This window comes from Equus quagga, chromosome 2 (assembly GCF_021613505.1).
Source record: "Equus quagga isolate Etosha38 chromosome 2, UCLA_HA_Equagga_1.0, whole genome shotgun sequence".
NCBI lineage: Eukaryota > Metazoa > Chordata > Mammalia > Perissodactyla > Equidae > Equus > Equus quagga.
Genome location: NC_060268.1, coordinates 23,661,753 through 23,803,836, shown reverse-complemented (window position 1 = coordinate 23,803,836; position 142,084 = coordinate 23,661,753). Strand labels below are relative to the sequence as shown.

Genomic DNA, 142,084 nt, shown 5'->3' with positions numbered 1-142,084 from the left:
AGAAAGAAGAAAAATGTCAGCCTTTAACTCACCGCCCAAGTGACCAATGTTAACAGATGTTTTTCCATGTAGATTTTTTTCTGTCTATTTTGATGTAAGTGTGATTCCAATATATTCAGTTTTTCATCCTTTAATTTAAATTATTCAACATAAACTTATACCTCATTTTATTAAAAATCTATTATTGAATATAATTTTATGATCTTATTCTTATTTAATAAATACACTTTTAAGTTATCTAAATAATACAGAAATTGCAAAAATGAATATGTAAGAGAAATAAAAACAAAAAGGAAAATATACGTATAAGCAAGGATATGATTGTAGTCTATACTGATCTTGAACTACTTTTGACTTCAACAGACCAGATGAACATTCTTCTGTGTGACAAAATGTAATTCTATCTCAAAATATTAAACTTACCATAGTGTTCAATGTATGAAACTTTTCAAAGACTAATTCCCAAATTGTTGCTGAACATTTGCATTATTTTGAAGATTTGACATTTGTAACAAATGTATAAGGAATAACGTTGTCCACTTTTCCCAGTGTGGTTGATGGTTAGGTGAAACCCTACTCTTTTCATTTTTTTTTAAGGACCTTTGTGTACAAGGTGTGAAAATGCCACTTTCTCAATGTCCATACTGAATGTAAGTAGTTTTGTAAATCCTTCCCCATTAGATAACCAAAAAATTATTAATATTTTAATGTGCATTGATTATTTAGTGAGCTTTTACTTTTTTCCAAATTTTTATTAGCTTTTTAAAAACTTGCCTATTAATGTTCTTAGCCAAGTTTCTTAGAGCCACGGATAATGTAGATGGTAAGAGCTGAAGAATCTATAATGAGCATGTACCATATTTTACCATTTTCCTTTTTGGAAATTAATACTGATTCCAATTTGGGGTCTATTATTAAACAATGATGTGATGAACATCTTTATGAATAATGTGCACACGCACGTGCACACACACACTTTAGACCTCATTTAGGAATAAATCCTAGAAGAAAAATCACTAGATCAAGAGAGAGAACTAGGTGTAAGTTAATTTGGAAGACATTTTAAGAAAACAGGTACTATCAAGAGCAGCCTAGTCTTCCCTGATGCTACAGACATTAGAAGGTCATCATTTTCCTTCCTAACATGTATCATTCTACGTCAAATGCTCCTATCAGGTGTGAGGGGAAACTGACCCATTAGGCACTGTCTTTCAAGGCCACACACCCCTAGTGGCAAATATCCCTGGCTACTCTCTTGTTGACTCTGGCTTACACCCTGGGTCTCCATGAAGCTCGTTGTGGCTGACTTTCTGAGGTCTCTATTTCTTTAGTGTGATGGCTTCTCCTAAGACTGTCCCTTTTTATTGCTGTGACCCAAAGTTGTCCCCTGGCTCGTGCACCTTCTGCTATTCACTTGCTCATTTCCACAAGTGCATTCAGCTCTTCCCTCCCCTGTGCTTCTGCTGGTGCTGTGAGCCCCAGGGGAGGCTTGGCAGATGGACATGAGCACAGTCTTGAATGAAAAATAAGCTTTCATTTGCTTTTCATCTTATTTTTCAGTGTGCTGGATGTTGCTTTTCATATCTGTGTGATTTATTTGTTATTCTTTTTAATGAAGTTCCTTCTGTTTTCAGCGTTGGTCCCAGTTGCCTCAGTGTTTGTCCAGCTGTCAAGAATTTGCTGTGTTCTGTCACATTCAGTTCACAGGTGGGGCTGTTTGAAGGACACAGGATCCTAAAATAAGGTTATCTGGGTCATAATTGTTGATGAAAATAATCAATGACCAATATATAGATAAGAAAGATGGGGGCTGGGCCTGTGGCCAAGTAGTTAAGTTCGTGTGCTCCGCTTTGGCGGCGCAGGGTTTCATGGGTTCGGATCCTGGGCGCGGAATGGCACCCAGGGCACTCATCAGGCCATGCTGAGATGGCGTCCCACATGCCACAACTAGAAGGACCCACAACTAAAAATACACAACTATGTACTGGGGGGCTTTGGGGATAAAAAGGAAAAAATGGAAAAAAAATCTTTTAAAAAAAAGAAAGATGGAGTGATATTTATTGAGGCAATCCTGATGTCTAGCCAGGAAGTGCTGTCTCCCCCAGGGAAGAAAGCTCTCCAGAAAAGCATGGTCACAGCATGGCTATAGACCATTTCACAACAAAGAACATACAGCAAGCATGACAGGAATACAGTTTTTTTCCAAGTCACAAGGATCTGTTTTCCTGCAGTTTAGCACATACATAGCAGGTAAACTTGACCTTGGTCCTCTGGGAAGAAGAGCTTACCTTGAAAGAAGTGCTGGTATTGGCATCAGAGAAAAGGAAACATTCATCCCTGTCTTTGAAGAGTGCATTCTTTGCTTTGGGAAAATGTTTGAGCAGATGTACAATGCGTGTTTTGTGGGTCAGAAGTCAGGCTGCTCTGGGAAAAACAAGTTTTAGGTTAAATCATGGTTAAACCAGAAAGCTTCCCCATACACCTCGAGATGTGAAAGCTTCTTGTTATTTTTATTATTTTCATCACAGTGAAGGATCTTGTACTTGAAATGTGGCATTTTGTGTGTTTGTGTACTGGGGCTCATGCCTTCTACATGTCAACAAATAAAAACATGGCTGCCCCAGGTGCCACCTCCCTCCCTCCCCTCCAGACATGGACTCCACTGAGCACAGATTGGGAACCTCTGGACCTGTGGGTCTCGAAGTCTCTTCATTTTCACACTGCCCTTCTGGAATCAAACAAGGTCACTCGTGTGAAACTCTAATGTGCAATACAGATAAAATACAGAGTACTTAATGATTTTCAAGGCCATTTTTCTTGTGGATTCCAAATACTGATCCATTGGCCAGACTGACCAGCCTGGGGGAAGAGGAGGAACCAGGGGAATTTAGAGGAAATTTCCCCTCCATGTAAGTTTCCCTGTATCAGGGATAGAACCTGTTATGTGTCTGGCACAAAGAGAGAGATCAACAATTGATGTATTGATGGATGACCAGGTGGTACTTTCCAGCCCAGCAGCCCTGGAGCCCTCAGGCTCACAAAGCTGCCACAACACTGGTTGCCAGCAGGGGGAGTCAAGCCGGGCTGAAAGGGACTGAGACTGCTGAGTGACTACAAGCCATAGTAGCTGAGGCCTTGGGGGATGCCGGGCTGGATGGAGGACCTGAACTGTCTCTGCTCAGGTGGGAAGTGGGTACTGGCTCCTCTTATAGACATTGGGTGGGCTGGCAGATCAGATATGACAGGGATAAGCAACAGAGGAGAATTCACATGGGGCTTTGGGAACTCTGTTAGGGAAATGAGGAAGAGACTGGCCCAAAGCAGGGAGGGCTGGATCGGAAAGCAGCTGGTGGCCAGGGCAGTCACGTGGAAAATAGGTGCTGGTGTGGGATGGTTTGCCAGGGCCGACGGTTGACTGAGCTTAGTGCTGGGCCCAGGGCAGGGCAAGAAATGGGACCCGCATGAGGCTGGAGGCCATCGTGGGAGCATCTGAGCCTCTGAAGGTGCAGATGGTCCTGGCTGTGGGAGACGCTGCCCCCACTGGAGAGAGAGCAGCTGTAAACAGGAAACTCAGTGCCTACAGCTTGGCCCCCTGGTCTCCTGGGTCCCTGCAGTTACTACTCTTCCACTGCCCTGCTGCTGTCTGTCTCAAATTGTTGGGGGAGTGGTGATGGTGTTGACACAAATAATCCATAACCGACTTATAAATCAAAATTGGGGTGAGTTTCTTATGAGCCAGAGTGAGGATTATAACCCGGGAAGGCCTTAGAAGGCATTCTGGAGAAGCATGGGTTTCAGTACAGTCTTATATCTTTTTAGAGCAAAGAAGATACATTAAACACACCCAGGATACATTTTCAAAGAGGTATTCTGTTGCAAACTAGCAGGTCAACATGACCATGATGCCAGGAAAGGGACTAATCCGGGAGTTACCAATGGGACGTTACTACTAGGGCATAGGAGGGAAATTATGCATTCTTTATTTTAAGAAAGTGCATTCTTTAATGGATAAGCAGATATACAATGTATGTTTGATAGGCCATAAGCCAGGCTTTCTGGTTCAAGACGAATCAGTTTTGAACTCGAATAGTTACCCCATATACCTCAATATGTGAAAATCTCTTGTCTTTTTCCATTTTTGGTCAATAATCTTTCAATAGAAAGCATTGCTGATCAAAATATTGTCCCTTGGTACCAGGGTGGTTGCTGCCTTCCCTGGGTCCATCATGTCCCTTGGTGCTAGGCTTTTATTTCATTGATTTGCCCAGTTATCCACAGTGGGGGGAAATAGTCAGATATAGTGGATAAGCACAGAGGTATATTAACACGGGAAGTGTTTCATAGGCTGTGTAACTTGCCAGTTATTTTTGGATTATCACACAAACATTGCACATGTGCTTTTACATGACTTCCTGTAGTTACATTGTTTATCATAGAACAGGTAATGCAATAGTTGAAATGATTAGCTTAAAAATGAGCTCTTAGGCATAACCTCAAGAAAAGAGGATTAATCCAATGTTATAAGATCCATCAACCATCTCAGGTCGCTGAGCAATCATTACTCTAGCTTGCATATCAGTCATACAACACTGAGAAAACAGTAATTAGTTTGAATATTATGACTAATACAAGAATTCCAAGGAGTAGTAGAATTAGGAATTGCAATCCAGGTCACAAATTGAAGTCAATGTCAGAAGAAGGCCAACTAAACAAATCAAGACCAGGTATAGGATTACTTAAGGCATTCACTTGCTTTTTTTTTTTTCATGTGCCTTAGCAGAGATGATACATTGGAGGACTCGTCAGGTATAAAAACACAGCATTCAGTTTGAATGATATATATGTACCTCCTTGGGATACTGTACAAATATCTAAGGGCATTCTATTTTGAAGGACAGCCTTTCTCATTAAAGACATTTCAGTATCTAATAAGGCTATTCCTGCTTGACTATTCTTAAGGACTTCTGTGTGTGATGTGATATCCTCTAGCCCCAGAGAAGGAACAACTATAGCTAGCTGCCTAGTGGTTATACCAGTGAAAGACTGAATGAGACCATCTGGCCTTAAAGAGAGGGAGATTGGCAACTGATGCTAGCTCAGTCTGAATCCTTCCCTGCATCCAAGGAAAACTCAAGGTGCAGTGTTTTAGCCAGCCAGGCAGTAGCCAAGGCCAGAGATTTGTTCCACATAACCATTGAGTTCCACTATGAGCCACCCGATAAATGCCTGGCGTTCAAGACCAGTCTGTTCCAAATCAGTCAATTTCTTCAAGTATGATAGTATTTTGAAATCTTAAATGGAAAAATTATAAAATAGGTAGACAGTTTAGGCATAACAAAGGTTTAAATGCAGAGATACAAGGTTGGGAATACAAGCCTGGGCCGGAATCTTGGTACAGCTATCTCCAACAGATGCCATCTTCTTCTCCTTCTAGTTGGGAGATATTTGTCTTGGTCAGTTGAAGCTGGGTATCAGGAATAGGAGTTGAAACTGACTCAAGTGGAGAGGCCATTTTTTTTTAACAAGAAATGTGAATCCATGAGTCTATGCCTTTTGATGTGCAGCACATGAATTTGTTAAAAGTACCTGGTATGGTCCATTCCAACAGGGCTGCAAAGAGTCTTTTATTTAATGCCTCTTCTGATAAATAAATTCTCCAGGTTATAGTCCATGATCTTTAAGGTCTGGGAGCTCTGTGTAAAGAATCACCTACCAACCTTTCAGTTAAGCATCTCATTGGGACCCTGATAACAATGTAATATCTCTCTTAAGCAAAGTTGGTTCATATATTTCCTCATCTAATTGCATAGGCCGTCCAGTTATTATCTTGAAAGGAAACAGCCAATGCTTACCAAAGGGTGTAGATCTAAGATTGAAGAGCACTAGAGGACAAATAGATTTAATTTTACTAAAGCCATGACTCTTCTGAAGGAAAGTCCTCAACCCACTGTGAGAACATACCGATCATTACAAGATAATATTTATATCCTTGAGATGGTGGCATTTCGACAAAGTCTAATTGCCATACATCAAAGGGTACCTTAGGAAGAGGAAAGTGGTCTTGTGATCCATGAAATAGTTTCCCTAGATTATATTTTGGGCATATAGCACAACTAGTATAGGCATTATGAGTCACTGTGGGAGAAAGTGTCCAAAAGTATTGTTTCCCCCCTTTCTTCACCACCTTTATTTCTTTTCTTCCATGGCGATTTCTTGAACCTATAGATGGAAACCTTTTACTGGGTTAGCAGAGTTAATAGAAAGTAGCAGGCATTCTTGAGGCTGGACAGCATACCCAGCTTGATAACATCCTTGCTTATCATTTAAGTAAGACTCATCTGTAAACCAATTAAGTAATAGAATGCAGTAGTCTATTCCCCTTGTGATGTTGGAAGCAAGGTAGCAAGGTTAAAATAGTAATGGTCTTCACCTACACAATATAACCTAACAAGGTTTATCATCATTTACTTGACAACGCTTCCCATGCAATTTAGCACACCAAACAAGCCTAATTAGTATCCCCCCCTTTATAGGAAGACAGAACAAATTTCTTTGAGAAGTCTCAGGGGCCCTCTGAAAATCTTCAGAGAAATTCTCTTCCTTCTTCCAGGTGAAAAGAAAGCCTTTATTCAGGATTTGACTATTTTTTAGGGGATGGAGGAGGAGCTTGTCAAAAAGATCAAAAGATTTTAAAACACTTGGTCAAACAAGATCAAGTGTCTGCTGATCATGTCTGCTGTGAAACAGTCAAGGGCAAACAGAGCACATCCCTTTTGAGAGAGAAAGCCAAATTCTAATTTTTGTACCAGCTTACTTTTTATATTATTACTTAATTTTCTATTAGCTTTTTGCGACAAAACTTTCAATAAGACTATTTTGGGATGTTGAAGTTTTTGCTTTTTAAGTGTACTTTTTTTTGTTTTTGAGGAAGATTAGCCTTGAGCTAACTACTGCCAATCCTCCTCTTTTTGCTGAGGAAGACTGGCCCTGAGCTAAGATCCATGCCCGTCTTCCTCTGCTTTATATGTGGGATGCCTACCACAGCATGGCTTTTGCCAAGCGGTGCCATGTCCGCACCCGGGATCCGAACTGGCAAACCCCGGGCCGCTGAGAAGTGGAATGTGGGAATTTAACCACTGTGCCACTGGGCTGGCCCCTTAAGTGTACTTTAAAATGATCTTATCTAATCCAAATGTTCCTTCTAATGGCCAATGTGATTCCCCTGAGGCTGGTGGCAGTTTGGTAGGACCCGTAGCCACAAATGGAGTGCAACTCACATTTGTCTCTATCTCTGACCACAAAAAAGGGTGCAACTACATTTTGTCTGACAATATTTCGGGACCTCTAACCTGACAATTATTAAGCCAAGCCCTCAGGACATGAAACAAGCTTAGTAAGATTTTTTTTGCTGTTATTTGTAAATATTCACAGCTTCCAGAACCTTTAATTTGAGTGATTGTGCTGGAAATCGGCAAGCTCAACTCTTTAAAAATTTCTCTGTTACCTGGCTCTTAAAAAGGAGCCTCATAGTGGCCACTGTAATTTCAAATTATCTCGGGTTATCTTGCCAGGCGTTAACAGCTATCCTTATTTCATTAAGCACTTGCAAGTCACAGCATGAAGCCAGCGGATTTCGGAGGTAAGGCAGCCCATTCAGGAACTGGTCGGCTTTTAGAAGCTTGATTTCCTGCTTTTCTTTTAGTTTTGTTTTGCTATAAAGTCTGAAAAATTCATAGGGACAGTGTAGCGGGTCAGAAATGTGTTGCCTATGTTACTCCCTAAAGAAATGTCATAAACACTCTCTTATGTGCCTCAGTTTCTCCCTCCAGCAGCCTAAAAACACTGTGGGGGCTCAGAGCTCAGGTGACCAACCCTCATATGAGCTTCCTGGGATGAGCCTGTAATTAATTACCGTGAGGGATGGTGGAGTTCCCTATGGGATGACTACACGTTGTGAAGGTTTGACCCTCCAACACTCCTGCTAAGGTTCCCAGTCACCTGAGAATGCCTTTCAGCCAGGAGGGGCAATGTCCCTTTTCTTTGGAGTTCAACACATTGTCTCTCATTTCTCTATCAAGCAGTTTGTTCAGACTTTATATAAACAGAATTCTTTACAATTTAAAACCAAATTCAAAAGGTCAGCCTGCCCCATTCACTCCAAAGTTCCCACTAGGCTCCCCCAGCCTAGGAAATTCCCCCTAGGTTTTTCCTAGGAATTCTCCTCCTAGGTTCTTCTTACCTAGGGTATGTCCCGGTACCCTGTAAGACACCTAGTCTTAAGGTTTGAAATAGCTCATATAAACTCTGGCCTGTTGACTTAAAATAAGGAGGTCTGGGTTTCAGGAGAACTCACTAGGGTCAACTGAAGAATGCAGTGATCTGGGGGGCTCAGTGGGCCCCTCTTGGTACTGAATGCTGGTTCAGTGTAGATTCCGGGTGGTCTCCAGTGGGTTTCTCTGAAATCCTGCTGACTACACCAAGAAATGTCGATGCAAATGATCCATAACCAACCTATAAATCAAAATTGGGGTGAGTTTCTTATGAGCCAGAGTGAGGATTATAACCCAGGAAGGCCTTAGAAGGCATTCTGGAGAAGCATGGGTTTCAGTACAGTCTTATATCTTTTTAGAACAAGGAAGATACATTAAACACACCCAGGATACATTTTCAAAGAGGTATTCTGTTGCAAACTAGCAGGTCAACATGACCATGATGCCAGGAAAGAGACTTATCCGGGAGTTACAAATAGGGCATTACCAGTAGGGCATAGGAGGTAAGGTATGCATTCTTATCTTAAGAGAGTGCATTCCTTACTTTAATGGATAAGCAGATGTGCAATGTATGTTTGATAGGCCATAAGTCAGGCTTTCTGGTTCAAGCTGAATCAGTACTGAACTCGAATAGTTACCCCATATACCTCAATATGTGAAAATCTCTTGTCACTGGTGATTGGCTTAGAGAAGGTAAGAATTTTCTACGGCCCAAGGAGGAACATATTTTGGGGAAGAAGACTGTCTTTTTATAACGGGCAGCCTTCAGACTCAGCCCTGGCACAGGGCTCAGCACCACAGAAGTATGACTGAGAAATTATACAGCATGGGGTTTAGGGGGAAGGAGAGCGGGAGGAGGAAGGAGGAAGGACAGCCACAACTGACAGCAGAGGGCTGCCTGGAGCATGCTGTTGCGTGTTGAAAGTGGTTCAGTGAGTCAGTGAGACTTCAGTCACACTCGCTAGAGATCCATTTATTATGGTGCCTCAGTCCCACTCCCCGCCCCATGGGAGTCCTGCCTCTGACCCAGAAAAGGTGGTCAAGCAGAGAGGAAGGTCAGCATGACACCTGCTGTGAGAAACACTTCATTGTTCTCTTTATCCAGGGCAGGTAGTGTGAGACCTTCATGAAGACTGCTGAAGGGGTCCCGTTCTTTTGTCCATAGGAGCAAATACCCTGAGCCATGTTTTCACAGATGAGGGGGCCCCAGGAGTCTCCTGGGGACAGGGAAAGGAATGACTGAGCTGGCCTCTTCATGGTCCTGCCCTTCCTACCACCCGAGGGCTCAGCGGTCTCTATTATGGGCTGCCTGGGAGAGCAGGGCCAGGCCAGGCACTGTCACCTCCCTCATCTCAGGGCTCCAGCCTGGCTCTGACTGTTCCTTGCAGCTCTACCCAGGCCAAGGTTTTCTCTCCAATCCTGAGGGAAATTTTGGTGAGAACCCTGCTGTGGGGTGACTGATCCTTCCTCAGCCTGCAGCCCTAATCCGCTCAGGGGAAAAAACTAAAGACTGGATTCGTGGACCCAGGCTGCTCAAGCTGTAGGCCGAGGCATGATGATATGGTCACTCCCATCCCCGAGAGCTCCCCATTTGCTCTCTCCTAGGGCCTATCCAGGTGGATGCTAGAAACATTACCTTGAAGCTGTTCTTCATCATTTTTAGGTCCCCCACACAAATCTGGGTGGCCCTGCTGTAATAGCCGTGGAAGAAGAATTCACACTCCTGATCATTCTGCACTGTCAGCTCCACCTCTGCAGAGTGGTTGCTAAAGTGCCCATTGAATATTGCCTCCAAGCCGGCCACACTACACACTTGTCCACGCCACACCTGGGCTGTGCCCCTGGGCAGGCTGAGTGGCCACACAGCTGCAGTCTGCTTGGCCTTTCTCTCCAGCTGATGGGACGAGGCAAGAAAGTCCAGCTCAGCCACTGGCCTCCTGGGCCTGGACACAGGGATGGGGTCATGCTGTCTTCCCTCTCACCTGAGCCAATTGGGACCAGCTAGGTGGCCAGGATTGGAAGGGGGGAAGGGGACAGGTGACACAGGGAGGGGAAACAATCTGGACCTAGGACAGCAACAGCAGCAGGGAGGTTCCCTTACCTTTAGTAACATGATGTCATTGACGAAGTTCTTAGGATTATAGTCTGGGTGGCAGATGGCTTCTCTCACAGGGATGACCTGCTGGGTCCTCTCCTGCTCCTGAATATTATGGGCCCCAAGGGTGACAATGATTGGGCTTCACAGAAAATAGAATGGGGATGTGGGGTGCATGGAATCACAAGAGATCCAGCCCTGGAGCCAAAATGGGCGGCTGACAGTGGAGCAGGGTCGGGGGAACCTAGGAGAAATCAAAACAACAGGAGGACTGGGCCCTGAGTGAGTCATTCCCCTGTGCTTCTCAATGACATAGAAGGTAGGTCACCTAGAAGCTTTCTCTTGCCCTCGGGCAATATTGTGAAAGTTCTCTGAGTTTGCATTTTGACCCTAATGCATGCTTTCATCCTCCACAGTTGCTTTATTTGGCCAGTGTGGTCTCTCTTCTCAACTGGGCCACTTGCTCTCACCTCTGGCCATCTGACCCCAAAGCTTCCCTGTCCTATTTCTCACTTTCCATGGACCAGTCATGCTCTCAGATGGCTCCTCTCATGAGCTCTTTTGACCTTGAATTACCAGGAGCCGGGGGCACTCCCCTGGGCTGCAGGCACTGGGCAGAGGACAGGGGTCCCTCTAGGGGTCTCAGGAGGTGTCAGTTGTTGGTGGCCCCTCACCTTCCCCAGCAGTGAGCAGCAGTGAGAACAAAATCCTTTCTCAAGAGGACACTGCTGCACCTGTTCTTTTGGTCCTTAAGCAGAAACTGAACCAAGGCCTTGTAGGGGTGGGAGTGGGGCTTGGCCTCATGTCCTCCGATGATGTCCTCTGAAAGAAAACACTGGAAGATGGGCTATCTGGGAGCCATTGTGATCAGAAGGGAAGGCTCTGGAAGGTGGTGGTTGAGGGTGGGGTCTACAGTGCCCTGCTGACACTGGGGAGAGTCCTCCCAGGTTCTCCTTGCAGCAGAATAACCTTTTCTGAATGTCAAGCCTCAGAACCCTCTGTGAGAAAAGGGAGGACAGTGCTTGTTGTCCCTGTCCTACTTCAGACCATGCATGGAGGAGATAAGAGCTGTCTTCATGATGGTGGAGCCCAGGGGATGGTGGACAGGGCTCCCCTGACGCCTTCTGTCTCAGTGAGTGTCCCAACCCCTCTGTGCCTCTGCTAATGTCCCAATTATGTCCCGTCCTTTATCAAATAATCAGTCTGTGAGCTTATGGAGATGGATTTTCTAAAATCCTCTTGTCCTAGGGTCTAACGCGGCCCAGGATCCCAGACAATTTTTGGCTGTGTGAATGAATTGCCTTCACTTAGGCTTAGAGTGAGGTTTGGTGCGGATCATGTTGGTGGAATTGAAGACCGTCATCATGTGGGGAGGGCACTCTGTGGAGCAACTGAAGGCCTGGTAAGGCGGGGGGAGGTGGGGCTGAAAATGGGGGTATCCGGGCCTCTGGCAGAGCCACGGCAACAGGGAAGCCCTGTTTGCAGTCATCCAGACTCTTCTGAGCTCAAGTGCACCCTGTGCTCCTCTCCTGTGCAGGGGTTAGGGGGTGAGGGCACCAAGAAATGAAACTGGTTGTTAAGCTGAGTCCAGCGACAGGTCTCACTACTGCCGTCGATTTGTCTGAGCTGTCCTTTCTTGGGTTAGAGTGAGGGATTTTAATTACTTGCCTTTTGTAGCTTCTTGTCCTCTGCCAATGCTTTTTTGTGAGCACCCACTTTCCAGGTGATAAGAGAAAGGCTCACACACTAAATCTTTTAGTGAACACCCTTCCTTCCTGCCATCCTTGCTGAGTGTCTGTGCAGCACTGGACATGTTAGTCTAGGTTTGGGATGGGATCTGGGGTCTAGAAAGTTCTTGGGTTCAAATTCTGGAAAATCCCTAGCTGTGCTTGTCAGAAGGGTCAGGAATACAGAGGGTTTTGTGAGTTGGGATGATGACTCTGAAGTGGCAATGGTCACTCACCTGTGCCAGCCTCATGAGCCAGAAGAAAGGCCAATAAGAGCAGGAGTGGCTGCATCTTTCCTGAAGGTCTGCCGAGGTCAGAACTGCTGGTGTTTCTTCTTTCCAGATATATTGTCCCTAAGGACAAAGCACGGGTATGACTCAGGATCTCACAGACCTCTAGACCTGTGCTTCTTGTTGTCTTGTGTCATCTTCAGGGTGGTTTTTGGAAGTTCTCTGGCTTGGGGTAGGTGTCAGTCGCACTGTCACCAACCACACTTGCACTCCCAGTGCTGAGTCACAAAGTGAAAGCAAGAAGAGAGAAGGAGGTGAAGTCTGTTCTGCAGCCAGTAGCGGAGCTGGACCCCAGAAGGCCCTCAGCTCTTGGCTCTTTTTCCATCCTGATGAAGTCATGAATAATTATTTAGCAAGTTAGGTCCAGGGATGTGAGCAAGATGGCTCCTGCCCTTAAGAAGATGGAGGCTGGCTGGAGTGGACTGAGAATGTGTGGTTAGAGTAGAGGCTGGTAAGTGCTGTGGTGGGGTCTGCTTGGTGGTGAGAGATAGAGGCTGGACCTGCCTTAGGAGCCTGTAGAGTTGGACATACCCAAACACCCCAAATGGTAACCACACTTCCTCTCTGACCACAAGTCAAGCCTTGTATTTTGGAATATTTAAAACCCCTATTTATTTCTTTTTTAAACATTTTTATTGTGGTCTAAATAGTTTATAACTGTGAAATTTCAGTTGTATGTTAAGATTTGTCAAACACCATATAAATGTGCCCCTGCTCCCCTTGTGCCCGCGCTTCCCCTCTTTCCTCCCAGTAACCACTAAATTGTTCTCTGTGTCCGTAAGTTTGTTTATATTCCACATAGGAGTGAAATTATTTGGTGTTTTTGTCTCTGGCGTATTTCACTTAACATGATGCCCTTAAGGTCCATCCTTGTGGTTGTGAATGGGAAGTTTATGTCTTTTTTATGGCTGAGTATTATTCCATTGTATACATACAACACATCTTCTTTATCTTCTCATCAGTCGTTGGGCACTTGGGCTGCTTCCATGTCTTGGCTATTGTGAATAATGCTGCAATGAACATAGGGCTGCATAAGTCTCTTTGTGTTGTTAATTTCAAGTTCTTTTGAAATCACCCAGGAGTGAGATAGCTGGGTCATATGGTAATTCTATTTTTAATTTTTTGAGAAATCTCCATACTGTTTTCCAAAGTGACTGTATCAGTTTGCATTCCCACCAGCAGGGGATGATGCTTCCCGTTCCTATACAACCTCTCCAACATTTATTAGCTGTTTTGAATTCTTTGTTGTTTAGGTTATGGATTTCTGTGCCTTCAGGTTTGTTTCTGGGTATTTGTCATTTTCCTTCTGGTTTGGAGCTTTAATATGCCTACTCATACTGCTTGATGGAGTAGATTTTTGCTTCCTCTGGTCGCAGCTGCTGAGTTCTGCCACAGGATGGGGATCAGGCGCTGTGTATTCTGGGCCTGGCATGAGCAGGGTCTCCTCAGCTCCAGCCACTGACTGCTTTTCTCTCTGAGTGACTAATGGATGGCAGGTCTGGATCACCTGGAAGGGGAAGGGGTACTCTCCTTCCCCAGTGCTTCTCCCAGCCCCTGCTTGTCTCTCTGTAGAGAGCTCTGGGTGATTGCAGGACTGTGCACTTTCCCTTTCCCAGCCGCCGATGTCAAGCTCTTTGTACTGTGCTCTGGACGATTCTGGGGCTGGAGTACTGGGCAGGGGAATCTCTCTCACCTGCACACTTTTCCCTCCCCAGCCGCCACACTCTCCCTGCTGTGCTCCTGATGACTCTGGGTCTGCGCATTTTCCCCGCCATCACCGCCAACCTCTCTGTGCCTTGCTCCAGGCGATCCTGGGGCTGGAGCGTGGAAAGGGATGGGACACCTCTCCTCACCTACGCCCTTTCCCTGCTGCTACTACCATGCTCACTACACTGTGCTCCAGATGATTCTGGGGCTGGAGTACCGGGCGGGGATGGGGCACCCTTTTCACCTGCGTACTCTCCGCCTCCACAACCCATCTCTCTCCATGGAGCTCCTGTGGGTGAGCTTCCACGTCCCCAGAGGAATCAGCCTTCAGGCGTATGGCTGCATGGGTCTCCCAGACGTGTTTTGTGATGTGTATATGTCCTCTGTTGGTGTATGAATGTCCTTTACATTGTATCTTAGAGGGGAGAGTCCAAGGGAAGAGCTTACTCTGCCATGATGCTGAAGTCACTCTAGAAGCCCCTCTTTAAATGAAAATATTCTGTGACCAAGAGGGCTTCTCTTATCCCACAATTTTGAACAAAATCCAGGCCTTGATATTCATTTGACAAAAACAAGCCATCATTGAGTCCACTGGAATTGAATAGCCTGATTGGTTTATTCTTGAGTCATGTAGCACTCCTGGCCCTGAGGTGGGGATTGTTCCACCCAAATCATAGTGTCTGTTTTCTGGGGAAGGGGTCTCCCTTGAGAAATGCTGGTCACTGTTGTCAGATGACCGGGAAATGGATGCCGATCATTCTAATAGTATACAGTAAGTATTCTCTGTCCAGGGTCCAGTGAACCATGGCTCTCATGTCCCTGGGCCCCCAAATTATAAGTGTTTGCCAATAGATTATCCCAATACTATCTCCAATATGATGACAGATGAAAGAATAATGGAAAAGAACTGATTACGAGTTCTAAACAGGTCAATCCCAATTCTGTTAAAGCAACAGTGTCTTATGAAAACAGAAAAATAGGGAAGGCAACCTGCTTAAGCATTAATGATGATGATCTCTGGGTGGTGGTATTCTCGGTAATTTTAATGTTCTTATTGATATATTCTGCAATTAACTGTCTTTCTATGATGACTATGTATTACCTTTATGCTCAACATACCTTTTCCCATTGTCAAAGGACACTCATCAATGGCAAACATTCAGCAGACCATTTCTTTCTAGTCTCACCTTCTCTAAGAGGAATGTTTTAAAAATGAGCTTACTTTATTGAATCCATTCTTATATAGAAGATTTAGAGATTCTTGAAAAACAGAAGAAAAATTTACTCAATTAGCTATAGGTTCTAGGACATTTTGGTAAATAAGGGAAGAATTAAGTATTTCTGCTCTAGAGATGGAAGTTTATTAAGTCCCTGGCAGCCTCCCTCTATCACCCTCTACCCACTGCATTTCTGGCCTCTGCCCCAGAGAATATGGACGGATCAGACCTGGGGGTGATTTTATCCAGGGCAGAGAGCTCGAGATCCTGATGTAGACTTGTAGATATTTCCCATTCTTTTTTCCAAAGGAGACAATGCCCTGGGCCATGTTGTTACACACGAGGTGGCCCCCAGGGTCACCCTGTGGCCATAGGAGGAGGGACTGAGCTGGGCCTTCTCCTCGTCCTCCTCTCCCTGCTGCCTTGCGGTTGAGTGGTCTCTGTTTTGGGGCTGTGAGTGAGATCTGGGCCAGGACAGCTTTTGTGGCCCTCCTCGGTCCTTGGGCTCCAGCTGAGCCCTGACAATTCCCCTCCTCTCCTCCCCAAGGAAGACTCTGCTGATAAGTGGCTGTGGGACAGTCTGCTATCCCCCCAGAGTAACATAACCAGAGAGTGAGTTGGTGACAAAGCTGAGTATATAGGGATATAGCTAGTTCCCACTGCCCCAGGTCTTCTCATAGCTTGGCTGTACCCAAGGCTGGGCATGGACGATAGTGGGGATCTCATCTTAAAAAGAGTCTTCCTCTTTGTTGGGTCCCCCACATATATCTGGGTAGCAGTGTTGTGATGGTCTTGGTAGCGAGAGATGCATTGCTTGTCTCTTTGGACTGCAAGCTATACCTCATGCAGTTTTCCAGCTGAGAGAATACTCTCACCAAGGTGCTCCCTGTCAGCCACACTGCACCCCGTCCCTGGCTTTGCCAGCTCTCTCCTCCTAGGCAGCCTGAGGGGGCTCACAGAGGCAGTCAGGTTGGCCTTCCTCTTCAAGCTGAAGGCAGAGGAAAGGAATTCATAAGGACTCCAGGAGTTGCCTTCTCCACAGCCCTGAGACAAGTGAAGGGGTCATACTTGGAAAGAGGGACAGGCATGAGGTTGTGGGGGATGCAAAATCCTCAGGATTAAAGTGTGCAAGAACCAGTGGAGCCACGTGCCCTACCCTTAGAAACGCAGTGTCATTACACAAATTCTTAGGATTGTCGTCTGGGTGGGGGATGGCTCTTCTCACAGGGATGACCTGCTGGGTCCCTTCCTGCTCCTGCATGTTGTGGAACCTCAGGGTGAAGTAGACTGAGCACAGAGAGCAGAGAGGGAGGTAGATGCACAGGAGATGCACCCCAGGAGCCGTGAAGGAAGGAGGACAGCTTGGGACAGGGCAGGACTGGAGTGGAGATGAATTACAGGGGATGGGGCCCTGGGGCTGAGCATCTCCTTGTCCTCTGCTTCTTGGCAACCTGGGCCGAGGGCGGTTCCTGGAGCAGACTCCAAGTGCTCGGTCAGATGCAGAGCTTACCTGTCTCTAAGCAAAATCATGAATTTGTCCCCTGTGCGCTCTGGGCATGGAGCACGACCATAGTCTCCTTCCAATGCCACCTTCGATCAGCCTCTCTCTTCAACAGGCCCCTTGCACTGACCTGTCCTCTGAAGGGCTCTTCTGTGTTACTGGGTGGTCCAGCTCTGCAGCCCCTGAGAAGGCAGTTCTCTGTGAGGTGTCGCCAGATGGGTGGGGCCACACGCTGCTTCTCACCTTCCCCAGTAGAGAGCTGCTGTCAGCACAAAGTCCTCACGCACAAGGAAACTCTCACAGCTTTTTCTTTTCTTTGGAGTCTGGACCAGAAGAAATGCTAGATAAGGACAAGAATAAGGATTGCCCTCATGGCCCCGGATGATTTTCCCTGAAAGAACAATTCTACACTGCTTGCTGTGCTCATGGAGTCACAGGCTGGAGCAGGGAGATGGGGACAAAGGAGACCAGGGCGGAAGGAGTTGGGGTGGCAGGTAGGGGAGTCTGTAGTAGCCAGAAGCAACCAAGAAGGGGGTCCTGTGGGTTCCTGGGGCAGAAACCCTGGCTTTCCTGGTGACCCACCAGACTTAGCTTTTCTCTCTGACAAAGAGAAGAGCAGTCCTTGTTCCTTAATTCTTGCTGCACACGTGTTGGCAGACAGGACTGGTGTTTGGAACAAGCTATGAAGGACCGGTGGATCCTGGAAAATCCATTCCCTGATGTTCTCTGGGTTTTACAGACCTCACTGGGCTGCTGGTCTGTAATATTTGGAACATGAGCTCAAGATTTTGGGCTGTGTTTGCTCTGTATCTGCTTGAGCCTGACACATAGTAGATGCCCAGTAAATGTCTTCGCTGCCTCAAGAAGTGGCTCCCAGTAAGCCTCTGGAGGAGGGTAGTTTGGAGCAGTGCTGGTAGGGTTCTGAGCAGCAGGCAAGAAGGAGCCTGACAAAGCTGTTGCGCCCGTTGACTGAAAAATTACCAGAGAGGACTTGAGAGTGAACTGGATGCCACCAACTCTGGGATCAACTGGATCCTCAGCTTCTTTCCCAGGCAGCATGGGAATGACAAAGCTTGGAGAAGGGGTGGAAATTTAGGATATGTTTTAGGACATTAGTTAGAAAGCTAGTGGGTCTTACTTTGATTTCGGAAGCCAGCTCCTTTCTCCAAGCTTCCCTTTCCCAGCAAATTATTTCTCATTCCTAGCTTCCAACCTTTTTCCAGGTGCCTTTGTAAAAGAACCCACTTTCAAGACGATAGGGGTATGGCTTGGGGAGGACAAGCGCCCATTGGCTCTTGTGGAGAACAGTGTTCTGCCCTGCCACTTCTGCTGTTTTTATCTTGCATCAGATTTGCTGGTCTTTGAGGGAGGTTGGGCGTGGAAGTCAGAAAGTTCCTGGGATGGGCCAGCACCAGGATGTGTCTGAGTGTAGCATCTGAGCTGGGCTGTGCCAGTGTGGGATGAGGCTGGACCTCTGTTGGTGGGGACAGTCACTCACCTGTCTCTCCCTTGGGAGACAGAAGAAAGGCCACCAGGAGCGGTAGTGGCTACATGTCTCTAGGAAGGCTGTCCAGGTCACAGCGCTGGTGCTTCCTTCTTGTCGTCTAACAACAAGTGTGTCCTCAGTGTTGTGGCTGTTGTCACATAAGGTTCCCTCTGAATGCCTCACATTGCTGTCTGATCAAGTCCTTAGGCCTGAATGGCGCAAGAACTTGACAGTCACCACATGAGCACTTGTAGCTCTTGTCTCAGTGCTGACCATCCCCACAGAAAGCAGGAACTGCTGGCTACACGTGGGGTGGTTGGAGATGTTGATCAGCCACTAGCAGGTCCCTGAGCCCCAGCAACCTGAGTCTTGTGATGATAGATCCAACACTATCTTCATTTCCTTGGCTCTCATTAGACGTCATTGTTGAGGATGATCATTTATGGAGGCCCCTTTCTGTGTGAGACTAGTGGTATTGAGATGAGATTCTTTGTTTCTGGGGGAGGGGACAAAACCATTAGGGATCAGACAATGGTGAGGATGATGGTTACATGGATGGACAGAAGGTGCGGCCCTTGCTGAAGAGGGCTTGTTCTACTTACTAAAGAACTGAGTGGTTTAAAACAACAACGACATTGATTTTGCCCATGAATCTGCATTTTGGTCAGGTTTTAGTGTAGATAGGTCCCCTCTGCTCCCCGTGGTGTCAGGGGAGGCCTGAAGCCTGGAGGCCAGGATCACTTGAAGGCTCGCTCACACATGGCCAGTGGTTAGTGCTGGCTGTCCGCTAGGCATGTCGCTTCCTCTCCATGAGGGCCTCTCAAGTAGTCTCTGTGCATGGGATTGTTGGGTCTTCCTTGCAACATGATGGTTGGCTTTCCCAGAGTGAGCATCTATCAAAAAGTGAGCCAGGCAAAAGCTGTGTTTTTTATCACCTAGACTTTGAAGTCATAATGCGTCCATTCTACCATATTTCACTGGTTTGGGCAATCAAAACCCAGCCCAGCCCCCAATTAAAAAGGAAAGGTCTCAAACTCCACCTGTGAGTGGGAGGAGTGTTGCAGTCCTGTAAGAAGAGCCTGTGGGATGGGAGATACACAGAGGCCGTCCCAGCAAAGCACAATCTGCCACAATGCTCTAGATGCCTGTAGAGTTGGTCAGAGGTTCTGATCTGTCTAAGCCCAGGTCACAGCCTTTGATTGGCTGGAGTCTGTTCTGTCCAAATCCTGTGTCCTGGAAACGGAAGATGGTTGGTTCTCCCCTAAGTTATTCTCCTTAATGAATTACTGATACCACGTGAAGTGGGAACGGATCCCAGAGAGTCAATGCAGTATTCTCACACCACTGCCCAGAGAACGACATTTCTGATATCCCGGTACGATTTGCTAATCGAGTTATCTTGATTATCTCCCCATAGTTGAAAAAGAGGAGAGAGGCATAGAATTGAAAATACTGTTGGTTCTAAACATGTTGATCTCAATTCTCTTAAAAAGCAATAGAACCTTACTTAGTTAAAGAAACAAAACACAATGTCAGTGGTGAGTCTGGCAGGGGAGCCACAGTAAACCAGAGCGAGGTGTCCAAGCCGTGCCTGTGTGGGGTGGGCAAGGTGCTCATGCCAGGCCTCCCTCCGGTGTGGACACCCTCCTCACCTCATGTTGGCTCGGACACCCTGCACTGGGCAGCACAGCTTGGGGCGTCAGACTACTTGTGAGGTGAGAATGGCAGCCCAGTGCAGGGAGTGGATGCCCAAGTGGGGTGAGCAGGGTGTTCACACTAGGGGCTGGCCTAGTAGGTGGTGTCAGAGCTCAAGTGGGGAGACAGGGGCCTCTACAGGGGGGCAGGCTGGTGCAGTTTGTCAGAGCAGGTTGATTAGGGTGAGGTGGGCTTTGGCACGAAGGGGCTGCTGATGTGGAATGCCAGAGCCTACATGGAGGAAGGTGGGGGACCTACTTAGGGCAAGATCGGGATGAGGGAGATTTGTTACGTAAATCTCTGTGGGGATTAATCAAATAAGTAAACATATGAAGGCTAATGATTAGATGTCTAAAGATTAGATGGTATTGATGGTATCATGTTATGTTAGTTTCCTGGGTTTGATGGCTGGATTATGGTTATAGAAGAGTGTCCTTGTTTGTAGGAATTACACACTAAAGTACTTGGGAAGTGACAGAGTGCCATGTCAGTAACTTTACTCTCTAATGGCTCAAGAAAACAAAAGTTCTTTGTATTGTACTTGCTGCTTCTGTGTAAATTTGAGACTATTTTAAAATTAGGAGGAAATCCATAGCTTTCACATATACAACCAACCATCAGTTTGAAGATAATGAAAAGAAAGTGAATTGAAAATCTGTTAGTAGCAACAACAAAACCAAGGTCCTAGGAAAAGCTTAATCATAATTGTGAAAAATTTATTTGAGGAAAACTTTTAAATACTCCTAAAAACACAAAAATAGATTCGAGTTATAGAAAGATAGTCTTAGTTCTCAGGATAGATTTACACCAAAAAGCTGTAATTGCTGCCCAAACTAATATATAAATTTAATGTGATTCAAATAAAAATAACATCTTTTTTCCTGGTGTTACACAAGTTCTCGACAACTTCTAAAAATTTATATGGAAAATAAGCAAGCAAGATTAGCTAGGAAAATTATGACAAAAAGAAAAAAGACTAGTAATGGAGAGGATGAACCTGTCAGATATTAAGAACATCTTATAAAACTTCTTTCCTGAAAACAGCGTGGCTCTGACTCATGAACAGATAGAGAAACCAATCAAACAGAATAGAAAATCCAGAAACATTCCCAAGAACATATGGAAATGTAGTTTTTCATAATATTGCATTTCAAATCAGTGGGGAAATGATGGACTTTTTAATAAATGACACTGGATCAACTAGACAGTGATTTGTTAAGAGATTAAGTTGGAGTCATATTTCACATAAACCACCAGACTAAACTGCAAACAGACAACAGATTCAAATCTACAAAGTAATATCATTCATGCGGTAGAAATAAACATGGATAACTTCCTCTATAAACTTAGAAAGGGGAAAGCCTTTCTAGCAAGGACTCTACATCCAGAAACAGTAAACGAAAAGTTTGATAAATAAACTTCGATATGTAAAAAAAATTTTTTTAAAGTTTGTGCGTCAGGAAGCAGTGTAAGCAAATTGAAAATACAGACAGCAAACTTGGAAAAAACTATTGCAACATATATTACAGTTAAGGAACTAATCTAGCTAATATATAAAGAACTCTCAAAATTCAGAAGAAAAAGACCAAAACCCTGATAAAAGAATGGACAAAAGACTAGAAGGTTCAGGGACCGGCCCAGTGTCGCAGCGGTTAAGTGCGCACATTTTGCTTCGGCGGCCCGGGGTTTGCCGATGTGGATCCTGGATGCGGACATGGCGCAATGGCAACTCATGCTATGGTAGACGTCTCACATATAGAGGAAGATGGACATGGATGTTAGCTCAGGGCCACTCTTCCTCAGCAAAAAGGGGAAGATTGGCAGCAGATGTGAGCTCAGGGCTAATCTTCCTAAAAAAAAAAAAAGACTAGACAGTTCACAGTAAAATGTATTTAAAACATAATCATAATGAAGAGTCTCAAGCTCTCTCATATTAAGAGAAATGGAAATAAAATATGGAAAAAAATGGAAATAAAAATTCTACAGAGACACTGTATTTCGTCTCATATGTGGCCAAAAATTCTAAAGTTTAACAGCATACTCCATGGATAATGCTACTGTTTTCTTTTGATTGGTGTTGCAGGATATATCTTTTTTCTTTTGTAATGTTACTTTCATCCTCTCCATGTTTATATTTAAGACTATCTCATGTAAACAGCAGAAAATGGGTCTTGCACTTTTTATCCCGATTGACAATCTCTGCTCTTTAGTTAGAGTGTCTAATCTGCTTACATTTAATGCAACTACTGATAAGGTTAGGTTGAAGAATACCATGTTGGTACTTGATTTCTACTTGTGTGATTAATTTTTTTCCTTTGCCCTTCTTTTCCTGCATTTTTTTTGTTATATCTCATTTTGTCTTCTTTATTGGCTTTACGTTAGATGTCTATGTATTATTTTAGTGGCTACTCTAGGATTGCAATATGCCTCCTTCACATATCACAACCTATTTTGAATTAATGTTATACCACTTCATATAAGAACATTGTAATAAAGTATTTCCATTTATCCCCCCTCCTACTCTTTGAGTAATTTTTGTCATACTTTTGGCTACTATATCCCTGAAATCCTAAAGCATTTTTGCCTTAAATAGTCGTTAATCTTTGAAAGAAATTTATATAGAGTCTCCTATATTGGGTCACATTTCACAATTTTATTCCTCTTTTGTCCTTCGTGCCTACAATGGGGATCGTGTCCCTTCAGCCTGAGGAACTGCTTTTAGTCTTTCTTCCAGTGCAGGTCCGATGGCAACAAATTCTCGTAGCTTTGTTTTTCTGAAAATGTCTTTACTTTGCCCTCATTTTTAAGAAAGACACTCACTGGAGACAGAATTCCAGATATCAGTTGCCTTTTCCTTTCAGCTATGACAAATAAAAATGGCAAGTAATAGGATATATTGGAGTATATAAGGAAACCATTTGGTGTAAACCTAATTCGGCCTGACCTTGTCTTTCCAAAAGGGCCTGACCGTGGCTGTTGAGCACGCATTGTATATCTGCTTTAGATATTCCTGATGGCAAGAACAAAGGCCCTTGAGATAAAGGTGCAACTTCCCTCCCCCTCCCAACGTTGGCATTTCCTTAAGGATTAAGCATCTTTCCTTAGGCTAGGAACTGATTGCTGGGCGCACCTGTGACCACCCAGCTCAAGACAATAGACTTGCCTCCTGCTCCACACTCCGAGATAGCAGACCCACTACCTGCTGTGTCCATCAAGGGCTGTGCCGACAGGGCAATCTTGTGACTGTTGTAGGAGGGAGATTTCAATCATATGTGAAACAGCCTGTTTGGGGGTATATAACCACTCTGTATACCTCACTTCCCTGGTGCCCTTTCTTCCTTTGGGAAGAAAGGCCCCAGGCCATGGTCCTCAGATTTTAGGTCAGAATAAACTCTCCCAAATTTTCATTTATAGATTGGTTATGGATTATTTTCATTGACAAATATTTAGAAATGTCATCTCAGTGTCTTCTGACTTCTGTCATTTCTGATGAGAGCTCATTGTTATTTTTATTACTGTTTCTCTTAAAGTAATGTATATTGCTTTCCTCTCTGTCTACTTTCACCCTTTTCTCTTTCTCTTTTTTTTTCCTGAAGAAGATTAGTCCTGAGCCAACATCTGTGCCTGTCCATTTCCACTTTTTATATGTGGAACGCCTGCCACAGCATGGCTTCATAAGCAGTGCATAGGTCCATGCCCAGGATCTGAACCGGTGAACCTCAGGCCACGAAAGCAGAGTGCACTGCTGCTGCACCAGCAGGAGGGCATCTATCTTTGGTTTTTACCAGTTTGAATATTCTGTGCTTACATGTGGATTCCTTTGCCCTCCCCGAGGTGCACTGAGCTTCCTGAACCTGTGGATGAGGAATGTAGTCTAGCAATAGGCCTATGACGAAAAGAACCAGTGGCTGCACTTCTTTTATGGTGAAATGTGTTTGTTGGACAAAAGCAGTGTTGTGTGGGATAGCAAGACAGGAAATCAACCCTGTGAGTTCTGTAAGTCCACAAGGGGGAACCAGCAGAAGTATGGTGGTGGGCAGGAAGGCAGAGCCATCCCCAGCCACGTTCAGAAACAAATAAGCAAGATCTCACATTCCTTTGGGCTTCTCTCCCCCAGGAACTAGCTTGGTGGTTCTCTCCCTGCCGTCCTGGGACCCAGCTCTTCTGGTGGGTCTGGAGGGAAGGAGGGGAGGTGGAGGTGGGTTTGGGTGAGTAGAGGCATTTCCTTGAGGTCATTCCAGAGATCTTTTATTTATTTCTATTTAAATTTTCATTACAGAGGTACTTGAGGAACAGAAGGATTGTTTCCTCAAAGGCAGGGGTGGGGCAGGGGACACTTCCACAGACAAAGTAGATTTGAAGGAATCAGCATGATTAGGGGGCTCACCCACCCCCATCCAAATGTGCCCCTGAGCAGACTTCAGCTCACCAAGCGAGGTGCTGGAATCCTTGTCACAGAATGGCTGCACAGCAGCCCAGAGGTTTCCTCTCCAGGGAGGAGTCTGAGCAGAAGCTCAGCTCTTGTTCAGGGATGCCAGGAAGTCATCACGGGGTGGGGGGGTGGGGGGGGTTTGACAACACGACAGGCCTTTTGCTGCTCTGGCTGTCAGGGCGCCTGGGCTCAGTCCAGGCTCTGTTCTAACTCTGTGGTCCCTTCAGTCGGCCACTGCCCCCTCCTGGGACTGTGTCCCTCCCTCATCTCTCACAGGAGGAAGACCTGCAGCAGGGTCCTCAAACTTGTGTCAAAACCACAGAACCATTTCCTCAAGTAAATGTGATATCTAAACTAAATATGCATGTGACAGGGTTACTTTTTTAAATATTATTTTTGTTTTGCTTTTGGCATTTTCCTTCTTGTCTTTTTCCATCAAGGAGCCAGGTTCTTAGTATGTCTTAGATGCAGGGATATTGTTTCAGCTCCAGATCGGAAGCTGCGTGTCCTCACAGCTCTCTCCTTGTGAAAGTGCCCGCAGTCATGAAGAGACTGTGTTGTTGCCTGGTTTGAGCACAACAAGGTGGGAAAGGCCATGCCTGAGAGGATTACATGATCCCAGAGTACGTACCCCTTGTCGTGATAGGGTAGTGCTGTGTGTGTTTGGAGCAGGAGCTCAGAGCTGGAACGTATGCTCAGTTCCCAGGTCCTGCCCCATATGAGAGGCAAGCCCTTGGAGAGATGGCTGCTGGGAGTGTTTCCTAAGCTGAGCCCAACACAGGGAGATCCTCATTCAGTAAATGATCCGGTATTCCATGTGTGGGCTCCAAGCCAAAAACCTCAAGTCGAAAAATCTGGGTGGTCTGGAAACTATGGATGCAGCAGTAACCATGGTGGCCCTAAGAGGAGAGGCCTTTCTCCAGTTTTCCAGACCATGTGAACATCCATGATTCTGGTTTGATTCTCCGCAGGCAGAAGGTACAGTAACCACAGGGACCAGGTTTCCGGCCAGTCCAATTGGATGTGGGTTTAGAGTCTGACTCTAGTTGCCTTCAAGCAAATACATAATACAATTTTTACGGCTATCGAATCTGTACAATGACATTCCTACCTGCTACTTTTTTTTTTTTTTTTTAAAGATTGGCACCTGGGCTAACAACTGTTGCCAATCTTTTTTATTTTTTTCCTGCTTTATCTCCCCAAACCCCTCCCTGTACACAGTTGTATATTTTAACTGCACATCCTTCTAGTTGTGGGATGTGGGACGCTGCCTCAATGTGGCCTGACGAGCGGTGCCATGTCTGCGCCCAGGATCCAAACCCTGGGCTGCCGCAGCAGAGCACGAGAACTTAACCATTCGGCCACGGAGCTGGCCCCTACTTTTTTTTTTTTGAGGAAGACTGGCCCTGAGCTAACATCCGTGCCCATCTTCCTCTACTTTATACGTGGGATGCCTACCACAGCAAGGCTTTTTGCCAAGCGGTGCCATGTCCACACCCAGGATCCGACCCTGCGAACCCCTGGCTGAGGAGAAGCGGAACGTGCGAACTTAATGTCTGCGCCACACTGGCCGGCCCCGCTACATGCTACTTTTAAGGGAAATGAATGTAAGGCTGCCTTTACTGCCCTTCTCCCTCCCTACGGGCTGCCCTCTCCTCTAGGTGAAGAGGATGCTCCAGTGGACAAAGTGTGGTGACTTCACCCCTAGAAACTAAATGACTGATGTCATTTCCAAATTGCACTCCCTGCTGTTCTAGAGTCACATGTGCTCACGCTCACACAGCCTGTGACCAGCAATAGAAACAGAACGCAACTACTTTATTCCTGTGGATTTCCCATGGCGACCTAGGCCATGTGGGTTCATGTGAAGGGGGAGAGAGAGTTAGATGATTTGGGTGAAACTCACATTGATTGTCAGTGTCACATGGGTTCAGATGACAGTCCATATTAGGTCTACTGTGCCTCCCCAGAGAGGGGCACTTCGGAGCTCAATCAGGGTGTGTTTGTTTATTGATGGAAAAGCGGTGCTTTCCAGTCCTACTGCAGAGAGGGTAGGGCAACTCAAAAGGCTGAGACAGCCCTAGGTGCCAGTGAGGGGTCGTAGCCTGGAGGCCAGAAGTGACTCAGAGGGACAGGCTGAAAGGGACTCAGGTCATCAAGTGACCAGGTGACCAATGCACCCTGAGCACTTGGAGTGATACAGTGCTGGATGTGAGGGGTTGAGCTGGCCATGCCAGGTGAGAGATGGGGCAAGGGTTCTGGAGAGGCAGACTGTCTGCCTTGTCCTTCACAGGCCCTGCCTGGGGCCAGCATGTGTCTGGTCCCTTGTGCCCCTCTCTGCCAGGGCATGAACTGGAATAGCATCTCAGGCGAGAGGCCCTGCAGGAACCACACAGGGTTCTGTGTTTCTTAGGCAGGAGGGCGATAAGGATGGGGCCAACTCAGATCAGCCTTGTGTGGAGGGGACAGGAGTTGGTGGACACTGAGAGCTCTCCGTGGAAAGCGGGGATGGAGAAGAAGGGGCAGCCAGGAGACTGGAGGGCAAGCTGGGCCCCAAGGTCACAGGAGGGCAGGGAGGAAACTCAGGCTGGGTGAGAACAAGGAGCTTCTCCAGAGACCCACCCCCACACTGCGCCAGCTCCCTGGCTGTGGGAGAGAAATGTCCTGCTCAGGTCACCTCTCCCCACCCCAGTGTGGGGGCTATGCTGTTGAGCTGCAGCCCCAGGCTTGCCTGCTTGGTATCCAGGACCCATGGTGTTGTCCCCCTTTCTCCTGCCATGTAACACAGGGAAGGAGGTAAGAAGGTTACCTGAGCCCCAGGATCAGAGAGATTCATGTTTTCTCCTGATTGTGCTCAGCTGCAGCCCTGGCAGAAGGGCAAGCCCAGAGAAAGGTGTGGGTCAGAAGGAGCTGGGGAACAGCTTTGCATGAGGTTTTGGGGAGTTGGTGGTGGGAGGGGGAAGAGGAGAAAGCAGAAAATGGCAGATTTGTGTCACTGGCCTTCTAAGGACAGAGTAGGTGCCTGTGAATGAGGGTCAGTGAATAAACAAGAAACCAGCCCTTCCTGCTCAGCTCAGAGACATTTATTTAGTTACTGGTGTCATTCTGGATCAGCTCCAGAGAAGATGGCCTGGTTCCAACAGTTAGAGGCTTTTCATCATTTTGTTTAACCAGGGTAAAAAACTTGAGACTTTGGTGAAGGCCCGTGGAGATGTCCTGCTGATTCGTCCATAGGAGACAATGCCCTGGATCACGTTCTTACACACGATAGGGCCCCCAGAGTCCCCCTGTGGACCAAGAGTGGGGAGGATTGAATCCGTGCTCCCTACTCCTGCCCACCTGCATCCCAAGTGCCCTCTCAGTGAAGGTCGCCTGGCATAGCCTCCATGTGGGGAATCAGAGGGCAGGGCAGGACCCTGTGGGCCCCTCAGCTGCCCAGTCCTGACCCTGGACATTGTCACGGCTTCATTTCAGTCAAGGGGTGGATCCCTCTCCTCCCCCAGGTCCTGGATCCTCTTCCGTAAGGGCGCTGTGGGACTGTGCTTCGGTCTACCATTTAAGAACTTGGAAGCAGGCAGGTGAGGACGACACTCAGCATGGAGGGTGAGCCAGTTAACCAAGATGGGAGCCGGCTCTGAGGAGTCACCTGGTTTGATTGCTGCACACCCAGGGACCAGTATTCTAACACCTGCGCCTGGCATGGGGCAGAGTGTTGCAAATTCATCTTCCGGATACAGCATCACGTTGGATGCATCTCAGGCCCCTGGGAGGCTCCCAGAAGGCCTGTGACTCCCCACTCTGGCTACTGCCCCCTTCTCTTCCCAGGAGAAAGATCAGAGTCTAGGGGGTGAAGGAGTCCCTACTGCTTGGGTCTCCAAGTCCCAAAACACCCCTCTCCCCAGAGCCGAGCTAGACAGATGCTCAGTCTCACCTTAAAGGAAGACTTCTTTTCCTTCGGGTCCCCCACGCACAGCTGAGTGGTACTGTTGTAATAATTGTCTAACTGGGATTTGCACACCTGATCCTGCTGCACAGTCAGCTCCACCTCCTGCAGAGTGTCGGACAATCTGCCTCTTGGGTTGACTTGCCCCCAGCCGGCTAGATGGCATACCTCTCCGGGCCTCACGTGGGCCTGGCCCCTGGGCAGGCTGAGGGGCCTCACAGCTGCAGTCTGCATGGCCTTTCTCTCCAGCTGATGAGAAGAGGCAAGAAAGTCCAGCTCAGCCACTGGCCTCCTGGGCCTGGACACCGCGACTGGGCTGCACTGACTTCCCTCTCCCCAGAGCCACTGGGACTAGTCAGGTGGTCAGGATGAGAAGGAATGAAGGACAGGTCCCATTGGGAGGGAAAGCCATCTGGACCCAGGTGAGCAAGAGCTGCAGGGAGGTTCCCTTACCTTTAGTAACATAATATCATTGGAGAACTTCTTAGGATTATAGTGTGGGTGGGGGATGGTTTCTATCACAGAGATGACCTGCTGGGTCCTCTCCTGCTTCTTAATGTTGTGGGCCCCCAGAGTCACCTTGACTGAGCTACACAGAAAGCAGGGTGGGGATGTGGGTGCATGGAGTCACAGGAGATACAACCCTAGAGCCATGAAGGGCAGGTGACAGCCAGGGGAGGGCAGGGCTGCAGCCAGGGGAAACTGAGACAACAAAAGGGCCCAGTGCTGAGTGACACTGTGCCCTGTGCTTCTCAATGACCCTGAGAGCAGGGATTCTGGAAGCTTTCTCTTGCCCTCAGGCAATATTGTGAAAGGACTCTGAGTTTGCATTTTGACCCTGATGCATGCTTTCATCCTCCACAGCAGCTTTATTTGGCCAGTGTGGTCTCTCTCTTCTCAAGTGGGCCACTTGCTCTCACCTCTGACCCTCTGACCCCAAAGGTTCCCTGTCCTGTTTCTTGCTTTCCATGGCCCAGTCATGCTCTCAGATGGTTCCTCTCATGGCCTTGAGTTACCAGGCGTCGGGGGAGCTGCCTGGGCTGCAGCCCCTGGGCAGAGGACAGGGGTCCCTGTAGGGGTCACAGGAGGTGTCAGTTGTCTGCGGACCCTCACCTTCCCCAGCAGTGAGCAGCCGTCAGAACAAAGTCCTCTTGCACGAGGACACCACCACATCTACTGGGCATCTCCTCATCCATAATCTGAATCCATGCCATGTAGGGGTGGGAATGGGGCTTCGCCTCATGTCCTCCCATGATGATTCCTGAAAGAAAAAACTGAAAGATGGATTTTGTGGAAGCAGTTGTGGTCTGCCGGGAAGGCTATGGAAAATAGTGATTGAGGGTGGGGTCTACAGTGCCCTGCAGACACTGGGGGACAGTGTTCCCAGGTTCTCCTTGCAGCAGAATAACCTCTTCTGAACATCAAGCCTCTGAACCCCCTGTGAGAAAAGGGGGGGCAGTGCTTGTTGTCCCTGTCCTACTTTAGACCATATATGGAGGAGATAAGTGCGATCTTCAAAATGCTGGAGCCCCAAGGGATCGTGGACAGGGCTCTGCCTACGCCTTGTGTCTCAGTGAGTCTCCTGACCCTTCTGAGCTTCTGCTAAAGTCCCGACTGGTGCCCGTATCTAATAATCTGTCTGTGAGCTTACAGCGTTGGATTTTCTGAAATCCTCATGTGCTATGGTCTAAGCTGTCCTAGGATGTCAGTAAACATTTTTTGCTAAGTGAATGAATGTCCTTCACTTAGCTTTCTGCTGAGGTTTCGCACGTATCGTGCTTGTGAGAGTGAAGGCCATCATCATGTAGGGAGGGCCCTGTGTGGAGCAGCCTATGGCTTGGGAAGGCAGGAGGAGGTCTGGTGGAAAATGGGGTCCCCGGGCCTCTGGCAGAGCCAAGGCAACAGAAAAGCTCTGCATGCAGTCACCCAGCCCCTTCTGAGATCCACTGCTCCTTGGGGTCCTCTCCTGGGCAGGGGTGAGGGGATGAGGGCACCAGGAAGTGAAACTATTTCCTTAGCTGGTTCCAGTGACAGTTCCACTACTGCAGCCGATTTGTCTGATCTGCCCTTTCCTGAGTTGGAATGACGGATTTTAATTACTTGTCTTTTAGAGCTCCATTTCCTCTGCCCAATGCCTTTCTATGAACAGCCCACTTTGCAGTTGATAAGAGAGAGGCTCACACGCTAAATCTTTTAGTGAACACCCTTCCTTCCTGCCATCCTTGTTGTGTGTCTATGCAGCATCACACTTGTTAGTCTAAGTTTGGGATGGGAGCTGGGTTCTAGAAAATTCTTGGTCTAAAATTGAGGAAAATCTGTGACTGTGCTGGGTGGAAGGGTCAGGGGTCCAGAGGATGTTGTTAAATGGGCTGGAGCCTCTGGAATGGGGATGGTCACTCACCAGTCGCAGGCTCGGGGGGCAGAAGAAAGGCCAACAAGAGCAGGAGTGGCTGCATCTTCCTTGAAAGTCTGCCCAGATCAGAGCTGCTGGTCGTTCTTCCTTCTAAATACTTGGTCAGGGAGAGGAAGGCAGGGGTGTGGCCCAGGAACTTACAGACCTCCTCCACCTGTGCTGCTGGTTTTTCCTGCATCATCTGCAAGGTGACTTCTCGAATTTCTCTTGCTTGGGTTAGATGACAGTAGCAGTGTCACCACACTTGCACTCCTGGTCCTGAGTCACAAAGTGAAATCAAAAGGAAGGAACAAGAAAATGAAGTCTTTGCTGCAGCCATCAGAGGAGCTGGACTCTGGAAATCCCTCAGTGACGGTATCAAGAATGTCCTTTTTTCTCAGCTCTTGGCTCTTTTTCCATCCTGATGAAGTCATGAATAATTATTTAGCAAGCTAGCTCCCGGCAGATGAGCCTGGGGGCTCCTGCCCTTGAGAAGATGGCAGTCAGCTGTGGTAGACTGAGCATCAGTGGTTAGAGTACTGGTTGCTAAGGGCTGTAGTGAGGGTCTGCTTGGTGGTGGGAGATAGAGGCTGGACCTGCCTTAGCAGCATGTAGAGCTGGACACACCCAAATCCCAAATGGTAACCCCACTTCCTCTCTGACCACCAGTCCAGCCTTGTATTTTGGAATATTTAGAATCCCCTCTAAATGTAAATATTCAGAGCTTCTCTTATCCCACGATTTTGAGCAAAGTTCCTGGAATTGACATTCATTGGACCAAAACAAACCATCAGCGGGACTGTCAGAATTGAGTGGCCTGATTGGTTTATGCTTGGGTCTTGTAGCACCCCTGGACCTGAGGTGAGGACTGTTACCCAAATCATAGTGCCTCTTTTCTGGGAAGAGGATTCATCTCAAGAGATGTGGGTCACTGTTGCCAGGTGATTGGGAAATGGATGCCAATTGTCCTAATAATTCCTATGTGCTCAGAAGTCTCTGTCTGGGGTGCAGTGAACTATGGCTCTGATGTCCCTGTGCCTGACAGTTATAAATATTTTCAAACGCTCTCATCAGTGTGACGAAAGATGAAGGAGTCATGGAAAGGGAGGCATTATGAGTTCTAAAAGCCTAATCCCAATTCTGCTGAAGAAACAGCATCTGTGAAGACATAGAAAACAGAGGAAGACAACCTGCTTAAGCATTATTGATGAAGATCTCTGGGTGGTGGAATTCTCAGGAATTTTAATGTTCTTATTGCTGTTTTCTGCTTCTACTGTGTTTCTCTGATGAGTATCTAATACTTTTCCACCCAACATACATTTTCCCATAGTCGAGCACACTCATCAATGGCAAGCATTCAGCAGACTACTTCTTTATTGTCTAACCTTCTCTAAGGTGGAAGTTTTTAAAATTTTACTTTTCTTAATCCATTCTTATATAAAAAGACATTCTTGATAAATAGAAGAAATATTTACTCAATAAGCTATAGACTATAGGAATTTTGGTGAATAAATGAGGAATCAATGATTTCTAACACTAGAAATGGAAGTTTATTAGGTCCCTGGCAGCCTCCCCTATGCTCCACTCTGCCAAGGGCAGTTATGGCCTCTGCCCTTGAAAAGATGCACGGATCAATCCTGGGGGGACCTGAGCTTGGGCCCAGCTGCATGAAGTATTGTGCTTTTTATCCAGGGCAGAAAGCTCGAGATCCTGGTGAAGCTGTGTCGAGGCTTCCCATGCTTTTTTGCAAAGGAGACAATGCCCTGGGCCACGTTGTTACATGTGAATGTGCCCCCGGAGTCCCTCTGTGCACAGAGAAGGGAGAAGTCTCAGTCAGAGCCCTCTGGCTTCACCCTGCTCAGCATCCTTTTCTCCCTGGGGCTCTCCTGACCCCCTCTCAGGGCCCAGCTGTTCATAGGGGTAGTGGCTGAGTGGTTACCATTCACCATGGCTCTGAGTGTCAGGGGGCTTGGTGGATCCTCTGTGATCTACCTGCCCCATAAGCCTGTGTCCTCTCTCCAGCTCAACCCAGTTGCAAGCCCTCCTCTTGTCCCATGGACAAAGGTCAAGAGATTGGCTGGAGGGAGACGCCTGGGCTACACATCCTGGGAAGAGCATGGCTCCACCCATGAGTGGACTCAGATTGTTGCGTGGGAGAAGGCCTGGCCATGCCACCCCAGTGTCGCTGTGTCCCTGGGGCAACAGGGATGATTCTTGTTCTTTATGCTTGCAGTGGCCGTCTTGTCGTTAGGGTTCCCCACACACAGCTGGATGGAGTTATTGTAGTTGTTGAAGAGGTCCTTGCACTTCTGCTCATTCTGCACTTCTAGATCCACCTCCTGGAGTGTGTGTGCCTTTTTACCACTTGCCAGTTGTCCCCAGCCTGCCACACTGCACACCTCACCCAGTCTTGCCTCTGTGGCAGGACAATAGTCTTCACAGCCGACTTGAGTTTAGGCTTGTTTAGCAGCTGGTCAGAAAGGTGAAAGATGGCAGTTCGGGTCCTGCCCTCCAGCTGGTCTCAGATCCAGGGGTGAGGTTGCCTCTACTCCCTGCTTGGAGTCTCCCAAGCCCCCTGCTATTACACAGGCCCAGGAGAGCAGAGAGTTTGGATGAGAGCAGGGGACTGAGACCCTGAAAGAGCTGTTTTCTCCCTCGTGAACTGAGTGCATCTGAAATTCAGCAATATGATACCTTCAGGAACATGATGTCCTTGACTTTTGAATTATTCTTGGAATCCTTATGAATGAGGGCTATTAGCAGAAGAATGACCTGCTGGCTGTTTTCCATTTTTCTGATATTGTGAGCTACCAGGATGAGACTTATTTTTCTCTCAAGAAAAGGTGGATTGGGTAAGCCACAGGAGCTACAGGTCAGTCTCTGAAAGGCAGGTTGAAATTCCAGCCCAAGGCACACCTGCAGCTGAGTCAGATAGGGAAGAAGGGAAAAGTGGACAGTGTTGTCTTTCTTTTCTGTGCATCAGTGACCCAGCCTGGTTCTTCAGCAGCCTGTTTTCCATCCAGATGTCTCTCCACAGAGTCCACCCCTGAGTCCCACACTCACTGTGTCCTGGTCTCAGCAGATCAGGTTGCTCCTCTGATTGGTCATTGGCTCTGTGTGCTCAGTGACTCTGCTGAGTTCCAGGCCTTGAGATGCTACCATGGAATCCCAGGAAGACAAGGACTCATTTGTGCTCCTCACCTTCCATTGCAGTAGGCTACTGTCAGTGCAAAGTTGTCTCATATTATGGCCCCCCCCACATCTACTCCCACCATCTGTGTTATTATAGGAAGAGAGAGACGCCATGTGGGGCTGGCAGTGTGCTCTGGCCTCTGCCCCATCTGATCTTCCCTGAAATAAAAAATTGCCTTGGATCTCTGTGTTCATGGCAAATAGGGGCCGGACACTGCCTGGTGGCCTAAACCCATGGGATGTTCAGAGGCTGGGGTGGTTGGAGTGCCCTCAGGGACCCAACACAATGAGATGCGGCTGCAGGCTTCAGAGGGCAGCTGGCGGGCTTGCAGCAGGACTTGTTTCCTGGCTTATGTCTCTGTTTCTTCCTGTGGAGATAGGGAGCTCAGGCCTTGTTCTGGAGGAAACACACTTCATAAACCTGTTAAGTGGACAGTCTTAGAAGACCTGGAAATTATTCTGTCTGACCTAGCCTCATGAATTTGTCCCCAAGCTCCTCAGACCCCTGTAACCTACTTACTTCCAGGATGGGCCTGGTCTTAGATCTGAATATTTTGTTCTCTTGGAGCCAAATACTCTGGGTTCTTTCTTCCCCCTCTGGGCCCAGCACATAGTACACATCCCATAAATGCTTGCTGGGTACATGAATGGACAGTCCTCAAATCTGCTTTGGTTAGAAGGTGAGGGGGAGTGGTTTTGATGCACTCTGAACTCCAGCAGTTTTATCTTTCTAAGGCACACAGAGGGCAGAATACAAATGACAGGAAATCAGAGGGAGATGGGGAAATGGGCTGGAGGGGCCTGCGTGGTAGCCAGTGTCCACTAGGCTGGTGGGGGCAGCAGTGGGTCAACACTCTGATGGCTTAATTAGGTTCTCGATATCTGCCCTGGGAGAGCTGAGTGGCTCAGAAGAATGGAGAAAAGATGAAAGTGACACCTAGGAAACTGACTATTTGCTAGCTCTTCTATTCTGGATCCGGACAATAGCTCCTGGGAGAGATAACCACTCGAAGCTTTGGAGGATGGGAAGTTACAGCACTCATTTTCAGCTTTCCCTTCCACCAGAATCACGTGCTATCCTAATACAGAGCCATTTATCAAGTGACAAGGATGTGACCCTTGCAAGGGAGAGGACTCACCAAGGCTCCTTGTGAGAAGTTTTCTTTTCTGTAATTTCTCCACAGTGCATATCCAGTGACAGGTCTGGGGATCAGCAAATTTCTGGGAATGGCTTGAGGCAAGGCAGGATCATAATGACAGCCTCACTGGGAACTGTGGAAGTGTCTTGTGTTAGAATAAGCCAGACTTCTGAGGATCTACAGGGGCACTTAACTCCTTCAGCCTTGGAGGGCAGGAGATTGTTCAACAAGAACAGAGCAGCAGCATGTTCTCCAAAAGGCTGATCAGGTTTAAAGTGGGGTGTGCCTTCTCATTCCAGATTTTTTCAATCCTAGAGGTGAAGGAAGAAGGGACTGGCTCAGTGACTATTGATTTCCTCCCAGTTCTATTGATTCACAAGAATCTAATCCCTCTTCCCATCACAGAAAAGGGGTTGTGTGGTGAGAGTTTTGCAACAATCACATTATTAGGCTATTGGTAGCATGAGCACATTTACCAGGAGAAAGTACTGGACACTTTGAATGGAGATGAAGGTTTTGAGTAGCTTTGGCATTAGCCCAAAATGGTGTCCCTTTCCCTAATTGCGATTCTCCAAGAACATGAATACGATCCCACCATGCCTTAAATTTGTGTTTAGGCAACTGTCTACTTCCTAAAATAGCATGCAACTGTGCAATCCTACTCTTTGTAGAGCTCCATTTTTGCGATAGCATAAGGGTTTTATTTTATTTTTATTTTTGGTATAAAAGCCAAAGTACAAGCACTGGTCTCTCCTAGAACACAGTAGGTAAGAGCCTAGTCATCCATCAACTTCTCTGTAGTTACAGGCAACAGCAAGCATTTGGGGGGTGGGGTGAAGAGCAAAGATTAGGGATGAAGTGTAGATAGGGCATTGATGAGAGTACCGGGAAGAGAAGGTAATGACTGAATAGGAAAGTTTGTGAGGAGGGGTTTGACAAGAAATGCACTTGAGCTCCCTGTGTACTCCCAGGTTGCCCTGATAAAGCTAATGTTGTTCTCAACTTCTTGATATTTCAAAGATTTAAAAGACCCCAGAGTTGAAGTAGTTGAGGACATGCAGATAGGGACTTAAACAGAAAAAACAAAGCTTTGCCACTCATTCTGAGTTTTCTTGGTCACTCTTGTCCCACTTGGCACAGGTAACCTGGTGCCCCAGTGAAGACCATGATGTAGGCAGAGATTCAGCCCCGAAGATCCCTGTCTGTTTTGAGGAGCCTGGCATGGATGCTCTCATAATTCACTTCGCGCAGGAGCTTGAGGGCTGTCAGCTTTTGGATCTCAGAAGTCTCGAGGAATGATACTACTAAGAATACAAGCCATCAACCTGACAGTTAAAATCATTGTTCTTCTATATTTGCTATAGATATCTGAAGACTTCCGAAGTCTTATTGCAAACTGGGTATAATGCTTATGCTGCTTTTGCATCTGTTGGATCAGTATTTACCCAGAAGGAAGAACATGTCAACTATCTTCTCATTTTCATTCTCTGTCCCAGACTTGGTTGTTGCTTACAGGGGATAGATATCACTGTTCTCCTACCTTGATGACTGATGCCTCCTCCCCACCCTCAATTTGGAAGCCACAAGTATATTCAACAATATTGTAGTGATTTATTAATCAAATGTGTGTAAACATATTTGGTTATGAATTATCTACTAAAGAACCTCTATGAAGTTTTGGAAGCATAGAAAATCAAAGATGATAGAATGTAATTTTGGCCCAAAGCAGGTTTTATCATTTGAGTGCATTTTTAAACATAAAAGCATGAGAGTTTTCACAATTCCCATAACTGGTTCTCTTACAGAAACAGAAGAGGGTTCCCCCCTGGCGAGTTAAATCAATATCTCCACGAGAATTAGTTGTGTAACAGAGTAACATATATTAGTGGCAAATAGGAAACCATGAGGAGTCATTTCCAGAGTCATGGCATCCTTGAATAAATGGAAGAAGGGGCATTTCTTTCAGATGGTGAATTAATATTCAAAAGGGAGAGGTGGGTATTCATTTGTGCAGGCTCAGATGGAAAATATGCTTCCAAATACACTGCAGTTTGTGGTTATAAGGCCTTTGCTCCTCCTGGAGACATCTCAGCATTAAAAATAAGCAAAAGGTTCTAGGATAGCTCTCTGGTGAGGCTTGGTCTTGTTCAGGGCAGCTGGTGATTGCATCTCCTTAACATAAAAAAGGGAAAAAGAACAATTTGGAAAAACTGTTCAAATATGCAAAGCCATCCTTGAGTTCCTGGGGGTAACAAGTCAGTGACAGTTTCTTGTGCAGTTGGCTGTGCTACCAAAATTTTCTGAGAGATGATAACTTACCTCTGAGCTGTTGGCATAATACGTAGGGCTACACATCCACCCTAAAAATGGCTCAGACCCCTATTCTCTCAGGGTGAGAAGTGGATTCAGATCATATTGGCAGGCAGTTGCCTCTTTCTGCTATCTTCTGCCCCTCTTTGCCCCCTGTCTCATCTGACCCACACCTAGCTGATCATGACTCTGCTGCTCTGACCAAGGGCAGAAGGCACCTGTGCCTGTGCTTAGCCACTGTGTCTGGAGAGAAGCTTGGCTGCTGTCCTGAGGCTCTCCTTACTGAATTTGTAATTGCTTTAGAACTTTTCAGTGAACAGAAAGAGAAAACGGAGAATGGAAATGAACAGAGTGTCTGCGATGTGTGGGATACTGCATTAAATATACGTATAATGGGAGTCCCAGAAGGAGAGGAGAGAGAGAGAAAGGAGCAGAAAAACATATCTGAAGAAATAATGCTTGAAAGCTTCTCAGGTTGGTGACACAACCCCAAAGAAACCCAAAATATTAATGTACACACCCAAGAAGCTCAGAGATCTCCAAGGATGATAAAGTACCATAGAAGATTGGGCAAGATTTCCCCAGTTCCTCCTTCCTTTCTACCCTAGATCTCATGGTCTCATTTCCAGCCCAGCCCTCCCTTCAGACCACATATGTGGTTTATTCTCACCCACAGCTGCTACTTCTATGTCATGTTAGCAGGGTAGATGTGCTGGGATGGAGATGCTTCTGAGTCTGTGACATCAGCCAGACATGATGCCTCTTCTGCTTAACCTAGAACCCGGAGAGCTCAGAGGATAATGTAGCTCTAACAATGCCATGAACATGCAGAGGAGGTCTCTACCCACTTTCTGCAAATAGCTTCTTCTATCATCAGAACTTTATTCCTTTTGTCTTATAAGAGATTCATTTTTTTTACTATTACTTTTTAAATTGTGGTTAAATATACATAACGTAAAATTTAGCTTGTATCCATTTTCAAGGGGACACGTCAGGGACATAAAGTATATTCACATTGTTTTGCAACCATCATGACTATGCGTCTCTGAAATTTTTTCCTCTTCCCACACGGAAACTCTGAAGCCATGAAACAGTAAGTTCCCTTTGCCCTCTCCCCCTATTGCCAGGGAACCACCATTCTACTTCACATCACCATAAATTTGTGATCGATTCTTATGTAAATTCTTGAATTTACATGCTCTCATCTTAAGCCTTACCCCTTATTTATCAAGTGGACATTAATAGGCAGTACGCCAACTATAGGAAAGCAGAGATTGGAAGAAAAGTGGAAGAGACAGAGGAAGAGCTGGGCAGTGGGGAAGCAATGGCACACAAACCTGCCTGAATTCATCCTTCTGCCCCAGACCACCAGGAGAAAGTCAAGATTCCTCGAACTTCTGAATGTGTTCAGGTGGGATAGAGAGGTCTGGCTCTCCACACTTTTGGATATATTGGAAGATAAAGAGAGAGATGAGAAGGACATTTCTTCATCTGAATGGGGTACTGATGTCATCAGGGACAACTGAGAGGTGCTTGAAGCCTAGTGAGGGCTTCTGTTCTTGGTTCCAAAGAAAGAACAGCCCCAATGATGACTGACTGTCTCCACCTGGGCTCTACTCCTCTGCCCTTTCTACACACATCATTGTCCTGCATAGTGGGAATATAAACAGCATTGCCTCCAGAAACCACGTCCCTAATCCTGACCCTAAGTGGAGCTACTCAGAAGGGTGCAGGATGGGATCATTCTCCACTTATCACAACCTGACAGGTTAACTTGGCATGAGGTGTGAGAAAGCTCAACTTGAGCCTTGGTCTAGGAGGCACAGGCCTTGGTTTCTGAGGAGAATTCTACAAATCAGAGGACAGGTCGGGTAGCTAGAAGACAAGATATTTAGTTAGCCTGGGACAGTCTGTGGAGGTGGACATGGTGGGGAATGGAGCCCTTTGTCAAGACGGCTACCCACTGAGTTGGGGCTCCCGGCTTCTGTGGGCAGCATGGCAGCCTTGTGGCATGGCCCAGCTCCTTCCTTATTTCTCCATTTATGCATGTTGTGATGAGGAGCTCAACTCGGCCCTGTTTCAAGCATGCTTCAGATACATCTTACAAGGAAAGGTTCTGTCTTTAGGGTAGACTGTCCAGAAGACCTGGAAAACACTTTCTCTTGCCTATGCTCGTTATTTCTTTGTAGTTGAGTGTCTGAGATCTCTGTGTCCTGCTCCCTTCCCAGATGAGGCTAGTCTCTAAGACATGAATATTTTGGGCAGATTGGGCAGAATACAGTGGCACCTTTCTCTTACATCCTGAGTTGGCTACATAAGAAATACCCATAAAGGTTTGTTTGATGCAGGAGTGAATAATACACAAGTTTGCTTTGGCTTGCGTGTATGTGGGAGATGACCACATGGGTTTCTGAACTCCTGCATGGATTTAACTTCCTAAGGCCTTGAGCTCTCAGAATAATGAGGGATGGGAAATCAGAGTGAGATGGGGAAATGGGCAGGAGGGGCCTGGGTGGGAGCCAGTCTCCATCTGGGCTTTTGGAGCAGTGGAGAGGCAACACTCTGATGGCTCAGTCAGGTTCTGGGTATCTGTCCTGGTAGAGCTGAGTGGCTCAGCAGTAGAGGGACAAGGTGAAGTTGACAGCTGGGAAACTATTAGTAAGCTCTTCTATTCTTGATGCAGACAATAGCTGTTGGGAAAGATAAGCACTCTTAGCTTTGGAGAATGGAAAGTTATATCCCCTATTTTCAGCTTTCCCTCCACCAGAATCATGTGCCATCCTAATACTATATCAGAGTCCTGGTTCAAGTGAACAGACCAGGAAATGGAGAGACTCACCATTTCCCTTTGGAGATTTTTCATTTGTGTCCTTTCAGTAAATTGTTTCCAACAGTAGCTCTGGGGTTTAGCCAATTCTTCGGTAGGACTGAGACAAGGATGGGTCACAGAGACAGCCTCTCTGCAAGTGCTGCAGGTGCTGTGAGAGCCACATTCTTAGGCAGTTGTTGAGTCAGCCTGACCACATTCACCAGGAGGAAATACTGGACTCTCAGAAGGAATAAATAGGGTTTTGGGGAACTCTCACCTGAGTCAGACGTGATATTCCCTACCTTGGTTGAATTCTGGGTGGTCAAAGAGCCTGAATGTCACCCCACATTGCCTTTCATGTGTGGTTAGCTGCATACTTTCTACAATATCATAACTAGACACAATCTTTTCCTTTTAGTTTTTCACTCTTAGAGATCCTGAGCCCGTTTACGATATTCTTGCAAAAATGCCAAGCTTGGGTCTCATCTGTAACATGCTAGGTGACAGGCCCCAGATCCATCAACTTCTTCGTAGTTTCAGACAATGAGAGAATCCTGGGTGTGGGGACGCAGCATGGAGACAGGGGAGGAAGTGGAGATTAGGTGTTAAAGAGAGTGGGAGGAAGATAAAGAGAGATTAGAAGGGGAGCTTTAGAGGGGGGTAGACAAAAAATGTGCTTGAGTTCAGCATGAGTCCCCTGCAGATTGCTTTAGTCAAATGAGGTTACTAAGCATGAGCTTATCATGGTTTCATGAGTTTCCAGTCAGGTCAATAGTGACTTAAATGCACAGAGTCTGCACCTGGAGAGAGAGAGTAGGAGGAATAGTATCCTTTGCACGAGAGTTCAGTGTGCAGAACACTAATTCCAAAGTTCTGCTGCTGAGATGTCCTTAATAAAGAGGAGTCAAGAGCTGTGGAAGGTGGTGGGCTCTGGCTTCTGGAATGGTCAGGAAGGAATTGTCTCCTGAAGGTGAGCACCGTGAGGGGTGGAAAAATTTTCAGCAGAGCAGTTGGAGGCAGAGAGCTGCCTGGGAAGTGCTGACAGGCAAGAAAACATGGAACTGAGACATGTCTGCCCTGGGCGTCTCCTCGGGACTGAGTCCTGAGACTGGGCGGTGCGCTGGGCTCTGAGTAGATGTCGCAGAGGAGAAGGGCTGGATGGGGGACTCTTCCACTGCTCTCTCTTCTCCCCTCCCCGCCATCAAGTATTCTTTTCATTTACCAATGCAAACATTTAATAATGAGACTGTTATCCTCCAAAGCATGCTCGTAAAGGAGAATTTCTGTGGATAGATGGTAGCAAATATAGAGACTGACTGAGTATTGTCAAAGACATATTCTTGATTAAATTTTGTTGATAAATGGCCAACATTGAATATTCGACTACTGACTTTTTGATAAGCAGGGCCCATAAAATATTGGTTATATTTACCAGAGTGTTTCTGCTTATGGTCACTTGGATTTGACAAAATATGTCCTCAGTGATTATTCTGTTTAAGATCATGGAAATTACATAAGTTCAGATGCTAAATGTCTCACTGCAGTGAGCAAAACCTTTTTTCCCAATTATTTTTTTGAGGTGATATGGTTTATAATGTTGTGTAATTTCAGTTGTACATTATTAGCGATCAGTTTCTGTATAGACTGCAAGAGTAATTTACATTTTGCTGGAGGTAGAAAAATCTGCCACCTCATTCTGCATGGTTACCTCTGGAAGGTATTTATACCATGATTACATTATGTGACTTCAGGAATCACTTCTTTGAATATGACCTAATCTTTACTGTAAAATTTATGTTATTTTAGTCAACATTTTGTGTGGAGTTTTGTATAACTTCAGTGCATCAACACAAGAAGCAGACCCCCTTCACACGGAAATGAGAACATTGGTCCACAGTACCGTGAGGGTTGGTGTGGCGAACTGGTGAGAAGAAGGACTCTGGCTGTGACGGACACGTGGGCTGCTTCCATCTCTTGGCCACTGTGAACAGTGCTGCTGTGAACATGGGTGTTTGTTAGCCATTTTTAAGCAAGCAAATCTTTTTTATTTCTTGTAGTACTTGTATGTGTCTTTTCCATTTAGATCGCTGATCCAATTGAGATTTACTGTAGATTCTGCTGTGAGGAGTGGATCTAATTTTCTCTTTTTCCCCAAATAACTACCTAGTTGTTCTGACGCCATCTATTAAGTTTGTTGTGTCCCAGTGATTTGGGATGCCTCCTGTACCATCTATTAAATTAGGCCTTGTATGGCATTTCAATTCTGTCCTTTGTTCTGCCTGTCCCACACACACCAATGGCACAGAGTTTTAGAGCATACAGCCGTCCCTCAATATGCAAGGGGAATTTGTTCCAGGAACCCGGTGGGTATCAAAGTCTGCAGAAGTCCAATTCCTTGTAAAAAATGACACAGTATTTGCGTATAACCTATGGGTGTCCTCCATTCTGTACGTTTTAAATTATCTCTAGATTACTTACAATACCTAATACAATCAAACACTATAGCTGATAATACATCAGTTATTGTTTAGGGAATACATCACAACGATTGTAGGCTTTTCGATTCCCATGGGTTGAGTCCGTGGGGGATACGGAAGGTGGATTGTACTTTGATATCTATTAGGGGGTCTCTGGTAGGGTGGAAAGGAGAGAGCCTGGCCCTGGGAGAAAGATGTCCTTCCATCCCTTCCCAAGGCCATGGGGGGAGGGGAGATGAGGGAATGGATGGCTTGAAGGAGGAAAGAAGTTCATCTTGATCTTCAAGAAATTGGGGAGGATTCATTTTTCATGAGGAAGAGACCCCATTTTCCTGGATTTGCTCAGACTCAGTCCTGGTATACATTTGTTGTGTACTGAATGATGTTGACTGAACAAACGAGAAACAGGGTAATTCCACTCTAGATGTGGTCATTTATTAAAGCTCTAGGAACCCCCCTCGAGCTGGCCCAGAGAAGAAGGGTGAGTCACAGGGCTTCTCAGTCTGACCTCGCTGTTTGTGGCGTCTCATTGTTCTCCTTATCCAGGTCAGGAAGCTGGAAACCCTGGTAAAGACTGCTGGAGGAATCCTCATATTATTTCCATAGCATACGATGTCCTGGGTGGGCTTCCTGGTGACGCACCAAGAGGCCTCCAGTGTCTCCCTGTGTGTGATGGAGCAAGGGACATGAAGTCAGGCCTCCCCACTTCTGCTGCCCTAAGGCTCAGCCCTCAGAGAAGATATGGACAGGTGGGCTTCTTCACTGTGGCGTGTGTGTGAGATGGGAGGGTGGCGGAGGTGTACAAGTCAAGCTTCTGGATCTTTCCATCCCTAGGCTTCAGTCCTGACTGTAGTTACTCAAGCTATCTCAGCCCAAGACAGGATAATTTCCTCTTCCCCAGGACAAAGCTGCACATGTGTACGTTGTGTGTCTTCTTCTCCCCGACTCCACCAGAGATTAAATTCTTCAGAAGTCCCCACGTCACTCAGGTTTGGGCCCCGACTGAGGCTGGTGGGATGTAGTCTGCCTCAACTGGTCAGTTCCGCCCAGGTCTGTCTGTTTGGGGCCGTATTGGCAGATGCCCAGGGTCTTACCAGGAAGGTGGATGTCCTCTTCCTCAGGTTCCCCACATGAATCTGCGTTCGGTGGGTGTAGAAATTGAAGTGGTCCCTGCACTCCTGATCCATCTGCACTCTCAGCCTCACATCCCGGAGTATGTCTGTTCTATCGTACAGCCCAAATAGGCCCTAGCCCACCACAGTGCCCTTGACCTCAGGACTCAGCCTGTTCTGGGTCCAAGACAGAGCACTAGCCTCATGACTCAGTTCAGTCTGGTCTATTCTCCAGCTGGCAGGAAGAGTGCAGGCCCTCAAGGATGCCTGGGCAGAACTCATCCACTGCCTGCACCACTACCTGGACTCTGCACATCCTTTCTCCTCCATGGTCCCAAGACAGGGTGGAGCCTCTACGCTGGGAGAAAGGCAGCTGGGCTGGGGAGCCAGAAGGTCATTCAGGTTGTTCTGCTGATCATAGTCAGCATAGCAGGTGGCTCTGAGCACAGATGTGCGCTGCTGGGTGCTCTCCAGCCTCCTGATGTCGTGGGCGCCCAGGATGACATTTATAGGGCTGCAAAGGAAAGGAGGCCTAGAGGTAAGTGTGAGGCACAGGAGCTCGGTCCACCAGCTCTGCAGGGCAGGAGGACAGCCCAGGGTGGTGAGACTGTAGCTGAGGGAATTGAGGGGGAAGAGGGGCTCTGTGGCTGAGCTGTCTGTGCCTTCTGCTCCTCAAAGCCCTGAGCTAGGGATGATGGGGGACAGAGGAACCCTGAGTTTTACTTCCCCAGAATAATTTGATAGATAGCTTAAATTCATATTTTCAGCCCCAATGTGTGCCTTCCGTTTCCTCCTCTCCTTCTTTTTGATCGTGTCCTTCTTTTCTCCTCATTTACGCTGGCCTGTTCCCTGTCCCACAGACCTACCTGGTCTCTTTCTCACACCTTCATTGCTAGGACCCTGCTTACAGATGGCCCCTCTTATGAACTCTTCATGGCCTGTGTGAGTGGTCGCCTGGGAAGCTCCTTAGTTCCTCATATTCACCAACAGAGAGCTGCCGTCAGCACGAAGTCTTCTTACACCAGGAACACCCCTCAAGTGCCGGGACCCACAGGAGTCTGGGTTTGAAGATATGCCATGTAGGCATGGGAATGTGCCTGGCCTTCTAGTAACCAATGATCTCCTCTGAAAGGAAGCATTCAGTACTTATCTCTGTGTTCTCAGAATCTGCAGTGTGGGTACCAGCTTGGTGTTCCAAAAAGGCTAGAAGATGGGAGGCAGGAGAGATAACGAAGAGGAAAGAGGAGTTGAGGATTGCAGGGGTCTGCTACACACAGTGGGAGGGCACTCCAGGGTTCTTCAGGAAACACTGCTGACTCCCCATCCCAGAACTCAGCTCCTCCTGCTTCTCCCCATGGAGGAGAAGAATCCTCGCTCCAGGTGTGGCCAGCTTCAGCCTCCCCTGTTGAGGAGAGATGCTCTGCTATTGGTTGGGAACCTTCTGGAGTGGCCTCTTCCTCAAGTCCCTGGTACTTCCTTCTTCAGAGAGCTTCCCAGATCCCTTTGAATCCAGCTCATGATCAGCTCATGACCAGCATAGGACTCCTCTGAGGATTCTAGATGTGAGCTGATGGGACTGTGGTTGCTGTCTCCTCTTCTCCTCGGCTCTGACACATGGGTGGCAGAATGAATTTAGATAGCACATTTATTTAGAACGTTCTAGATGCCAGGGGCCATTCCAAGAGTTTTATGTACAGTAACTAATTTCACTCTTATAGGAACTGTATGATGTAGCATTGAAATGATTCCTATTTTATGGTGAGGAACTTGAGGGACTGTGAATTAAAAAAACTTGCCTAGTGATCCTGAGGTAGGAAGTGCCCATGCAGTCTAGTTCCAGGGTCTATGAGAGAGGTCGAGTTTCTGAGGTTGAGGACGGTCACTCACCTGCCCCAATTCTGGGGGGAATGAGGAAAGCCACCAAGAGCAGGAGTGGCTGCCTCTTCCTAGGAATGCAGCCCAGCGATTTTGCTGCTGGTGCTTCCTCCTGCCAGACTTTTAGCCCCTGAGACGGGAAAGAAGGGTGGGAGTTGGGGGTCAGAATTCACAGTCACATTCTCATGCTAGTGTGATAGGTTTCGTCACCCAATATGCCCAGGAGGCTTGTCCCCCAACTGCCAGTGATCTGGCGATAAGAGTCATCCCAGCCAACACCATCATTCTCCCTACCACCACTGAGTCAGTGCTGGTAACAAAAATGGTCACTCAAGGCAACAGGAGTGGTGCTGGAAGCTTGTGTCCCAGAACCTTAAACCCATCATTTCAATAATTTCCCAACAATTCCTGAAAGCTGGTGGTTGCCTATGTCCTCTATTTCCTGTGTCTCTGAGGTTAGAGCTCAGTCGTTTGGAATTTCTGTTTTTCTAAATGAATATGTTTCCTGGATGCCGTATTCATTTCCTCTTAGTAAGTCACGGACAAGGGTGAAAGAAACACAGGTGTGGTGTGAGGTGGGATGTGTTGAGGACGCCAGGAATAAGTTGAAGGAGATGAAAGAGCAAAGAGGAAGCCTGATATTCTTCTGCCTCTGGCCCCGGGCCACCCTGCTGAGACCCTGGGTGCTGCCACATCATATTTACTTATTCAGTTATTTTTATTTTATTTAGGTCACAACTGGTTTATAACAATCCCTAAATTTCAGGTGTACATCATTTTATTTCAGCTTCTGTACAGACTGCATTGTATTCACCACCAATAGTCTAGTTTCCTTCTGTCACTCTACATATGTGCCCCTTTACCCTTTTTCATCACAGTCTCTTCTGCTTCTCTTCCGGTAATCACCAATCTGTTCTTTGTATCTGTGTTTGTTTTATTTATCTTCCACATATGAATGAAATCATATGGTATTTGTTTTTCTGTGTCTCACTTATTTTGCTTAGCAAAATACCCTCAAGTTCCACCCACGTTTCGTGAATGGCAATCTTTCCTCTTTTTCATGGCTGAGTGGTATTCTGTTGTATACATCTACCACATCTGCTTTATTCATTAATCCACTGATGGGTGCTTAAGTTGCTTCCAGGTCTTGGTTATTGTGAATAATTCTACAATGAACATAGGATTCCATTATCTTTTTGAATAGGTGTTTTCATTTCTTTGGATAAATACCCAGAAGTGGAGTCACTGGATCATACGATGTTTCTATTTTTCATATTTGATGAATCTCCATTCTGTTTTCCATAGTGGCTGCACCAGTTGGCATTCCTACCAGCAGTGTATGAGGGTTCCCTTTGATCTGTATCCTGTCTGCCACTTATCATTTCTTGTCTTTTTAATAGTAACCATTCTGAAGCTCATGGGGTGATATCTCACTGTAATTTTGATTTGAATTTCCCTAATTATTAGTGACATTGAAGATCTTTTTTCGTGTGCCCGTTGGCCATCTGTGTATCATCTTTGAAAAAATGTCTGTTCACATCCTCTGCCCATCTTTTCACTGAGATGTATTTTTGTTGTTGAGTTCTATGAATTCTTTATTTACTTTTCAAATTAATCCCCATCGTCACATATATGATTTGCAAATATTTTCGCCCAGGTGGGTTGTCTTTTTGTTTTGCTGATGGTTTTCTTTGCTGTGCAGAAGATTTTTAGTCTGGTGAAGACCCATTTATTTATTTTTTCTGTTGTTTCCCTTGCCTGAGGAGACAAGATATTCAAAAAGATACTGCAAAGACCCATGTCAAAGACCATGCTGCCTATGGTTTCTTCTAGAAGTTTTATGGTTTCAGGTTTGCATGCACGTCTTTAATCCATTTTGAGTTAAATTTTGTGTGTGATGAAGATAATGGTTTACTTTCATTCTTTTGCATGCGGCTGTCCAGTTTTCCCAACATCATTTGGGGAAGAGACTTTCCTTTCTCCATTGTATGTTCTTGGCTCCTTTGTTAAAAATTAACTGTCCTCCCATTTTTTCCCAGAATTTGTCCAGGGAGAATCGAATGTATGAGAGTAGGTGGAGATAAGTATGTTTTTCAATGTTTTTATTTTCTATTTTAATAAAATAATGCAACATTAGATCAAACGAGAGTGTGAAACATCTCACAACATCCATAGCTGATTACATCCACTAGGGATAGTTTTATTACATTTTTGCCAGTTACAACATTTTTCTTCTCTGGGATGTTGGGACATTATAGTCCTATGCTCCCCACCTCGTCCCCGGGCCCTCTAGGCCACCAACAATGCAAATCTTCTGTGAAGGGTTATGCTGGGTCACATCCCCTGCCCTCGCTCTGTTGCTGCTATAGTCGGAAATCAATCCTGTGGCTCTTGGCTTTGTAGGAGAACAGTGTACTATGAGCCATTCCAGACATGCTCAGGGCTGCCTTAATGTCACTCTCAGAAGGACATTTTGGTTGCTCCTTGAGAAGTTTCTACTGATGAACCTGTGATGTATTCTGGAGTGTCAGTGCTGGGAGAAGGCTGTGCCCGTGCCATTGTCTTCCCACCACACGTATCTGCTGGGAGCAAGACACTTTCATCCTAAGAATTGGCCTGTGCGTTTGTCCTTGAAGGAAAGAACAGGTGACACAGGAAATTCAGTGACATCTGCATACAATCTTCCCCTCAGAGTAGTTAGTGGGAAAGAAGGACGCAGACCATGCATGTGGAAGGGAAAGATTTGAAAAAAGATGCAAGAACCTCAGTGTTTCCTGACAGAAAAGCTCACTTCTGAGACTGAACAGCTGGCTCTGGGGGCCTGGGTAAATACATGAAGGGGTGGAGGTGGACATATTCCTTAAGATCCTCTTCCACCAATGCTCAGAGAATCCAAATAGTCAAGATAGGAGAGCGGTGGTAGGCATTGTGATGTTCTCATGAGATGAAATGCTGTCTATCTGTTCAAAAGCATCATGTTTTAGAAGACTGCTTAGTGGTGTGGAGTGGTGTGTATCACCTAATATTAAGTGTAAAAAGTAGACTGTAGAACGGTGTACACAATTTGATACTAATTCTGTTAAACCGAAAGGAAAGAACCAGAGCAATCATTTTATGTGACTCTTATGTTCAACTGTAAATTATCCAATTTTTTTCTATAATGGAAATATATTAGTTTTATAGACAGAAAGAAATTTAGGGCAGATGATCCCTATAAATAACAAACGCTATTAAGCCCGGTGGTCGAGATGAGCTAGCAGTTTAGCAAAACAATTTCCTTTTCTTCCAGGGGACACAGGTGAACCACATTTGCAGTCTCATTTGAGCTTGGGTGTAGCTTTGTGACTGTTGCCGCAAACGGGATGTGAGTGGAAATGCTGTGGGCACCTTCCAGACCAGGCCCCTAACACAGTCCTGTGCTGACCATGTAGACTCCTCCCCTTCCAGGGTTTGATGCAGGTGAACATGGGGAACACGGATGCCACCTTCAGGGGACTGAGTCTAGTCCCTTAATCGTGTGTTGACCATGTAATGATTGTCAAAACTGGGACACTTGAGAGTAAGAGAGGGCACTGTTCACCCAGAAAGTCATTTTGGTCCGTGTCTGAGCAAGAATTAGACTTCTATTGTGTCAGTGAGTGAAATGCTAAAGTTTATCAGTCAGAATAGTTACGCTTATCTTAACTAACACATGGAATAACTTATTGAAGCCTACCTTTTTCAAAATTGGTATACGTATTTTTTTTTCTGAGGAAGACTAACTCTGAGCTAACATCTGCTGCCAATCCTCCTCTTTTTGCTGAGGAAGACTGGCCCTGAGCTAATATCCGTGCCCATCTTCCTCTACTTTATATATGGGACGCCTGCCACAGCATGGCTTGCCAAGTGGTGCCAGGTCTGCTCCCAGGATCCGAACTGGCGAACCCCGGGCCGCCAAAGCAGAACGTGTGAACTTAACTGCTGTGCCACTGGGCCGGCCCTCAAAAATTCGTATATTTTTAAAATAAAATTATTTTAATAATTATACTGTTTAATATATTGAATAAATTAGAAAATAGAAGAAAAAAATGTCAGCCTTAATCTCAGCACCCAATTGACCACTGTTATCAGATGTTTTTCCGTCTAGGTTTTTTCTGTTAATTTTTACATGGATGTGCTCACACTATATTGAATTTTTAATCCTATAATATACACTATTCAACATAAACATTTCCCTCATTTTGTTAGAACTCTGTTAGTGAATATCACTTTAGAATCTCATTTTAAATGGCCTTTGAAATTATTTAAATAATAAAAATATTATAGGAAATAAGTAAAATGGATATGTAGGAAGAAAAAAACTTACAAGGAAAATATGAGTACAAGCAAAAATTTGATTGTAGTATATACTGCTCTCTAACTTTTTTGATTTAAACAGACCAGGAGAACATTCTCCATGTGGCAAAATGTAATTCTACCTCAAAAATTTTAAAGTTTCCCCTGTGTTCAATGGTATGAAACTTTTAAAAAACAAATCCCCAAGTTGGTGCTGGACATCGGCATGTTTTGAACATTTGACTTTTGTAACAATCTGTAAGGACACTTCCCTTGTCTACTTTTCTCAGTGTGGTTGATGGCTAGGTCAAGGACTGCGTTTTTCCTTTTTTTTTTAAAGGGTTTTTGTGTGCCAGGTATGAAAATGCCGTTTTCCCAATGTCTATGTGGAATGTAAGTATCATTAGTTTTGTAAATCCTTCTCAATTAGATGAGCAAATATTATTATTATTAATTTGCATTGATCAATTTGTGAGCTTTTACTTTGTTCCAAATATTGATTGGCTTTTTCATCACTCTCCTATTAATGTTCTTAGCCTAGTTCTCTAAAGCGGTGGATAATGCAGACGTCAAGGGCTGCAGAATCCATATTGTGCATGTTACATATTTTACCATTTCCCTGTTTTAGACATTAATACAGATTCCAATTTGGGGTATATTATTAAATAATGCTGTATGGACATCTTTATGAATAACACACAGACACACACTTTAGATTCGTGTAGTAATAAGTCCTAGAAATAAAAATCACTAGATCTAAAGAGAGAAATAGATGTAAACTGACATTGAAACCATTTTAAGGAAAGAGGTACCATCAACAGGCGCCCAGTCTTCCTGATGCTACAGTCATTATAAGGTCATCGTTTTTCTTCCTAAGGTGTGTGACACTGTGTCAAGTGCCCCTGTCACGTGTGAGGGGCAACTGACCCACCGGGCACTGTCCTTCGAGGCCACACACCCATGCCCCTGGTGGCAGATGTCTCTGGCTACTGTCTCCCAGGCTCTGGCTTTCACCCTGGGGCTCTAGTGAGCTTCTCATGGCTGACTATCTGGAGTCTCTATTTCTATAGTGTTGTGGCTTCTTGTCCTTTTTGTTGCTGTGACCTGAAGTTGTCCACTGGCTCCTGCACCTTTTACTATTCACTTGCTCATCTCCACATGTGCATTCAGCTCTTCCCTCCCCTGTGCTTCTTTGGGGCTGTGATCCCCAGGGGTGGCTTGGCAGATGGACATGGGGACAGTCTTGAATGAAAAATAAGCTTTCATTTTCTTTTATTATCTGTGTGATTTGTTACGCTTTTCAATGTAGCTGCTTATCTTTTCGATGTTTGTTTCAATTGATTCAGTGTTTGTCCAGCTCTTGTGAATTTGTTGTGTTCTGTCACATCCAATTCACTGGTGGTGCTGTTTGAAGGATACATCATCCTAAAATAAGGTCGTCTGGGTCACAATCATCAATGCAAATAGTCAATAACCAATCTTTAGATGAGAAAGAAACAGTGATTTTTTTTGAGCCAATGCTGAGGACTATCCCGGAAGTGCTGTCTCCACCAGGGAAGAAAGCTCTCCTGAGAAGCATGGTCACCTCATGGCTATAGACCATTTCACAACCAAGAACATGCAAGAAGCATGACAAGAATACGATTTATTTTCCCAAAGAAGCAAGGATATGTTTTGCTGCAGTTTAACACATACTCAGCAGGTCAACTTGACCTTGGTCCTCTGCAAAGAAGATCTTATTTAAAAGAAGTGCTGGTACTGGCACCAGAGAAAGGGAGACATTCATCCCTGTCTTTAAAGAGTACATTCTTTCCTTTGGGGAAATGTTTGAAGCAGATGTACAATGCGTGTTTGGTGGGTCATAAGTCAGGCTGCTCTGGGAAAAACAAGTTTTAGGTTGAATCACAGTTAAACCAGAATGTCTTCCCAATAAACCTCAAGATGTGAAAGCTTCTTGTTATTCTTATTATTTTCATCACAGTGAAGGATCTTGCACTTGAAATGTGGCATTTTGTAGGTTTTTGGACTGAGGCTCATGCCTTCCACATGTCAATAAATAAAAATAAGGCTGCCCCAGGGTCCTCTTCCCTTCCTCCCTCCCCTCCTGTCACGGAATCCACTGAGCACAGATTGGGAACCTCAGGACCTATGAGTCTCCGAGTCTCTTGCAATTTTACACTGACCTTCTGGAATCAAACAAGATCACTCATGTGAAAGTGTGATGTGCAACAGAGATAAAATACAGAGAATTTAATTGTTTTCAAGGCAAAATTTCTCGAGGGTTCCGAAAATCAATGAATCTGACAAACTGACCTGCCTGGGGGAAAAGGAAGGAGTGAGGGAATTTAGAGGAAATTTCCCCTCCATGTAAGTTTCACAATGTCAGGGATAGAGCCTGTTATGTGCCTGGCACAAAGAGAGAGACGAACAATGATGTATTGATGGATGGCAAAGTGATACTTTCTAGCCCCGCTACCCTGGAACCCTCAGGTCACAAACCTGCCATAACCCAGGTTGCCAGCAGGGGCGTCAGGCCAGGCTGAAAGGAGCTGGTGTTGCCAAGTGACTCCACAGGACACGGTGGGTGGCTGCGGCCCTGGGGGATGCTGGGCTGGATGGAGGACCTGAACTGTCTCCGCTCAGGTGGGAAGTGGGTACTGGCTCCTCTGACAGGCAGCAGGTGGGCTGGCAGACCAGGCATGATGGGGACAAGCTATAGAAGAGAATTCACATGGGGCTTTTGGAAATCTGTTAGGGAGACGAGAGAGAGGCTGGCTTAAAATAGGGTGGGCTGGAAGGGAAAGGAGCTGTTGGCCAGGGCAGTCACATGGAAAATGGGGACTGGCGCAAGGTGGGCAGCCAGCGAGGAAGGTTGACTGAGCTCAGTGCTGACCCAGGGTAGGGAAGGAAATGGGACTGGAGTGAAGCTGGGGGCCGTTGTAAGAACATCTCAGCCTCTGAAGCTTCACGTGGTCCTTGCTACGGGAGAAACTGCCCCCAATGGAGAGAGAGGCCCTGTAAACAGGAAACTCAGTGCCCACAGCCTGGACCCCTGGCCTCCTGGGCTCCTGGAGTTACTCTCCTTCCACTGAACTGCTCCTCTCTCTGCCAAATTGTTTGGGTGTTGGTGATGGTGGTTGGGTTAGAGAAGGTAATTTTCTAAAGCCCAGGGAGGAACATATTTTGGGGAAGAAGATTGTCCTTTTATAATGAGCAGCCTTCAGACTAGGCCCTTGCACAGGGCTAAGCACCACAGAGGTGTAACTGAGAAACTATTCACCATGGAATTTAGGGGGACGGTGGGCTGGAAGAGAAAGGAGGAAGAATGGGGTCCCTGTATGGGTCTCAGGAGGTGTCAGTTGTCTGAGGCGCCTCACCCTCCCCAGCAGTGAGCATCTGTCAGAAAGAATCCTTTGGCTTAAGTACACCACTGCACCTGTTCATTTTGTCCTTAAGCAGAAACTGAACCAATGCCATGTAGGGGCGGGGTTGAGGCTTGGCCTCATGTCCTCCGATGACGTCCTCTGAAAGAAAAGACTGGAAGATGGGCTTTCTGAGAGCAGCTGTGGTCAGGAGGGAAGGCTCTGGAAGGTAGTGATTGAGAGTGGGAACTACAGAATCCTGCAGACACGGGAGAAGAGTCCTCCTAGGTTCTCTTTGCAGCAGAATAACCTTTTCTGAATGTCAAGCCTCAGAACCCACTGTGAGAAAAGGAGTGACAGTTCTTATTGCCCCCGTCCTACTTCAGACCATGCATGGAGGAGTTAATAGCTGTCTTCACGATGGTGGAGCCCAGAGGATCATGTACAGGGCTCCCCTGATGCCTTCAGTCTGCCTCAGTGAGTCTCCCGACCCCTCTGAGCCTCTACTAACGTCTCAGCTGGTGCCCGTATCTAATAATGTGTCTGTGAGATTAGGGCATTGGATTTTCTAAAATCTTCATGTCCTAGGGCCTAACTCTTCCTAGGATCTCAGTAAACAGTTTTTGGCTGTATGAATGAATGGCCTTCAGTGAGCTTTAGGCTGAAGTTTGGTGGGGATCATGCTGGTGGTATTGGAGACCATTGTCATGAGGGAGGGGAACTGTGTGGAGTAGTGGAAGGCCTGGAAAGGAAGAGGGAAGTGGGGCTGAAAATGGGGTGCCTGGGCCTCTGGCAGAAGCAAAGAAACATGGTGCTCTGCATGCAAATCATTCAGCCCCTTCTGAGATCAGCTGCACTCTGGGCGCCTCTCCTGGGCAGAGGGAGCTGGTGAGGGTACCAAAAAATGAAACTGATTCTTTAGCTGGGTCCAGGGACAGGTCCCACCACTGCAGCTGGTTCGGCTGATGTACCATTTCCTGAGCTGGAGTGAGGGATTTTAATTACTTATCGTCTGTAGCTTCACATCCTCTGCCAAATGGCTTCTACGATCAACCCACTTTCCAGGTGATAAGAGGGAGGCTCACACACTAAATCTTTTAGTGAACACCCTCCCTTCCTCATGCTTGTTGAGTGTCTATGCAGCATTGGGCTTTTTAGTCCACTTTAGGTTTGGGATGGGAGCTGGGGTCTAGAAACTTCTTGGGCTGAAATTGAGGAAAACCCTAACTGTGCTAGGCAGAAGGGTCAGGAGTACACAGCGTTTTAGGAGATGGGTTGAAGCCTCTGGAATGGGGATGGTCACTCACCTGTCCTAGGCTTGGGGGGCAGAAGAAAGGCCAACAAGAACAGGAGTGGCTGCATCTTCTCTCAAGGTCTTCCCAGGTCAGAACTGCTAGTGTTTCTTCCTTCCAGACACACAGACCCTGAGGGGAAGGTGGGGGTGTGACTCAGGACCTCACAGAACTCCTAGACCTGCCCACCACTTGTTTTTCTTTGTCATGGGGTACAGTGGTTTGTCGAAGTTTTCTGGCTTGGGGTAGATGACAGCAGCGCTGTCACCACAATTCCACTCCCAGTGTTGAGTCACAAGGCGAAAGTAAGAAGAAAGAATAAGGAGGTGAAGCCTGTGCTGCAGCCAGCAGAGGAGCTGGACCCCAGAAGCCCCTCAGTGACTGAATCAATAAATATCTTCATTTCTCAGCCATTGGCTCTTTTTCCATACTGATGAAGTAGTAAATAATTATTTAGCAAGCTAGGTCCAGGGAGATGAGTGATGTGGCTCCTGCCCTTAAGAAGACGGTGGTCAGCTGGAGTAGATGCAAATCTGTGGTTAGTGTACAGGTTGGTAAGGTCTGTGGTGGGGATCTCCTTGTTGGTGGGAGACAGAGGCTGGACCTGCCTTAGGGGTGTGTAGAGCTCAACATAACCAAACACCCCAAATGGTAACCCCACTTCCTATCTGACCATCAGTCCAGCCTTATATTTTTGGAATATTTGGAAACAGCTCCTTAAATGTAAATATTCTGCAACAAAGAAAACTTGTCTTATCCCATCATTTTGAACAAAGTCTTAACTTGATATTTGTTACAACAAAACAAACAATTATTGGGTTCACTGGAATTGAGCATCCTGATTGGTTTATGCTTGGGTCATTTGGCATGCCTGGACCTGAGGTGGGGACTGTTCCACCTGAATCCTAGTGGCTGTTTCTTGGGGAGGAGATTCTCCTAGGAATGCAGGTCACTGTTGCCACATGATGGGGAAATGGATGCTGACTGTCCTAATAATTACTACCCACCCACCAGGTATTCTCTGCCTTGTGTCCAGTGAACTACGGCTCTGATGTCCCTGGGCTTAACAATTACAAACATTTGGAGACAGATTAGCCCAACACTCTCATCAGTGTGACCACAGGTTAAGGAGTAATGGAAAGGAAGGCATTATGAGTTCTAAACAGCCCAATCCCAATTCTATTAAAGCAAAACCATCTTACGAAGACAGAAAAAGGGGAGAAGTCAACATGCTTAAGCATTAATGATGATGGTCTCTGGGTGGTGGAATTCTCAATAATTTTAATGTTCTTATTGATATGTTCTGCTTTTAACTATCTTTGTATGATGAACATGTATTACTTATCTACCCAACACACATTTTCGCATAGTCAAAGCACAGTCATCAAGGGCAAACATTCAGCAGACCACTTCTTCTTTCCAGTCCAGCCTTCTCTAAGGTGGATGTTATAAAGATGAGGTTATTTTTTGAGTCCATTCTTAGATAGAAGATTTAGAGGTTATTGAAAAATAGAAGAAAAATTTACTCAGTAAGCTATAGGCTATTGGCCATTTTAGTGAAAAATAGAGGAATCAATGATTTCCATTCTAGAGATGGACGTTTGTTTAGTCCCTGTCAGCGTCCCATCCACCCTGCTCTGACCAGTGCAGTTCTGGCCTCTGTCCCAGAGAAGATTGATGGATCAAGCCTAGGGGCACCTCGGTCTTGTCCCTGCAGTCTGAAATATTGTGCTTTTTATCCAGGGCAGAGAACTCCAGATCCTGGTGAAGACAGGTGGAAGTTTCCTGTTCTTTTTTCCAAAGGAAACAATGCCCTGGGCCACGTTGTTACACACAAGGGGGCCCCCGGTGTTCCCCTGTGGAGAGAGAAGGGAGCAGTCTCATTCAGACCCCTCTGACTTGCCTCTTCTCAGCTTCATTTTCTCCCTGGTGCTTTATTGCCCTCCCTCTCAGGGCCCAGTTGTTCAGAGGGATAGTGGCTGAGTGGTCACCATTCACCTTGACTCTGAGTGTCAGGGGGGTTAGTGGATCCTCTGTGATCTACTTGCACCATGATCCTGTGTCCTACCTGTGTCTTCTCTCCAGCTCAACCAAGTCCCAGGTCCTCCTTTTGTTGTCCCAGGGACACAGGCCAAGAGATCGCCTGGAAGGAGATGCCAGGACCCCACTTGCTAGGAAGAGCATGCTTCCACACATGAGCAGACCCAGGTCAACCATTGGCTGTTGATTGGGAGAAGGTCTGGTTATGTCACCCCAGCATCACTGTGTACCTGAGGCAAGGTGGGAAGACGGCTATGTCCATATGCTTGCAGCGGCCTTCTTATCCTGAGGCTTCCCCCACACAGCTGGGTGGAGTTGTTGTAGTTTTTGAAGAGGTCCTTGCACTTCTGCCCATTCTGCATTTCTAGATCCACCTCCCGAAGTGTGTTTGCCATTTTGCCACTTGCCAGTTGTCCCCCAGCCTGCCACACGGCAGACCTGCCCTGGCCTCACCAAGTCCTGGCTCTGCAGCAGGGCGATGGTCTTCACAGCCCAGTTGAGTTTAGGCTTGTTTAGCAACTGGTCAGAAAGGTGCAAGATGGCAGTTCAGGTCCCCCCCCACTTGGCTCAGAGCCGGGGATGAGGTTGCTTGTACCCCCTGCCTGGAGTTTCCCAAGCCCCTTCTTTTACATTGACCCAATAGAACAGACACGTTGGAGAAGAGGAAGGGACTGAGACCCTGAATGAGCTGTCTGCTCCCTCGTGACCTGTGTGAGTGCACCTGAAAGTCAGCAAGCATGATGTCCTTGACCTTTGAATTGTAATTATAACTCTTGTGAGGGAAGGCTTTGAGCACAGGAATGACCTCGGGCTGTTTTCCACTTGTCTGATATTGTGAGCCACCAGGATGACACTTATTTTTCTGTAAAGAAAAGGTAGATTAGGTAAGCCACAGGAGCTACAGCTCAGTGTCTGAAAGGCAGGTTGAAATTCCAGCTTAAGGCACACCAGCAGCTGAGTCAGATAGGGAGAAAACAAAAGTGGACGGTGTTGCCTGTCTGTGTGCTGTACAGCAGTCACTCAGCCTGGTTCTTCAGCAACCTTTCTGTCAAGCCAGGCTTCTGTTCACACACTCCACTCCTGTATCCCCCACACACTGTTTCCTGTTCTGAGCAGATCAGATTGCTCCTATGATTAGTCATCAACTCTGTATCCTCAGAGACTTTCCTGAGTTATGGGCCCTGGGACCGTACTAGGGGTTTCCAGGAAGACAAGGACTCATTTGTGCTCCTCACCTTCCATTACATTGAGCTACTGTCAGCACGAAGTTGTCCTGTATCAGGAACCCTCCGCATGTGCTCATGCCTTCTATGCCATTGTAGGAAAGTACAGACACCATGTAGGGCCAGCACTGTGGTCTGCCCTCTCTGCACAATCTGATCTCCCCTGAAAGAAGTCTGTGTTCCTGGCAAAGAGTGGCTGGGCACTTCCTGGTAGCCTAAACTCATGGGATGTTCAGAGCCTGGGGTGGTTGTAGTGTCCTCAGGGAGCAACACAATGAGAGAGGGCTGCAGGCTTCAGAGGGCAGCTGGCGGGCTTGCAGCAGGACTTGTTTCCTGGCTTAGGTTTCAGTTTCCTCCTGTAGAGATGAGGAGCTCAGCCCTTGTTCTGGAACAAATACAGTTCATATACGTGTTAAGGAGACTGTCCTAGAAGACCTGGAAATTACTCTCTCTGACCTGCCTGGTTGCCTCTGTCTCGAGCTTCTCAGACGCCTGTGTCCTGCTTACTTCCAGGATGGGTCTGGTCTGAGACCTGAAAATTTTGTGCTTATGGAGCTGAATACTCTGGTTTCTTTCTCCCCCATCCTAGGTCAGCCACATAGTACATACCCCAGAAATGCTTATTGGGTACATGAATGAACAGTCCTCAAATTCTCTTTGGTCAGCAGCCGGGGACGAGTAGTCCTAATGCAATCTGAATCCCAGCACAGATTTATCTTTCTAAGGCATTGAGCCCTCCAGACAAAGAAGGCAGAGTACAAAGGATGGGAAATCAGAGTGAGATGGGGAAATGAGCAGGAGGGCACCTGGTAGAGCCGAGTGGCTAAGTAGAATGGGGACAAGGTGACAGTGACACCTAGGTAACTGACTATTAGCCAGCTCTTCTATTCCTCATCAAGAGGATAGCTCCTGGGATGATGAACTATATTTAGCTTTAGAATGGGGCATTATATCCCCCATTTTCAGCTTTCCCCACCACCAGAAGCATAGGCTATTCTAATATTGTCATTTTCCAGGTGACAGGACTGTGACCCATGGAAGGGACAGGACTCAACAGGTCTCTTTGTGAGTAGTTTTATTTTCTAAATTTCTCCTCACTTTATATGCAGTGACAGATCTAGGGATCAACAAAGTTCTGAAATGGACTGAGGCAAGGAAGGATCACAGTGACAGCCTCACTGGGACACTGCAGAAGTGTCACTCTTGGAATCAAGCCAGGTCTCTGATTCTCTACAGGGGCACTTACCTCCTGCAGCCCTGAAGGGTAGGAGATTGGCCAAGAAGAACAGAAGCAGCAGCATCTTCTCTGAAAGGCTGATGAGGTCTGAAGTGGTGTGTGCCTTCTCCTTCCAGGCTTTTAATCCTAGAAGTGAAGGAAGAAGGGGCTGGCTCAGTGACCACCAATTTCCTCCCAGTTCTATTGCTTTTCAAGATAAGAGCTTTCATCATATCCCTCTTTCCCTCACATAGAATGGGCTGTGTGGTGAGGGTTTTGCAAGAGCCACATTCCTGGGAGACCATTTTCTCCACGAGAAAATCTTGGACTCCATGAATGGAGATAGGGATTTCGGATTAGCCAGAAGTGATGTCCCTTTTCCCTAAGTGAGACCCTCCAGGAACATGAATATGATCCCACCATGCCTTGAATTTCTGACCATGCAACTATCTGCTACCTAAAATAGCATGGGTGTATCCAATCTTACTCTTTGTAGAACTTTATTTTTCTGATAGCTCAAGAATTTTTTTTTTTTGTATAAATGCCAACGTACCATGCATTGGTCTCTCCTAAAACACACTAGACGGGAGCCTAGTCATCCATCAACTTCTTGGTAGTTTCAGGCAACTGCAAACTGTTTGGGATGAGGGTGAGGAACAGAGATTGGAGATGAAGTGCAGATGGGGCATTGAAGAGAGTTCTAGGAAGAGAGGGTAATGACAGAATAGGAGAGTCTGTGAGGAGGGGTTTGACTGAGAAATGCACTTGAGTTCACTGAGTGGTCCCAGGTTGCCCTGATAAAGCTAATGTTGTCCTCAACTTCTTGATATTTCAAAGATTTAAAAGACCTCAGTGTTAAGGTAGTTGGGAGCATGCAGATAGAGACAGAAACAGGAGAAATAAAGCTTTGCCTATTATTCTGAGTTCCTTGGTCACTACTGCCCTGTCTGGCCCAAGTAACCTGATGCCCCAGTGAAGACCATGATGTAGGCAAAGGTTCTGCCTCCTGAGGCTCCCTGTCCCTGGTGAGGAACCTGGCATGGTTGCTCCCAGAGTTCTCTGTGTACAGGTGCTTGAGGGCTGTCAGCTTTTGGGTGGGAGACTTTTCAAGCTATGATGCTACTTAGCATACAAGCATTCAGCCTGACGGTTTAAATTATTTTTCTTTATTCTTATATAATTTAATATAGATGTGAGAAGACTTCTGAAGTCTTATCTCAAACTGGGCATAATGCTTATGCTGCTTTTGCATCTGTTGGATTGGTCATCACCCAGATGGTGTAACATGTCTAGTATCTTCTCATTTTTGTTCTCTGTCCCAGATGTGACTTTGCTTCCAGGGAATATCGCTGTTCTCCCAACTTGGATGACTTAGGCCTCCTCCCCACCCTCGATTTGGAAACCACAAGTTTATGTCTGTCAATATGTTGGGTTATTAAGTACCTATTAAATAATATTTATGAAGTTTTGGAAGCATAGAAGATCAAAGATGATAGAAGGTAATTTTGGCCCCAAGCAGTTGTTTATCATTTGAGTACATCTTGTCACAGAGACTCATGAGAGTTTTCACAATTTCTGTAGCTGGTTTCTTGTATGTTTGGCTGTGCTATCACATTTTTCTGACAGATAATTTTCCTCTGAGCTATTGGGACAATACCTTAGGCTAACTGTCTACTCCACAAATGACTCAGACCCCCATTCGCTCAGGGTGACCCCTGGATCCAGATCATATCAGCAGGCAGTTGCCTCTTTCTCCTCTCCTTCTGCCCCTCTTTGCCCCTCTGTCTCATCTGACCCACACCTAGCTGGTCATGACTCTGCTGCTCTGACCGAGGGCAGAAGGCACCTGTGCCTGTGCTTAGCCATCATGTCTGGGGAGAAACTTGACAGGTCTTGTGAGGTTATTGTTAATAAATTTGTAATTGCTCTAGAATTTTTCAGTGAACAGAAAGAGGAAAGAAAGAAGGAAAGTGCACAGCGTGTCTCAGATGTGTTGGACACGACGTGCAATAGACTTGTAATGGGAATCCCAGAAGGAGAGGAAAGGGATAAAGGAGCAGAAAAAAAATATTTGAGGCAATAATGGATGAAAATTTCTCAATTTTTGTGGAAATAAAACCCAAGCAAACCATAATCATTAATGTATATCCAGAAGAAGCTCAGTAAACTCCAGGTAGAATAAAGTATCATAGAAGATTGGGGAAGATTTCCTGCATTCCTCCTTCCCTTCTATCCTAGATTTCATGGTCTCATTTCCAGCCCAGCCTTCTCTTCAGACAGCACTTCTGGCTCATTCTTCCCACAGCTGCTGCTTCTATGTTGTGTTATCAGGGGAGAAATGCTGGGATGGAGATGCTTCTGACTTTGTGACATCAACCATACATGATGCCTCATCTGCTTGACCTAGAAACCTGAGTGCTCAAAAAGAAATAGTAGCTCCAATGGCGTCATACATGTGCAGAGGAGATCGCTGCCCACTTTCTACAAAAAGTGTTTTCTACCATTTGAGCTTTATTCCTTTTGTATTACAAGAGATTTGGTTTTACTACTGCTTTTGAAATTATGGTAAAATGCACATAACATAAAATTTAGCTATCAAATTTTTTGTGTGTGAGGAAGATTGGCCCTAAGCTGATATCTTTATGAATCTTCCTCTATTTTGTATGTAGGATGCTGCCACTGCCTGGCTTGATGAGATGTATGTAGGTCCATGCCCAGCATTAGAACCTACAAACCCCATGCCACCAAAGCAGAATGTGTGACCTTAATGGCTACTCCACTGGGCCAGCCCCTATTAACCATTTCTAAGTGTACAACACAGTGGCATTAAGTACATTCACATTTTTGTGCAGCCATCACCACTATCCATTTCCAGAGCTTTTTCATCTTTCCAAATTAAAACTCTGAACCTGTGAAACAGCTACTTCCCTTTGCCTCTCCTCCTAGTCCCGAGGAATCACCATTCTGTTTTGTGTCTCCATAAATTTACAAGAGATTCTTATGTAAATTTAAGAGCCTTGACCATGGTCTCATCTTAAGCCTTACCCCTTATTTTTCAGTTGGACCTTATTAGGCAGTAGGCCAACTCTAGGCAAGCAGAGATTTGAAGAAAAGTGGAAGGACAGAGGAAGAGCTGGGGAGGGGTAAGCAATGGCAAAAAGCCTGCCTGAATTCATCCTTCTGCCCCTGACCATCAGGACGAAGCTGAGTTTCCTCCTAACTTCTCTTGAATGTGCTCAGGTGGGACAGAGAGGCCTGGTTATCCACAATTTTGGGTATTTTGGAAGATAGAGAGATGAGAAAAAATTTCTTCACTTGAATGGGGTGTTGATGTTGTCAGGGACAACTGAGAGGTGCGTGAAGCCTAGCGAGGGCTTCTATTCTTGTTTCCAAGGAAAGAACAGCCCCAGTGAAGAGTGACTTCCTCCACCTGGGCTCTGCTCCTCTGTCCTTTCTATAAAACTCACTGTCCTGAGAAGTGTGAATATAAGCAGCATTGCCTCCAGAAACCACATCCCTAGTCCTGATCCTCAGTGGAGCTGCTCAGTAGGGTGGAGGATGGGATATTCTTCCACTTGTTTGGTCTCTTTCACTACCTGAGAAGTTAGCTTGGCATGAGGTGTGAGAAAACTCCACTTGAGTCTGGGTGTCGGAGGCCCTGGCCTTAGGCTCTGAGGGAGAATTCGAGAAACCAGAGGACAGGTCTGGCAGCCAGAAGACAGGATGTTTAGAGTCTGGGATGGTCTGTGATAGTGGACATGGAGGGGAAGGGAGCCCTTTGAAAGGACTGGTACACACTGAGATGGGGTTCCTGGCTTCTGTGGGCAGCAGGGCGGCCTTGTGGCATGGCCCAACTCCTTCCTTTGTTCTCAGTTTCTTCCTGTTGTGATAAGGAGTTCAGCTCCGGTCTTTATCAAACATGCTTCAGACACATCTTATGGGGAAAGGTTCTGTCTTTAGGGTTCCTTCTTTGTCCCTGAGCATCTCGGACCCCTGTGTCCTGCTCCCTTCTAAGATGAGGTTGGTCCCTAAGATATGAATATTTTGACCTCATTGGGCAGAATACTATGGTTCCTATCTCTTCCATCCTGAGTCAGACACACATGAAACACTCATAAATGTTTCATACATGAGTGAATAACACATAAATTTGCTTTGGCTTGTGTGTTTGTGGGAGATGTCCACATGGACTTCTGAACTACTGCATGAATATACTCTTAAGGCATTGAGCTCTCAGGATAATGATGGCAGAGTACAAAGGCTGGAAAATCAGAGTGAGATGGGGAAATGGATAGGAGGGGCCCGGGTGAGAGTCAATATCCACCTGCACCTTTGGAGCAGTGGTGAGGCAATACTTTGATACCTCAGTTGGGTTCCGGGTACCTGCCCTGGTAGAGCTGAGTGGCTCAGCAGTAGAGGGACAATGTGAAGTTGACACCTATGAAACTATTAGCTAGTTCTTCTCTTCTTCTTACAGATGAAAGCTCCTGGGATAGATAACCACTCTTAGCTTTCTAGAATGGAAAATTATATCCTCCATTTTCAGCTTTCCCTCCACCAGAATCATGTGCCATCCTAATACTTTATCAGAGTCCTTGTTACAAGTGAGCGGGCCACAAAAGGTAGAGGCCCACCATTGCCCTTCAGAGAATTTCATTTCTGTGATTACAGTGAATTATTGTCAACAATAGAGCTGGGGCCAGCAAGTTCCTGCATAGGATTGAGACAAGGATGGGTCACAAAGATAGCCTGGCTGGGGCTCTCTACAAGTAGTAAAAGAGTTGTAAGAACCACGTTCTTAGGCAGTTGCTGAGTCAAAGTCAACTTGACCACATTCACCAGGAGAAAATACTGGGCTCTCAGAAGGAATGAATAGGCCTTTGGGGGACACTGGCCTGAGTCAGACGTGATGCTCCCTACTGTTGATCGAATGCTGGGTAAACAAGGGCCTGAATATCACCCCACATTGCCTTTCATGTGTGGATCACATGACCCAATCCTTTCCCTTTTAATCTTTCACCGTTTGAGGGCCTGAGGTCTGTTTTCATATTCATTCCAAAGGGTTGAGCTCTTGTCTCACCTGAAACACGCTAGCCAAGAGATCAGTCATCCTTCAACTTCTTTGTACTTTCAGCCAACGGCAGAATCTTGGGTGTGTGGGTACAACATGGAGAATGGTTAGGAAGTGGAGATGGGGTGTTAAAGAGAGTAGTAGGAAAGTAAAGAGATGCCATAAGGGGAGCCCTTAGAGGACAGCTGATGACAAATGTGCTTGAGTTCAGTGTGTGTTCCTAGGTCAACCTGATAAAGCCAACGTTGCTCCAAGTATCGTGATGTTTTCAAGGGGTCACAGTTTACAGTTGCACGGTATTTAGAACAGGCAAGTAGAGCTATACAGTGATGAAATCAGACTTTGCCATAAATTCTCCTTGTCCCCATCGCTCTGGTTCTAGTAGGCCTGGGTCATGGGGCACCATTGAAGACTGTCATGTAGGCAAAGTTTCTGCACCTCATCATTCTCCGTCCCTGGTTGAGAGCCTCTGCTTTTGTTTTCATGGAAAGAAGAAACATTCCAAATTATGGGAGACTGCCCCAACCTGGTTGTTGTTTTCTTCCCTTATTCTAACACTCGGCGTCTTGAGGGGAATGGTGGGTGCGTTGGAAATACTGGATAATTTCCCTTCTAAAAACACATTCCTAGACCAAAGCCTCAGTGGAGCCAGCTCACTAGAGTGGAAGATAGAGTTTTGTCCAAACTGGCCAGTTTCCTTCATTCCCTGGGGTGTTAGCTCAGCACAGTGGAGAGAAACCAAGAGAATCTGGCCATTGGATCTTCCAGATTTGGCCTCTGAGGAGAATTTCCACAAACCAGGATCCTGGGAGTTGAATGGGCTTCCAACTTCCTTGGGAGAATGGATGAGAGACTGGAGGTGTTTAGCTTATAAGAGAGTACAGTTGGGCTGAAAAGATGGTATGTATGATAGCTGTCCTAAAGTAAGGACTGTAAGTTGGGCCTCGGTATGATTTTCTCCTTGAGGTTCCCCCAGCTGGATGGTTGAGTAAATTGGTGAGTCACACTAATAGAGGGATTCCAGAAGATACTCAGATAACTTTGATTCTACCACTTAATTGAGAAATACAGACGTCTGGAGGCCCCAGTGGGGTTGATTAGTGTTTACAGACAGGAGATGAGATGGATCACATGGTCCCATGTGGCGCATCCTCTCCTGTAGGTGTCAGAGCAGCCTTGATGGCCTCGTGCCCAGAGGTTTTGGAGAGAAGAGAGTGTAAGGAGCAAAATGCACCCTATGGAGGAGCCCAGGCCTGGCAGTGGAGACACCAGGCACCCTGTTCCTGTGGAGTTCTTGCTGAATGGCTATGCTGGTCATCTCTCTTTCTTGGCCTTTTATCTCAAAAGAACAAGACAACCTACATCACTGTGTGTCCATATTTTCCTTTTGTAATATTGGGATATTTTTCTCACGTGGAATAATTTCACCAGTGCCAAATATTTAAAACACGCAAACAACTCTGCTTTAACATGGTGGGGTGGGGGCCTTGATTCCTTCCCTCTTGTCTCCTAGGGTGCTCCAGGATTTGAAACGATGGGACAAAATGATGTACAAGATTCCTTTAGCTATTATCGTCTGTATTTGAAGTGATACAAGCAGAGTGCTGTATGATGAACAATGGAAGTTGTGGTGTTTATTGGAACTGAATGCTCTTACATTCTTGTTGAGTTTTACCCAGATCTGGGTCACTGAGGACTCTGAGGACAAAACACAGAGATCCATGGAATGCCAACCAAGGTCACTCTGATGCCGAATTGTTAGGCATTTGTCATTCTCACCATTGTATTTCCAGGGCACTGCACCAGGCCTGGCAGTTGACTGATCCTCACTAACCATGTATGTATTCATGGATGGCAGGAGCAGAACCGAACTGCCAGCTGTGACCAGAAGGGATGGGCTGAAGTGTCCCATTGCTACTGGGTGACTAAGCAGTGGGTGGCTCCTGAGGTTGGGGCAGATGCAGCCACCTTGTCCTCCAGGACCCAGCACAGAGCCCAGCTGAGCATCTACTCTGCCAGGAATTTTGTCACCACAAAGAGGAGACCTGTTGTCACCCACAGGGTATGCAACAGGCCAGTGTGGGAACCTGGGCCAAGAATGTGTGGTGATTCCCTAAGGAAGGTGGTCGTGGTAGGACAAGTGGTCTCCCAGGCCCTCAGGTGTCCCTAAACCCAGCTCACTGTCCTTGTTTGTGTGGGCTTCCTCACACCAATCACCTGGGCCTTTCAGGGACATTCTCTTCAGAGGAAGATTCTCTTTGGAGCCCAGAATTGCCCATATCAGAAGGTCAGGGCCCTGGTGTGTGTGAATGTGTGTGTGTGATTAAGGGGAGAGTGTATATCAGCATCCAGGGCATCCCTCTCAGTTCTGACTGCTGTCTCTAGCTCTACCCCAGCTCTCCAGTGTCCTCCTCGAGTGTCAGGAACAAGGTCCATAGACTGGACCCTGTGGACCCCGGTAATCTGGTTCTATAGACTGTAGGTATATTCTTTCCCAGATGCCCCCAGGTCTTTTTGCCTCTGGGTCACTGCTGGGCACACATCTGTCACCTTACTCTTGAATAGCCTTCTCCTTTGGATTTCCCATATACAACGGGTCGAGCTGCTGTAGTAATGCTGGTCTGTGATCCTGCTGTACCTCCATTTCCAATCCCTGGAGTATGTCTGAGAGCTGCCAACTTCCAGATATCTCCAACCTGCCTCCCTGCACATCTTCCCTGTATCACCTAGTCCTATCTGTCGTGCAAGATGAAGAACCTCAAGGCAGAAGGCGTTCCACCTCGTGTTTCAGATGGCTGGAAGAGGCAAAAGACAGCAAATTGTCTCTTTCTCCTCTTGAGACTTAAAGCCAGAGAAGAGCTGTTTACTGAGCCCTTCCTGCAGAAGCTGTACCAGTCCCTTGAGCGGCCTGGGACCCGGAAGATGAGTCAGGCTAGAGGAGAGGGAGAGTGTGGGGCTCCATCAAATACTGAACCAGAAAGGCAGGCATGAGGCTCATGTGGTTCTATCCAGTGCCTGTCTTTTGTCTCCATCAGGATGTGGATGGCTCTCTGCACAGGGATTTGCTGCTGGGAGGTTTCCTTCTCTGTGATGTTTTGGGTATGATGGGTGACATCAGATTGTGGTAGAAAAGGTGAAATGAGCGCAATTCATCTTGGCTCTCCTTAGTCATTCTGGTCTCTCCTTGCCCTGGAAATTTGGGGTCTCAGTGACGGCTGTCATGCCAGCAAAGGCCTTCACTCTCCAGTGTGAATACCAGGAGGTGGGCATCATCCAGGCCCTGTTAGAGGCTGCCTACTGCTGAAACCCATTCTAATTGTCAAAGATGTAATAGCATGTTCAAAATCAACACTGTAAAATATCTGAGTTGCTGAAATGGTTTAGTAATTTGCTGAACATCAATGCAGTAGATCATAATGTAGCCTTGGAACGTTATCCTTCTGAAAATTCAATGGAAACTTGAAAAGGAAATTGTTGTAGGATATCAGTGTATGGAGTTCTCATTGTTGTAGGGTTCGTGCCACACAAAATCTTAATCATTCATAATTTATTTAGCAGATTCCTTGTAGTTCTGATAGTTCTTTCACATTTCTGTAACAGAGGCGTTTCCCGTGAACTATTGGGACTGGCCTGTGCTGCCTTCTGTTCTCCCACTCAGGGTTCAGACTGCTTCCTCCGGGGCACCCACCTTTTCGCAGACAAACTTAGACACCGTTATCAAGGTCACCACCGCTCACCTCTGAGATTCTGCTCTAATTATGATGAATGGCCAGCGTCTAGTTTCTCCTGACTCTGATGCTCTGCCCTGGAGCAGAAGACCCAGGTCTGCAGACTGGCAGTCTACCTCAGTTCCCGGTGATGTTTCTGAACATGAGCTTGTCATGGTTTTACAAGTTCCCAGTCAAGTCAGTAAGGTCTTTAACGCACAGAGTCCCAACCTGGAGAGAGAAAGTGGGAGGAATTGTGCCCTTTTGCACTAGAGTTCAGTGTGCAAAAACTTTTTTTTTTAAATGCTTTTTGATGAGGAAGATTGGCCCTAAGCTAACATCTGTTGCCAGGCATCCTCTTTTTTCCTTTTTTTTCCTCTCCAAAGTCTCAGTACATAGTTGTATATCCCAGTTGTAAATCCTTCAAGTTCCTCTATGTGTGACGCTGCCACAGCATGGCTTGACAAGTGATGTGTAGGTCTGCACCCAGGATCCCGATTGGTGAATCCCAGGCCACGGAAGCAGGCCATGATAATTTAACCACTCAGCCGCGGGGCCAGCCCCAAAACACTTTCTTGATAGAGCTCTGCTGCCAAGGTTTCCTTAATAGAGAAGAGTGCAGAGCCGTGGGAGGAGGTGGCTCTGGCTTCTGGGATGGTCAGGAAGGAACTGTCTTCTGGAGGTGAGCACCGTGAAGGGTGGAAATCTTTTCAGCAGAGCAGTTGGAGGCAGAGAGCTGCCTGGGAAGTGCTGACAGGCAGAGAAAGACATGGGAGTGGGACATGTCTGCCCTGGGTGTTTCCTGGGGCCTGAGTCCTGAGACTGGGTGGTGCTCTGGGGCTTTAAGTAAATGTCACAGAGAGGAAGGGCTGAATGGGGGACACTTCCACGGCTCTCTCCTCCCCATCAAGTATTCTTTCCATTTGCCAGTGCAAACATTTAATAATGAGATTGTTATCCTCCCAAACATGCTAGTAAAGAATTCCTGTGGGTAGATGGTAGCAAATATAGAGATTGACTGAGTATTGTCAAAGATTTATTCCTGATTAAAGTTTTGTTGATAAATGGCTTACACTGAATATTAGGCTACTGACTTTCTGATAGAAAGACCCACGAAATAATGGTCACGTTTACCAGAGTGTTTCTGTGTATAGTCACTTGGATTTGATAAAATATGTCCTCAGTGATTATTCCTTTAAGATCATGGAGAGTGCAAAAGTTCAGATGGTAAATGTCACACTGCAAAGAGTAATTAGCTTTTTTCTTTTTTTAAAGTTTTTTTTTTTTAAAGTTTTTTTTATTTTTTCCTTTTTCTCCCCAAAGCCCCCCAGTACATAGTTGTATATTCTTCGTTGTGGGTCCTTCTAGTTGTGACATGTGGGACGCTGCCTCAGCGTGGTCTGACGAGCGGTGCCATGTCCGCGCCCAGGATTCGAACCGACGAAACACTGGGCCGCCTGCAGCGGAGCGCGCGAACTTAACCACTCGGCCACGGGGCCAGCCCCTAGCTTTTTTTCTTTTTCTCCCAATTATTTTGATGAGGTCATAATGGTTTATAACATTGTGTAACTTCAGGTGTACATTATTATTGACCAGTTTCTGTATAGACAGCAAGAGTAATTTACATTCTGATGCAGGTAGAAAAATCTGCCAGCTCATTCTCTACGGTTACCTGACAAAGAAATTTAAAGCACGATTTTAAGTTAAGTGACTTCAGTCATCTTTTCTTTGCACATGGGCTAATCTTTAGGGTAAAATTCATGTTATTTTAGACAACATATTGTTTGGAGTTTTGTATAACTTCATTGGATCAAAATAATAAGCGGACCCTCCTCACGTTGAAAATGAGAACACTGGTGTGCAGTACTGTGGGGATGGTGTGGTGAAGGGTTAGGATGTGATGGACACGTGGGTTGCTTCCATCTCTTGGCCGCTGTGAATAGTGCTGCTGTAAACACAGGTGTTTGTTAGCTATCTTTAAGCAAGCAAATCTTGGTTTTTTTCTTCTAGTACTTGTATGGTTTAATTTTTTTGAATTTAGATGTCAGGCCCATTTGAGGGTTATTTTAGATTATGGTGTAAAGAGTGGATCTAATTTTCTCTTTTTCCCTGAAAAACAACCTAGTTATTCTAATTCCATTTATTAAAGTTTATTGTTTCCCAGTGATTTGAGATGACGCCTTTACCATTAAATTAGGCATTGTATGAAATTTCAATTCTGCCCTTTGTCCTGCCTGTCCCACACACCATGGCACACGGTCTTAGGGTATGCAGTCGTCCCTCAGTATCCAATTGGGATGGGTTCCAGGAACCTCACAGATATCAAAATCTGCAACCGTTAAATTCCTTGTATAAAATGACAAAGTATTTGCATATAACCTTTGCGTGTCCTCCCTTCCATACATTTTAAATTGACTCTAGATTACTAATAATACTTAATACAATGTAAATGCTATAGTTGTTAATACCGTACTTATTGTTTAGGGAATAATGACCAAAAAAAGTCTATGCATGTTCTGTAGGATTCAACCATCGTTGGCTTGTCGATCCCCATTGGTTGAATTCATGGGGGATACAGAAGGTGGATTGTACTTTCATATCTACTGGGGGGTCTCTGGTAGGGTGGGGAGGAGAGAGCCTTACCCTGGGGAGAGAGATGTCCTTCCATCCCTCCCCAGGATCATGGGGGGAGGGGAGATGAGAGAATGGATGGCATGGAGGAGGGAAGAAGTTCATCCTGATCCCCAGGACATTGAGGGGCATTTACTTATCCTGAGGAAGAGATTCCAGTTTCCTGGATTTGCTCACACTCAGTCCTGACATACATTTGTTGTCTACTGAATAATGTTGACTGAACAAGTGAGAAGTCAGATATTTCCACTCTAGACGTGGCCATTTATTAAGGCTCTGGCAACCCCCCTGGAGCTGGCCTCTGCCCCAGAGAAGAAGAGTGGGTCACAGGTGGGTGTGGGTCTCAGTCTGACCCCACTGTTTGAGGCATCTCATTGTTCTTCTTATCCAGGAAAAGAAGCTGGAAACTCTGGTGAAGACTAATGAAGAAGTTCCCATATTACTTACATAGGATACGATGCCCTGGGCCTCATGATGACACACCAGGGGGCCTCTAGTGTCCCCCTGTGGGTGATGGGAGGAAGGGACATGAAATCAGGCCTCCCCACTCCTTTTGCCCTAAGGCTCAGCCCTCAGAGAAGATAGGGACAGGTGGGCTCCTTCAATGTGGGGTGTGTGTGAGATGGGAGGCTGCTGGGTGGAGGAGTCAAGCTTCTGGATCTTTCCATTGCTGGGCTTCAGTCCTGACTATGGTTACTGTCTGTAGCTCAACCCAAGTCAGGACACCTTCCACTTCCACAGGACAAGGCTGCACATGTGCAGGTTGTGTGTCTGGTGCTCCTCTAATCCCCCAGAAATCCTATTGATAGGGAAAATCCACATGTCACTCAGGTCTCGGCCCCAGATTGAGCCTGTGGGGATGTAGTCTGTTTGGACTGGTCAGTACCACCTAGGCTTGTCTGTGTTGGAACTTGTTGGCTGATGCCCAGGGCCTTACCAGGAAGGTGGACTTCCTCTTCCTCAAGTTCCCCATACAAATCTGCATTGAGTGGGTGTAGAAATTGAAGTGATTGCTGCACTTCAGATACCTCTGCCCTCTTAGCCGCATTTCCTGGACTATGTCTGTTCTACCATACAGGTCAACCAGGCCCCAGCCCACCACAATGCACTTGGTCCCAGGACTTGGCCTGGTCTGAGTCAAAGGCAGAGCACCGGCCTCAGACTCGGTTCAGTCTGGCTCTATTCTCCAGCTGGCAGGAAGAGTGCAGGCCCTCAGGGACTCCTGGGCAGTATTCACCTCTTGCCCCCACCATTATCTGCAACCCTGCTCCTGCTTCCTCCTTCATGGTCCCAAGACAGGATGGAGCCTCCATGCTGGGAGAAAGCCAGCTGGGCTGGGGAACCAGAGTGTCAGGTAGATGGTGCCAGTGGTAACACGATGTCATTCAGGTTGTTCTGCTGCTCATATTCAGGATGGCAGATGCTCTGAGCACAGATATGCGCTGCTGGGTGCTTTCCAGCCTCCCCATGTAGTGGGCCCCCAGGATGACATTTATAGGGCTGTGAAGGAAAGGTGGCCAAGAGGTAGGTGTGAGCCACAGGAGCTCTGTACCCCAGCTCTGCAGGGCAGGAGGACAGCCCAGGGTGGTGAGACTGTAGCTGAGGGAATTGAGGGGACAGGAGAGCTCTGGGGCTGAGCTGTCTGTGCCCTCTGCTCCTCAAAGCCCTGAGCTGGGGATGGTGGGGGACACAGGGACCTTGAGTTTTACTTCCCCCAGAATATATTGAGAGAGAGCTTGAATTCATATTTTGGGCCCCAATCAGGCCTTCTGTTTCCCCCGTCTCTCTCTTGAGCACATCCTTCTTTTCTCCTCATTTACCCTGGCCTGTTATCTGCCCCCAGACCTACCTGGTCTCTTTGTTACCCCTGCTTTAAGGTCCCTCTTATGAACTCTTCTGGGCCTGTCTGACTGGTTGCCCAGGACACTCCTTATTTCCTCATGTTCCCCAGCATAGAGCTGCGGTTAGAAAAAAGTCTTCTCACACCAAGAACACCCTGCAGGTACCCGAACCCACCGGACTCTAGGTCAGAAGAAATGGCCTGTAGGGATGGGAATGGAGCCTGGCCTCTTGGCCTCTGATGATCTCCCCTGAAAGGAAGCTTTCGGTACTTATCTCTGTTCTCTTAGAACCTGCTGTGTTGGTACCAGTTTGATGCTCCAGAAAGGCTAAAAGATGGGATGGAGGAGAGAAGATGCAGAGGAAGAGGAGTTGCTGATTTCAGCGGTCTGCTCCACACATTGGGAGAGCAATCCAGGGTTCAACAGGAAACAGTGCTGACTCCCTGTCGCAGACCTCAGCTTGTCCCACCTCTCTGAAAGGAAGAGAAGAATCCTTGGTCCAGGCGTGGCCAGCTTCAGCCTTCCCTGTTGAGAAAAGACACTCTGCTCTTGGATGGGATCCTGCTGGAGTGTCCATTTCCTGAAGTCCCTGCAGCTTTCTTCCTCAGCGTGCTTCCCAGATCCCTCTGAGTCCAGCTCACCGCCAGCTCACAACTAGCAGGGGACTGCTTTTGAGATTCTAGATGTCAGCTGATGTGATTGTTATTGCTGTATCCTTACCCTCCAGGATCTGACATAGGGGTGGCAAAATGATTAGAGAGCACATTTATTTAACACGTTCTAGGTGCCAGAGGCAATTCCACGAGTTTTATGTACAATAACTAATTTAAATCTTCTGGGAACTCTATGAGGTAGGCATGAAATGATTTCTATCTTATGATGAGGAAGCTGAGGAACTGTGAATTCAAATCACTGGCCTAGCGATCCTAGTTAGGAAGTGCCAAGGCAGGCTGGCTCCAGGGTTTGTGAGAGGGGTTGGATCTCTAAGGTCGGGGATGGTCACAGACCTGCCCAAGCCCTGTGGGGGTGGGAGAAAGGCCACCGGGAGCAGGAGCAGCTACATATTCCTCAGAAGGTGGTCGAGTGAGCTGCTTCTGGTGCTTTCTCCTGCCATATTTTTAACCCCTGAGAGAGGAAGGAAGGGTGAGGGTGGGTTCCAAATTCACAGTCTCATTCTCCTGCTGGCATGATAGGTTTCATCACCCAGCTGCCCAGGATGATTGCCCACCAACTGCCAGTGGTCTGGAGAAGAGAGAGTCATACCAGCCAACACCATCTTCCCCCTCACAACTGCTGAGTCAGTGCTGGGAGCACAAACAGGAACCCAGGGTGACAGGAAGAGTTCTTAGAACTTGTGTTCTAGAACCCAAAAGCCACCAAATTCAATAATTTCCCAACAACTCATGAAAGCTACTGGCTGCCTATGTCCTCTATTTCCTGTGTCTGCCGGACTACAGCTCAGTCATTTGGAATTTCAGTTTCTCTAAATGAATATGTTTCCTGGATTCCTTCTTCATTTCCTCTTAGTAAGTCATGGACAAGGGTGAATGAAACACAGGTGAGGTGTGAGGTGGGATGTGGTGAGGACGCCAGGAATAAGTTGAAGGAGATGAAAGAGCAAAGGGGAAGCCTGCTTTTCTTCACCCTCTGACCCCTGGCCAACGTGCTGAGACCCTGGCTGCTGCCATTTCTTATTTATTTATTTATTCATTTATTTTTATTTTGCTGAGGTGTATACCATTTGATACTAATTCTGTAAAAGTGAAAGACAGGAACTGGAACAACAATCTTATTTTCACTGTTATACTACCCAATCTTTTCCTATAATAGAAATGTATTAGTTTTACAGGCAGAAATAAAATTTAGGGCTCATGATCACTATAAACAGCAAACACTATTAAGCATCGTGGTTGAGAGGAGCTAGCAGTTTAAAGAAACAATTTCCTTTTCTTCCAGGGGGCACAGGTGAACCACATTTGGAGTCTCACTTGAGCTTGGGTGTGGCTGTGTGACTGTTGCCACAAACGGGATGTGAGTGGAAATGCTGTGGGCACCTTCCAGACATGGCCACAAATACCATCCTGTGCCTGACCATGTGGACTCCTCCCTTTCCAGACTTTGACACAGGTGAACACGGAGAACACGGATGCCATCTTTAGGGGACGAGCTTGGTCACTTATTTGTGGGTTGTCCAGGCAATTATTCTCCAAACTGGGACATGTGAGAGTCAAAGGGGCACTACTCACCAGGAATCTCATTTTGGACTGAGTGTGAGCAAGAATTAGATTTCTATTATGTTAGTGACTGAAATGCTACAGTCTATCAGTTAGAATAGTTAGGGTTATCTTAACTAACACAAGGCCCACCTTCCTGAAGCCTCCCTTTGCTTGATTTGGAATATTTTTAAAATAAAATTATTCTAATAATTATGCCATTTAAAGTATTGAATAAATCAGAAAATGGAAAGAAGAGGAAAAATTTTAGCCTTAATCTCAGCACTGAATTGATCACTATTAGCAGAAATTTTTCCATCTAGGTTTCTTTCTACGTATTTTTGTACATAGCTGTGATCACAGCATAATTTTTTTTATTTCCGTAATTTAAATTATTCAACATAAAAATTTCCCTCATTTTGTTAAAACGATTTTAGTGAATATCAATTTAGCATCTCATTTATATTCAATAAATAGCCTTTTAAGTCATTTAAATAATGCAGAAAAATTATAGGTAAATTAGGAAAATGGATATGTAGGAAGAAAAAAGCTTGAAAGGAAAATATATATATTAGCAAAAATTTGATTGTAGTATATATTACTCTCTATCTGCTTTTGACTTAAAATGTGCCTGGAGAACATTCTCCAAGTGCCAAAATGAAATTCTATCTCAAATTTTAAAGTTTCCCCAGTGTTAAAAGGTATGAAACTTTTGAACAACTAGTCGCCAATTTGGTGCGGAACATTAGCATTTTTCGAAGACTTGACTTTCGTAACAAATCTCTGAAACACTTACCTTGTCCACTTTTCTCAGTGTGGGTGATGGCTAGGAGAAATACTCTTTTTTTCCTTTTTTTTTTTAAGGACTTCTGTGTGCAAGGTGTGAAAATGCCATTCTCAATGTCCATACTGAACGTTACCATCATTAATTTAGTAAATCCTTCACAATTAGATAAGCAAAAAATTATTAATATTTTAATTTGCATTGATTAGTTAGTGAGCTTTTACTTTTTTCTTAATGCTGATTGTATTTTTTTAACTGTCATATTAATGTTCTTAGCCTAGTTTTCTAAAGCAGTGGTTAACGTAGATGTTAAGGGCTGCAGAATCCATAACGTGCTCGTGCCATTTTTTAGCATTTCCTTCTTTTTGACATTAATACTGATTCCAGTTTGGGGTAAATTATTAAATAATTGTGTGTGAACACCTTTATGAATAATACACAGACACACACTTTAGACCTTGTTTAGGAATAAGTCCTAGCAATAAAAGTCACTAGCTCAAGAGACAGAAATAGATGTAAACTGACTTTGAAACCATTTTAAGGAAACAGGTACCATCAAGAGCAGCCCAGTCTTCCTGATGCTACAGTCAGTATAAGGTCATTGTTTTCCTTCAAAGCGTATGTCATTCTACAGGAAGTGCTCCTGTCAGGTGTGAGGGGGAACTGACTCACCAGGCACTGTCCTTTGAGGTCACACACCCCTGGTGGCAGATATCCCTGGCTACTCTCTCGCTGGCTCTGGCTTATACCCTGGGGCTCTGTGGAGCTCCTCATGGCTGACTTTCTGGGGCCTCTATTTCTTTTGTGTGACGGCTTCTCCTAAGACTGTCCCTTCTTACTGCTGTGACCTGAAGTTGTCCCCCGGCTCGTGCACCTTCTACTATTCACTTGCTTGTCTCCGCACGTGCGTTCAGCTCTTCCCTCCCCTGTCCTTCTGTGGGTGCTCTGAGCCCCAGGGGAGGCTTGGCAGATGGACGTTGAGACAGTCTTGAATGAAAAATAAGCTTTCATTTGCTTTTCATCTTATTTTTCAATGTGCTGGATTTTGCTTTTCACATCTACGAATTGGTCGTGTTCTGTCACATCCAATTCACAAGTCGTGCTGTTTGAAGGATCCACCATCCTAAAATAAGGTCATCTGGGTCACAATAGTCAATGGAAATAATCAATAACCCATTCATAGATAGGAAAAATAGAGTGATATTTATTGAGCCAATCCTGAGGACTAGCCCAGAAGTGCTGTCTCCACCAGGGAACAAAGCTCTCCTGAGAAGTGTGGTTTACAGCATCGCTAAGACCATTTCACAACCGAGAACATACAGGAAGCATGACGAGAATACAATTTTTTTTCCCAAAGCCACAAGCATATGTTGTGCTGCAGTTTAGCACATACATAGCCAGTCAACTTGACCTTGGTCCTCTGGGAAGAAGAGCTTATCTTGAAGGAAGTGTTGGTATTGATGTCAGAGAAAGGGAGACATTCATCCCTGTCTTTAAAGAGTTCATTCTTTGCTTTGGGAAAATGTTTGAAGCAGATGTACAATGCGTGTTTGGTGGGTCAGAAGTCAGGCTACTCTATGAAAAACAAGGTTTAGGCTGAATCACGGTTGAACCAGAATGGCTTCCCCATACACCTCAAGATGTGACAGCTTCTTGTTATTCTTATTATTTTTATCACAATGAAAGGGCTCGCACTTGAAATGTGGCATTTTTTGGGTTTGTGGCATGGGACTTATGCCTTCTACATGTAAGTAAAAATAAGCCTGTCCCAGTTGCCTCCTCCCTCACTTCCTCCCCTCTGCTCATGGACTCCACTGAGCACTGATTGGAAACTCAGGACCTGTGTGTCCCAATTCTCTCCCAATTTCATATAGCCCATATGGAAACAAACAAGATCAGCCATGTGAAACTGTAATGTGCAATACAATAAAGTACAGAGAATTGAATATTTTCAAGACAAGATTTCCTGTGTATCCCAAATTCTGATCCATCTGCCAAACTGACTTGTCTGGGGGAAAGAGAGGAAGCAGGAGAGTTTACAGGAAATTTCCCCTCATTGTAAGTTTCAAATGTCAAGGACAGAGCCTCTTATGGGACTGGCACAAAGTGAGAGATCACCATATGATCTACTGATGGATGTCCAAGTGGGTAGTTTCTAGCCCAGCAGCCCTGGAGCCCTTAGGCTCGCAAAGGTGCCATAACCCAGGTTGCCAGCAAGGGGCGTCAGGCCAGATTGAAAGGAGCTGGGGCTGCCAAGTGACTCTACAGGACATGGTGGCTGAGGCCCTGGGATGCTGGGCTGGAAAGAGGACCGGAACTCTGTCTTCTCAGGTGGAAAGTGGGTACTGGCTTCTCTGATAGGCATCAGGTGGGCTGGCAGCTCAGGTATCATGGAGAGAAGCCATAGAGGAGAATTCACATGGGACCATGGGAACTCTGTTAGAGAGAGGAGAGAGAGGCTGGCTCAAAACAGGGTGGGCTGGAAGGGAAAGGAGCTGGTGTCGAGGGCAGTCACATGGAAAACAGGGCCTGGAGTGGGATGGTCAGCCAGGGAGGAAGGCTGACTGAGCTCAGTGCTGGACCAAGGGCAGGGCAAGAAATGGGATGTGCATGAGGGCTGGGGCCATGGTAGGGGCATTGAGCCTCTGAAGCTGCAGATGGTCCTGGCAGTGGGAGAAGATGTCCCCACTGGAGAGACAGGCCTTGTAAACAGGAAACTCAGTGCCCACGGCCTGGCCCCCTGGCCTCCTGGGTCCCTGGAGTTAGTCCTCTTCCACTGCCCTGCTCTTCTCTCTGCCTAACTATTGGTGGGTTCGTGATGGTGGTTGGCTTAGAGAAGGTAAAAATTTTTTAAGGCCCAGGGAGGAACATATTATGTAGAAGAAGATGTCCTATTATAATAGGCAGGCTTCAGAGTCAGCCCTTACACAGGTCTAAGCATTACAGAGTTGTGACGGAGGAAATACACAGAATGGGGTTTATGGGGAAGGAGGACTGGAGGAGGAAAGAGGAAGGGCAGCTCACAACTCACAGCAGAGGGCTACCTGGAGCATGTTGTTGCATATTGAAAATGGTTTAGTTGTCAGTAAGACTTCAGTCATGCTCGCACTACAGATCCATTTATTACGGCCCTGCAATCCCACTGCCTGCCCCATGGGAGTCCTGCCTCTGCCCCAGAAAAGATGGTCAGACACAGAGGAAGGTCAACTTCACACCTGCTGCTTAGAAGTGTTTCACTGTTCTCTTTATCCAGGGCAGGTAGTCTGAGACCTTCATGAAGACTGCTGGAGGGGTCTCGCTCTGTTGTCCATAGGAGCAAATGCCCTGGGCCATGTTTTCACAGATGAAGGGACCCCCTGAGTGCCCCTTTGGGCAGAGACAGGAAGGACTGAGCTGGCCTCCTCACGGTCCTGCCCTTCTCACAGCCCCAGGAGTTGATAGTCTCTATTCTCGGGCTGCCTGGGAGATCAGGGTCAGGGCAGCCTTGTCTCCTCCCTCATCCCAGGGCTCCAGCCTGGCTCTGACTGTTCTTTGGAGCTGCACCCAGGCCAAGACGATCTCTCCAGTCCTCAAAGAAATTTTGTTGAGAACCCTGTTATGGAATGACTGATCCTTTCTTATGACTGATCTTCCAGGGGGACAAATCTAAAGACTGGATTGGAGGACACAGGCAACCCAAGCTCTCAGGCTAAGGCATGAAGATATGGCCACACCCATCCCCCAGAGCTCCCCATTTCCTCTCTCCCTGGATCTGTCTAGGTGGATGCTGGAGCTTACCTTGACGCTGTTCTTCATCTTCTGTGGGTCCCCTACACAAATCTGGGTGGCTCCGCCATAATAGCTGGGGAAGAGGGATTCACACTCCTGATCCTTCTTCACGGTCAGATCCACCTCATGCAGGGTGGTGGTTAAAGTGCCCATTGATTTTTTCCCCAATGGGCCACACTGCACACCTCTCCAGTTCTCACCTGGGCACCGTGGGCAGGCTGAGGGGCCGCACAATTGCAGTCTGCTTGGCCTTTCTCTCCAGCTGTTGGGAAGAGGTAAGAATGTCCAGCTCAGCTACCTGCCTTCTGGGTCAGACACCACGTGGGTCCGCACTGACTTCCCTCTCCCCTGAGCCACTGGGACTAGTCAGGCGGCAAGGATGGGAAGGAGAGAAGATACACGTTGCCCTGGGAAGGGAAACTTTCTGGACCCAGGACAGCAAGAGCAGCAGGGAGGTTCCCTTACTTTTAGCAACATGATATCATTGGGGAAGTTCTTAGGATTATAGTCTGGGTCACTGATGACTTCTTTTACAGGGATATCCTGCTGGATTGTCTCCTGCTTCTCCATGTTGTGGGCCCCCAGGGTCACCTTGATTGAACTGCGCAGAAATTAGAGTGGGGATGTGGGAGGCATGGAGTCACAGGAGATCCAGCCCTGGAGCCATGCTGGGGGGGGGGGGGGGGGACAGCCGGGGGCAGGGCAAGACTGCAGCTAGGGGAAATCAAGACAAGATGAGGGAGGGGTGCTGAGTGGCTCTGTGCCCTGTGCTTCTCGATGACTGTGAACGTATGGCTTATGGAAGCTTTCTCTTGCCCTCAGGCAATATTGTGAAAGTACTCTGTTTGCCTTTCAACCCTAATGCATGCTTTCATCCTCTCCAGCTGCTTTATATGGGCAGTGTTGTCTCTCTTCTCAACTAGACCTCTTGCTCTCACCTCTGACCCTCTGACCCCAAATCTTCCCTGTCCTATTTCTCACTTTCCATGGCCTAGTCATGCTCTCAGATGGTTCCTCTCATGAGCTCTCATGGCCTTGAGTTACCAAGAGCCAGGGGAGCTTCCCTGGGTAGCAGCCCGTGGGTAGAGGACAGGGGTCCCTGTAGGGGTCTCAAGAGGTGTCAGTTGTCTGTAGCACCTCACTTTCCCCAGCAGTGAGCAACTGTCTAAACAATTTCCTTTCCCATGAGGACACCTCCACACCTGTTGGGAGTCCCCTCATCTAGAAATTGAACCAACGCCATGTTTGGGTGTGAATAGGGCCTGGCCTCATGTCCTGTGATGATTCCTGAAAGAAAAGACTGGAAGATGGGCTTTTTGGGAGCGGCTATGGTCAGGAGGGAAGGCTTCTGAAGGTGGTGATTGAGGGTGGGGTCTACAGTGCCCTGCAGACATTGGGGGATTGTCCTCCCAGGTTCTCCTTGCAGCAGAATAATCTGTTTCTGAATGTCAAGCCTCAGAACCCCCTGTGAGAAAAGGGAGGACAGTGCTTGTTGTCCCTGTCCTACATCATGGAGGAGATAAGAGCTGTGTTCATGATGGTGGAGCCCAGGGGATCGTGGACAGGGGTCCCCTAACACCTTCTGTCTCAGTGAGTCTCTTGACCCCTCTGGGCCTTGGCTAACATCCTGACTGATGCTCATATCCAACAATCTGTCTGTGAGCTTATGACATTGGATTTTTTAAAATCCTCCTGTCCTACAATCTACCCCATCTTAGGATCTCAGTGATCATTTTTAGCAACGTGAATGAATGGCCTTCACTTAGCTTTAGCCTGTGGTTTGGTGGGGATTGTGGTGGTGGGATTGAAGGCCATCGTCCTAGGGGATGGCACTGTGTGGAGCATTCTAGGGATTGGGGAAGCAGGGGTAGATGGGGCTGAAAATGGCGTCCCTGGGCCTCTGCCAGAGCCAAGACAACAGGGAGCCCTTCGTGCAGTGTTCTAGCTCCTTCTGAGATCAGCTGCTCCCTGGCGTCCTCTCTTGAGCAGGGGTAGTGGGTGAGGGCACCAAGAAATGAAACTGATCCTTGAGCTATGTCCAAGGACAGTCCCACTAATGCAGCAGGTTTGTCTGGTCTGCCCTTTCCTGAGTTGGAGTGAGGGATTTTAATTACTTGTCTTTTGCAGTTTGATGTCCTGTGCCAAATGCCTTCTATGAGCAACACACTTTCGAGGTGATAAGAGAGAGGCACACACACTAAATATTGTGGTGAACACCCTCCTTCCTGCTATCCTTGTGGAGTGTTTATGTAGTATCGGACTTGTTAGTCTACGTTTGGGATGGGAGTTGGGCTCTGGAAATTTCTTGGGCTTTAACTGAGGAAAATCCCTGACTGTGTTAGGCAGAAGGGTCAGGAGCACAGAGAGTTTTGGGAGGTGGGCTGGAGCGTCAGCAATGGGGATATTCATTTACCTGTCCCAGGCTCGGGGAGCAGAAGAAAGGTCAATCAGAGTGAAAGTGGATACGTCTTCCCGGAAGGTCTGCCCATGTCAGAACTGCTAGTGTTTCTTCCTTCCAGAACACACGGCCCCTGAGGGAAAGGCAGGGGTGTGGCTAAGGACATCACAGACCTCCTAGATCTGTGCTTCTGGTTTTCCTGAGTCATCTGCAAAGTAGCTTGTCAAAGGTCTCTGGCTTGGGGTAGTTGACAGTAGCATTGTCTCCACACTTTCACTCCCAGTGATGAGTTACAAGGTGAAAGTAAGAAGAAAGAAGAATGAAGGGAAGCCTGTGCTGCAGTGAGCAGAGGAGCTGGACCCCAGAAGCCCCTCCGTGAGTGAATTTACAATGTCTCCATTTCTCAGCTCTTGGCTCTTTTTTCCATCCTGATGAAGTCATGAATAATTATTTAGCAAGCTAAGTCCAGGGAGATGAGCAAGATGGATCTTGCCCATGAGAATATGGTGGTCTCCTAGAGTAGACTGAGAATTTGTGGTTAGAATACAGGTTGGTAAGGGCTGTGGTGGGGTCTACTTGGTGGTACGTGATAGAGGCTGGACATGCCTCAGGGGCATATAGAACTGGACACACCAAAATACCCCTAATGATAACCGCACTGCCTCCCTGACCACCAACCAGCCTTGTATTTTGGAATATTTAGAATGCCCTCTTTAAATGTAAATATTCTGTGACTAAGAGAGCTTCACTTATCCCACAATTTTGCACAATAGTCCTGGACTTGATATTCATTGGACCAAAACAAACCATCAGAGGGTCGGTTGGAATTGAGTGGTCTGATTGTGTTATGCTTGGGTCTTTTAGCACTCCTGGAACCTGAGGTGGGGACTGTTACCCAAATCATAGTGCGTTTTCTTGGTAGGGGGTTCCCCTCAAGAATTGCTGGTCACTGTTGCCAGGTGATTGGGAAATGGGTACCTATTGTTCTAATAATTACTATCCACTAAGTATTCTATGTCCAGGGTCCAGTGAACCGTGGCTCTGATGTCCCTGGGCTGAAAAATTATAAGCATTTGCAAACAGATTATGCCAAGACTCTCACCAGTGTGCCGACAGATGAAGGAGTAATGGAAAGGAAGGCAAAAAAAATTTACTCAATAAACTATAGGCTATAGGACATTTTTTGAATAAAAGAGGCATCAATGTTTTCCACTCTAGAGATGGAAGTTTATTAAGTCCCTAGCTTTGTCCCCTCCAGGCTGCTCTGACCAGGGCAGTTCTGGCCTCTGCCCCAGACAAGATGGATGGATCAATCCTTGGGACACCTGAGTCTGGGCCCTTCTGCCTGAAGTCTTGTGGTTTTTATCAACAGGAGAATGCTTGGGATCCAGGAGAAGACACAGGGAGGTTTTCCATTCTCTTTTCCAAAGGAGATAACACCCTGGGCCACATTGTTACATATGAGAGCGCCCCTGGAGTCCCCCTGTGTACAGAGAAGGGAAAAGTCTCAGTCAGAGCCCTCTGGCTCCCCTTTCTCAGCATCATTTTCTCCCTGGTGTTCTCCTGCTCCCCTCCCAGGGCCCAGCTGTTCAGATGTGTAGTAGCTGATTGATTACCATTTACCTTGGTTCTGAGTGTCAGGCAGATTGTTGGATCCTCTGTGATCTGCTTGCACCGTGAGCCTGTGTCCTGGCTGTGTCCTCTCTCCAGGTCAACCCAGTCCAAGAACCTCCACTTGTTGTCCATGGACAAAGGCCGAGAGATTGGCAGGAGAAAGATGCCTGGGCTCCACAGGCTGAGAACAGCATACAAATACCCATGAGTGGACCTAGGTCCACCATTGGCCATTGCTTGTGAGAAGGCCTGGCGATGCTAGCCCAGCATCACTGTGTGCCGGGGGCAAAGGTGGGAAGATTCTTGTCTCTATATGCTTGTAGCTACTTTCTTGTCCTGAGGGTTCTAATCCACAGCTGGGTGGAGTTGTAGTTTTTGAAGAAGTCCTTGCACGTCTGTTGATTCTGTACTTCTACATCCACCTTCTAGAGTGTGTTTACCTTTTTAACACTTGCCAGTCATCCCCAGCCTGCCACACTGCACACCTGCCTCAGCCTCACCCAGTCCTTGCTCTGCAGCAGAGCGATGGTCTTCGCAGCCGAGTTGAGCTCAGCCTTGTTTTGCAGCTGCTCAGAAAGGTGAGACATGGCAGGTCATGTCCCGCCCTCCAGATGGGCTCAGACCCAGGGGTGAAGTTGCCTGTACCCCTGCCTGGAGTCTCCTAAGACCCCTTCTATTACAGTGGCCCAGTAGAGCAGACAAGTTGGTAGAGAGGAGGGAACTGGGACCCTGAATGCACTGTCTTCTCCCTTGTGACCTGTGCAATTTCACCTGAAATTCAGCAAGATGGTACCTTCAGTAGCACGATGTCATTGACCTTTGGATTATCATTATAATCTTTGTGAGGGAAGACTTTGAGGACAGGAATGACCTCTTGGTTGTTTTCCATTTTTCTGATATTGTGAGCCCCCAGGGTAACACTTATTTTTCTGTGAAGAAAAGGTGGATTGGGTCAGCCACAGGGGCTACAGGTCACTCTCTGAAAGGCAGGTTGAGGTTCAAGCCTAAGGCACACCTGCAGCTGAGTCAGATAGGGAGGAGGTAAAAGTAGACAGTGTCGTCCTTCTGTCCTCTGTGGCAGTGACCCAGCCTGGTTCTTCAGCAGCCAGTCTGTCACCCCAGGCTCTGTCCACATGTTCCATCCCTGTGTCCCCCACTCTCTTTGTCCTGTTCTGAGCAGATATGATTGCTTCTCTGTTTACTCATTGGCTTTGTGCTCTCAGGGACCTTCCTCAATTACAGACTCTCAGACAGTACCTGGGGTTCCCAGGAAGACTAGGAATCATTTGTGCTCCTCACTTTCCATTACAGTGAGCTGTTGTCAGAACCTGGTTGTCTCATACTAAGAACCCTGGCGTCTACTACACCCTTCTCTGTCATTCTAGGAAAGCATAGATGCTATGTGGGGCTGGGACTGTGTTCTGGCCTCTCTGCCCCATCTCATGTCCCCTGAAAGAGAAAATAGCCCTGGATCTCTGTGTTCATGGAAAACAGGGTGAAGGCGCTGCCTGGTGGCCTAAACGCATGGTTCAGAGGCTGGGGTGGTTGAAGTGTTCTCAGGCACCAACACAATGAAATAGGGCTGCAGGCTTCACAGGGCAGCTGGCTGACTTGCAGCATGACTTGTTTCCTGGCTTAGTTCTCAGTTTTCTCCTCTAGAGATGAGGAGCTCAGCCCTTGTTCTGGAGCAAACACACTTCTTATACATGTTAAGACGACTGTCCTAGAAGACCTGGAAATTACTCTCTCTGACCTGCCTGGTTGCTTCTTTGTCTTGAGAGTCTCAGACCCCTGTGTCCTGCTTACTTCCAGAATAGATCTAGTCTGAGACTTGAACATTTTGAGCTCATGTAGCTGAATATTCTGGCTTCTTTCGCCCCCATCCTGGGTCAGGCACATAGTACACACCTCACAAATGCTTGCTGGGTACAGGAACAGTCCTCAAATCTGCTTTAGTCAGAAGCTGGTGAGGATCGGTTCCAATGAAATCTGAATCCCAGCACAGAGTTACCTTTCTAAGGCATTGAGTGTGAGGACATAGAGGACAAAGTACAAAGGCTGGGAAATCAGAGTGAGAGGGAGAGATAGGCAGGAGAGGCGTCGGTGGGAGCCAGTCTCCAAGAGGACCATGTGAGCAGTGGTGAGGTAACACTCTGATGGCTCACTTAGGTTCTGAGTATCTCTTCTGGTAAAGCTGAGATGCTCAAGAGTGGGGACAGGGAGAAGGTGATGTCTGGGAGACTGAATGTAAGATACCTGTTTCATCTTGGTCTAGACGATGGTTCCTGAGATACGTAACCACTCATAGCTTTGTAGAATGGAATGTTATATCTCCTATTTTTAGCTTTCCCCTCCACTAGAATCATGTGCCACCATAATATTAGTCACTTTCCAAGTGACAAGAAAGAAGGCAGAGGACACATGCCCTCTCCTTGGGAGTAGTTTTCTTTTCTGTGATTTCTCTGCACTATATATCCAGGGACAGATCTGGGGATCAGCAAATATCTAGGACTGAGCTGAGGCCAGGGAGGATCATAATGACAGCCTCACTGGGACACTGTGGAAGTATCCCTGTTGGAACGCCAGGCTTCTGAGGATCCGCAGGGGCACTTGGCTCTTGCAGCCCTGGAGGGTTGAAGATTGGCCAAGAAGAACAGAAGCAGCAGCATCTTCTCTGAAAGGCTGACGAGGTCTGAAGTGGTGTGTGCCTTCTCCTTCCAGGCTTTTCAAACCTAGAGGTAAAGGAAGATGGAATGGGCTCAGTGACCACCAATTTCCTCCTTGTGGGAGATCAGAGCCAGGGCAAGCCTTGTCACCTCCCTCATCCCAGGACTCCAGCCTGGCTCTGACTGTTTCTTGAAGCTCCATCCAGGCCAAGGCTTTCTCTCTAATCCTCAGGGAAACTTTGATGAGAACCCTGCTGTGGGAGGACTGATCCTTCCTCAGGCTGCATGCCTGATATGCTAGGGTTGAAAACTAAAGACTGGATTTGGGGATGCAGGCTGCCCAAGCTCCCCGGCTGAGGCATGAAGATATGGCCACTCCCACCCCTCAGAGCTCCCCATTTCCTCTCTGCCAGAGCCTGTCTAAGTACGTGCTGGAAACCTCACCTTGAAGCTATTCTCCATCTTCTTTGGGTCCCCCACACAAATCTGGGTGACCCTACTGCTATAGCTGCGGAAGAAGGATTCACACTCCTGCCCTTCTGCATGGTCAGCTCCACCTCCTGAAGATTGGTTACTAAAGTGCCCATTGGACTTTTTACTCCAGCTGGCCACCCTGCACACCTGTCCAGGCCTCAATTGGGCCTTGAGCCCAGGGCAGGCTGAGGGTCCTCACAGCTGCAGTCTGCTTGGCCTTTCTCTCCAGCTGATGGGAAGAGGCAAGAAAGTCCAGCTCAGCCACTAGCCTCCTTGGTCTGGACACCAGGATGGGGCCACACTGACCTCCCTCTCCCCTGAGCCACTTGGTCTTAGTCAGGTGGCCAGGACAGGGAGGAGGAAAGTGACAGGTCACACTGGGAGGGGAAACAATCTTGACCCAGGACAGCAAGAGCAGCTGGGAGGTTTCCTTACCTTTAGTAACATGATGTCATTGGAGATGTTCTTAGGATTAAAGACTAGGTGGCAGATGGCTTCACTCACAGTGATGACCTGCTGGGTGTTCTCCTGCTCCAGAATGATGTAGGCCCCAAGGGTGACACTGATTGAGCTGCAAAGAAAGTAGAGTAGAGATGTGGGAGGCGTGGAGTCACAGGAGATCCATCCCATAGCCATGATGGCAGGTAACATGGGGCAGGGCAGGCATGCAGCTAGGGGAAATCTAAACAACAGGAAGACTAGGCACTGAGTGACTGTCCTGTGTGGTTCTATGGTTCTCAATGACATTAAGGTGTGTCACCTAGAAGCTTTCTCTTGCCCTTAGGCAATATTGTGTAAATATGTTGAGTTTGCCTTTTGACCCTAATGCATGCTTTCATCCTCCCCAGCTGCTTTCTTTGGCCAGTGTGGTCTTTCTTCTCAACTGGACCACTTGCTCTCACCTCTGACCCTCTGACCCCAAGGCTTGACTGTCCTCTTTCTGACTTTCCATGGCCAATCCTGCTCTCAGATGGCTCCTCTTATTTGCTGTCTTGGCTTTGAGTTACCAGGAGCCAGGGGAGCTCCCATGGGCTGCGGACCGTGGGAAGAGGAAAGGGATCCCTGTAGGGGTCTCAGGAGGTGTCAGTTGTCTGCGGCCCCTCACCTTCCCCAGCAGTGACCAGTCATCAGAATAACATCCTTTCGCATGAGGTTACTGCCGCACCTGTTCATTTTGTCCTTAAGCGAAACTGAACCAACACCACGTGGGGTGGGAGTGGGGCCTGCCCTCATGTCTTCTGAGGATGTCTTCTAAAGAAGACTGGAAAATGGGCTTTCTGGGAGTGGTTGGGGTCAGGATGGAAAGCTCAGAAAGGTTGTGATTGAGGGTGGGGTCTACAATGCCCTGCACACACCAGGGGAGGGTCCTCTCAGGTTATCCTAGCAGCAGAATAACCTTTTCTGAATGTCAAGCCTCAGAACTCCCTGTGAGAAAAGGGAAGACAGTGCTTGTTGTCCTCAACCTGCTACAGACCATGCATGGAGGAGATAAGATCTGTCTTCATGATGCTGGAACCCCAGGGGATCGTGGACAGGGCTCCCCTGATCTTCTGTCTCAAGGAGTCTCCTGACCCATCTGTGCCTCTGCTAATGTCCCAATCATGTCCTGCCCTTTATCTAATAATCTGTCTGTGAGCTTTTGGAGTTGGATTTTCTAAAATCCTCATATCCTAGCATCTAACCTCTCCTAGGATCGCCTTAAACAATTTTAGCCTGTGTGAATGAATGACCTTCACTTAGCTTTAGGTTGAGGTTTGTTGGGGATCATGTTGGTGGGATTGAAGGCCATCATCATGTGGGGAGGGCACTGTGTGGAGTAGCCAAAGACCTGGGAAGACACGGGGAGGTAGGGCAGAAGGTGGCGTCCCCAGGCCTCTGGCAGAGTCAAGGCCACAGGGGAGCTCTGGGTGCAGTCATCCATTCCCTTCTGAGATTCACTGCACCCTGTGCTCCTCTCCTGGGCAGGGTTGAGGGTATGAGGTCACTGAGAAATGAGACTGGTTGTTAAGCTGGATCCAGGGACAGGTCCTACTAGTGCCGCCGGTTTTTCTGAGCAGCCCTTTCTTCGGTGGGAGTGATTGATTTTAATTCATTGTCCTTGTAGGTTCAAGTCCTCTGCCAAATGCCTTTCTGGGAACAACTCACTTGCCAGGTGATAAGAGAAAGGCTCACACATTAAATCTTTTAGTGAAGACCCTTCCTTCTTGCCATCATTGTTGAGTGTCTGTGCAGAATCTTACTTATTCGTCTAGATTTGGGATGGGATCTGGGGTCTAGAAAGTTCTTGGGTTCAAACTGAGGAAAATCCCTAACTTTTCTAGGCAAAAGTGTCAGGAATACAGACCGTTTTTGTGATGGGCTGGAGCCTCTGGAATGGGGATGGTCACTCACTGGTCCCAGCCTCAGGAGGCGGAAGAAAGGCCAACAAGAGCAGGAGTGGCTGCAGCTTCACTGAAGTTCTGCCGGAGTCTGAGCTGCTGGTGTTTCTTCTTTCCAGACACAAGGTCCCTGACTGGAAGGCAGGCGTGGTGGCTCAGGACCTCACAGACCTCCTAGACCTGTGCTCTTCTGGTTGTTTTGTGTCATCTGCAAGGTGGATTTTGAAGGTTTTTGGCATGAGGTATGTGAGAGAGGCACTGTCACCAACCACTTGCCATCCTAGTGCTGAGTCACAAGGTGAAAGCAAGAAGAAAGAAGAAAAAGTGAAGCCTGTGCTACAGCCAACAGAGGAGCCTGACCCCAGAAGCCCCTCGGTGACTGAATCTAGAATGTTTCTCCATTTCTCAGCTCATGGCTCTTTTTCCATCCTGATGAAGTCATGAATAATTATTTAGCAAAGTAGTTCCTGGGAGATGAGTGAGATGGCTCCTTGCCCTTGAGAAGATGGCATCGGCTGGAGTAGACTGAGAATCTGTGGTTAAAGTACAAGCTGGTAAGGGCTGTGGTGGGGTCTGCTTGGTGGTGGGAGATAGAGGCTGGAACTGCCTTAGGGGCATGTAGAGCTGGACACACCCATACACCCCAAGTGGTAACCCCATTTCCTCTCTGACCACCAGTCCAGCCTTGTATTTTGGAATATTTAGAATCCCCTCTTTAAAGATTCTGTGACCAAGAAGGCTTCTCTTATCCCCCAATTTTGAACAAAAGTCCTGGACTTGATAGTTATTGAACCACAACAAGCCATCATTGAGTCTATCAGAACTGAATGGCCCGATTAGTCTATTCTTGAGTCATTTAGCACTCCTGGACCTGAGGTTGGGACTGTTCCACCCAAATCATAGTGTCTGTTTCTGGGGAGGGGGTCTCCCTTGACAAATTCTCGTCACTGTGGCCAGATGAAGGGAAAATGGATGCCGATCATCCTAATAATTAGCAACAGCATCTTATGAAGACATAGAAAAAGAGTGGAAGGCCACCTGCTTAAGCATTAATGATGATGATCTCCGGGTGGTGGAATTATCAGGAATTTTAATGTTCCCATTGATATGTTCCACCTTTAACTGTCTTTCTATGATGAATATGTATTACTTTTCTGTCCAAAATACATTTTCCCATAGTCGAAGCACCTGCATCAATGGCAAACATTCAGCAGACCACTTCTTTCCAGTCCAGCCTTCTCTAAGGTGGATGTTTTAAAAATGAGGTTGCTTTACTGAATCCATTCTTATATACAAGAGACTAGAGAGGAGGAATTACAGGGGTGGGGGCCTGGGGATAAGCATCTACAGGTCTTCTGCTTCTTGGCATTCCGAGCTGGGTGGTGGTTCCTGGAGCAGACTCTGGGCGCTTGGCCACGTGCAGAGCTTGCCTGTCTGTAAGCAAAACTGTGAATTTCTCCCCTGTGCACTCTGGGCTTTGGAGCACAGCCGCAGCTTCTTCCTGATGCCACCTTTGATCAGCCTCCTTCCACAGACCCCTTGCACTGACCTGTCCCTCTCTCCCCAAAGCTTCCCTGTCCTCTGAAGGGCTCTTCTGTGTTACTAGGTGGCCCAGCTCTGCAGCCCCTGAGAAGAGTCTTCTCTGTGAGGTGTCGCCAAAATGGTGGGGCCACACGCTGCTCCTCACCTTCCCCAGTAGGGAGCTGCTGTCAGCAGAAAGTCCTCACACACAAGGAAACCCCCACAGCTTTTTCTTTTCTCTGGAGTATGGATCAGAAGAAATGCCACACAGGAACAAGAACAAGGCTTGGCCTCATGGCCCCCGATGGTTTTCCCTGAAAGAACAATTCTACCCTGCTTGCTGTGCCTATGGAGTAACATGGTGGAACAGGGAAATGGGGACAAAGGAGACCAGGGTGGGAAAGAGTTGGGGTGGCAGCTAGTGGGGTCTGTAGTATCCAGCAGCAACCAAGAAGCGGTCCTGGGGCCAGCGTGGTGGCGCAGCGGTTAAGTGTGCACATTCCACTTCTGTGGCCTGAGGTTCACAGGTTCGGATCCTGGGTGCAGACATGGCACTGCTTGTCAAGTCATGCTGTGGTAGATGTCCCACATGAAATAGAGGAGGATGGGCACAGACATTAGCTCAGGGCCAGTCTTTCTCAGCAAAGAGGAAGATTTGTGGTAGATGTTAGCTCAGGGCTAATCTTCCTGAAAAAAAAAGAAGCGGTCCTGCTGGTTTCTGGGGCTGCAACTCTGGCTTGCCTAGTCACCTTCCAAACTCAGATTCTCTCTTTGACAAAGAGAGGATCAGTCCACGTTCCTTAATTCCTACTCCAGACACAAATGTTGGCAGACAGGAATGGTGTTTGGAACAAGCGATGAAGGCTTGGTGGATCCTGGAAAATCCATTCCTTGATGTTCTCTGGGTCCTCTACCCCCTCTTTTTTTCCAGACCTCACTGGGCTGCTGGTCTGTAATGTTTGGAACATGAGCTCAAGATGCCGGGTTGTGTTTTTTCGGTATCTGCTTGAGCCTGACACATCGCAGGTGCCCAGTAAATGTCTTGGCTGCCCAAAGGAATGGCTCTCAGTTAACCTCTGGATCAGGGGAGATTGTGGGGGTGCTGGAAGGCTTCTGAGCAGCAGGTAAGATGGAGCCTGCCAAAGCTATGGGCCCATTGACTGAAAAATTACCAGAGAGAACTTGAGAGTGAACTGGGATGCCACCAACGCTGGGATCACCGGACCCTCAGTTTCTTTGCTGGGCATTATGGGAATGACAAAGCTGGGAGAAGGGAGTGGAAATAGAGGACGTGTTTTAGGACATTGAGTTAGAAAGCTTGTGGGCCCTACTTTGATTTCAGAAGTCAGCCCCTTTCTCCAAGCTGCCCTTTCCTGGGGAATTAATTATTTCTCATTCTCAGCTTCCAGCTTCCTTCCAGATGCCTTTGTAAAAGAACTCACTTTCTAGATGACAAGGGTAGGGCCTGGGGAGGAACAGCACCCACTGGCCCTCATGGAGAACAGCATTCCGCCCTGCCATTCCTGCTGAGTTTTCATTATGCAGCAGATTTGCTGGTCTTTGAGGGAGGTTGGACCTGGAGTTCAGAAAGTTCCTGGGATGGACCAGCACCAGGATGTGTTTGAGTGCAGCATCTGAACAGGGCTGAGCCAGTGTGGGATGATGCTGGACCTCTATTGGTGGGGATAGTCATGACCTGCCTCTCCCTTGGGGAATAGAAGAAAGGCCACCAGGAGCAACAGCAGCTACATCTCCCCAGGAAGGTTCCCCAGGTCATAGTGCTGGAACTTCCTCCTTGTCATCTAACTCCAAGTGTCTCCTCAGTGTTGTGGCCTTGTCATATAAGGCTCCCTCTGAACGCCTCACACTGCTGTCTGATCAAGTCCTCGGGCCTGAGTGGAGCTAGAGCTTATCATTCACCACACCAGCACTTGTAGCTCTTGTCTCAGTGCTGACCGTACTCACAGAAAGCAGGAACTGCCGGCTACACGTGGGATGGTTGGGGATGTTGATCAGCCAGTAGCCAGTCCCTGAGCCCCAGCAACGTGAGTCTTGTGATGGTAGATCCAACAATATCTTCATTTCCTTGGCTCTCTTGGGACATAATTATTGAGGATGATCATTTATGGAGGTCCTTTTCTGTGTGACTAGTGGGTGTTGACGTGAGATTCCTTGCTTGTGGTGGGGGAGACAAAACATCAGTGATCAGACAAGGGTGGTAAGGACCATGGTTATAGGGATGGACAGAAGGTGTAGCCTTGCTGAAGAGGGCTTGTTCCAGTTACTAAAGAGCTGAGTGGTTTGGTCAGGATGTAGTGGATAGGTACCCTCTGCTTCCCTTGGTGTCAGGGGAGGCTTGAAGCCTGGAGGCCAGAATCACCTGACAGCTCTCTCACACATGCACAGTGGTGGTGCTGGCTGTCCTCTCGGCACATCCCTTGCTCTCCATGAGGGCCTCTCAAGTAGTCTCTGTGCATGGGATTGCTGGGTCTTTCTCGCAACGTGATGATTGGCTTCCCCAGAGTGAGCACCTCCTAAAAAGCAAGCCAGGCAGAAGCTGTGTTCCTTTTATTTCCTAGACTTTGAAGTCATAATGCATACATTTTACCATATTTCACTGCTTTGGGCAATCAAAACCCAGCCCAGCCCAAATTAAAAAGGAAAGGTCTCAAATTCCACCTGTGAGTGGGAGGACTGTTGCAGTCCTGTAAGAAGAGCCTGTGGGATGGGAGATATACAGAGGCTGTCCCAGCAAAGCACAATCTGTCATGCTGCTTTAGGCATCTGTAGAGTTGGTCAGAGGCTCTGATCTGTGTAAGCCCAGGTCCCAGCCTTTGATTGGCTGGAGTCTGCTCTGTCCAAATCCCGTGTTCTGGGAATGGAAGATGGTTGGTTCTCCCCTAAGTTATTCTCCTCGGTGAATTACTGATACCACGTGAATTGGGAACGGATGCCAGGGAGCCAAAGCAGTATTCTCACACCACTGCCCAGAAAACTACATTTCTGATATCACCATTTCCTAAAAGAGTCATCCTCATTATCCCCCCATTGTGGGAAAAGAGGAGAGAGGCATGGAATTGAAAATATTGTTGGTTCTAAACATGTTGATCCCAATTCTCTTAGAAAGCAATAGAACCTTAGTTAGAGAAACAAGGCACAATGTCAGCGTTGACTCCAGCAGGGGAGCCACAGTGAACCACAGCGAGGCGTCAAAGCCTTGCCTGTGTGGGATGGGGAAGGTGCTCATGCCAGGCCTCCCTCTGTGTGGACACCTTCCTCACCCCACATTAACTCGGACACCCTGCACTGGGCTGTGTGGTTTGGGGTGTCAGGATGCATATGAGGTGAGGATGGCAGCCCAGTGCAGGGAGTGGATGCCCAAGTTGGGTGAGCAGGGTGTTCACACTAGGGGCTGGCCTAGTAGGTGTTATCACAGCTCAAGTGGGGAGACAGGGGCCTCTACAGGGGGGCAGGCTGGTGCAATTTGTCAGAGCAGGCTGATTAGGGTGAGGTGGGCTTTGGCACAAAGGGGCTGCTGATGTGGAATGCCAGAGCCTGCATGGAGGAAGGAGGGGGCCCACTTAGGGGACAATGGGAATGTGGAAGATTTGTTATGTAAATCTCTGTGGGGATTAATCAGATAAGTAAACATAGTAAGGCTAATGATTAGATGTCTAAAGAGTGGATGATCTTGCTGGTATCAGTGTTAGTTTCCTGGGTTTGATGGCTGGATTGTGGTTATAGAAGAGTGTCCTTGTTTGTAGGAATTACACACTAAAGTATTTGGGAAGTGACACAGCACCATGTCAGTAACTTTACCTTCAAATGGCTCAAGAAAACAAAAGTTCTTTGTATTGTACTTGCAGCTTCTGTGTAAGCTTGAGATTGCTTTAAAATTAGGAGGAAATCCATAGCTTTCCCATATACAAAAACCATCAGTTTGAAGACATAACTGGAAAGAAAATCTGTTAGTAGCAACAAAAAAAAACCCCAAGATGCCAGGAAAAACTTAACCAGAATTGAGAAAAATTTGAGGAAAACTTTTAAATGCTCCTAAAACACAAAAAGAGACTTGAGTTAAAGAAAGATAGTCTTAGTTCTCAGATGGGATGCATTTACACCAAGAAGCTGTAATTTCTGCCCAAACTAATATATAAATTTAATGCGATTTCAATAAAAATAACAATCTTTTTCCTGTTACACCAGTTCTAGACAATTTCTCAAATTTATGTGGAAAATAAGCAAGCAAGATCAGCTAGGAAAATTACGACAAAAAGAAAAATGACTAGTAAGGGAGAGGATTAACCTGTCAGATATTAAAAACATCTTATAAAACTTATTTCTTGAAAACAGTGTGGCTCTGACTCATGAACAGAGATCAATTAGACAGAATAGAAAATACAGAAACATTCCCCAGTACATATGGAAATGTAGTTTTTCGTAAGATGGCATTTCAAATCATTGGGGAAATGATGGACTTTTTAATAAATGACACTGGATCAACTAGACAGAGATTTGTTAAGAGGTTAAATTGCAGTCATATTTCACATAAACCACCAAGTAAACTGCAAACCAGTAAGAGATTCAAATATACAAAATAATATCATGCATGCCGTAGAAATAAACATGGATAACTTCCTCTATAAAATTAGAAAGGGGAAAGGGTTTCTAGCAATGACTCTATATCCAGAAACATTAAATGAAAAGTTTGATAAACGACGATATGTAAAAAATTGTTTTTAGGTTTTGTATGTCAGTAGGCAAATTCAAAATACAGACAGCAAACTTGGAAAAAACTATTGCAACATATATTACAATTAAAGAGTTAATCTAGAGAATATACAAAGGACTCTGAAAATTCAGAAGAAAAAGACCAAAAACCTGATAAAAGAATGGACAAAGGACCAGACAGTTCACGTTAAAATATATTTAAAACATAACGAAGAGTCTCAAGCTCACTCATATTAACAGAAATGGAAGTAAACTATGGAAAACAATGGAAATGAAAATTCTACTGAGACACTCTATTTCATCTGATAGGTTGCCAAAAATTCTAAAGTTACACAGCATACTCCATGGGCAAGGCTGTTTTCATTGATTAGTGTTGCAGGATATAACTTTTTTCTTCCATAATTTTACTTTCATCCTATCTGTGTCTTTATATTTAAGAGTATCTCCTGTAAATAGCACAAAATTGGTCTTGCATTTTTTATCCAGACTGACAATCTCTGCCCTTTAGTTGGAGGGTCTAATCTGCTTACATTTAACACAACTACTGATAGGGTTAGGTTGAAGAATACCATGTTGATACTTGATTTCTATTGGTGTGATGAATTTTTTTCCTTTGTCCTTCTCTTCCTGCCTTCTTTTGTTATATCTCATTTTGTCTTCTTTGTTGGCTTTTAGTTCTATCTCTACGTATTATTGTATTGGTTACTCTAAGATTGCAATATGCCTCCTTCACATGTCACAATCTACTTTGAATTAATGTTATACCGCTTTGTATGAGAACATTGAAATAAAATATTTCCATTTATCCCCCCTCCTACCCCTATAGTTATTTTTGTCATATATTTTGCTACTATATTCTATAAATTCTAAAACATTTTTGCCTTAAATAGTCATTAATCTTTGAAAGAAATTTATATAAAGTCTTGTATATTTGGTCACATTTCACAATTTAATTCTTCTTTTGTCCTTCCTGCCTACAATGGGGATCGTGTCCCTTCAGCCTGATGAACTGCTTTTAGTCTTTCTTGCAGTGCAGGGCTGATGGCAACAAATTCTTGTACCTTTGTTTTCCTGAAAATTTATTTACTTTGCCTTCATTTTTAAATAATATATTCACAGAAGATAGAATTCCACATATAGTTTGCCTTTTCCTTTCAACTACTTAGAAATGTCATCTAAGTGTCTTCTGATTTCTATCATTTCTGATGAGGGCTCATTGTTATTCTTATTGTTGTTTCTCTTAAAGTAATGTTTATTGCTTTTCTCTCTGTCTACATTTAGCCTTTTCTGCTTATCTCCATTTTTCGTTTTTTTTCTTAGGAAGATTTCCCTGAGCTAACATTTGTGTCCATCCTCCTCCATTTTTTGTATGTGAGACGCCTACCACAGCATGGCTTCATAAGCGGCACTTAGATCCGTGCCCAGGATCTGAACGTCGAACCCTGGGCCACCGGAGCAGAGTGCATGAATGTAACTACAGCACTGACAGGTGGGCCCCTTTCTTTGGTATTTACCAGTTTGACTATTATATGCTTAGATGTTGTTTTCTTTGTCCTCCCTGACGTTCACTGAGCTTCCTGAGTCTGTGGATGAGGAATGTAGTCTAGCAATAGGCCTATGACGAAAAGGAACCAGTGGCTGCACTTCTTTTATGGTGAATGTGTTTGTTGGACAAAAGCAGTGTTGGGTGGGATAGCAAGACAGGAAATCAACCCTGTGAGTTCTGTAAGTCCACAAAGGGGGAACCGGCAGAAGTATGGTGGTGGGCAGGAAGGCAGAGCCATCCTGAGACACCTTCACAAAAATTACCAAGATCTCACTTTCCTTTGGGCCTCTCTCCCCCAGGAACTGGCTTGGCGGTTCTGTCCCTGCCATCCTGGGACCCAGCTCTTCTTGTGGGTCTGGAGGGAAGGAGGAGAGTTTTGGGTGGGTTTGCTTGAGTAGAGGCATTTCCTTGAGGTCATTCCAGAGATATTTTATTTATTTCTATTTAAATTTTCACTACAGAGGTACTTGAGGAACAGAAGGATTGTTTCCTCAAAGGCAGGGCTGGAGCAGGGGACACTTCCACAGACAAAGGAGATTTGAAGGCATCAGCATGATTAGGGTGCTTTCCCACCCCCATCCAAATGTGCCCCTGAGCAGACTTCAGCTCACCAAGCGAGGTGTAGGAATCCTTGCCACAGAATGGCTGCACAGCAGCCCAGAGGTTTTCTCTCCAGGGAGGTGTGTGAGCAGAAGCTCAGCTCTTGTTCAGGGATGCCAGGAAGTCATCACGGGGCAGGGGTTAGACAACATGTCAGGGCTCTTGCTGACCTGGCTGTCAGGGCGCCTGGGCTCAGTTCAAGCTCTGTTCTAACTCTGTGGTCCCTTCAGTCGTCCACTGCCCCCTCCTGGGACTGTGTCCCTCCCTCATCTCTCACAGGAGGAAGACCTGCAGCAGGGTTCTCAAACTTGTATCCAAACCACAGAACCATTTCCTCAAAGTACATGTGATATCTAAACTCAATATGCATGTGGCTGGGCTGCTTTTGTAAATATTATTTTTATTTTTCGTTTGGCATTTTCCTTTTTGTATTTTCCCATCAAGGAGCCAGGTTCTTAGTATGTCTTAGATACAGAGATATTTTTTCAGCTCCAGATCAGAAGCTGCGTGTCCTCACTGCTCTCCCCTTGTGAAAGTGCCCGCAGTCATGAAGACACGGTGTTGCTGCCTGCTTTGTGCACAACAAGGTGGGAAAGGCCGTGCCTGTGAGGGTTACATGATCCCAGAGTAAGTACCTCTTGTGGTGGGAGGGTAGTGCTGTGTGGGTTTGGAGCAGGAGCTCAGAGCTGGGACATATGCTCAGCTCCCAGGTTGTGCCCCATATGAGCGGCAAGCCCTTGGAGAGATGGCTGCTGGGAGTGTTTCCTGAGCTGAGCCCAACTCAGGGAGATCCTCATTCCACAAAGGATTCCATACTCTCCATGGGGGCTCCTAGTCAAAATACTCCTAAAGTCGAAAAATCTGGGTAGTCTGGAACTACGGACGCAGCAGTAACCACGGTGGCCCTAAGAGGAGAGGCCTTTCTCCAGTTTTCTAGACCATGTGAACCTCCCTGAATCTGGTTTGATTCAGTGCAGGCAGGAGGTACAGTAACCACAGGGATCAGGTTTCCCGCCAGTCCAGTTGGATGGGTGTTTAGAGTCTGACTCTAGTTGCCTTCAAGCAAGTATTTAATACAGTTTTTCCTACCATCTGAATCTGTACAATGACATTCCTATCTGCCACTTTTAAGGCAAACGAAGGTAAGGCTGCCCTCGCTGCCCTTCTCCCTCCCTGCGGGCTGCCCTCTCCTCTAGGTGAAGATGATGCTCCAGTGGACAGAGTGTGGGGACTTCACCCCTGGAAACCAAATGACTGCTGTCTTTTCCAAATCCCACGCCCTGCTATCCTAGAGTCACACGTGCTCGCGCTCACACGAACTGTGACCAGCAATAGAAACAGAACACAAGTATTTTATTCCTATGGATTTCCCACAGAGATCTAGGCCATGTGCACTCATGTGAGGAGGGAGAGAGAGTTACATGATTTGGGTGAAACTCACATTATCAGTGTCTCTTGGGTTCAAATGACAGAGTGTATTAGGTCCACTGTGGATCCCCAGTGCTGGGTACTTAGGAGCTCAATCAGGGTGTGTTTGTTTATTGATGGAAAAATGGTGCTTTCCAGTCCTACTGCAGAGAGGGTAGGGCTAACTCAAAAGGCTGAGACAGCCCTCGGTGGCCAGTGAGGGGCCTTAGCCTAGAGGTCAGCAGTGACTAAGACGGACAGGCTGAAATGGACTGAGATTATCAAGTGACCAGGTGATCAATGCACTCTGAGCACTTGGGGGACACTGGGCTGGATGTGAGGGGTTGAGCTGGCTTTGCCAGGTGAGAGTTGGGGCAGGGGTTCTGGAGAGACAGCCTGCCTGCTGTGTCCTCCATATGTCCTCTTGTTGCCAGCACAAGCCTGGTTCCTCATGGCCCTCTATGACAGAGCATGAGTTGGGCTGGCATCTCAGGGGAAAAGCCCAGCTGGAAACACATGGAGCTCTGCGTGTCCTAGGCCGAAGGACTATCAGAAAGGGGCCAATTCAGATCAGGGTTTCTGGAGGGGACAGGAGTTGGTGGACTCTGAGAACTCTCCGTGAAAAGCAGGGATGGAGAAGAAGGGGCAGCCCGGAGACTGGAGGGCAAGCTCGGCCCCAAGGTCGCAGGAGGGCAGGGAGGAAACTCAGGCTGGGTGAGAACGAGGAGCTTCTCCAGAGACCCACCCTGACTCCGCGCCAGCTCCCTGGCTGTGGGAGAGAACTGTCCTGCTCAGGCATCCTCTCCCCTTCCCCGTGTGGGTGGCTATGCCGTTGAGCTGCAGCCCCAGGCTTGCCTGCTTGGTGTCCGGGACCCATGGTGTCATCCCCCTTCCTCTCTGCTGTATAACACAGGGAAGGAGGTAAGAAGTTCATCCTGAGACCCAGGACCAGAGAGCTTCATGTTTTCTCCTGATGGGGCTCAGCTGCAGCCCTGGCAGAAGGGCAGGCCCAGAGAAAGGTGAGGGTCAAAAGGAGCTGGGAACAGCTTTGCTTGAGGTTTGGGGGAGGTGGTGATGGGAGGGGGAAGAGGAGGAAGCAGAAAACAGCAGATTTGTGTCATTGGCCTTCTAAGGACAGAGTAGGTGCCTGTGAATGAGGGTCAGTGAATAAACAAGAAACCAGCCTTTCCTGCTCAGCTCAGAGACATTTATTTAGTTGCTGGTGACATTCTGGATCAGCTCCAGACAAGGTGGGCTCGTTCCTACAGTTAGAGGCTTTTCCTAGGATTTCATGGTTTCGTTTATCCAGGGCAAGAAGCTCGAGACTTTGGTGAAGACCCGTGGAGGTTTCCCATTCTCTTTTCCACAGCAGACAATGCCCTGGAGCACATTCTTACACATGAAAGGGCCCCCAGAGTCCCCCTGTGCACAGAGAGTGGGGAGGACTGAGACTGTGCTCTCCCTGATTCTGCCCACTTGTATCCCAAGCGCCCTCTCAGTGAAGGCCACCTGGCCTCTCCTTCATGTGGGAGATCAGAGAGCAGGGCAGGCCCCTGTGGGCCCCTCAGCTGCCCAGTCCTGACCCTGGACATTGTCCTGGCTTCATTTCACTCAGGGGGCAGCTCCCTCTCCTCCCCCAGGTCCCAGATCCTCTCCCATGAGGGCGCTGTGGGACTATGCTTCGTTCTACCATTTAAGGACATGGAAGCAGGCAGATGAGGACGACACTCAGCTTGTAGGGTGAGCCAGTTAATCAATGTGGGAGCCAGCTGTGAGGAGCCACCTGATTTGACTGCTGCACACCCAGGGAGCAGTTTTCTAACACCAGAGCCGGGCGTGGGGCAGAGTCTTGCAAACTCATCTTCCAATGGAGCACCATGTTTGGATGCATCTCGGGCCCCTGGGAAGCTCCCAGAAGGCCTGTGACTCCCCACTCTGGCTGCTCCCCCCTTCTCTTCCCAGGAGAAAGATCAGAGTCTAGGGGGTGGAGGAGTCCCTACTGCCTGGGACTCCAAGTCCCAGATCTTCCCCAAACTCCCCTCTCCCCAAAGCTGAGCCAGGCAGATGCTCAGTCTCACCTGAAAGGAAGACTTCTTTTCCTTCGGGTCCCCAGCGCACAGCTGAGTGGTACTGTTGTAATTATTGCTAAAGTAGGATTTGCACTCCTGGTCCTGCTGCACGGTCAGCTCCACCTCCTGCAGAGTGGTTGCTAAAGTGTCTATTGAGACTTTCCCCCAGCCGGCCACACTGCACACCTCTCCGGGCCTCACTGGGGCCTGGCCCCAGGGCAGGCTGAGTGGCTGCACAGCTGCAGTCTGCCTGGCCTCTCTCTCCAGCTGATGGGAAGAGGAAAGAAAGCCCAACTCAGCCACTAGCCTCCTGGACCTGGACACCGCGATGGGGCTGCACTGACTACCCTCTGCCCGGAGCCACAGTCAATAGTCAGGCAGCCAGGATTGGAAGGAAGGAAGAGTCCCAGTGGGAGGGGAAACAATCTGGACCAAGGAGAGCAAGAGCAGCAGGGAGGTTCCCTTACCTTTAGTAACATGATGTCATTGGAGGACTTCTTAGGATTATAGTCTGGATGGCAGATGGCTTCTTTCACAGAGATGACCTGCTGGGTCCTCTCTTGATTCAGGATGTTGTGGGCCCCCAGGGTCACCTTGATTGTGCTGCACAGAAAGCCGAATGGGGATGTGGGGGGCATGGAGTCACAGAGATCCAGCCCAGGAGCCATGAAGGGTGAGTGACAGCTGGGGCAGGGCCCGGGCTGCAGCTAGGGGAAATTGAGACAACACCAGAGCCCAGTTCTGAGTGACTGGGTGCCCTGTGCTTCTCAAGGACACTCAAAGTAGGCCTTCTGGAAGCTTTCTCTTGTCCTCAGGCAATATTGTGAAAGTACTCCGAGTTTTCGTTTTGACCTCAGTGCATGATTTCATCCTCCACAGCTGCTTTATTGGGCCAGTGTGGTCTGTCTTCTCCACTGGGCCTCTTTCTCCCACCTCTGACCCTCTGAATGCAATGCTTCCCTGTCCTATTTCTCACTTTCCATGGCCCAGTCATGCTCTCAGATGGCTCCTCTCATGAGCGCTTGTGGCCTTGAGTTACTAGGAGTCGGGGGAGCTCCCCTAGGCTGCAGTCCCTGGGCAGAGGACAAGGCTCCCTGTTGGGGTCTCGGGAGGTGTCAGTTGTCTGCAGCACCTCACCTTCCCCAGCAGTGAGCAGCCGTCAGAACAACATCCCTTTCCACAAGGACACCACCACACCTCTGGACCTTCCTCTCATGCAGAGCATGAATCAATGCCATGTAGGGGTGGGAGTGAGGCCTGGCCTCTTGTCCTCCGATGATGATTCCTGAAAAAAAAAAAAACCTGGAAGATGGGCTTTCTGGAAGCAGTGGTGGTCCGGAGGGAAGGCTCTGGAAGGTGGTGATTGAGGGTGGGGTTTACAGTGCCCTGCAGACACTGGGGCAGAGTCCTCCCAGGTTCTCCCTGGAGCACAATAATCTTTTCGGAATGTGAAGCCTCTGAACCCACTGTGAGAAAACAGAGGATGGTGCTTGTTGTTCCCGTCCCACTTCAGACCACGTATGGAAGAGATAAGAGCTGTCTTCACAATGGTGGAGCCCAAGGGGATCGTGACAGGGCTTGCTAACGCCTTCTGTCTCAGTGAGTCTCCAACCCTTCTGAGCCTTTGCTAAGGTCCTGACTGGTGCCCGTATCTAACAAACTGTCCATGAGCTCATGGAGTTGGATTTTCTACAATCCTCATGTCCTATGGGCTAACCTGTCCTGGGATCTCAGTAAACATTTTTTGACTGTGTGAATGAATGGCCTTCACTTAGCTTTCTGCTGCAGTTTGTTGGGGATCATGCTTGTAGGATTGAAGGCCATCATCATGTAGGGAGGGCCCTGTGTGGAGCAGCCTATGGCTTGGGAAGGCAGGGAGATGTGGGGTGGAAAATGGGGTCCCCAGGCCTCTGGCAGAGCCAAAGCAACAGGAGAGCCCTCATGTAGTCATCCAGCCCCTTCTGAGATCCACTGCTCCCTGGGGTCCTCTCCTGGGAGGGATGAGGGGTTGAGGGCACCAAGATGTGAAAATGTTTCCTTAGCTGGTTCCGGTGACAGTTCCACTACTGCAGCCGATTTGTCTGATCTGCCCTTTCCTGAGTTGGAATGAGGGATTTTAATTACTTATCTTTTAGAGCTCCATTTCCTCTGCCCAATGCCTTTCTATGAACAGCCCACTTTCCAGTTGATAAGAGAGAGGCTCACACACTAAACTTTTAGTGACCACTCTTCCTTCCTGCCATCCTTGTGGTATGTCTATGCAGCATCAGACTTGTTAGGCTGAATTTTGGATCGGAGCTGTGTCTAGAAAATTCTTGGTCTGAAATTGAGAAAAATCAGTGACTGTGCTGGGTAGAAGGGTCAGGAGTCCAGACGGTGTTGTGAGATGGGCTGGAGGCTCTGGAATGGGGATGTTCACTCACCTGTCCCAGGCTCAGGGGGCAGAAGAAAGGCCAACAAGAGCAGGAGTGGTTGCATCTTCCTCGAAGGTCTGCTCTGGTCTGAGCTGCTGGTGGTTCATCCTTCTAGACACTTGATTGCCAAAGGGAAGGCAGGGGTGTGGCCCAGGACCTTACAGACCACCTCCACCTGTGCTGCTGGTTTTCCTGCATCGTCTGCAAGCTGATTTGTTGAAGTTCTCTGGCTTTGGGTAGGTGAGAGTAGCGTTGTCACCACACTTGCAGTCCCAGTGCTGAGTCACAAAGTGAAAGCAAGAAAGAACAAGAAAGTGCAGCCTTTGCTGCAGCCAGCGGAGGAGCTGGACCCCAGAAGCCCGTCGGTGACCAAATCAAGAATGCCCCTTTTTCTCGGCTTTTGGCTCTTTTTCCAACCTGATGAAGTCATGAATAATTATTTTAGCAAGCTAGCTCCAGGCAGATGAGCCTGGTGGCCTCTGCCCTTGAGAAGATGGCAGTCAGTTGGGGTAGACGAAGCATCAATGATTACAGTACTGGCTGGTAAAGGCTGTAGTGGGTATCTGCCTGGTGGTGGGAGATAGAGGCTGGACCTGACTTAGGGGCATGTAGAGCTGGACACACCCAAACACCCCAAATGTTAACCCACTTCCACTCTGACCACATGTCCAGGCTTGTGTTTTGGAATATTTAGAATCCCCTCTTTAAATGTAAATATTCTGTGACAAACAGAGCTTCTCTTCTCCCATAGTTTTGAACAAAAGTCCTGGACTTGGTATTCATTGGACCAAAACAAACCATCAGTGGGTCTGTCAGAATTGAGTGGCCTGATTGGTTTATGCTTGGGTCTTGTAGCACGAGGTGGGGACCGTTACCCATATCATAGTGCCTGGTATCTGGGGAGAGGGTTCATCTCAAGAGATGTGGGTCACTGTTGCCAGGCGATGGGGAAATGAATGCCAATTGTCCTAATAATTCCTATGCACTAAAAAGTCTGTCTGGAGTGCAGTGAACAAGGGCTCTGATGTCCCTGCGCCTAACAGCTATAAATATTTGCAAAGAGATTATCCCAACACTCTCACCAGTGTGACGAGAAGTGAAGGAGTCATGGAAAGGAGGGCATTATGACCTCTAATGGCCTAACCACAATTCTGCTGAAGGAACAGCATCCTATGAAGACATAGAAAACAGAAGAAGGCAACCTGCTTAAGCATTAAGGATGAAGATGTCTGGGTGGTGGAATTCTCAGGAATGTTAATGTTATTATTTCTGTTTTCTGCTCCTACTGTGTTTCTCTATGAGTATGTAATACTTTTCCACTCAGCATACATTTTCCTGTAGTCAAACACACTCATGGACGGCAGGCATTCAGCAGACTACTTCTTTACGGTCTACCTTCTCTAAGGTGGATGTTTTCAAAATGAGGTTACTTTTCTGAATCTATTCTCAAAAAAAAAGACATTCTTGATAAATAGAAGAAATATTTACTCAATAAGCTATAGGCTATAGTGCATTATGGTGAATAAAGGAGGAATCAATGATTTCCACTATAGAGATGGAAGTTTATTAGGTTCCTCACAGGCTCCCCTCCTCTCCAATCTACCTAGGGCAGTTCTGGCCTCTGCCACAGAAAAGATGGACAGATCAATCCTGGGGGCACCTGAGCCTGGGCCCTGCTGCCTGAAGTATTGTGCTTTTTCTCCAGGGCAGAAAGCTCGAGATCCTGGTGAAGTTATACCGAGGCTTCCCATTCTTTTTTGCAAACGAGACAATGCCCTGGGCCACATTGTTACACATGAATGTGCCCCTGGAGTCCCTCTGTGCACAGAGAAGGGAGAAGTCTCAGTCAGAGCCCTCTGGCTCCTCCTTCTCAGCATCATTTTCTCCCTTGTGCTCCCCTGCTCCCCTCTCAGGGCCCAGCTGTTCAGAGAGGTAGTGGCTGAGTGGTCACCATTCACCTTGGCTCTGAGTTTCAGGGGGATTGGTGGATCCCCTGTGATGTACCTGCACCCTGAACCTGTGTCCTGGCTGTGTCCTCTCTCCAGCTCCACCCAGTCCCAGGCCCTCGTCTTGTTTTCCATGGACAAAGGTCAAGAAATTGGCTGGAGGGAGATGCCTGGGCTAAACATGCTGGGAACAGCAAGCCTCCACCCATGAGTGGAACCAGGTCAACCACTGGTTGTTGGGTGAGAGAAGTCCTGGCAATGTCACCCCAGCATCACTCTGTCCCTGGGGCAAGGGTGGGAAGATTCTTATCTTCTTACTCTTGCAGTGGCCTTCTTGTCCACAGGCTTCCCACTCACAGCTGGATGGAGTTGTAGTTTTTGAAGAGGTCCTTGCACTTCTGCTCATTCTGCACTTCTAGATCCACCTCCTGGAGTGTGTTTACCTTTTTGTCACTAGCAACTTTCCCCCAGCCTGCCACACTGCACACCTGTCCTGGCCTCACCGAGTCCTGGCTCTCTGGCAGGATGATGGTCTTCACAGGCGAGTTGAATTGAGTCTTCTTTTGCAGCTGGTCAGAAAAGTGAGAGATGGCAGTGCAGGTCTTGCATTCCAGCTGGTCTCAGATCCATGGCTGAGGTTGCCTGTACCCCCTGCACGGAGTTCGGCAAGGCCCCTCCTATTACATTGACGCAGCAGAGCAGACATGTTGGGGGAGAGGAAGGAACTGAGACACTGAATGAGCTACCCTCATGAACTGTGAAACTGCACCTGAAAGTCAGCAAGGTGGTACCTTCAGTAGCACGATTCGTTGACCTTTGAATTATCATCATAATCCTTATGAGTTAAGACTCTGAGCACAGGAATGACCTGCTGGCTATTTTCCATTTCTCTGATATTGTCAGCACCCAGGATGACACGTATTTGTCTGTAAAGAAAAGGTAGATTTGGTAAGCCTAGGAGCTACAACTCAGTCTCTGAAATGCAGGTTGAAGTTCCAGCTGAAAGTACACCTGCAGCTGAATCAGATAGGCAGGAAGGGAAAAGGGGACAGTGCCAGCTTTCTTTGCTGTGCAGCAGTGACCCAGCCTGGTTCTTCAGCAGCCTGTTGTACATCCAGACCTCTCTCCACACAGTCCACCCCTGAATCCCACACTCACTGTCAACTGGTCTGAGCAGATCAGATTGTTCCTCTGATTAGTCACTGGCTCTTTGTGCTCACTGACTTTCCTGAGTTATGGGCCAAGGGACCCTGCCAGGGGATCCCAGGAAGACAAGGACTCAATTGTGCTCCTCACCTTCCATTGCAGTGAGCTACGGTCACAACATTATCTCATACTAGGACCCACCACATCTATTCCAACCACCCATGTTATTGTGGGAAAGTACAGATGCCATGTAGGGCAGGGACTGTGGTATGGCCTCTCTGCCCCATCTGAGCTTCCCTGAAAGAGAAAATTGCCCTGGATCTCTGTGTTCATGGCAAACATGGGCCGAGAACTGCCTGGTGGCCTAAACCTATGGATGTTCGGAGGCTGGGGTGGTTGGAGTGTCCTCAGGGACCCAACACAATGAGAGGGGGCTGTAGGCTTCAGAGGGCAGCTGGCGGGCTTGCAGCATTGTTTCCTGGTTTACTTTTCAGTTTCCTCCTGTAGAGATGAGGTGCTCAGCCCTTGTTCTGGAGCAAACACACTTTAAATACATGTTAAGGGGACTCTCCCAGAAGATCCTGGTCTCTCTGACCTAGCCTGGTGAATTTTTCCCCAAGCCGTTCAGACCCCTGTGACCTGCTTACCTCCAGAATGAATCTTGTCTTAGACTTGAATATTTTATGCTCATAGAACCAAATACTCTGGTTCCTTTCTTTCCCATCCTGGGCCAGGCACATAGTACACATCCCATAAATGCTTGCTGGGTACATGAATGAACAGTCCTCAAATCTGCTTTGGTCAGCAGCTGGGGAGGAGAAGTTTTAATGCAATCTGAACAGTTTTAACATTCTAAGTCACACAGAAGGCAGAATACAAACGTCGGGAAATCAGAGGGAGATGGGGAAATGGGCTGGAGGGGCCTAGGTGGCAGCCACTCTCCACTAGGCTGGTGGGGGCAGCAGTGAGTCAACACTCTGATGGCTTAATTAGGTTCTCGATATCTGCCCTGGGAGAGCTGAGTGGTTCAGAAGAATGGGGAGAAGGTGAAAGTGACATCTAGGAAACTGAGTATTAGCTGGCTCTTCTGTTGTGGATCCAGACAACACCTCCAGAGACATATTACCACTCGAAGCTTTGGAGAATGGGAAGTTATAGCACTCATTTTCAGCTTTCCCCTTCCACTAGAATCATGTGCTATCCTAATATTAAGTCATTTTCCAGGTGACAAGGATGTGACCCTTGGAAGGGAGAAGACCCACCAGGTGTCCTAGGGAGTAGTTCTCTTTTCTATAGTTTCTCCACACTGCATATCCAGTGACAGACTGGGGATCAGCAAATTTCTGGGGAGTGGACTGAAGCAAGGAAGGATCATAAAGACAGCCTCACTTGGACACTGTGAAAGTGTCAGTGTTGGAATAAGCCAGCCCTCTGAGGATCTATAGGGGCGTTTAATTCCTGCAGCCCTGGAGAGTTGGAGATTGGCTAAGAAGAACAGAAGCAGCAGCATCTTCTCCGAAAGGCTGATCAGGTCTGAAGTGGTGTGTGCCTTCTCCTTCCAGGCTTTTCAGTCCTAGAGGTGAAGGAGGAAAGGGCTGGCTCAGTGACCACCAATTTCCTCCCAGTTCTATTGCTTCTTAAGATTAGAGCTTTTGTCACATCCCTCTTCACTTCACAGAGAAGGGGTTGTGTCATGAGGATTTTGTAAGAAGCATATTTTTAGGCTATTTATAGCATGATCACATTTACCAGGACAAAGCACTGGACACTTTCAATGGAGATGAAGCTTTGGGGGCCTTTCGTATTAGCCAGAAATGGTCTCCCTTTTCCATTAGTGAGATCCTCCAGGAAAATGAATATGATCCCAACATGCCTTGAATTTGTGATTAGGCAACTGTCTACTTCCTAAAATAGCATGCATCTATGCAATCCTACTCTTTGTAGAGCTCCATTTTTGTGATAGCACAAGGGTTTTATTTTATTTCTTAGTCTCATTTTTGGTGTAAAAGCCAAAGTACCATGCACTGGTCTCATAGAACACAGTCGGCAAGAGTCTAGTCATCCATCAACTTCTTGGTAGTTACAAGCAACTGGAAACAGTTGGGGTGGGGGTGAGGAGCAGAGGTTAGGAATGAAGTGCAGATGGGGCATTGATGTGGGTGCAAGGAAGAAAAGGTCATGACCGAATAGGAGAGCTGAGAGGAGGTGTTTGACTGAGAAATGCACTTGAGTTCCCTGTGTGGTCCTAGGTTGCCTGATAAAGCTAACATTGTTCTAAACTTCTTGATATTTTAAAGGTTAAAAGACCCCAGAGTTGAGTAGCTGTGGAATGCATATAGAGGCTTAACCAGAAGAAACAAAGCTTTGCCACTCATTCTGAGTTTGCTTGATCACTCTTGTCCCACCAGGCACAGGTGACCTGGTGCCTCAGTGAAGACCACGTTGTAGGCAAAGATTCTGCCCCAAAGCTCACTGTCTCTCATGAGGAGCCTGGCATGGATACTCTCACAGTTCACTAGGCGCAAGAGCTTGAGGGCTGTCAGCTATTGGATCTCAGAAGTCTAGAGGCATGATGTTACTAAGAATGCAAACAATCAGCCTGACAGTTCAAATTATTGTTCTTTGTTCTTACATATTTGACATAGATATGTGAAGACTTCTGAAGTCTTACCTGAAACTGGGTATAATGCTTATGCTGCTTTTGCATCTGTTGGATCAGTCATTACCCAGAAGGTAGAACATGTCAACTATCTTCTCATTTTCATTCTGTGTCCCAGACTTGGTTGTTGCTTACAGGGGATATCACCGTTCTCCTACCTTTGATGACTTATGCCTGCTTGCCACCCTCAATTTGGAAACCACAAATGTATTCAACAATGTTGTAGTGATTTATTAATCAAATGTGTGTAAACATGTTGGGTTATGAAATATCTATTAAAGAATGTCTGTGAAGTTTTGGAAGCATAGAAAATCAAAGATGATAGAATGTAATTTTGACCCAAAGCAGGTTTTATCATGTGAGATCATTTTTTCCACATAAAACCACGAAAGTTTTCACAATTTCCATAGCTTGTTTTGTTACCGAAACTGAAGAGTGTTACCTCCTGGCAAATTAATCAAACTCTCCACAAGGGTTAGTTGTGTCACACAGTAAAGTATATTAGCAGCAAATAGGACACCATGAGGAATCATTTCTGGAGTCATGGCATCCCTGAACAAAGGGAAACAAGGACAGTTCTTTCAGATGGAGAATTGATATTCAAAAAAGAGAGTTGGGTATTCACCTGTGCAGGCTCAGGTGGAAAACATACTTCCATATACACTGCAGAGTTTGATAATAAGATCTAAGCTCCTCCTGGAGAGATCTTAGCATTAAAAATAAGGCAAAGGTCATAGGAGTAGCTCTTTGGTGAGGTTTGGTCTGGTTCAGGGTGGTTGGTGATTCCATCTCCTTAACATAACAAAAGAAAAAAGAACAATTTGGAAAAACTGTTCAAATATCCAAAGCCACCCTGTAGTTCCTCGGAGTATCTAATCAGTGAAGTTTCTTGTACAATTGGCTGTGCTGCACATTTTTCTGAGAGATAACTTTCCCCTGAGCTGTTGGCACGCTACGTAGGGCTACACATTCACCCAACAAATGACTCAGACCCCAATTCTCTCATGGTGATCCGTGGATCCAGATCATATTGGCAGTCACTCGCCTCTTTCTGCTCTACTTCTGCCCCTCATTGCCCCCTCTCTCGTCTGGCCCACATTTAGCTCATCATGACTCTGCTATTCTGACAAAGGGCAAAAGGCATCTGTGTCTGTGCTCAGCCATCATATCTGGAGAGAAGCTTGGCTGCTCTTCTGAGGCTCTCATTACTAAATTTGTAATTGCTTTAGAATTTTTCTGTGAACACTAAGAGAAAACTAAGAAGGTAAATGAACAGAGCATTAGAGATGTGTGGGTCACTGAGCGCAATATACTTGTAATGGGAGTCCCAGAAGGAGAGGAGAGAGAGAAAGGAGTGGAAAAACATATGAGAAGAAATAATGGTTGAAAGTTTCTCAATTTTAGTGACACAACCCCCAAACAAACCAAAACTATTAATCTACACACTGAAGAGAACTCCAAGGAGGAGAAAGTACCATAGAAGATTGGGCAAGATTTCTTCCATTCCTCCTTCCCTTCTACCCTAGATCTCATGGTCTCATTTCCAGCCCAGCCTTCTCTTCAGACAGCACCTCTGGCTCATTCTCACCCACAGCTGCTGCTTCTATATCATGTCAACAGGGAGATGTGCTGGGATGGAGCTACTTCTGAGTCTGTGACATCAACCACACATGATGCCTCTTCTGTTTAACCTAGAACCCAGAGAGCTCAAAGGAAAATGTGGCTCTAACAATGCCGTACATGTGCAGAGGAGGTCTCTTCCCACTTCCTCCAAATAGCTTCTTCTATTATTAGAACTTTATTCCTTTTGTCTTACAAGAGATTCTTTTTTTACTATTACTTTTTAAATTGTGGTTATATACACATAACATAAAATTTAGCTGTTATCCATTTTTAAGGGTACACTTCAGGAACATTAAGTATATTCACATTGTATTGCAACCATCATGACAATCCATCTCCGGTTATTTCATCTTCCCAAATGGAAACTCCAAACCCACGAAACAGTCACTTCCCTTGCCCTCTCCCCCTATTGCCTGGGAATCACCATTCTGCTTCTTGTCTCCATAAATTTGTGACTGATTCTTATGTAAATGCAAGAGCCTTGAACATGCTCTCATTTTAAGCCTTACACCTTATTTATCAATTGGACCTTATTAAGCAGTAAACCAACACTAGGCAAGCAGAGATTGGAAGAAAAGTGGAAGGGTAAAAGGAAGAGCTGGGGAGGGGGCAAGCACTTGCACACAACCCTGCCTGAATTTATCCATCTTCCTCCCACCACCACGAGGAATTCGAGGTTCCTTGTAGTTTTCCTGAATGTGTTCAGGTGGGATAGAGACGCCTGGCTCTTCACACTTTTGGATATATTGGAAGATAAACAGAGAGATGAGAATGATATTTCTTCATCTTAATGAGGTACTGATGTCATCATGAACAACGGAAAAGTGCTCGAAGCCTAGTGAAGGCTTCTTTTCTTGTTTCCAAGGAAAGAAGAGCTCCAGTGAAGAGTGACTGCCTCCACCTGGGCTCTGCTCCTCTGCCCTTTCTACACAACTCTTTATCCTGTGTAGTGGGTATATAAGCAGCATTGTCTCCAGAAACCTTGTCCATAGTGCTGATCCTCAATGGAGCTGCTCAGTAGGGTGGAGGATGGGATCATCCTCCACTTATCTGGTCTCCTTCACTACCTGACAGGTTAACTTAGTGCGAGAAAGCTCACTTGAACCTGGGTCTAGGAGGCACAGGCTTTGGTCTCTAAGGCAAATTCTAGAAGCCAGAGGACAGGTCGGGTCACTAGAAGACAAGATGTTTAGTGCCTGGGACAGTCTGTGGAGGTGGATATGGTGGGGAATGGAGCTCTTTGTCAAGATTGCTACACACTGAGTTGGGGCTCCTGACTTCTGTGGGCAGCATGGCAGTCTTGTGGCATGGCCCGGCTCCTTCCTTAGTTCTCAGTGTCTCCATGCTGTGATGAGGAGCTCTGTACCAAGCATGCTTCAGATATATATTACAAGGAAAGTTTCTGGCCTTAGGGCAGACTGTCCAAAAGACCTGGAAAACAATTTCTCCTGCCTATGCCAGTTGCTTCTTTGTCCCTGAGTATCTCAGATCCATGTGTCCTTCTCCCTTTCAGGATGAGGCTGGTCCCTAAGGCCCAAATATTTTGAGCTGATCAGGCAGAATACAGTGGTATCTTTCTCTTACATCCTGAGTTGGATACATGAGAAATACCCATAAAAGTTTCCTTAATGCAGTAGTGAATAATACACGTTTGCTTTGGCTTGCATGTGTGTGGGAGACGGCCACATGGGTTTCTGAACTCCTGAATGGATTTAACTTCCTAAGGCCTTGAGCTCTCTCTCTGAACAATGAGGGCAGATACAAGGGATGGGAAATCAGAGTGAGATGGGGAAATGGGCAGGAGGGGGTTGGGTGGGAGCCAATCTCCACCTGGGCCTTTGGAGCATTGGTGAGGCAACACTCTGATCGTTTAGTTGGGTTCTGGGTATCTGCCCTGGTAGAGCTGAGTGGCTCAGGAATAGAGGGACACTAAGGTGGAGGTGACAACTAGGAAACTATTAGTAGTAAGCTCTTCTATTCTTGATGCAGAATCATATTCTTGGGCAGTTGCTGAGTCAGCCTGACCACACTCACTAGGAGGAAGTACTGGGCTCTCAGAAGGAATGAATACGGCTTTGGGAGACTCTGGCCTGAGTCAGAAGTGATGTTCCCCACCTTGGTTGAATTCTGAATGGTCAAATAGCCTGAATATCACTCCACAATGCCTGGCATGTGTGGTTAGATGCATACTTCCTACAATATCATAACTAGATTCAATCCTTTCCTTTTTAGTTTTTCACTGTTGGAGATCCTGAGCCCATTTATGATATTCATGCAAAAATACCAAGCTCTTGTCTCACCTGAAACATGCTAGGTGACAGCCCCTGATCCATTACCTTCTTTGTATTTTCAGACAATGACAGAATCTTGGGTGTGGGGCCGCAGCAGGGAGATTGGGGAGGAAGTGGAGATGGGGTGTTAAGGAGAGTAGGAGGAAGGTAAGGAGAGAGCAGATGGGGAGCCTTTGAGGAGGGTTGAGGACCATTGTGCTTGAGTTCAGTGTGTGCTCCCTGAAGACCGCTTTAGTTCCAAGTGAGGTAACTAAGCATGAACTTGTCATGGTTTTATGAGTTCCCAGTCAAGTCAGTAGGGCCTTTAGTGAACAGAGGTTGCACCTGGAGAAAGAGAGTGGGAGGAATTGTGTCCTTTTGCAGTAGAGTTCAGTGTGCCTAACACTAATGCCAGAGCTCTGCTGCTGAGGTTTCCTTAATAGAGAAGAGTGCAGAGATGTGGGAGGTGGTTGGGCTGGCCTCTGGGATGGTCAGGAGCAAACTGTCTCCTGGAGGTGAGCACTGTGAGGTGTGGAAATCTTTTCAGCAGAGCAGCTGGAGGCAGAGAGCTGCCTGGGAAGTGCTGACAGGCACAGAAAGACCTGGAGGTGAGACATGTCTGGGGATTGAGTCTTGAGACTGGGCGGTGTTCTGGGCTCTAAGTAGATGTCACAGAAAGGAACTGCTGAATGGAGGACTCTTCCTCTGCTCTCTACTCCTCTCTCCCCACTATCAAATATTCTTTCCATTTACCAATGCAAGCATTTAATAATGAGACTGTTATCCTCCAAAACATGGTTGTAAAGGACAATGTCTGTGGATACATGGCACCGAATATAGAGACTGACTGAGTATTGTTAGAGATGTATTCTTGATTAAAATTTTGTGGATAAATGGCTTACATTGAATATTAGACCAATGACTTTTTGATAAGCTAGTCCCGTAATACAATGGTCACATTTACCAAAGCATTTCTGTGTATAGTCACTTGGATTTGACAAAACATGACTTCAGCGAGTATTCCATTTAAGATCATGGAAATTGCAAAACTTCAGATGGTAAATGTCACACTGCGATGACTAAAGACTTTTTTTTCCAATTAGATTTTTGAGGTCATATGGTTTATAAGATTGTGTAATTTCACGTGTACATTATTATTGATCATTTTTCTGTATAGACTTAAAGAGTAATTTACATTTTGCTGGAGGTAGAAAAATCTGCCACCTCATTCTGCATGGTTCTCTTAAGAAGGTATTTATATCATGATTAAAGTATGTGACTTCAGTAAGCGCTTCTTTGAATATGACCTAATCTTTACTGTAAAATTTATGTTATTTTAGTCAACATTTTGTGTGGAGTTTTGTATAACTTCAGTGCATCAACACAAGAAGCAGACCCCCTTCACACGGAAATGAGAACATTGGTCCACAGTACCATGAGGGTTGGTGTGGCGAACTGGTGAGAAGAAGGACTCTGGCTGTGACGGACACGTGGGCTGCTTCCATCTCTTGGCCACTGTGAACAATGCTGCTGTGAACATGGGTGTTTGTTAGCCATTTTTAAGCAAGCAAATCTTTTTTATTTCTTGTAGTACTTGTATGTGTCTTTTCCATTTAGATCGCTGATCCATTTGAGATTTACTGTAGATTCTGCTGTGAGGAGTGGATCAAATTTTCTCTTTTCCCCCAAATAACTACCTAGTTGTTCTGACGCCATCTATCAAGTTTGTTGTGTCCCAGTGATTTGGGATGCCTCCTGTACCATCTATTAAATTAGGCCTTGTATGGCATTTCAATTCTGTCCTTTGTTCTGCCTGTCCCACACACACTCATGGCACAGAGTTTTAGAGCATACAGTCGTCCCTCAGTATGCAAGGGGAATTTGTTCCAGAAACCTGGTGGATATCAAAGTCTGCAGGTGTTCAATTCCTTGTACAAAATGACAAAGTATTTGCATATAACCTATGGGTGTCCTCCATTCTGTATGTTTTAAATTATCTCTAGATTACTTACAATACCTAATACAATCAAACGCTATAGCTGATAATACAGCAGCTATTGTTTAGGGAATACATCACAACGATTGTAGGCTTTTCGATTCCCATGGGTTGAGTCCGTGGGGGATATGGAAAGTGCATTGTACTTTAATATCTATCAGGGGGTCTCTGGTAGGGTGGAAAGGAGAGAGCCTGGCCCTGGGAGAAAGATGTCCTTCCATCCCTTCCCAAGGCCATGGGAGGAGGAGAGATGAGGGAATGGATGGCTTGAAGGAGGAAAGAAGTTCATCCTGATCCTCAAGAAATTGGGGAGGATTCATTTTTCATGAGGAAGAGACCCCATTTTCCTGGATTTGCTCAGACTCAGTCCTGGAGTACGTTTGTTGTGTACTGAATGATGTTGACTGAGCAAACGAGAAATAGGAAAATTCCACTCTAGATGTGGTCATTGATTAAAGCTCTAGGAACCCCCTTGAAGCTGGCCTCTGTCCCAGAGAAGAAGCGTGAGTCACAGGGGGGGTCCAGTCTGACCTTGCTGTTTGAGGCATCTTATTGTTCTCCTCATCCAGGGCAAAAAGCTGGAAACCCTGCTGAAGACTGTGGGAGGAGTCCCCATCCTATTTCCATAGGTCATGATGCCCTGGGCCTCGTGGTGACACATCAGGGGGCCTCTGGTGTCCCCCTGTGGGTGATGGGAAGAAGGGACATGAAGTCATCCCTCCCCACTCCTGCTGCCCTAAGGCTCAGCCCTTAGAGAAGACAGGGACAGCTGGGCTCCTTCAAAGTGGGATGTGTGAGATAGAAGGGTGGTGAGGCGCAGAAGTCAAGCTTTTGGATCTTTCCATCACTGGGCTTCAGTTCTGACTGTGGTTATGGTCTGTAGCTCAACCCAAGTCAGGGTACATTTCCCCTCCTCAGGACAAGGCTGCACACGTGTATCTTTGTATGCGGAGCTCCTCAAATCCCCTAGAGATCAGACTCCTCAAGCCCCTGCTTCTCTCAGGTCTAGGCCCCAGACTGCAGCTGTGGGAGCGTAGTCTCTTCCGACTGGTCAGTACCACCCAGGCACGTCTGCTTTGGGACATGTTGCTGATGCCCAAGGCCTTACCAGGAAGGTAGACTTCCTCTTACCCTGATTCCCCATACAAATCTGCATTGGTTGGGTGGAGAAATTGAAGCGATTGCTGCACTCCTGATCCCTCTGCCCTCTCAGCCATGCTTCCTGGAGAATGTCTGTTCTACCATACCGGCCAACCGGGCCCCAGCCCACCACGTTGCTCTTGGTCCCAGGACTTGACCTGGCCTGAGTCAGAGGCAGAGCACTGGCCTCAGACTCGGTTCAGTCTGGCTCTATTCTCCAGCTGGCAGGAAGAGTGCAGGCCCTCAGGGACTCCTGGGGAGAGCTCACCTCTTGCCCCCACCATTATCTGTAACTCTGTGCCTACTTCATCCCCCTTGGCCCCAAGACAGGATGGAGCCTCCATGCTGGGAGAAAGCCAGCTGGGCTGGGGAACCAGAGCATCAGGTAGATGGTGCTTGAAGTAACACGATGTCATTCAGGTTGTTCTCCTGCTCATATTCAGGCTGACGGATGCTCTGAGCACAGATATGTGCTGCTGGGTGCTTTCCAGCCTCCTGATGTTCTGGGCCACAGGATGACATTTATAGTGCTGTGAAGGAAAGGTGGCCTAGAGTTAGGCGGAGCTGCAGGACCTCAGTCCACCAGTGCTGCAGGGGAGGAGGATGGTGGGACTGTAGCTGTGGGAATTGAGGGGATGGGAGGGCTCTGGGGCTGAGCTGTCTGTGCCCTCCGCTCCTCAAAGCCCTGAGCTGGGGATGGTGGGGGACACAGGGACCTTGAGTTTTACTTCCCCCAGAATAAACTGAGAGAGAGCTTGAATTCATATTTTGGGACTCAATGTGTGCCTTCCATTTCCCCCATCTCTCTTCTTGATCATGTCCTTCTTTTCTCCTCATTTACACTGGCCTGTTTCTGCCCCTAGATGTACCTGGTCTCTTTGTCACCCCTTTATTGCTAGAACCCTGCTTTTGATGGCCCCTGTTATGAACTCTCTTGGCCTGTCTGACTGGTTGCCCAGGATTCTCCTTGGTTCCTCATGGTCCCCAGAAGAGAGCTGCCATCAGCACAAAGTCTTCTCATACTAGGAGCACCCTGCAGGTGTCCGGACCCACTGGAATCTGGATCAGAAGATATCCCACGTACGGATTGGAATGGGGCCTGGCCTCTTGGCTTCTGATGCTCTCCCCTGATGGGAAGCTTTCAGTACTTATCTTTGTTCTCACAGAACCTGCTGAGTTGGTACCAGCTTGGTGCTCCAGAAAGGATAAAAGATGGGACGGAGGAGAGACGATGCAGAGGAAGAGGAGTTCCTGACTGCAGGGGTCTGCTCCACACATTCGGAGGGCAATCCAGGTTTCCTCTAGAAACACTGCTGACTCCCCATCCCACACCTCAGCTTGTCCCACCTCCCTTAAAGGAGAAGAGGAACACTTGGTCCAGGCCTGGCCAGCTTCAGCCTCCCCTATTGAGGAGAGATCCTCTGCTGTTGGATGCGAACCTGCTGGAGTGGCATCTTCCTGAAGTCCCTTGTACTTTCTTCCTCAGGGAGCTTCCCAGATCCCACTGAGTCCAGCCCATGGCCAGCTCACGACCAGCATGGGACTGGTTTTAAGATTCTAGATGTGAGCTGATGGGACTGTTATTGCTGTCTCCTTATATCCCAGGCTCTGACACATGGACAGCAAAATGAATTTAGAGAGCACATTTATTTAACACGTTCTAGGTGCCAGGGGCAATTCCAAGAATTTTTATGTACACTAACTAATTTAATTCTTCTTGGAGCTCTATGAGGTAGGCATGAGATGATTTCTATTTTCTGATGAGGAAGCTGAGGAACTGTGAATTCAAATCACTGGCCTAGTGATCCAAGTTAGGAAGTGCCTATGCAGTCTGGCTCCAGACTCTATGAGAGGGATCAGATCTCTGAGGTTGGGGATTGTCACTCACTTGCCCTAGCCCTGGGGGGTAGGAGAAAGGCCACCAGTTGCAGGAGTGCATACGTCTTCCTCGGAAGGTGGCCGAGTGAGCTGCTCCTTGTACTTTCTCCTGCCATACTTTTAGCCCCCGAGACAGGAAGGAAGGGTGAGGGTGAGATCCGAATTCACAGTCCCATTCTCCCGCTGGTGTGATAGGTTTCATCGCCCAGCTGCCCAGGAGGCTGCACATCCCTGCCAGTGATCTGGGGGTGAGGGAGTCATCCTAGACAACAGCGCCGTCCCCCCACAACCTCTACACAGTGCTGGCAGCACAAACAGGAAACCAGGGCGACAGGAAGTTTCTTGGAACTTGTGTCCTAGAACCCAAAACCCATCAAATTCCATAATTTCCCAACAATGCATGATAGCTGGTGGCTGCCTATGTCCTCTATTTCCTGTGTCTCTGGGATTACAGCTCAGTCATTTGGAATTTCAGTTTCTCTAAATGAATGTAAGTTTCCTGGATTCCTTCTTTATTTCCAGTTAGTAAGACATGGACAAGGTTGAATGAAACAGGTGTGGTGTGAGGTGGGATGTGGTGAGGACGCCAGGAAAAGTTTCAAGAAGATGAAAGAGGGGAAGTCTGCCTGTCTTTGCCATCTGACCCCTGGCCCCGCTCTGAGACCCTGACTGCTGCCATTTCTTATTTACTTATTTATTCATTCATTTTTATTTTATTTGGTTCACATTGGTTTATATCATTATGTGAATTTCAGGTGTACATCATTATATTTCAGCTTCTGTATAGACTGCATTGTATTCACCCCCAAAAGTCTAGTTTCCATCCGTTGTCACCATACATATGTGCCCCTTTACCCCTTTCACCTCAGTCCGTCTGCTTCCCCTCTGGTAACCATCAAGTTGTTCTTTATATCTATGTGTTCCTTTGATTGTTATCTTCCACATATGCGTGATTTCTTACAGCATTTGTTTTTCTCTGTGGGACTTATTTCGCTTAGCAAAATACCCTCAAGTTCCATCCATGTTTTGTAAATGTCAATATTTCGTCTTTTTTTTTTTTGAGGAAGATCAGCCCTAAGCTAACATCTGCTGCCAATCCTCCTCTTTTTGCTGAGGATGACTGGCCCTGAGCTCACATCTGTGCCCATCTTCCTCTACTTTATATGTGGGACGCCTGCCACAGCATGGCCTGCTGAGTGGTGCCATGTCCCCACCCGGGATCCGAACTGTGAACTCCGGGCTGCTGAAGCGGAACGTGTGCACTTAACTGCTGTGCCACCTGGCTGGCCCCAAGCCTGTGATGTTTTATGGAGCGTCAGTGCTGGAAGAAGGCTGTGCCTGTGCTGTTGTCTTCCCACCACACGTGTTGCTAGGAGCGAGACACTATCTTACCAAGAATTGGCCTGTGCTGTTGTCCTTGTAGGAAAGAACAGGTGACATAGGAAATTCAGTGACATCCGTATACAATCTTCCCCTCAGAGTAGTTAGAGGGAAATAGGAACTCCGGCCCCGCATGTGGCAGAGAAAGTTTTGAAAAAAGATGCAACACCCTCAGTGTTTCCTGGTAGAACAGCTTACTTCTGAGACTCAGCAGCTGGCTCTGCAGACCTGGCTAAATACAGGAAGAGGTGGAGGTGGACATATTCCCTAAGACCCTCTTCCACTAATGCTCAGACCTTCCAAACATTCAAGGTAGGAGAGTGGTATACACATCGTGATATATTCATGGGGTGGAATACTGTCCAACTGTTAGAAAGCATCATGTTTTAGAAGACTGCTTAGTGGCATGGAGTGGTGTGTATCATCTAATATAAGGTGGAAAAGTAGACTGTACACCGGTGTATACAATTGATACAAATTCCGTGAAAGTGAAAGACAAGAACCAGAACAACAATCTTATTTTCACTTTTATAATATCCAGTCTTTTTCTATAATAGAAAAGTATTTGTTTTATAGGCAGAAAAAATATTTAGGGCTCATGATCGCTATAAACAGCAAACACTATTAAGCATCGTGGTCGAGAGGAGCTAGCAGTTTAGCGAAACAATTTCCTTTTCTTCCAGGGGGACACAGGTGAACCACATTTGCAGTCTCACTTGAGGTTGGGTGTGGCTGTGTGAGTATTGCCGCAAATGGGATGTGAGTGGAAATGCTGTGGGCACCTTCCAGACATGGCCACAAACTCACTTCTGTGCCTGACCGTGTGGACTCCTCCCCTCCCAGACTGTGATGCAGGTGAACACAGGGAACACACATGCCATCTTGAGGGGAGGAGCCTGGTCGTTTATTCGTGTGTTGTCCAGGCAGTTATTGTCCAGACTGGGACACGTGAGAGTCAAAGGGGCACTACTCACCAGGACTCGCATTTTGGACTGAGTGTGAGCAAGAATTAGACTTCTATTGTGTTAGTGACTGAAATGCTACAGTCTATCAGTTAGAATAGTTAGGGTTATCTTAACTAACACATGGGCCACCTTCCTGAAGCCTCCCTTTTCTTGACTTGGAATATTCTTAAAATAAAATTATTCTAAAAATTATGCAGTTTAAAGTATTGAATAAATTAGAAAATGGAGAGAAGAAGGAAAATGTTAGCCCTAATCTCAGCACCAAGTTGACCACTATTAGCACGTGTTTTTCCATCTAGGTTTCTTTCTATGTATTTTTTTACATAGGTGTGATCACAATATATTTATTTTTTAATTCTATAATTTATTCAACATAAAAATTTCCCTCATGTAGTTAAAATGATTTTAGTGAATATCATTTTAGAATCTCATTTCTATTCAATAAATAGCCTTTAAGTTATTTATATAATACAGAAAAATTACAGGAAAATTAGGAAAATGGACATGTAGGAAGCAAAAAGCTTAAAAGGAAAATATACGTATAAGCAAAAATTTGATTGTAGTAGATACAGCTAACTCCTTCGACTTAAACATGCCTGGAGAACATTCTCCACGTGGCAAAATGAAATTCTATCTCAAAACTTTAAAGTTTCCCCTCTGTTCAAAGATATGAAAGCTTTGAAAAACTAGCCCCCAATTTTGGTGCTGAACATTAGCATTTTTCGAAGATCTGACTTTCCTAACAAATCTATAAGGACATTTACCTTGTCCGTTTTTCTCAGTGTGGTTGATGGCTAGCAGAAAGATGACTTTTTCCCTTTTCTTTTTTAAGGATCTTTGTGTACAAGGTGTGAAAATGTGATTTTCTCAATGTCCATACTGAATGTCACCATCATTAGTTTTGAAAATCCTTCCCAATTAGATAAGCAAAAAATTATTGTTTTAATTTGCATTGATTAGTTAGTGAGCTTTTACTTTTTTTCTTAGTGTTGATTTTTTTTAACTGTCATATTAATGTTCTTAGCTTAGTTTTCTAAAGCAGTGGTTAACATAGATGTCAAGGGCTGCAGAATCCATAGTCTGCATGTGTCATATTTTACCATTTCCCTCTTTTGGAAATTAATACTGATTCCAATTTGGGGTGTATTATTAAATAATAGTGTGTGGACATCTTTATGAACAATACACACAGACACACACTTTAGACCTGGAGTAGGAATAAGTTCTAAAAATAAAGTCGGTAGATCAAGAGAGAGAAATAGATGTAAACTGGCTTTGAAACCATTTTAAGGAAACAGGTACCATCAAGAGCACGTCAGTTTTCCTGATGCTACAGGCATTAGAAGGTCATTGTTTTCCTTTACAACGTGTCTTTCTATGCCAAGTGATCCTGTCAAGTGTGAGGGGGAACTGACGCACCAGGCACTGTCCTTTGAGGCCACATTCCCATGTCTCTGGTGGCAGATATCCCTGGCTACTCTCTCCCTGGCCCTGGCTTACACCCTGTGGCTCTGTGGAAGTCCTCATGGCTGACTTTCTGGGGTCTCTATTTCCTTAGTGTGATGGCTTCTCCTAAGAGTGTCCTTTTTACTGCTGTGACCTGAAGTTGTCCACTGGCTTGTGCACCTTTTACTTTATGCTTGCTCATCTGTGCACATGCATTCAGCTCTTCCCTCCCTTGTGCTTCTGCTGGTACTTCGAGCCCCAGGGGAGGCTTGGCAGATGGACATTGGGACAGTCTTCAATGAAAAATAAGCTTTCATTTGCCTTTCAATGTCCTAGATTTTGCTTTTCACATTTACGAATTGGTTGTGTTCTGTCACATCCAGTTCACTGGTGGTGCTGTTTGAAGGAGCCACCATCCTAAAGAAAGGTCATCGGGGTCACAGTAGTCAAGACAAATAATCAATAACCCATTCATAGATAAGAAAAATAGAGTGGTATTTATTGAGCCAATGCTGAGGACTAGCCCAGAAGTTCTGTCTCCACTAGGGAACACAGCTCTCCTGAGAAGCGTGGTTTACAGTACGACTAAGACCATTTCACAACCAAAAAATAAGGAAGCATGACAGGAATGCCCTTTTGTTCCCAAGTCACAAGCACGTGTTTTGCTGCAGTTTAGCACATACATAGCAGGTCGAATTGACCTTGGTCCTCTGGGAAGAAGAGCTTATCTTGAAAGAAGTGCTGGTATTGGCTTCAGAGAAAGGGAGTCATTTACCCTTATCTTTAAAGAGTACATTCTGTGCTTTGGGAAAATGTTTGAAGCAGATGTACAGTGCGTGTTTGGTGGGTCAGGAGTCAGGCTGCTCTGGGAAAAACAAGGTTTAGGCTGAATCACGGTTGAAGCTGAATGCCTTTCCAAAGCTCTTCAAGTTGTGAAAGCTTCTTGTTATTCTTATTATTTTCATCACACTGAAAGGGCTTGCACTTGAACTGTGGCATTTTCTGGGTTTGTGGCGTGGGACTCATGCCTTCCACATGTAAATAAGTAAAAATAAGGCTGCCCCAGTTGCCTCCTCCCTTCCTTCCTCCCTTTTGCTCATGGACTCCACTGAGCACTAATTGAAAACTTAGGACCTGTGTGCCCCAGTGCTCTTCCAATGTCACACTGCCCATCTGGAAACAAACAAGATCACCCAGGTGAAACTGTAATGTGCAATACAGATAAAGTACAGAGAACTGAATTATTTTCAAGACAAGATTTGCTGTGGATCCCAAATACTGATCCATCTGCCAAATTGACCTGCCCGGGGGAAGGAGAGGAGGCAGGAGGATTTGCAGGAAATTTCCCCTCAGTGTAAGTTTCCCAGTATCAGGGATAGAGCCTGTTATGTGTCTGGCACAAAGAGAGAGATGAACATGTGATCTACTGATGGCTGGCCCAGTGATACTTTCTAGCCCAGCTGCCCTGGAGCCCTTAGGCTCACAAAGGTGCCATAACCCAGGTTGCCAGCAGGGGATGCCAGGACAGGCTGAAAGGAGCTGGGGCTGCCAACTGACTCCACAGGCTACAGTGGCTGAGGCCATGGGGATGCTGGGCTGGATGGAGGACCCGAACTGTCTCTGCTCAGGTGAGCTCAGGTACTGGCTCCTCTGATAGGCAACAGGTGGGCTGGCAGCTCAGGTATCATGGAGAGAAGCCATAGAGGAGAATTCACATGGGACCACGGGAACTCTGTTAGAGAGATGAGAGAGAGAGGCTGGCTCAAAACAATGTGGGCTGTAAGAGAAAGCAGCTGGTGTCTAGGGCAGTCCCATGGAAAACGGGGGCTGGAGTGGGATGGTCAGCCAGGGAGGAAGGTTGACTGACATCAGTGCTGGACCCAGGGCAGGGCAAGAAATAGGGCCCTTATGAGGGTGGAGCCACTGTGGGAGCATCTGAGCCTCTGAAGCTGCACAGGGTCCTGGCAGTGGGAAAAGCTACCCCTACTTGAGAGATAGGCCCTGTAAACAGGAAACTCAGTGCCCATGGCCTGGCCCCCTGGTTTCCTGGGTCCCTGGAGTCACTCCCTTTACCTGCCCTGCTCCTCTGTGTGCCAAATTCTTGGTGGGTTGGTGATGGTAGTTGGCTTAGAGAAGGTAGGAATTTTCTAAGGCCCAGGGAAGAACATATTATGGGGAAGAAGATCGTCCTTTTATAATGGGCAGCCTTCAGAGTCAGCCCTTACACAGGTCTAAGCATCACAGAGGTGTGACTGAGGAAATATACAGCATGGGGTGTATGGGGAAGGAGAGCTGGAGGAGGAAGGAGGAAGGACAGCCACAATTGACAGCAGAGGGCTGCCTGGAGCATGCTGTTGCGTGTTGAAAGTGGTTCAGTGAGTCAGTGAGACTTCAGTCACACTCGCTAGAGATCCATTTATTATGGCCCTGCAGTCCCACTGCCCGCCCCACGGGATTCCTGCCTCTGCCCCAGAAAAGAAGGTTAGGCACAGAGGAAGGTCAGCATCACACCTGCTATGAGAAACACTTCATTGTTCTCTTTATCCAGGGCAAGTAGTGTGAGACCTTCATGAAGACTGCTGGAGGGGTCCCACTCTTTTGTCCATAGGAGCAAACGCCCTGGGCCGCTTTTTCACAGATGAAGGGGCCCTGGAGTCCCCCTGGGGGAAGAGAGAGGGACTGAGCTGGACTCTTCGTGGTCCTACCCTTCCCACCACCCCAGGGCTTAGTAGTCTCTATTATGGGCTACCTGGGGGATCAGGGCCAGGCCAGGCCTTGTCACCTCCCTCATCCCAGGACTCCAGCCTAGCTCTGACTGTTTCCTGCAGCTCCAACCAGGCCAAGCCTTTCTCTCCAATCCTCAGGGAATGTGGGTGAGACCCTGCTGTGGGTCCTTCCTCATGACTGATCTGCTAGGAGTAAAAACTAAAGAAGACTAGATTCTGGGACACAGGCTGCACAAGCTCTCAGGCTGAGGCACGAAGATATAACCGCTTCCATCCCTGAGAGCTCCCCATTTCCACTCTCCCAGGGCCTAAGTGGATGCTAGAAAACTTAACTTTAAGTATTTCTTCATCTTCTTTGGGTCCCCCACACAAATCTGGGTGGCCCCACTGTAATCGCTGCGCAAGAGGGATTCACACTCCTGCCCTTCTGCACGGTGAGATCCTCCTCCTGCAGGGTTGTTGCTTAAGTGCCCATTGAGATTTCCCCAGCGGCCACACTGTACACCTGTTCAGACCTCACCTCGGCCGAGCCCTTGGGCAGGCTGAGGGGCCCCACAGCTGCAGTCTGCCTGGCCTCTCTCTCCAGCTGATTGGAAGTGGTAAGAATGTCCAGCTCAGCCACCTGCCTTCTGGGTTGGACACCACCTTGGGGCTGCCCTGACGTCCCTAACCCCTGAGCCACTGGGACTAGTCAAGGCGGCCAGGATGGGAAGGGGGGAAGGGACAGGTTGCAGTAGGAGGGAAAGCAATCTGGACCCAGGATAGCAAGAACAGCAGGGAGGTTCCCTTACTTTTAGTAACATGATGTTGTTGGAGAACTTCTTACGATTATAGCCTGGGTCACCAATGACTTCTTTTACAGGGATGTCCTGCTGGATTGTCTCCTGCTTCTCCCTGTTGTGGACCCCCAGGGTCACCTTGATTGAACTGCACAGAAATTAGAGTGGGGATGTGACAGGCATGGAGTCACAGGAGATCCAGCCTGGAGCCATGATGGGTGGGTGACAGACAGGGCAGAACAAGGCTGCAGCTAGGGGAAATCATGACAACACGAGGGCGGGATACTGAGTGACTCTGTGCCCTGTGCTTCTCAGTGACAGTGAACATAGGGCTCATGGAAGCATTTTAGTCATCAAATGATATTGTGAAAATACTCTGAGTTTGCCTTTTGATCCTAATGCATGATTTCATCCTCCACAGCCGCTTTATTTGGCAAGTCTGGTCTCTCTTATCAACTGGGCCACTTGCTTTCACCTCTGACCTTCTGATCCCAAAGCTTACCTGCCCTGTTTCTCACTTTCCATGGCCTAGTCATGCTCTCAGATGCTTCCTCTCATGAGTTCTCATGGCCTTGAGTTACCAGGAGCTGAGGGAACTCCCCTGGGCTGCAGCCCCTAGGCAGAGGACAGGGGTCCCTGTGGGGGTGTCAGGAGGTATCAGTTGTCTGTGGTCCCTCACTTCCCCAGCAGTGAGTGGCCATAAGGACAAAGTCCTTTCCCATGAGGACACCACCACACCTGTTGGGAGTCCCCTCATCTAGGAAGTAAATCAATGCCATGTTGGGGTGTGAATGGGCACTGACCTCATGTCCTCTGATGATGATTCCTGAAAGAAAAGACTGGAAGATGTGATTTCTGAGAGTGGCTGTGGTCAGGAGGGGAGGCTTCTGAAGGTGGTGATTGAGGGTGGGGTCTACAGTGCTCTGCAGACACCGGGGGACAGTCCTCCCAGGTTCTCCTTGCAGCAGAATAACCTTTTCTGAATGTCCAGCCTCTGAACCCTCTGTGAGAAAAGGGAAGACAGTGCTTGTTGTCCCTGTCCTACTACAGACCATGCATGGAGGATATAAGAGCTCTCTTTAAGATGGTGGAGCCCAGGGGATCATGGACAGGGCTCTTGTGTCACCTTCTCTCTCAGTGAGTCTCCCGACGCCTCTGAGCCTCTGCTAATGTCCTGACTGGTGCCTGTATCTAATAATCTGTCCATAAGATTATGGTCCTGGATTTTCTAAAATCCCCGTGTCCTACGATCTACCCCATCTTAGGATCTCAGTAAACAGTTTTTGCTGCATGAAGGAATGGACTACAGTTGCTTTCTGCTGAGATTTCGTGGAGATCGTGGTGGTGGGATTGAAGGCCATTGCCCTGGAAGGAAGGCACTGTGTGGAACAGTCTAAGGATTGGGAAAGCGGTGGGAGGTGGGGCTGAAGATGGGGTCCCTGGGCCTCTGCCAGAGCCAAGACAACAGGGAGCCTTCCGTGCAGTGTTCCAGCTCCTTCTGAGATCAACTGCTCCCTGGGGTCCTCTCCTGGGCAGGAGTAGGGCCTGAGGGCACCAAGTAATGAAAGTGATTCTTAAGCTGGGCCCAAGGACAGGTCCCACTATTGCAGCTGATTTGCCTGATCTGCCCTTTCCTGAGTTGGAGTGAGGGATTTTAATTACTTATCTTTTATAGCTTTGTGTCCTGTGCCAAATGCCTTCTATGAGAAACCCATTTTCCAGGTGATAAGAGAAAGGCTCACACACTAAATCTTTTAGTGAACACTCTTTTCTGCTATCCTTGTTGAGTGTTTATATAGCATCGGACTTGTTAGTCTATGTTAGGGATGGGAGCTGGGTTCCAGAGAGTTCTTGGGCTTTAATTGAGGGAAATCCCTTACTGTGCTTGGCCTAAGGGTCAGGATTACAGGGAGTTTGGTGGGAAAGGATGGAACATCTGGAATGGGGATAGTCCCTTGCCTGTCCCAGGGTCAGAGGGCAGAAGAAAGGCCAATAAGGGCAAGAATGGATGCATCTTCCCGGAAGGTCTGCCCAGGTCACAGCTGCTGGTGTTTCTTCCTTCCAGAACACACAGCTCCTGAGGGAAAGGCAGGGGTGTGGCTAAGGACTTCACAGACCTCCTAGATCTGTGCTTCTGGTTTTCCTGTGTAATCTGCAAAGTAGTTTGTCAAAGGTCTCTGGCTTGGGGTAGGTGACAGTAGCCTTGTCACCACACTTGCATTCCCAGTGATGAGTCACAAGGTAAAAGCAAGAGAAAGAACAAGAAAGTGAAGCCTGTGCTGCAGCCAGCAGAGGAGCTGGACCCCAGAAGCCCCTCCGTGAGTGAATCTACAATGTCTCCATTTCTCAGCTCTTGGCTCTTTTTCCATCCTAATGAAGTCATAAATAATTATTTAGCAAGCTAAGTCCAGGGAGATGAGCAAGATGGATCTTGCCCATGAGAAGGTGGCGGTCTTCTGGAGTAGACTGAGAATCAGTGGTTAGAGTACAGGCTGGTAAGGGCTCTGGTGGGGGTCTAGGGTCTACTTGGTGGTATACGATAAGTGCTGGACCTGCCTTAGGGGCATGTGGAACTGGACACACCCAAACATCCCAAATGGTAACCCCACTGTCTAACCACCAGTCAAGCCTTGTATTTTGGAATATTTAGAACCCCCTCTAAATGAAAATATTCTGTGACTAAGAGAGCTTCACTTATACCACAATTTTGGACAAAAATTCTGGACTTGATATTCATTGGACCAAAACAAACCATCAGAGTGTCGGTTGGAATTGAGCAGCCTGATTGGGTCATGCTTGGGTCTTTTAGCACACCTGAACCTGGGGTGGGGACTGTTACCCAAATCATAGTGCGTTTTCCTGGTAGGGGGTTCCCCTCAAGAATTGCTGGTCACTGTTGCCGAGTGATTGGGAAATGTTTGCCTATTGTTCTAATAATTACCACCAACTAAGTATGCAGTGTCCAGGGTCCAGTGAACCACAGCTCTGAGGTCCTTGGGTCTAAGAATTATAAGCATTTGCAAACAGATTATGCCAACGCTCTCACCAGTGTGCTGACACATGAAGGCGTAATGGAAAAGAAGGCATTGTGAGTTCTAAAAATCCCAATCCAAATTCTGCTGAAGGAACAGTGTCTTATGAAGACAAAAATAGAGGGGAAGGCAACCTGCTTAAGCATTAATGATGATGATCTTCCGGTGGTGGAATTCTTGGGAGTTTTAATGTTCTTATTGCTATGTTCTTTCTCTAACTGTCGTTCTCTGATGCCTATGTATTACTTTTCAACCCACCATACATTTTCCCAGAGGTCGAAGCACAATCATCAATGGCAAATATTCAGCAGACCACTTCTTTCCAGTCCAGCCTTCTCTAAGGTGGATATTTTAAAAGTGATGTTGATTTTCTTGATCCATTCTTACATAAAAAGAAATTCTTGAGAAAAAGAAGAAAAATTTACTCAATAAGCTGTAGGCTATAGAACATTTTGGTGAATAAAGGAGGCATCAGTGTTTTCCACTCTAGAGATGGAAGTTTATTAAGTCCTGGGCTTTGTTCCCTCCAGGCCACTCTGACCAGGGCACTTCTGGCCTATGCCCCAGAGAAGATGGATGGATCAATCCTTAGGGCACCTGAGTCTGGGCCCTGCTGCCTGAAGTCTTGTGCTTTGTATCCAGCTCAAAATGCTTGGGATCCAGGAGAAGACACACAGAGGTTTCCCATTCTCTTTTCCAAAGCAGATGATCCCTTGGGCCATGTCATTACACATGAGCTTGCCCCCGGAGTCCCCCAGCGCACAGAGAAGGGAAAAGTCTCAGTCAGAGCCCTCTGGCTCCCCCTTCTCAGCATCATTTTCTCCCTGGTGCTCTCCTGCTCCCCTCCCAGGGCCCAGCTGTTCAGATGTGTAGTAGCTGATTGATTACCATTTACCTTGACTCTAAGAGTCAGGGAGATTATTGGATCCTCTGTGATCTGCTTGCACTGTGAGCCTGTGTCCTGGCTGTGTCCTCTCTCCAGCTCAACTCAGTCCCAGACCCTCCTCTTCTTGTCACATGGACAAAGGCCAAGAGATTGGTGGGAGGGAGATGCCTGGGCTCTACATGCTGGGAAGAGCCCAGGTAGACCCCACCTAGGTCTACCTAGGTCCTACCTAGGTCTAGCATTGGCCGTTGCTTGTGAGAAGGCCTGGCCATGTTACCCCAGCATCACTGTGTGCCTGGGGCCAAGCTGGGGACATTCTTGTCTCCATATGGTGCAGTGACTTTCTTGTCCTGAGGGTTCCAATCCACAGCTGGGTGGAGTGTTGTTTTTGAAGAGGTCCTTGCATTTCTGCTCATTCCGCACTTCTAGATCCACCTCCTGGAGTGCGTTTGCCTTTTTGCCACTTGCCAGCTGTCTCCAGCCTGCCACACTGCACACCTGCCTCAGCTTCACCCAGTCCTTGCTCTGCAGCAGAGCGATGGTCTTCACAGCCGACTTGAGCTCAGCCTTGTTTTGCAGCTGCTCAGAAAGGTGAGAGGTGGCAGGTCAGGTCCCGCCCTCCAGATGGGCTCAGACCCAGGGGTGAAGTTGCCTGTACCCCCTGCCTGGAGTCTCCCAAGCCCCCTTCTATTACAGTGATCCAGTAGAGCAGACAAGTTGGTAGAGAGGAGGGAACTGGGACCCTGAATGCACTGTCTGCTCCCTTGTGACCCGTGCAATTTCACCTGAAATTCAGCAAGATGGTACCTTCAGTAGCATGATGTCATTGACCTTTGGATTATCATTATAATCTTTTTGAAGGAAGGCTTTGACCACAGGAATGACCTGTTGGTTGTTTCCCATTTTTCTGATATTGTGAACCCCCAGGATCACACTTATTTTTCTGTAAAGAAAAGGTGGATTGGGCCAGCCACAGGAGCTACAGGCCATTCTCTGAAAGGAAGGTTGAAGTTTTAACTTAAGGCACACCTGCGGCTGAGTCAGATAGGGAGGAGGTAAAAGTGGGAAGTGCCACCTTTCTGTGCTCTGTGGCAGTGACCAGCCTGGTTCTTCAGCAGCCTATCTGTCACCCAAGGCTTCTGTCCACAGCTTGCACCCCTGAGTCCCACACTCTCTTTTTCCTGGTCTGAGCAGATCAGATTGATTCTCTGATTAGTCGTTGGCTTTGTGTGCTCAGGGACCTTCGTGAATTACGGGCCCTCAGAGAGTACCTGCAGTTCCCAAGAAGACAAGGAATCATTTATTCTCCTCACCTTCTATTACAGTGAGCTACTGTCAGCACCAAGTTGTCTTGTACCAGGAACCCCCACATCTACTACAGCCTTCTTTGTCATTGCAGGAAAGTATAGATGCTATGTAGGGCTGGGACTGTGTTCTGGCCTCTCTGCCCCATCTTATCTCCCCTGAAAGAGAAAATTGCCTTGGATCTCTGTGCTCATGGAAAACGGGACAGGCACTGCCTGGTGGCCTAAACGCATGGTATGTTCAGAGGCTGGGGTGATTGTAGTGTCCTCAGGTACCAACACAATGAGATGGGGCTGCAGGCTTCAGCGGACAGCTGGCGGGCTTGCAGCATGACTTGTTTCCTGGCTTAGTTCTCAGTTTCCTCCTCTAGAGATGAGGAGCTCAGCCCTTGTTCTGGAGCAAACACACTTCATATACGTGTTAAGGAGACTGTCTTAGAAGACCAGGAAATTACTTTCTCTGACCGACCCTGCTTGTTTCTCTGTCTTGAGCTTCTCAGACCCCAGTGTCCTGCTTACTTCCAGAATAGGTCTGATCTGAGAACTGAGCATTTTGAGCTCATGTAGCTGAATATTCTGGCTTCTTTCTCCCCTATCCTGGGTCAGGCACATAGTACACACCTCACAAATGCTTGCTGGGTACATGAATAAAGAGTTCTCAAATCTGCTTCAGTCATAAGCTAGTGAGGAATGGATCTAATGCAATCTGAATTCTAGCCCAGCGTTACCTTTCTCAGGCATTGAATCTCAGGACATAGAGGGCAGAGTACAAAGGCTGGCAAATCAGAGTGACATGGCAAAATAGACAGGAGGAGAGTCGGTGGGAGCCAGCCTCCACTAGGGCCGTGGGAGCGGTGGTGGGAAAATACTCTGATGGCTGAGTTAGGTCTGGGTGTCTCTTCTGGTAAACCTTAGTGGCTCAAGAGTGGGGACAGGGAGAAGGTGATGTCTGGGAAACTGACTGTAAGATACCTGCTTCATCTTGGTCCACATGATAGCTACTGGGATACGTAACCACTCATAGCTTTGTAGCATGGAATGTTATATCCCCCATTTTTAGTTTTCCTCTCTACCAGAATCATGTGCTACTCTAATATTAGTCACTTTCCAGGTGACAAGAAAGAGAACCTTGGAAGGGAGAGGACCCACGCATTCTCCTTGGGAGCAGTTTTCTTTTCTGTAATTTCTCTGCACTGCATATCCAGCGACAGATCTGGGGATCTGCAAATTTCTGGGAATGAACTGAGGCAAGGGAGGATCATAATGACAGCCTCATTGGGACACTGTAGAAGTATCTTCGTTGGAATAAGCCAGGCTTCTGAGGATCTACAGGGGCACTTAGCTCCTTTAGCCCTGGAGGGTAGGAGATTGGCCAAGAAAAACAGAAGTAGCAACACCTTCTCTAAAAGTCTGATCATGTCTGAAGTGATGTGTGCCTTCTCCTTCCAGGCTTTTAAATCCTAGAGGTGAAGGAAGAAGGGACAGGCTCAGGGACCACTAATTTCCTCCCAGTTCTATTGAATCTCATGATAAGAGCTTTCATCATGTCCCTCCTCCCCTCACAGTGAAAGGGCTGTGTAGTGAGGGTTTTGGGAGAACTACATTCTTAGGCAGTTGATTTCATGACCACATTCACCAGGAGAAAATCCTGGAATGTGTGAATGGAGAAAGGGTTTTGGGATTAGCCAGCATTGATGTCTCCTTCCCCATAGTGAGATCCTCCAGGAACATGAATATGACCCCACCCTGCCTCGAATTTGTGACTAGGCCACTATCTACTTCCTAAAATAACATGCATCCATCCAATCCTACTTTTGTTGAGCTTCCTTTTTTTTGATAGCCCAAGAGTGTTTCTGTATTTTGGGTGTATTTTTGATATAAATGCCAATGTACCAAGGACTAGTCTCTTCCAAAACACAGTAGTCAAGAGCCTAGACATCCATCAACCTCTTGGTGGTTTGAGGCAACTGCAAATTTTTGGGATAGGAGTGAGGAGCAGAGACTGGGGAAGAAGTGCAGACAGCACACGGATGATAGTACTAGGAAGAGAAGGTAATGACTGAATAGGAAATTCTGTGAGGAGGTGTTTAAGAGACAAATGCACTTGAGTTCCTTGTGTGGTCCCTTCTTGCCCTGATAAAGCTAATATTGTTCTCAACTTATTGATGTTTCAAAGCTTTAAAGGCCCCTGTGTTAAAGTAGTTGGGGCCATGCAGATAAAGACTAAAAGAGGAGAAACAATGTTTTGCCACTCATTCTCAGTTTCCTTGGTCAGTACTGTCCCACCTGGTGCAGGTAACCTGGTGTCCCAGTGAAGACCATGATAGAGGCAAAGGTCCTGTCCTCAAGGTTCCCTGTCCGTGGTGAGGAACTTGGCATTGTTGTTCCCAGAGTTCTCTGCACACAGGTGCTTGAGGGATGTCAGCTTTGGACAGGAGAATTTTCAAGTTATGATGCTACTTAGCATAGAAGCATTCAGCCTGACAGTTTAAATTATTCTTCTTTGTTCTTATATAATTTAATGTAGATATGAGATGAGTTCTGAAGTCTTATCTCAAACTGAGCTTAATGCTTATGATGCTTTTGCATCCGTTGGATCAGTCATGCGCAGGAGATGAGACATGTCAAATGTCTTCTCATTTTCATTCTTTATTCCAGACGTGACTATTGCTTGCAAGGGTTATCACTATTCTACCTTTGATGACTTACACCTCCTCCTCACCCTCGTTTTGGAAACCACAAGTATGTTCAGCAATGTTGTAGTGATGTGCTAAATAAATAAATATGTGTCAACACGTTGGGTTATGAAGTACCTATTAAATAATATCAGTGATTTTTGTGAGCATAGAAAATCAAAGATAATAGAATTTGATTTTGGCCTAAAGCAGTTGTTTATCCTTTAAGTGCATCTTGTCACGTAACACCCTGTGAGTTTTTACAATTTCCCTAGCTGGTTTCTTGTAAAGTTGGCTGTGCTATTGTTTTTCTGATAGATAACTTTCCTCTGGGCTATTGGGACCCTACATTGGGCTACACATCCACCCCACAAATGTCTAAGACTCCCATTCTCTCACAGTTACCTGTGGATCCAGATCATATTGGCAGGGAGTTGCCTCCTTCAGTGCTCCTTCTGCCCCTCTTTGCCCCCTGCCTCACCTGACCCACACCTAGTTGTTCAGGACTCTGCTGCTCTGACCCAGGACAGTGGGCACCTGTGCCTGTGCTTAGCCATTGTGTCTGGAGAGAGCTTCACAGCATTTCTGAGGCTATCATTAATAAACTTGTATCTGCTTTAGAAGATTTCAGTCAACAAAAAGAGAAAAAGAAGAATGGAAATCAACAGAGTGTCAGAGATGAGTGAGATACTCATGCAATATACTTGTAATGGGAGTACCAGAAGGAGAGGTCTCATCTTAAGCCTTAACCCTTATTTATCAAGTGGACATTAATAGGCAGTATGCCAACTATAGGAAAGCAGAAATTGGAAGAAAAGTGGAAGGGACAGAGGAAGAGTGAGGAGGGGCAGGTGATGGCACACAAGCCTGCCTGAATTTATCCTTCTGCCTCCCAACCCCACGAGGAAGATAATGTTCCTTCTAACTTCTCCTCAGTGTGTTCAAGGGGGATAGAGAGGCCTGATTCTCCAGACTTTTGGATATATTGGAAGATGAAGAGAGAGATGAGGGGCAAATTTCTTCATTTGAATGGAGTATTGATATCTACAGGGACAAGGGAGAGATGCTTGAAGCCTAGCGAAGGCTTCTGTTCTTGTTTGCAAGGAAACAACAGCCCTGTGAAGAGTGACTATCTCCACCTGGGCTCTGCTCCGCTGCCCTTTCTACAAAACTCACTGTCCTGAGAAGTGGGAATATAAGCTACATTGCCTCCAAAAACCACATCCCTAGTCCTGATGCTCAGTGGAGCTCCTTAGTAGGGTGGACTGGGGGATCTTCCTCCACTTGTCTAGTCTTCTTCACTACCTGATAGGTTATCTTGGCGTGAGGTGTGAGAAAGCTCAACATGAGGATGGGTCTAGGAGGTCCCAGGCTTGGGTTCTGAGGAGAATTCTAGAAACCAGAGGACAGGTCCGGTGGCCAGAGGATAGGATGTTTAGAGCCTGGTATAGTGTGCAGAAGTGGACAAGGTGTGAAAGGGAGCCCTTTGTCCAGACTACTACACACTGAGTTGGGGCTCCTGGCATCTGTGGGCAGCATGGCAGCCTTGTGGCTTGGCCCAGCTCCTTCCTTAGTTCTCAGCTTCTCCCTGTTGTGATGAGGAGCTCAGGTCTGGTCTGTATCAAGCATGCTTCAGATACATCTTATGGGGAAAGGTTGTGTCTTTAGGGTAGACTGTCCAGAAGACCTGGAAAACCCCATCTCTTGCCTATGCTGGTTGCTTCTTTGTCCCTGAGCATCTCAGACCCCTGTGTCCTGCTCTCTTCCAGGATGAGGTTGGTCCCTAGGACACGAATATTTTGAGCTCATTGGGCAGAATACGGTGCCGTCTTTCTCTTCCATCCTGAATTGAGCACATACGAAATACCCATAAATGTTTGTTTGACACAGGAGTGAATAACACACAAATTTGCTTTGGCTTCTGTGTGTGAGGGAGATATCTAGATAGGATTCTGAACTCCTGCGTTAATTTAAATTCCTAAGGCATTGAGGTCTGAGAATAGTGAGCGCAGATGCAAAGGATGGGAAATAAAAGTGAAATGGGGAAATGAGCAGGAGGAGCCTGGGTGGGAGCCAGTCTCCACTGGAGCCTTGGGTGCAATGGTGAGGCAACAGTCTATGGCTCAGTTAGGTTCTGGGTATCTGCTCTGGCAGAGCTGAGTGGCTCAGCAGTAGAGGAACAAGTTGAAGGTGACTCCTAGGAAAGTATGTATTAGCTATCTTTTATATTCTTGATCCAGATGAAAGCTCCTGTGATAGGTAACCACTCTTAGCTTTCTAGAGTGAAAAGTCGTATCCCCAATTTCAGCTTTCCCTCTACCAGAATCATGTGCCATCCTAATACTTCATTGGAGTCCTGGTTACAAGTAAGTGGGCCATGAAATGGAGAGGCCCACCATTGCCCTTTGGAGAAGTTTTCATTTCTGTCTCCTCAGTGAATTATTGTCAAAAATAGTGCTGGGGTTCAGCAAATTCCTGGGTAAGAGTAAGACAAGGATGCATCACAGAGATAGCCTGGCTGGGGCTCGCTGCAAGAGCTGAAAGGTGTTGTGAGGACCACATTCTTAGGCAGTTGCTGAGTCAGCCTGACCACATTCACCAGGAGGAAATACTGGGCTCTCCAAAGGAATGAATAGTGCTTTGGGGGAGTCTGGCCTGAGTCAGAAGTGATGTTCCCTACCTTGGTTGAATTCTGGGTGTTCAAAGAGCCTGAATATCACCCCACATTGCCCTGCATGTGTGGTTAGCACCTGCATACTTCCTACAATATCATCATTCCACCCGGTCTTTTCCTTTTTAGGCTTTCACGGTTTGAGAGCCTGAGTCCTTTTTCCATATCCAGGCATAAGTGCCCGTGGTCCTGACTGCTTGGCTGAGTGGCTATGATTGCCTGCTCCACATTGGTGGCCTGGGGTTCACCAGTTCAGATCTTGGACACAGACCTATGCATTGCTCATTGAGCCATGCTGTGCCAGCATCTCACACAGAAGAACTTGAAGGACCTACAGTTAGGATATACAACTATGTACCAGAACTTGGTGGAGTGAAAAAAGAACAGAGGAAGATTGGCAACAAATGTTAGCTCTAGGCCAATCTTCCTCACCAAAAAAATACCTTTAAAGAAAAAAAGTGCCCAGCTCTTGTCTCACCTGACACACCATAGCAAAGAGTCATCTATCAACTTCTTGGTAGTTTCAGACAAAGGTAGAATTCTGGGTGTGCAGGTGCAGCATGGAGTTTGGGGAGGAAGTGGAAATGGGGTGTTAAAGAGAGTAGGAGGAAGGTAAGGAGAGGCCAGAAGGGGAGCCCTTAGAGGAGGGCTGGCGACAAATGTGCTTGAGTTCAGTATGTGTTCCCTGCTGACCAGAAGTCCCAGTGAGCTTACTAAGCATGAGCTTGTCATGGTTTTATGACTTCCCAGGTAAGTCAGTAGGCCTTTGATGCACCGAGTATGCACCTGGAGAAGGAGAGTGGGAGGAATTGTGTCATTTGCACTAGAGGTCAATGTGCAAACACTAATGCCAGAGCTCTGCTGCCGAGGTTTCCTTAATAGAGAAGAGCGCAGAGCTGTGGGAGGTGGTGGGCCTGGGCTCTGCGATGGTCAGGAGGGAACTGTCTTCTGGAGGTGAGCACCATGAGATGTGGAAATCTTTTCCGCAGAACAGCTAGAGGCAGAGAGCTTCCTGGGAAGTGCTGACAGGCAGAGAAAGACATGGGAGTGAGACATGTCTGCCCTGGTTCATTCCTGGGAACTGAGTCCTGCGACTGGGTGGTGCTCTGGGCTCTAAGTAAACGTAACAGAGAGGAAGGGCAGAATGGGGGACTCTTCGACTGCTCTTGCCTCTCGTCTCCCCACCATCAAGTATTCTTTCCATTTGCCAATGCGAACACTTAATTTTCATCAACAATATATCTTTGACAAGATAGTCGCTCTTTTAGCTACCATCTACCCACAGGAATTCTCCTTTACTAGCATGCTTGGGAGGATAACAGAAGCAGGGAAGATAACAGTCTCATTATTTTGTCGATAAATGGCTTGCACTGCATATTAGGCTAATGACTTTCTGATAGAAAGACCCATAAAATAATGGGCACCTTTTCAGAGCATTTCTGTCTGTAGTCACTGGCTTTGATAAAATGTGTCCTCAGTGATTATCCCATTTAAGATTATGAAAATTGCAAAAGTTCTTATGGTAATTGTCACAGCATAAATAGTAATTAACAAATCTTTTCTTTTTTTTCAATTATTTTATTGAGATCATAATGGTTTATAATATCGTGTAATTTCAGGTGTACATTATTATGGATCAGTTTCTGTATACACTGAAAGAGTAATTTACATTTTTCTGGGGGTAGAAATTCTTCCAGCTCATTCTGTACAGTTACCTTAGGAAGGCGTTTAAAACATGATTTTAAATTGAGTGACTTAATAATGTTTTCTTTGAATATGAGCTAATCTTTAGGGTGAAAGTCGTGTTACTTTAGTCAACATTTTGGGTGGAGTTTTGTATATCTTCAGAGTATCAAAACAGGAAGCTGACCGTCCTCATGTTGAAATGAGAACACTGGTCCACAGTATGGTGGGGATTGAGGTAGTGAAGGGTTTAGGAGGAGAATGGCTGTGATGGACACATGGGTTTCCTCCAACTCTCGGCAACTGTGAATAGTGCTGCTATGAACATGGGAGTTCCTTAGCTATTTTTGACCAAGAAAATATTTTTTTTAGTAACATGATGTCATCCAGTTCGTTCTGCTGATCACATTCATGGTGGCGGGTGGCTCTGAGCACAGATATGCCCTGCTGGGTACTTTCCAGCCTCCCCATGCTGTAGGCCCCCAGGATGACATTTATAGGGCTGCAAAGGAAAAGTGGCCTAGAGGCAGGTGTGAGCCACAGGAGCATGGTCCCCCAGCTCTGCAGGGCAGGAGGACAGCCCAGAGTGGTGAGACGTTAGCTGAGGGAATTGAGAGGATGGGAGGGCTCTGGGGCTGAGCTGTCTGTGCCTTCTTTCTCTCCAAAGCCCTGAGCTGGGGATGGTGAGGGACACAGGGACCTTGAGTTTTACTTCATGTAGTTAAATTGTTAGATACTTTGAATTCATATTTTGGGCCTCTATCTGCGCCTTCCATTTCCCCCTTCACTCGTTTTGGTCATTTCCTTCTTTTCTCCTCATTTACACTGGTCTGTTCTCTGCCCACAGACCTACCTGGTCTCTTTGTTACCCTCTTATTGTGGAAGTCTGCTTTCAGATGGCCCCTCTTATGAACTCTCCTGGGCCTGTCTGACTGGTCACACAGGAAGCTCATTAGTTCCTCATCTTCTATAGCAGCGAGTTGCTGTCAGCACAAAGCCTTCTTGCACCAGGAACTCCCCACAAGTGCCCAGAACCACTGGAGTAGGGGTCTGAAAATATGCCATGTAGGGATGTGAATGGTGCCTGTCCCCTTGGCCTCTGATAATCTCCCCTGGAAGGATGCATTCAGTACTTATGTCTGTTCTCTTGGAACCTGTGGTGTGAGTACCAGCTTGGTGCTCCAGAATGGTTAGAAGATGGGAGGCAGGAGAGATGATACAGAGGACAGAGGAGTTAGGACCTAAAGGGATCTGCTGCACACATTGGGATAGCAGTCCAGGGATCCTCAGGAAACACTGACAACACCCCACCCCAGACCTCAGCTCCCTCCCCCCTCCCCCAAAGGAGAAGAGGAACCCTTGTTCCAGGCATGACCAGCTTCAGTCTCCCCTGTTGAGGAGAGATGCTCTTGCTGGAGTGGCTTCTTCCTGAAGTCCCTGGTACTTTCTTCCTCAGGGAGCTTCCCAGATCCCTCCGAGTCCAGCTCATGGCCAGTTCACGACCAACGTGGGACTGGCTTTAACATTCTAGATGTGAGCTGATGGGACTGTTATTGCTGTCTCCTTATCTCCTAGGCTCTGACACATGGGTAAATTTGGAGAGCACATTTATATAGCACGTTCAATGTGCCAGGGGCAATTCCAAGAGTTTTATGTACACTAACTAATTTAACTCTTATAAGAACTCCGTGAGGTAGGCATTGAAATGATTCCTGTTCTATGGTGAGGATCCTGAGGAACTGTGAATTCAAATAACTTGCCTAGCAATCCAGAGGTAGGCAGTGCCTAGGCAGGCTGCTTCCAGGGTTTATGAGAGGGGTCTGTTCTCTGAGGTTGGGGACAGTCACTCACCTGCCTCAGTCTTAGTAGGTAGGAGAAAGGTCACCAGGAACAGTAGCAGCTGCATCTTCCCAGGAAGCCTGCCCAGTGAATTGCTGCTGGTCCTTCCTCCTGCCTGACTTTTAGCCCCTGAGAAAGGAAAGAAGGGTGGGGTGGGGGTCAGAATTCACAGTCCTAGCCACCTACTGGTATGATAGGTTTCATCACCCAAGGTGCCCAGGAGGCTTGTCTCCCAACTGCCAGTGATCTATGGAAGAGCGAGTCATCCCAGTCAACACTGCAATCCCCTGGCAAACACTGAATCAGTGCTGGAAGCAGAAATGGGGACACTGGGCAACAAGAGAGTTGCCTGTGACTTGTGTCCCAGAATGCTAAACCCACCAAATTCAATAATTTCCCAACAATGCATGAAAGCTGGTGGCTGCCTATATCGTCTATTTCCTGTGTCTCTGGGATTAGAACTCAGTTGTTTGGCATTTCACTTTCTCTAAATGAATATAAGTTTCCTGGATTCCTTCTTCATTTCTACTTAGTAAGGCATGAAAAAGGGTGAATGAAACACAGATGTAGTGTGGAGTGGGATGTGGTAAGGATGCAAGGAACAAGTTGAAGGAGATGAAAGATGAAAGGGGAAGCCTGCCTGTCTTCACCCTCTGATCCCTGACCACCCTGCTGAGACCCTGACTGCTCCCACTTCATATGTATTTATTCTTTTATTTTTATCTTATTGGAGTCACATTGGTGTATAATGTTTGGTAAATTCCAGGTGTACATCATTATATTTTGGCTTCTATACAGATTTCATCGTATGCACCACCAAAACTCTAGTTTCCATCTGTCGCCACACCATATGTGTGCCTTTATCTCTTTTGGCCTCAGCCCACCCACTTCCCCTCTGGTAACTACCAATCTGCGTTTTGCATCATGTGCTTGTTTTTTTATTTATCTTCCACATATGAGTGAAATCTTATGATATTTGTTTTTCTCTGTTTGTCTTACTTTGCTTAGCAAAATATACTCATGGTCAATCACGTCATTGCAAATGGTAAGATTTTGTCTTTTTATTGCTGAGTAGTATTTCATTGTATATACATACATATATATATATAAAACATATCATTTTCCATCCATCCACTAAAGGGCACATATGTTCCTCCTAGGTCTGGGTTATTGTGAATAATGCTGCAATGGACATAGGGTACCATATATCTTTCTTAATTACTCTTTCATGTTCTTTGTGATAAATACCCAGAAGTGGAATAATTGGATAATATGATATTTCTATTTTGAAATTTTTGAGGAATCTAGTTACTGTTTTCCATAGTGGTGGCACCAGTTTCCATTCCCACCAGCAACGTATGAGGGTTCCCTTATATCCATATCCCCTCCAACACGTCATTTCTTGTCTTTTTAATAACAACCACTCTGAAGTGCATGAGGTGATATCTTATTGTAATTTTGATTTGTATTTCCCTGATTATTAGTGATGTCGAAGACCTTTTCATGTCCCCCTTAGCCATCTGTGTATCTTCTTTGGAAAAATGTCTGTTCATGTCCTCTGCCCATTTTTTGATTGAGTTGTTTGATTTATTTGTTGTTCAATTGTATGAGTTCTTTATATATTCTGCAAATTAACCCCCATTGGATATATTATTTGAAAATATTTTGTCCCAGTTGGTGGGTTGTCTTTTTGTTTTGTCGATGGTTTCCTTTCCCATGCAAATATTTTTAGTTTGATGTATTCCCATTTGTTTATTTTTTCTTTTGTTTCCCTTGCCTGAGGAGACATGATATTCAAAAAGATACTGCTAAGACTGATGTCAAAGACTGTATTGCCTATATTTTCTTCTTGGGGTTTTATGGTTTCGGTCTTACATTCAAGTCTTCATTCCATTTTGAGTTAATTTTTGCGTGTGGTGAAGATAGTGGTCTACTTTCATTCTTTTGCATGTGGCTGTCCAGTTTTCCCAACACCATCTAGTGAAGAGACTTTCCTTTCTCCATTATATGTTATTGGCTCCTTTGTCTAAAATTAGCTGTCCTCCCATTTCTTTCTAGAATTTGTCCATGGAGAATGGAATGTATGAGAGTAGATAAGGATATGTATGTTTTTAAATGTTTTTATTCTCTATTTTAGCAAAAAATTGTAATATTAGACCAAATATGAGTGTGAAGCTTTTCACAACATCCATAGCTGGTTACATCTACTTTGAACTGTTTTAGTATATTTCTGTCAGTCAAAATTTTTTTCTCCTCTGGGATGCTGAGACATTATAGTTGTGTGCTTCCCACCTCCTCCCCGGGCCCCCTAGGCCACCAATAATGCAAATCTTCTGTGCAGACTGATGCTGGGTCACTTCCTCTCCCTCCCTCTGATGCTGCTATAGTCAGAAACGAATCTCATGTCTCTTGGTTTTGTAGGAGAGCAGTTTACTACTGAGCCATTCCAGACATCCTCAGGGCTGCCATAACGTTACTCTCAGAAGGATGTCTTGGAAGCTCCTTGAGAAATTTCTACTGATCACTCTGAAGTTCTATGGAATGTCAGTTCTGGGAGAAGCTTGTGCCTGCACCATTGTCTTCCCACCACATGTGTTGGCTTGAAGGGAGACATTTCTTGTCAAGAATTGGCCTGTGCTACTGTCCTTGTGGGAAGGAGCAGGTGACATAGGAAATTCAGTGACGTCTGTAAGTGGATCTTCCCCTCAGAGTAGTTAGTGCGAAATAGGGACCCAGACCCTGCATGTGGCAGAGAAAGAGTCGAAGGACGATGAAGACCCTCAGTGTTTCCTGGCAGAAAAGCTTACTTCTGAGACCTAATAGCTGGCTCTGGGGTGCTGGGTAAATATAGCAAGAGGTGGAGGTTGACATATTCCCCAAGATCCTCTTCCACAAATACTCAGACAATCCAAATATTCAAGATAAGAGAGCGGTAATACACATTGTGATATATTCATGGGATCAAATGTTGTCCAGGTGTTAAAAAGCATCATGTTTTAGAAGACTAAATGTGGCACGGAGTGGCTTGTATCATCTAATCTAAAGTGGAAAACAAAAGGTAGACTGTAGAACAGTGTATACTATTTGATAA

The 142,084-nt window shown here is 46.8% G+C and overlaps 3 protein-coding genes and 5 pseudogenes across 3 annotated transcripts; all 8 read right to left on the bottom strand.

The window, feature by feature from the left end:
* Positions 1-6,186: 6,186 nt before the first annotated feature.
* LOC124234988 (granzyme H-like) lies at positions 6,187-14,157 on the bottom strand. The gene is made up of 6 exons (XM_046652685.1): positions 14,076-14,157; positions 12,329-12,445; positions 11,040-11,187; positions 10,372-10,507; positions 9,907-10,164; positions 6,187-6,219 (listed from the first exon to the last, which is right to left on the bottom strand). The coding sequence occupies exons 1-6, from the start codon at positions 14,155-14,157 to the stop codon at positions 6,187-6,189; spliced, it is 774 nt and encodes a 257-aa protein (XP_046508641.1).
* A 13,406-nt stretch (positions 14,158-27,563) lies between these two features.
* On the bottom strand, positions 27,564-30,846 carry LOC124235617 (granzyme B-like). Its single transcript, XM_046653863.1, has 5 exons — positions 30,765-30,846; positions 29,477-29,624; positions 28,817-28,952; positions 28,352-28,612; positions 27,564-27,707 (listed from the first exon to the last, which is right to left on the bottom strand). The coding sequence occupies exons 1-5, from the start codon at positions 30,817-30,819 to the stop codon at positions 27,564-27,566; spliced, it is 744 nt and encodes a 247-aa protein (XP_046509819.1). The 5' UTR covers positions 30,820-30,846.
* A 1,540-nt stretch (positions 30,847-32,386) lies between these two features.
* Positions 32,387-58,016, bottom strand: LOC124234987 (mast cell protease 8-like; annotated as a pseudogene).
* Positions 58,017-78,585: 20,569 nt separating this feature from the next.
* LOC124234986 (granzyme H-like) lies at positions 78,586-83,275 on the bottom strand (annotated as a pseudogene).
* A 326-nt stretch (positions 83,276-83,601) lies between these two features.
* LOC124234984 (granzyme H-like) lies at positions 83,602-90,542 on the bottom strand (annotated as a pseudogene).
* Positions 90,543-99,747: 9,205 nt separating this feature from the next.
* Positions 99,748-103,013, bottom strand: LOC124235930 (granzyme H-like). The gene is made up of 5 exons (XM_046654476.1): positions 102,959-103,013; positions 101,673-101,820; positions 101,003-101,138; positions 100,545-100,802; positions 99,748-99,888 (listed from the first exon to the last, which is right to left on the bottom strand). The coding sequence occupies exons 1-5, from the start codon at positions 103,011-103,013 to the stop codon at positions 99,748-99,750; spliced, it is 738 nt and encodes a 245-aa protein (XP_046510432.1).
* Positions 103,014-103,470: 457 nt separating this feature from the next.
* On the bottom strand, positions 103,471-106,383 carry LOC124234983 (granzyme-like protein 2; annotated as a pseudogene).
* Positions 106,384-124,432: 18,049 nt separating this feature from the next.
* LOC124234982 (granzyme H-like) lies at positions 124,433-129,724 on the bottom strand (annotated as a pseudogene).
* Between the last annotated feature and the right edge of the window lie 12,360 nt (positions 129,725-142,084).

Excerpts from the sequence above, each read along its gene's own strand:
- LOC124235930 (XM_046654476.1), bottom strand. The coding sequence starts at position 103,013 with ATGCAACCACTCCTGCTCTTGTTGGCCTTTCTTCTGCCCCCTGAGCCT. Across the intron at positions 100,803-101,002 it reads ATGACATCATGTTACTAAAG|CTGGAGAGAGAGGCCAGGCA; the intron begins GTAAGGGAACCT and ends TCTTCCCATCAG. Across the intron at positions 99,889-100,544 it reads AAAAGAAGTCTTCCTTTCAG|GGGGACTCTGGGGGCCCTTT; the intron begins GTGAGACTGAGC and ends CTCTGTGCACAG.
- LOC124235617 (XM_046653863.1), bottom strand. The coding sequence starts at position 30,819 with ATGCAGCCACTCCTGCTCTTGTTGGCCTTTCTTCTGCCCCCCGAGCCT. Across the intron at positions 28,953-29,476 it reads GCTGCTCACTGCTGGGGAAG|CTCAGTCAAGGTGACTCTGG; the intron begins GTGAGGGTCCGC and ends CTTTCTGTGTAG. Across the intron at positions 28,613-28,816 it reads ATGATATTATGTTACTAAAG|CTGGAGAGAAAGGCCATGCA; the intron begins GTAAGGGAACCT and ends TCTTCTCATCAG.
- LOC124234988 (XM_046652685.1), bottom strand. The coding sequence starts at position 14,157 with ATGGCGGGGAAAATGCGCAGACCCAGAGTCATCAGGAGCACAGCAGGG. Across the intron at positions 11,188-12,328 it reads GGCTCATGAGGCTGGCACAG|AGGACATCATCGGAGGACAT; the intron begins GTGAGTGACCAT and ends GTTTTCTTTCAG. Across the intron at positions 10,508-11,039 it reads GCTGCTCACTGCTGGGGAAG|CCCAATCATTGTCACCCTTG; the intron begins GTGAGGGGCCAC and ends TTTTCTGTGAAG.